This window comes from Semicossyphus pulcher, unplaced genomic scaffold, assembly GCF_022749685.1.
Source record: "Semicossyphus pulcher isolate SPU_LCO1_2020_fin unplaced genomic scaffold, fSemPul1.0.p SCAF_20, whole genome shotgun sequence".
In the NCBI taxonomy this organism is placed as follows: domain Eukaryota; kingdom Metazoa; phylum Chordata; class Actinopteri; order Labriformes; family Labridae; genus Semicossyphus; species Semicossyphus pulcher.
In genome coordinates this window covers 15,188,950-15,292,153 of record NW_027211694.1, presented here as the reverse complement: position 1 = coordinate 15,292,153, position 103,204 = coordinate 15,188,950, and the positions used below count along the sequence as shown (strand labels likewise).

The window sequence follows — 103,204 nt, the reverse complement described above, 5'->3', positions numbered from 1 at the left end:
TTTTGTGATCTCTCAGGGCAGGTCAAGAAAAACAGCAGTTATAATTGTCACATTTGAGTGTGTGTGTGTGTGTGTGTGTGTGTGTGTGTGTGTGTGTCCTGTCCACGTGTTTTTGCTCCCTAGTTTGTCCATGCACAAACTTAGCTTCTGGAAAAAGTTACTGTACTCTGAGGGTGAAGAGCAGATCTCTGTTTTCCTGCTGTATTGTAGTCACAACAAACGCAACATGGGGATTGTGGGTAATGTTAAACCCCCCCTCTACATCTAGGTCCCTTTCATGGTCAGTTGTTGGGTGTCTGGAGACCTTTTTAAATGCTCTAATTAAACACACAGACAGACACAATGTGCAGTGTTCTTTTTCCACACACTAAATCTGCTGTTTCAATTTCTCCTGTCGAGGACTTTGTCCTTCAGAAAACGAGTCTGGAGACAGTTTATAAACAGATGTTTTAAGGTCTCATAAAACCTTGAAACCAGCTTTTATTGAAGCTCAGACTGAATACTTTTGGCACTTTAAGAATAGCATTTGTGTCCTTGAGAAACCTTGACTTCACATTCAAAGATACAGTAATGTAATAGGGGATTAAACAGGCATTAGATGTTAGGTTGCTAAATCGTCTCACCTGGGGGACGGAAACATGAAACACCTACTTGCTCTCATTTTTGGAGCTAACTCCATCCTGCTGAGTTGAAATTCTTTTGTCGACGACCTAAAACATAAATCCCTGAGAAATTGAGAACTACTTTTGGCAAACTTTGAGTCTTACGTCATTCCTCACAGCCTCTACAGGATCCCTGAGGAGAATCCAGGGTATTGTTCCACAGACCAGAGAGGCCCAGAAGGCAGACTGAACGACCCCCTACAGCTTGGACTCCTCTGCCTCACCTCTTTACTGTACATGTCTCTTCCAGGGAACAATTAATCAAATATACCAAACAGCCTTGTCTGTGTTTTTAGAGTCAACTAAAGCCATGTGTGTGAGCCAGAAACAGCTGTCTCGACTCATTTGGCTCAAATCCGGATCTTTGGAGGCTTTCTAAATCATCCATAACTTGTCAAAAAGTTGTTTGTATTCAAAGCAATTCATTAGGAAGCATGTGGAAGTGAAATGTTTCAAGCACTGGGATGCAAAGTCAGAGGATCTTATGAAGGGGCCACAAGCATGAACCCAATAAATGAAGTGGAATATAAAATCGTACAGCTAGAGAGTCCACTGTTATGTATTGTGATGCATCTTATTTGACTGTCTTTGATGCTACTTCATTAAGTTAATTACCTTTACAACCTGCTACACTGCTTCACTCTGTTTTTATGGGATATTCCTCTCAGCACTTTTAGAGCAACACCTGGTCTAAATATGGGTTGTGTGTGTCTCAGTGTGTCTTCGTGAATTAGTGTGTATTAAAGTGCAAATTCTTTGGCTGACTTTAGATTTTCTTGAATGTTGAGATTGGCCGGTGCGGGCCTCGGGGATGAGGTAATGCTTTCATACCTCTCCTTCAGGACGTCAGCACGGGGGGGGACATATAAGACTTAAAATATGTTCATTTAATGGTCGTATATAACGGTATGTCTGCAGTGAATAGACATGTCCTCAACGTAAAGGATGATGACGATCTGTTCTTCTTCATACTACTGTCGATATATTTCCCCTTAATGAGGAGGCCAGACCACCTCTTCTCCTCCGCCTACTTTTGATGTGGTGTTTCTTGTTATTTTGCAGACCCTGTTCCTCACAAGGCCTTGTACACATCTAAGGAGAGTGCATGTGGTGCTGCTCATGTAACAAGTAACTAATCATCTGTGGCTAGCTTGTGCTGCGTGTCCAATAAAAAGAAACAAATTGCAAACTGCTGCATTGATACTTGCATATGTATAACCTGGTTTTTAAGCTACAGTGAGGTTTAATTATGCAGTTTTAAGCTAAGGGGGCAATTTTCTAACACATTTTTTACATTGGTATTTTTGTGTTTTTCCATTGCGTGTCAAAAGTGGCTGCTTCCACTGCCCAACAAGTTTCCGTCTTCAAGATAATTAAGTTAAATCTGACTTTTGTAACTTTAAACAATGGCTCTATTTAAAGCCAAGGGATATAAATTCTAATACCTGGATAAAATCAAGGAAAAGAAAACATCATTTAAAAGATAATTACAATTGGGAAGCATGGTTGCTTGCTAAACAAAATGCTGATTCATCTTAAGCTAATGCTTTTCACCTTAAATGCCCGGACCAATTATAGCTTCCTGGAACCTTCTGAATAAGTATCTTTGTTTTACTGCTCACAATCCAAAATATTCCATGTGAACAAAGTCGAGCCATGAGTGGTAAAGAAAGAGGAATTCATCCAAAGAGTCTTTATGTTAAAAGAGGTCGTGTTTGTTACATTATTCAACTCAATAAGAGACTTTATAAGTTAAATTACAGTCTGTTAAATCCCTAAGTCTTAAGTCTTGTGGGTAAAACTTGGGCTGGCCCTGGAAGTTAATTGATTCCAGGTATGTGACCCTTCACGACCTCCGTGGTGGAATTTATCCGAGCACACCCTACAAATGTCCACGGGGATTAGAGTAAAATCACCACCACCTTCCTGTTTCCACTGAGGAAAGCATACAGAGTCCTGTATCTACTTTGCTGCTCTCAACAAACCTGTGTGGATTTCATGGTCGAGGATTTCAGAGTAAATTAAGAATACCTCTTAAAGGTCACAGAGGTCACACTACCTCGCTGAAGTAAGTTTAAATTTGGAGTAGAGATAAACACAGGAGGTCGGGTTGTCTCAATCTGTCACAGGTGATGAGTCAGTTTGACTTCTCACGGAGAAACACTCAAGTTACATAAACATTTGAGTGTTTGGTTTAGGATTAAAGTTAATCCAGGTGGCACTATGGCTATTTTTCAGATGTGACAAGACTGTTTTTCTTTTTTATCTTCATCTATACAGAGACGATTCAACTCCCAGAATAGTGTTTCTTCAAACTACCATATCCCAAATAGCAAATCCAACCACACTATTACATGTCCAATACATAAAGTTTGCCATACAAGCCTCTTACTATACATTCATACAGGTTAACTTTTCAAGCTTAAGATGTTATTAGAGCTCTAACAGTCTTTAACCTTTGCTTCTACTAAATTAAATCACTTAACAAGTAATAAATAACACATAAATTGTACTTTTTGATAAGATAATCCAGATACATATGTAGGCAACAACACAGTGAAATACTTTTACCGAAGTAGATGACATAATATCAACGTTAAAAGCACATTTGGAAGGTTGTAATGTTACTACAGGTATGCTAAATTATCACATTTCTATGACTAATGATTTTACAGTTAAGCATCATTTCTAGACACGCTAGTAGCGTGGCTAGCATAGCAATGGCAGTTGGTTAGCTGGTTTGGCCACCACTTTGATCTAAACTGAAGTATCTTAACAACTATTGGATGCACTGTCATGAAATTTTGTTCATATTGTCATGATATTTCAGATGTCTTTAGAGATGGCGCCGGTCTGTCTGACACGGTCGCCCCAGACCCAAATCTAAGCCTTGGCTCAATGATACCACCCGTGCGGCCAGGCGCGAGTGCAGGAGAGCTGAGCGCAGGTGGAAAAAAGATAGGCTTCGTGTCTCTTATGAAATTCTAAAAGAAAGCTGGAGAAAATATCAGAGAACTGTCAAAGCAGAAAATACAGTCGATATTTCTGATATTATTTCCCAGAATCTTAATAAACCACGTGTTCTTTTTAAAACTATTGATTCGATTTTAAATGCTCCCCAATCCACCTGTGTGGAAGCTTCGTCACAAGTCTGTGAAGATTTTCTCTGCTTTTTTATTGATAAGGTTGTAACCATCAGAACTCATATCTCACCCCCCTCTTTTGAACCTTCCTTAGCCGTCACTTGCTCAACTGTTTTAAATCGGTTCGAGCCTGTGTCACTTTCATCTCTCACAAAAATTGTCACTCAACTTAAACCCTCATCCTGTCCCACAGACATTGTTCCTCCTTGCCTCTTTAAAGAGGTCTGGGAGACTATTGGACCTTATGTCCAAAAAATTATTAATAGCAGTCTTGCTTCAGGGGTTGTCCCAACATATTTTAAAGAAGCAGAAGCATATTTTGAAGAAACCAAATCTGGACACTTCGGTTCTATCAAATTATAGACCTTTCTCAAAGCTTCCTTTTATTTCAAAAATCTTAGGAAAACTGTACTTGTACAACTGCAGTCCTTTTTAGAAGTACATGGCATTCTTGAGATTTTTCAGTCTGGTTTTAAAGCTTTTCATAGCACTGAGTCTGCACTTTTAAGGGTTTTTAATGACCTTTTATTAACTACCGACTCCGGTGACTCTGCCATTCTTATGCTTTTAGACCTTACTGCTGCTTTTGACACAGTTGACCACACAGTTCTCATTTCCCGTTTCGAGCACTGTGTGGGTATCAGGGATGCTGCCTTGGATTGGTTCAGGTCTTACCTGTCCGAGAGATGCTTTTCAGTGAGGCTTGGTGACTCTGCATCGTCTTCTGCCACCCTAATCCTTGGGCCCATCCTCTTTTCTTTATACATGCTCCCCCTTGGTTTAACTTTTAAAAAACATGGCATCTCTTACCATTTTTATGCGAACGACTCCCAAATCTACCTGCCGCTTAAGAGAAACGATAAGAGCTCCCTGATACCCCTACTAGAGTGTCTAAAGGACATCAAGGCATGGATGGCTTTTAACTTTCTAAACTTAAATGAAGACAAAACTGAGGTCATGGTGTTTGGACCCAGTTGAGCTTGTGATGTCCCTCCTATAGACCTGGGCTCCCTGCAGTCATATGTAAAACCCATAGTCACAAACCTTGGCGTCAACCTCGGCGACAGTGATTTTAAACTTGATAAACAGATAAACTCAGTAGTTAAAACAAGTTTTTATCATCTGAGGCTTTTATCTAAAATTAAATCTGTTGTATCTTTTAATGATTTTGAGTGCTTGATTCATGCTTTTATCTCGACCCGTTTGGACTACTGTAATGCACTTTACACTGGCATCAACCAGGCCTCCCTCGCTCGTTACAGTTAGTCCAAAACGCGGCTGCTCGTCTTTTAACAGGAACACACAAGCATGAACACATTACCCCCGTTCTCGCCTCCCTCCACTGGCTCCCTGTGCATTTTAGAATTAATTTTAAGATTTTATTGTTTGTTTTTAAGTCATTAAATGGTCTGGCGCCCCAGTACATCACAGACCTCATACACACCTACAACCCCTCAAGAGCATTGAGGTCCGCTGATCAGCTGCGTCTTGTCATCCCAAAAAGCAGACATAAGACCAGGGGTGGCCGTGCTTTTTCAGTGGTAGCTCCTAAATTTTGGAATGAGCTACCCACCCACGTCAAAATGGCCCCCACTCTAGATACTTTTAAATCTCGTCTGAAAACGCATTTTTATTCCTTGGCTTTTAATCCAGCATGAGAGTTGTGTGGTCTCTGTTTGTCTTTTATTGTTTCTAAATCATTGGTTGTTGTTTTGTGTTTTATGTATTTCTTAGTGCTTTTATATGCTTTTATTTTACTGTGTTTTTAATTTTTTTTAACTTTTTATATATTTATTTTAACATTTGAATTTTACTTATTTACTGTTTTTATCTATTGTGCAGCACTTTGGTAACCTTGTTGTTTTTAAAATGCGCTATATAAATAAACTGGATTGGATTGGACTGGATGTCCACTTCAGGAATTAGACCAATAATTTAGTGGTCCTGGAAATGTAATCCAGTGCCATACTTTTTGCCAAATTCTTACAGAACAAATGCTATTTCAATCAGCTTCATCAGTTTGAGTTTGTTCTTAGTGCTAATTATCAAATGTTAGCATGCTAACAGGGTAAACTCAGATGATGAACATTGTAGACTTAACATTATACTTGCTAAACATCAGCATGTTAGAGTTGTCATTGTGAGAATGTTAGCATGCTGACATTAGCATTGTCTTAAGTAGTCTGTAGCTTCACAAACTTGCTAGCATGGTTCTTGTTCTTGTTATTGATGGTATATTTTGTAAGAATTATGCTATCAGCAAAGTATCTATGAGCCTTTTTTGGATTAAACCTTTGAATTTCCCTCTACAATGAAGGCAGTAGAAGTTTTAAGTACTGTCGCACACAGTGGAAAACCTTTGTTCATTCACTCCATATGTCTGCATTGTATAATACAAAATATAAAAGAAACACAACAGAGAGCAGACAGTTATTGGAAAACAGAGACGTGCATGTTACATCACGTCAGAGGTGATTTCATCACCTGCAAACATCTGTAGCTGACCCATCCTTCAGGGGATTAACCTCTTTTATAGAAACACTGGAATGTCTGGAAAGAAAGAAAAAAAAATGCTCTATGATGTGAGTGTAGAGTAAGTTGAATTCCCTGAGACTTGCACATTGCCTGTTTTGAAGGATGGAAACAATTAGCATCATCTGTTCACCAGATCCAGAGGATAGCCTCTCATTTACGAACATCACTTTGTTCGTATGTGTGTGTGTTAATTTGCGTTCCCCACAGTGAAAGAGATGGGAGAGGAATCCTCCAGGGTCGCCCGGTTTCTTTCCCTTTCATCCTAGCCACAATCCACAGACAGCCACATCCTTGCTAAGGCTGCCCTCACTGGTTAGGATGGTTAAGTCTACGGAAAATTTACGACGCAGATCATCTTCTATTTTTTGTTTCGGTTTCTGTTTGTATTTCTGTTTTGGTCTGTTTCTACCATATGTTCTCTTTCTTCTGCTTTTTTTTTTACACACACAGACTCCACACGTACACCACATCCTGTAACTAATGACCCATTAATACTAATCAATGATAATGACTAAATCTGCGTTGGAAGAACACATTCATATTTCTGGAGAGGCTATATTAGGCCCATATTAAAAACCCATGTTGCCTGATGTTCCAATTGGAAAACTCATGTTCACTATTATGGAAATATGTCTGTATCCTGCACAGAGGCAACACAGTGATACAATTATATCTTTTATTAATTTAAGTTATAAAGTATGTCATGAGGTTTTCCACTGAACCAGAATTAAGTAGCCCTCAGATTTTTACAAGACCAGTAAAATAAAGTTCAAAGCTAAAAAATGTATTCTGCAATCATTTAATTGTTGGCCACCAGGGGGCAGCAGAACAAGCCTTGAACACAATATCAACGGTTGGTATTGCCTATTTACACATCCAGCAAACAAGTAGCAGGTTTAGCATTCATTCAGAGTTTTATTTTTGGCCACAGGCTTCATGTCATTGCAATATTTAATCTTCTTTTTGCTCTGATTTGGTCTCCACCACAAAAAACGAAATGGCTCTTTAGCTTTTAAATGCGTCGCTGTGTTCACCCAAAAGTTGCTCACTTTGTACTCCGCCTAGTGGGGCTAAAAATTATGCAGATGAGAGCAGTGAGACTGAACCAAAACAGTACATTTTGGGGGTCTGAAAACCAAAACAATGAGCTTAACGCTGCTATAAAAAGGTCCATAAAGCATATAAACATCACATCACATAAACAAAGTTACTTGATCTATTTTTTGGTAAAATAATATTGACTTTAGCACCTTTAAAGCATCAAATCTCTTCATAATCTAATGGAGAGTGTGCAATGAACTGTTACGCACAGACTTTCACTTTCAACTGTAGCATTCAAGCTAACTGTAATTATTTCACATCCCAAACCCCTCAAACTACTACTTTCCTTTGTTTTCATTTTCTATTTCACTAGAAGTACAAACCACAGGGGAAGGCTGTAATTTTCCATGGATGTTGGTGCCATCCAGAAGAAGGCACACTTTTTTCACTTTTATTGCATGATATGCTAAATCCACAACCTATTTTGTGTGTTCTTTCCCCCGTCTGTGGTGAGAAACAGACTAAAACTGCTTCTATGAAGTACTGAGGGTTTTTTTGTGCTCAGGGAGTAGCCTTCTACCCAAAACCAAAATTACAGGGTAAAGAGCTCAAACTGAGGGGGAAGGAGGGAATTCGTCTTGTTTTTAGGCCCTGTTAACTTTATCTCATATTTATATATATAAAAAAGACTGAATCTGACTCTCTTAAAAACAGTCCCCATCTGCTAAAGTAAAAGAAAAGGTGAATTTAGGAGAAGAGAATTTTGTGTGCGGGTCAAGCAAGACGTCCTGACTCACTCTGTCTCTGTCTAGCCAGTCCCACTGAAGCCATTACAGTTGAAGCCTTGAAACTGACCCCCCATGGTGACCCAGTCCTCAAATGCTTACACACATTCCCAAATCCTCCAGACTCCTCTATAAAGTGACAAGTTTAGTGAGGTCTTAAAACATCTCTGCAGTGAAATGAAGTGATGCAAAACGTTACAAGGGCACAAAGGTGTTCCAATGAACCAGACGACTTGAACTAGCAAAGAATGAAAAAGAACGAATGAAAACGGAAATAAACATTGAAAGAAGAATGCCAGAATGAACTTTCATTTTGTGAGCAAGTAAGCAAGTAAACACATGTGCTCAGTAGGTGATTTAAGCTAAGCAAAGAGGAGCCAATGCTGAGATAATGCAGATTTGGGGTCAGCTCCAGGCTCTCTTGTTGACCTTTGACCCCTCCATCAGCTGTGTGGGCCAGTGTTTGAGCATGTAATGGTCTGGAAAAAACAAACCTTGCAAGAATTTATGGACACATTCATCCACAGGTATTTGCTATGAAGCACAACGTAGATTTCCGCAGGCAGTATGCAATATACCAGGCCGTGTAGCAGCCAGTTTATGTAAGGTGCTGATATTATTATCAAAAATAACATGGCAGTGTGTTATTGCTTTTGAAATTTCCAATCAAACATTAAATTAGCAAGTTAGCAGCAACCTCTGGGGATGAGAATTGAAGCCAAAGTGTCAAAAACTGCAGTTCCTCCAGTGGCCACTTGAGGCTGGCTCCAAAAGTGAGTCAACCCCCATTAAGCCCCATGTAAAAATGTTTCCAGCCAGGTACAAAAATGGTTTTGGTCCCTTCCACAAGCTCTCTTAGCTTCTTTAGTTTAATAAATAAACAGTTCCAATGAGCGACCACCACAAATAGAATCTCATGGTAAACACAATGATAAACTAGCTACTACACCAGCTCAGGATTTTTTTTTCACGAGCACAGACTGTGTTCCATTGATAACTTTTTTTCTTTGCCAAAAAAGAAATTCCAGTTTGGATGACCATGTGTAAAAAAAATGCCAAACTATTAACACTCTCATCCGCTGTACTCGAGTACAATTTTCAGAAACTTTAGTCTATTCATTTTAGACTACTTCACTTCAGGGATATATAATACATTTACAGTTGTAGTTACTCTGCGGATGGCTTTTTACATTCAAAACATACAATCAGTTTTTAAAGTACTTTGCTTTGTTATAGATTGATTATGTAAGCTATCTCTGTTGTAATACTCGAGTCCAGGACTCCAACCCTGATTTTCAGGACTCTTGACTCGACTAGGACTTGAGCAATGATGACTCGGACTTGGACTCGAGCATCGACTGCATTTGGTCTCGGAAGATGGAGAGGAGGACTTGAAATTATGTATTTATGAGGACTGTTTTCTTGTTTTTGTTTTTTTGTATAAGGCCCAAATAATTTATTCAGTTTAGAGCAAGGGCTGGCATGTGCGTTCACGTGCAGTCTTGTTCAGCAACAGTTCCTGCCAGGATGCCTAAAGAGGTGCCAAGAATCAGACTTACACTCAGGTAATGGGGACTCGGACTCAGGTAATGGGACTCGACTCGGACTCAGGTAATGGGATTCGACTCGGACTCAGGTAATGGGATTCGACTCGGACTCAGGTAATGGGGACTCGACTTGACTCGGACTCAGGTAACGGGGACTCGACTCGACTCAGACTCAGGTAATGGGACTCGACTCAGAATCAGGTAACGGGGACTCGACTCGACTCGCCTCGCCTCGGACTCAGGTAATGGGATCCGACTCTGACTGAGGTAACGGGGACTCGACTCGACTAGGACTCAGGTAACAGGGACTCGACTCGACTCGGACTCAGGTAACGGGGACTCAACTCGACTCGGACTCAGGTAACAGGGACTCGACTCGACTCAGACTCAGGTAATGGGACTCGACTCAGAATCAGGTAACGGGGACTCGACTCGACTCGCCTCGCCTCGGACTCAGGTAATGGGATCCGACTCTGACTGAGGTAACGGGGACTCGACTCGACTAGGACTCAGGTAACAGGGACTCGACTCGACTCGGACTCAGGTAACGGGGACTCAACTCGACTCGGACTCAGGTAACAGGGACTCGACTCGACTCAGACTCAGGTAATGGGACTCGACTCGGACTCAGGTAACGGTAATGGGGACTCAACATGACTCGGATTCTTCTTTAGTGACTTGGACTTGAACACTGGGGACTCCTGACTCAACTCGGACACGAAGTTTGATGACTTGACTGCCACATTGGAAGCTACTTAAATCCGCTTTATCTGAATCAACCACATGCTAATATTGCTAAGAAATCCATACAACAGATATTCAAAAATAATCAAATATGATGTCATACGATAGTATCAATAAAAAAAGATCAAACATCCATTCATCCTCGATTAATTAATTAAACTCTAAATATTTTTGTTTCTTTATTAATTGCAAAGACCTCTCTCGGGAAAAGTGACAAACGAGCAGTCAGACAATGAGATAAAAAGAAAATGTTCCTTTAAACACAAAACAGACAGACGAGCTACAACACTGGCGCCTCTTCAGGGTCGACAGTACACACACACACACACACACACACACACACACACACACAAATATATGTCATTATCACACTGCAGCTCGTCAGTGCTGGAAAGCAGATGTTCCAATGAGAACTCACCCTTCATGGCATATCAGCGCATTTCATTCCAACACGCACACGCACACTCACACTCACACAACACTTACACTGTAAATCACAAGCACTTGGACTGAGACTTGAAGACAGCACAAAGAGGATGCTTTTCAGACAGCACGAACCAAGAGATTTGCTTACATCACTCTGCAATTATTCAAAGATCAACAACTATCATGGGACTCTCTGATGTCAATGCCTGTATGTGTCTACATGTATGTGAGCAGCCATGTGTCCAAACCTGTCTGTGTTCACTAAACTTTTTACCGTATGTGTCTGGCAGTAGATTTAGAGACAGTGAATGAGAACGGGATGTGTTTTTTCCTGAGCTTTTGCAAACAAAGGAAATAGATCTGATGTAAGTTAAGGCTCAGAAGGGGACCAGAGTTGGGGGCCACCAATATAGATCAAGTGGATGCTGAAGAGGAGCTGCAGCAGCACAAACTGAAGTCATCTGCTGCGGGGGGGGGGAGACACATCTGGAGAACGACTCCTGAAATTTCTCAAACCTTCAGCGTGGAAAAGACGCACCAGTGTCTTCACAAAGGGTTCAAAGACGCAGAGTAAGGAGTTCCCAAGTGGTCTCCCTGAGGTGGAGATGCCTCAGCAGACGAAAATCTGCAGCCAAGACTTCCAGAGAATCTCTCAGAGGCCGTCAGCAAGGGGCCGATTTGTCAATTTCTTCCAGTTTCCTAGATGTCTTTCCTCACCGGGAGGGGGGCTGTCAGAAAAACACTGCTGCCTTGGAGCTGCTGATCCTCGGCAACAGGAAGCCATCAGCTGGTTTTAACCTTTACAGTATGCCATCTAACTTTCAATGCACTGTAAAAAATACTTGGCCAAAAATTCTAATAAGTGAGTAGCTAAATATCAATATTGTAGAACTTGTTTATCTTTGAAGTTTTTTTTTAAGGCTCTATTACAGTTAAGATATGAAAGTTAAAGGGACATTCCACTGTGTTGTCACCACCAACAAAATCAGCTCGATTCTATTGTTTGCCATTGGAGTGTCCGAAGTGGCCGCGAGCAACGCAGAACTGAGCAATGCGTTTTGACGGGTTAGCTTTATGTATCGCTTTATGCATAGGCATAAAACTAGCCCTTTAAACTAGCTCCATGCCTATGCTTAAAAACAGCCTAATACAACTAAAACATTCATTAATTTGTTGAACTACTCAGCCTGATGAGGGGATTCCAGAAGGATTAGACTGACAGAGAGGATAAAGAAATGAAAAGGGCCTTCTGTGCAACTTTGGATTAAGGAAAAGGAGTAGGGGAAGACATGGTAGAGACAAAGAGAAGAGATGTGGGTTGACATTTTAGTAGATGTTTGGATATAAAAAATCCAAACAGTGAAGAGGATTTCCAAAAAGAGGAGGATCTCATGCAGTAATATTTTATGTTTTCCCTGATCCACTTGGGCTTAATACAGACAAATGTAATCAATCAGCTGACTCACTCGGTCACAGTTAACATAATAAAGTTGCTTCACACTTACTGCTGTGATGAAAGATTTTGTAGAGTGTAAAGATCACATGAACAGCCTTATTTGGCTTCTGGAGGTTTCTTTTATGAGGTCACAGTGCCCTGAGAAGCACCTACCAGTCAAAGATCACTGTCAATACTTTTTAAGTCTTTTTTTAAGGTTTTTAAAAGGGAGACTTTGTTTTAGTTAAGGTTGATATAAAATTAAGCCAGCCTGAGTTTGTGTATGTGTGTGTGTTAGTGTGAGTTCTGCTGTGTGTGACAGCTGCTATAAACAGCTGGCGACAAAAATAAATGTCCCACAGAGTGGCACGGCATCAGAGCACCGTGACACACCACAGCCTCTATTAGCGGTCGAGGGTTTATGGTGCTGTCGTCCTATTAAATCACAGATTGCAGCTTTAGAGAGAAAGATGGAACATCTATAAAAGATCCAATTACAGAAACATGCAGTTAAACAGATGAAAAACCTTGGAGTGTTATGTGTTACGCTGAGACTAATTTCTTCTGCTGCTTGATAATAGATAGTGACGGCATTTTTATGGAGAAAGTTTTGGCCACAACTTTCCTTTGGTGTCCTTGGTCTGAAAGTAGAATTAATTAAGTGTCTCCATGTATAATATTTGAGGTTGCAGCTGGGTAAATTTCAATATTAAATCTACTCATCCCCTTCCTCTCACATCTGACAGCTGTGTAAACAGGATTTCCGACTGTGAGAAAGCGCTCAATTTAGGGCCTGTGTCCACTTACGGCATTTTTTGCAGTTCAGCGTTTTCAGCACTGAGAACAAAACGGTCTGAAATGACTTACAGTTTGTGTGCTAGTGTTTCATTTTCTATGCTAACATGACTTTTTATGCTATCATTTATTATAATGTTGTGTCTAGGTTGAGCATTATCACTGCTCCGATAGCTGCAATTCCTCGGTGAAATTACATGTAGCAATTTAGCAGTCATTTAGGGCCTGTGTCCACGAACAGTGTTTTTTATGCACCACCTATTTTCTATACAAAACCAATGCAGTTCAGCGTTTTCAGCGCTCAGCGTCCTAATGGCAAAAAATGCCCTCAGTGTCAGCTGTTTTTTTGTTACTGTGCTCATAGCGCTCTTAATTGAAAATAGTTCAACTTTTGGAACACCGCCGCGCTCGTCAATGTCACTTCTCCCTCAGAGACCAATCAAAATCAAGAAGGGGCAGAACTTCAACTTTATCAAAAACAATGGTGGAGTAGAAGCTAATCCTTTTGTTTGTTCGAAGGTCTCGTGCTGCTGCTAATGCCAAGACATGGTTCCTTTCTATTGTTTTTATGTTTTCTTTGTTACATTTCCGTGAATAAAAGCAAATGTTAAGCATTCAGAGCAATTTAAAACAGTCACAAAACGGTCACTACCAAGGAAAGCAGAAGTGCCACTTGACAACTTACTTAACCTGGCAACAGTACTTGCCGGTGAGAAACGTTGAAAAAACGCTGTAAGTGGACACAGGCCCTTAGCATCATTTACTTAAGGTTGTTCCATTGTTTTAGTATTGCCCTTTGCATGGCTTCTCAAAGTTTCACATCAAAAAACTGCCAAAATTATTCCTTCATAGCAGAGATGTGGACTTGAGTCATGGTGACTTGGATTCGAGTCGACTCGAGTCTGTTTTGATGACTTGTGACTTGACTTGGACTTGCAAGGTTATGAGTTGAGACTTGACTTGAGGCATGAGGACTCAAAGGACTGCATTCATAAGTTTGAATGTTAGCTGTTGAATATAAAATGATATAATTAAATGTTGTCAAGTTTCTCATGTCATGATTGTCATGATTGGATGACAGGCTGTCAGTCAAACTCTTCGCTATGGCAACATGCAACATCAAAGACCCCCGCTACCTGATGTTTTTTTCCCCAAAGAGAAGCCTCATCAGTCGTACTCATTACTACTTAATACGGTCTCAGACCAGACCATCGTCATGGCTGCGTCTGTGCCAAGATAATACAGATACAATTCATTACTTGTCTTGTCTTGACTTGCTCAAGAAAAAAATGACCCGAGACTTGCTTGAGACTTGGACCAAATGACTTGAGACTTACTTGGGACTTGAGCAAAGATGACTTGGTCACAACACAAGTCACAAAGGACCATGCATGTTGCTTGATTTCTGTCATTACACGTACTACTGCCATGGATTCATAAAAGAATCTTCCAAGGTAAGCCGTGCTTCATTTCCGACAAATCGTTTGTGATCTTGCAGAAAACCATACCACATTCGCAGACGATTATATCTTCTATCTTCCAGAAGATTCATGTTTATGTGTTTGTTTTGAGTGTGGTTGTGTGCTGCACACACAATACAGGTCTTGAAAAAGTGTGGTTTATACAGGGAAAGAGGTCTGAGATAATTTTAACAATAAATAACGTTTGGTCCCCCCGGGCAGAAAAAGAGAGAGAGATCTGAGTTTGGTCTGTTAAAAGCAAGTCAGTGCTTGTGTTGTGTGAGTATGTGATCTGTTATTATGGTGACACCTGGTAGTTCGGATTTTATGTGTTCTTTAATTTCAGTCCCGCAGACGTCAGCACAGATGAATCATGACCAACTTGTTTAGACAACAGAGGTGGTTTAAGGTTTGAGTAAACAGAATGGCTCAGAGAGGAGATTTGAAAATTGGGAAAAACCAAAGCAGATAGTGGTATGTATGGAGTGAAAGCATCATGGAAAAGTACTGGAAAACAACAATGGAAATTTAGTCATTTCTGTATTAAGCCCAACCTGAGACGGCTTGTAACTTCCTAGACAGAGGCTTGTCCACTCAAAAACCCAGATCGAGTAATGTAATCTATGCAGTACAGTGCAATGACAAATGCAGGGACCTGTACATCGGGAGAACAACCTCCCCTCCACAAACGTATGGCCCAGCATAGAAGAGCCAGCTCCTCAGGTCAGGACTCAGCTGTCCAAATACATCTAAAAGGACAAAGGACACTCCTTTGAAGACAACAACGTTCACATCCTGGCGAGAGAAGACCGCTGGTTTGAAAGAAGTGTTAAGAAGGCCATCTATGTAAAGCTGGAAAAATCATCCCTTAACATACTGTACAATGGCGATGGTACAATTTGAACTATCTGCCAAAACAGCTGAAACCACACTGACTCTTTGGATCATGTGAATCCAACGACCCACCAACACCAGAGGGTGTTAACGCCTCTTAGTGATCCTAGGTCAACAGCCTAGGTCAATATTCTAGCTCTAGCTCCGTCCACCAGTCAGTTTAGAACTGAAGAAGCCTTTCAGATGAGAGGTGAAACGTCCTCAAGAACTTCATCCAAGTCCCGCTGCTTTTTGGAATAAGCCTTTGAATTACCATGATTGAGGATTTAGGATTGATTGAATAACTTCAATTTGCATCAGCACCAAACAGGATCAGGCAACTGGTTTAGGCTGTATTTCTCATAATTGGTTACATGGTTTCTTCCACTGGATCTTCACTGCAACTGATATTTTGTTCCTAAATTAGATTAACTTTTTGGAGGGGCCGAGTTTTGGATTTCCATTTCATAGCCGATTCCAGCGATGGAATCTGATCATTACATCAGAGAAAGGGCAGAAACACTGGAGTCAGATAGTTAGCACACTTAGGTATTCATCATGGGTCTTAAAATGAAGCAAGTTTAGGATTCTTTAGGTGAAATTGAGGTAATGGAAACTTTTTTGAGATCCAATTCAAACCAATCTGCTCTTGATATTCTCCTACTGTCTCCAATTAATTCCATCATCCTTTGTGGTGGTGGAGCACAGGGGGTAAAGATCCCTCAGTTGAATAGCTCAGAAGAAACTGCCAAGAAGTTACGTTCACTCTTCCAGCATTCTGTCACTGAAAGATTTAGCAGTGAAGTAAAATAATATGGGGTGATAGGACGACAGGGTTCACAGTTTGGTGAGGTAGAGTTGCAGAAATAACCATATTGTTTGAGTTAACTTACAAAAAAGGTAAACTTTTAACAGCTGCACAACTGGAAAACTTAAGGCTGAGTTACAGTCAAAGGAACTACTTTTCCGTTCAAAATTAACGCATGGGAACGACACAAAGTTTTGGACAGTTTCTTGTCTCCTCAAATTATTTAACTGTGTTGCTTGGACAGCAGTTGTAATACCTTGCATGCTTTCCCTCTTGTATTCTTGATGGTTTCAGAAAGTCTGTGCAGTTGTTTGATACAGCTACCTAAAATCTGACGCCATAAATGTAGTAGGGAGAGGGTTTCAGATTATGTTGGTTTGAAACACGGGGGACTATTTTGGTCTCCTCCACTTTGGCCACCATTTACTTTCGCTCCCTGTAATTTCACAAAGAGCTTACACTTCTCATTAAATCTAAGTGATCTTGGGAATGGATGCGACAGTGAGAGCCGATATGACTTTTATGTTCTTAACAGGGAATCTAAAACAAGGATGTTGATTCTCAGTGGGATCAGCAGAGCTGGTATTTCACAGTTCAGTTCAGGGATTCAATTGATTTAAGGTTGGTATCAAACAGCTTTTAGGGGCCGAAAGGAGCACAAAGTTATATAATCAATTCAAGAACTGACTCTTTATGGTCATTGATAGCTGGAAACTAATCAACAACTTAGGCTTTTGAGTTATGCCTCTGCAACATGTTGCAGAGATTTTGTCTTTCATATACCTTTGCCCGAGTAAGTGAATTTTGCTTTTTCATACTACTCTACTACTACTAAAATGTAGTGAAATGATATTGGCAACTTGTGACCATATGCTTCCACTTTAAATTTGGCCCGTTTTCCTGATCAAAACCAAATTCATGCTTGTAATCCATGCATGGGCATGCACAGCCCTGTAGGAATAGCATACTCATTTGGAAAAGATGACACCTGACACTTCCAATCAGTCGTGGTTGCAAAATACTTCTGGGTAAGTGATATACTGGTATGTTGAAAATCTGGGTTTAAACTCATTTTTAATTGAATACACACTTATTTGTAATAAGACAGATGTCAGGGGGTGAAGGAACAGAAGGACAAAGTAGCAACACAGAGCAGGATGTACAACTTTGTTTTTGTTGGATTCAGCTTGCAGGCTTCATCTGCTCTCACAAAACCTCTCTGGAATATGAATATTTTTCTTTTTTATCACACACGCCTTTCCTTGGAAGTATTCTATCATCATCCGTCATTTTTTCACAAAAAATTAAAAACTTAACAGCAGTCCCTGCAGCATACCACACAGGGTAAGATCTCAAGCTGAAATCATGAAGTGGATTGTTGTTGCAATTCGGTGCATTCAGAAATCAATCATCATACAACTTCAGGATAATTCCTAAGCCTGCAGGACTCTAACACACGCAAATAACACTTTTAAGGGCCTAAACCCTTCTTGAAGAGGACTCTAACCTCGTTTTTCTTTACATTTGGGACTCTAACCCAAATGTAGTTGTCACAAAACAAGTCTTCTTACCTTTCCACCAGCAGACGAGTAAGTCTGGATGCAAGCGATGACCCGCTGATCCCAGTCCTGATTGGCAATCTTCTCCACCCTGTCTTTCTAAGAGAGGCGTAATGCAGAGACAGAGCTCTGGCTGCTGGCATGACTTTACTTAGATTCTGGGACCAGGTCAAGGACACCCGTGGCATCCTGCCGACAACGCCAAGTTTGTGGTGGTAATGTTAGAAATAAAGAATATGAAACAACCGACTTGTCTTTGTGACGATTTATTCTGACCTTTGCAAAGGCACAACTGCTTCCAACTTGGTGGTGAGGAAAACAACTTCTTATCTAACATGGGAGTAAAATTTGAAGGTCACAAAAGCAAGACATTATGTTCACAAAAGATAGATGATTACACAGTTTGAAAGGTTCCATACAGTGGCACAAACGTGACACACAGTTTCTTGATCCTACAACTGTTAGCCTCGTATGTGAAATGGTTCCACACCCTGTCATGTTGCAAACTCCTTATAACTCTCGAAGCCAGCTCCCCCAGACTTGGCAGCCCAACACAAAGTCCCTTAAGCCGCCAAACTTTCTATGCAAACGAGTTTTACATGAATACATCTCCATTCTCTTCCAGCCTCTGAAAACATGGAGCTTCCTTTCACTAATGTTTGTTCGGCAGCGGGAAATATCCGGCGCTGGAGAAATAGTCCTGGTGACCTCACTCTGAACCCCCCCTTCCCTCAGGGAGAACAGCTATGTAGCTTTAGGGCTAATATGACTTTAATTTTAGCTGTGGTCTGGTCTGCTAAGGGTTAACGAGGCAGGAGGTCAAGTTAGAAAACCAGGGTTAGATTATAGTTAATGTTCAGCTGATTAAGCCAGTCAGTGGTCAGAAGTTCCCATGGCCTTGTTGTTGTATTAGGCATTTTTCTCCACATTAGGGAGTAGAGCCATGCTGTAATGGTGATCACTCTGACATTAGATATTCGGGAAAAGAGAGAAAAGTCTATCTTATAAGCTTCAAGCCAAGATGACATTTTCTGTCTCTCGCTTATTATTGTTAGATTTGTCAACCTGACACCAGAGGTTGGCGGGATCAGTCTCTGACTTCGAACTGTAAACTCCTGCAATGGACATCAGTTCAGATGTGTTAAGACCAAAAGCAAAGCAACAAATTTGTGCCAAATCTGATTGCTTATTGGCTTTCAGGATGCAGGGTCAAGCAAGTTTTTTGCTCAAGTTGAAATTTTTCTACATCACGCCATTCTGCCATTCACGTCTCCTGTCCAGAATTCACGTCTTGTCATTGACTTTCTATGTAATTTCGTCGCAAGACAAATTCATTTTGGTTTTGGTCTGAAGACACCTTAAGAAGTTATCTGTTACATGGCAGAGTCAGAGCAACATCAAACTCGGATCCCATCGGCTACAGTCTGAAGACGATATAGCCTCTGGGGACAACGGTGGACATGTCGGGTTTGTCCGGTTTAGCCAGCGGTTAGCAATAAACGACTTTCAGTCAAGACTTCCTTAGCAGCGTGCTGCATTGTTTACAGAAAAAGAAACTGTTTTTCTTGTGATTTGTAACTGGACTTGCCTCATGATGCAGATTTGTAAAAAGTATAAAGTCAGGTCTGTCCTCAAGAGTAGAAGAAAACTACTTGCTCATTCGTTGAATGGAGGTCGGATCGATCATTTCTGATGCATTCGAGGAAGTCGAGTAATCTAAACGCTGAATGGCGTTGAAAGGGAAATTATCTCAAGTTGAATTTTAGATCTAGAGCAGATTGTTAGCTAAACTTAAACGCAGATTCTACATTTCTATGTAGAATCTGTAAATAGAGTTTGGGGCAACATTAACCTTCAGCTGGAGTTGTGTGTTTGACACCCTATCTAGTCTCCTTAGGCTCTTGGTTTGGTCCCCACCAAACAAACAGATATTTGCATTTGAATGCAGAATTTGAGGGCAAAATTGTGGGTATCTGCGTTTTGCTTTGTGTTTGTGGCCTGAGTAGTATTGACCAATTCAAACTATCGTCTGTCTATGATTTAACCGATTGTAATTATGTTGTTGAGGTCGTCTTCTATCTCCAGCTCCATTCTCCACTCAAATTGCTCATCGGACTGTAAATAATGACCAGCGCAAGACCGAAGAAGTCTCGGCCCAATTATCTGCAATCAGTTTTATGTGATGGCTAGCCCTGAAATATTTGCTGTCGCCCCCAAGGGCTACATCACCACCAGACAATGGGTTTTAAAGTTGGATCTCCACCAAATCATAAGTTAAATATTTGGCTATTTAGCTGCTAAATGCTTCACTATGCTCACCAACTATGGCCTTCTACTGTTTGTAAATGGATATACGGCACAGTTTTGGGCTGAAAAAACAAAACAAGCTGAAAGAGGCTAAAATGTTTGTTGGATGCAGAGTTGTGTGATATATAGATATTTTTTATCACTGCCAGAGGTTTGTACCATTTTACACACAGTCATTTGATTAATCGTTGATATAAAAAAAATATAAGAGTAGCTTTAAGTTATGTCTGCAGACAGTTTAGTAGCCAGTCAAACGAGTGGAAAGCTTAATGTGTAATCTCATAGGATAGACAAGGCAAGGCAAGGCAATGCAATGTACAGAGGGCTGTATAAAACTGTCCTGAAATCATTACTCATGTTTGTCTGGATATATTCACTCCTTCTGAAGGGTTAGGGGTATTTAACTATGTCCTTTTTGTCTGTTTTTATTAAATGAAAAGATCACAAGAAACAAGAAAAGTTCCCTGTAATTGTGTGGCAAAATATGGGAAAATCCCAGTGTGGTGCGTAACAGAGAGATGACTTACACAACAGAACAATGGGGTCCATTTGTCAGCTCTGGCACCTCATGACTCCCCTCCAACCCCCCTGATTAATGGATCATTTCTCGAAACACATTGTAACAGTTAGGTCATTTTTTAGTCATTACAGCGCACATTAAATGGCAGGCAGACGTGTTATTCTCTTCTTCGACAAATATGTATTAAATGTCTCCAAACTACATTTGTCTTTGCACTTCGCTGCAGTCACATGTTATAATCCTTCAATCCACCATGACACCAAGAGAAACAGATTGAAACACTTGTGATACCTAGTTGATGCCACAGATACAAATATATTAAGATGATTAATTGATCGTGCTTTTTTCTTGTTGTCTTTAAGTGAGCAATTACCTGTAATGGATTAAATCAGTGCTGCAGCCTAATGGACTTTAATGGTGGGGGGGAGTCTTTGCACTGTGCTTTGATTAAAAAGAAATTAAGTTTATTGCCACAGCAGATGGAGATTTGGGGTCATCTGGTTTTTCCAAATAGTTGCATCCGAGCGGCTGGGTTTGTGTCAACATGTGTTGTTTCAATATAATTACAGTCTGTCATGGATTGCAGCCAGGTAGGGAAGCAGGGGACACTGACAGAGAGAAAGAGATGCAGACGGATACGGAGAACAAACAGTGGAAGGAAACAAAGAGACAAAGCAGACAGAGAGAAGCAGAGCTAACTGATAAAACATGTGTGTCTCGGATCACAAAGTGTCCAATAAAGGACAAGCTATCATCTCCACCCAGAAATAAAATGTATTAAAGCTCTGTAGTCAGAAGCAACAAGAAAAAGAAGCAAGAAGCACAGGCTCTTCAGGGCTCACCTGCACCTCCACTGATTACCTGATTAGTCTCAGGTGTGTGCAGATCAGCCAACTCCCAACTCTCTTCCAATAGGGAGGGGTAAGGGGACGTTAAGGCTGGTCCCCACTCAAAAGATTTTTACAATAATAGATGTTGAAAATATGAGAGAACCAACACATGACGACAAATGATGATAGATTGAACAGTTTTGTTCCTATAGTTCAGATTCCATTCACAAACAACCAAAGTCCAGACTCTCACAACTGGAGATCTCACAAAATCTCTCAAGATCAAACGCAACTTTAGAGAAAACAAACATGGCCGACAACGTGCAGGAAGAATTTGCAATGATTGTTTTTGGATCACTTCTTTCTGAAAAATTCAAAACTAAAAGACAAAACTACGGATGAAGACGTGAAGACGGCGTAAACATGGGCTGTACTTATAACTTTATGCTTCACGTTTGCTTTTGCCGTCATGGCTGCGGTTGTTGTGCTTCGTTCTCCAGTCAGCGCGCTTCCCAATTGGCCACCGTTTTGTACCACTTGACAATCCACAGAGCGCGTGCTCGGCTGTCCTCGGGATATAGCCCTAACCCTAACCCAAACCCCCACACAACAGGTTATCGTATAGTCAGGAAATTTCAGGAAATATATAATAGCAGAAAATAGCTGCTATGCTTTAACCTGGAAGGCCTCTGATGTCAAGAGTGACACATAATAATACAAAGTCACACACTTTGTCTGCACACTAGAGACCAAAGAATTGAAGGAGCGTGCAGCAGCAGGATTATAGAGCTGTTCTTTTACTCCGGGGGCAGGAAGCACAACAGCATCACCATCCCCGACATGTGTTCCCTGTGGCGATGTCTGAAAATAGAGGAAATGCAACTTTAACCTAATTAGAGGGCAATTTTTCATGTTTACATTATGTAACTGTCAACCAGTCTCCAAAGCGTACAATTAGCTAGAATGAATTATAAAGGCATTCAGATGGATTTCCTACCACCCAGGAAGACTTCTATTCATGCCAATGAAGCAACCTGAGAATTGGACCAAAGGTTTGTTTTCTGATGCTATCTACTGCGGATATTGGATTTTCAGAGATGTAACAAAAGATGTTCACACATTTTGCTTAAATCAAAGATATATTTAGATATTGATAAAGTACACAGAGGCTATAAATATGTCTTAAAAAGAAGCATTGAGTTCATAAGTCGACCTGGATTTTTAAAGAATGTGTTTGAAGCATTTTAACAAGGCGCACGCTTTTCATCTCCCAACTGGCACCACAGCTGGCCTGGCACTCAAACGAGTCTTCTTATCTGTGGGTTTCTGCAATAACAAAAACACACTCAGTCTGTGCTTGTATGTTTGAAGGGGGATATGATCCTTTGCAAAACAGACAAGTTTTTTTTTTTACAGCTAGCCTTTGCAGAAGAACTCCCCAGGTCTCCATCCCAACTCCTACATAAAACAGTTGTCCTGGTGTAAGTGCCCTCAGACCGTTCAAAGTGTTTGCCAGTAAACAATCCATTTAAGCCAGCGCAGAATGGTGAACCTAATATGGAGCTGTTTCACTCAGCGGTGCTTTAGAGAAGAGAGGAGAAGACAAGAGCGAGCAGCAGCACTTGATCAGCAGGGCTTACCGTCCCCTGGCACCATAAAATTACACATAATGCCCCTTAATAGTAGATGAAACTATTCTTGTGGGAGCTGTTGTGTCAGACAGAGCAACTGGTTCATGTTAGCAACAAGTGGCAGAAAGTGTCCTGCCACTGTGAATCTTCACTGCCTCATGAATAAATATAGACACACTACTGCAGTGCTAAACAATTACTCAAAATGTACCTCAAATAAGACAACAAAAGAAAGAGCAGAAAGATTAAAAAAACATAACTAGCGTCACTAAAACCTTGCTTAACACCGAATATCATGCTAAATTGTAAGATAATGCAAGTTTAGGTTTTTCTCATAAGGAAGATTACCAACAAGAACAAGACAAGAGTTTACAGCCTCACTAGAAGCTGTGAGGCTAAACTACAGCACAGAGGTACTTGCTAGCTAGATGCTAGCGTCAGCATGCAAACATGTCCGCAACGGCAATGTGGAAATTAGCCACCACCATCTTCGTTTAGCTAGCTAACTAGCAGTTAAAGTTCTCTTGTAATGGCTACTGTAGTGCTTTTTGTTTAACATGCATATTTTCTTAGACGGGAAGCGAAAGGGAGGGACTTGTCACAGGTAGTGATTGAAATTTTCCACAGCCAATAGCGTTCAATGTGAGAACATTCATCATATTGACCCATATCGACATAACCCGTAACAGCAAGCTAGCTCATAGTTCCTTTGTAAGGGACATAAACATTTGAGAAATGAAGAAGAAGAAAGTCTTTATGTTTCTTTGGACACAAAATTAGCTTCAAAAATTAGAGTCTTCAAAATTTTGTATGTTAAATGACAAAATATTATAGAATAGCTGAAAGAAATACCTTTTTTTGTAATTGTTGGGTCAGGTCAGTGCGAAGTACAAGTTCTGTCCCTTAAGTAGCAACATTTTAAACTTTTTTTGTTTATGATATGCTAGCATTAGCATTTGAGAAGGGAATTTCCCTCAGAGCAATAAAATGTGGAGGAGTACGTCCGCTAGTGCTTCTCCTGCTGCAAAGTCTTCCAACATTGTTTCCTTGGACACTATTTGTCCGTATAAGTACTTTGTTCGACTTCTTGGAAGTTAGAGGCAGAGGCAGAATATAATTCTTTGAGTTTTGTTTGCGTAAGAACATTTAAAATTTGTTAATTGATAGCTGGAAGACTTGTAAGCTAGCAGCTAGCAGTATGACTCAGCATTTTTAGTTATGTAAATTGTGGTCTTACATTGTTGGTTTTTAATTCAGTATGCAATTTGTGCTTTGCTGCAGTTTTACTTTGAAAATGTCTGTAAAAAAATAAAGAAAAGTTATGCCTTTTTGGAGTCATTGCAAGAACAGTATAGTACAGTATAGACTCATTGATCATTGATATCCTCCTCTAGCTAGTTATCATTAATAACCAAGTAGCTAGCCTGGCTGACAGTTAACAGCCGGAAAGAAAATAACACTGTATTAGTGGTTACACCACCTCGAGCACAAACATGATGCACTCCGGATGATGTGGCACAAAATCTTGTTAAACCACAATTGTTGCATGCAACTTTGGTAACATGCTCTAAAGCCTAATAAAGAGGGAGAGATCCTCGACTGAAGCAGCGATCAAAGGCAGATGTTGGAAGTGAATCGCGGATATTTTGGAACAAACCTGCTGAGATTTACAACTCAAAGGCGTCTTCCTTTTAGCTAAGAACATGACACTCGATTGTTTGCACTGCTGGGTGCGTTTTGCCTCTGTGTGAAGCAGATACCCAACTATCTCTTTCTCAGTATGTCAGGTCAGTTAACAGCAAATCCTGGGGGATGTCCAACGGTTCAACAGAGGGGACCAGTACAGGGTTGCAACCCTCCTACACGTGTGTGCATTCGTGTGTGTGTGTGTGTGTGTGTACTGCTCAACCAGACTCTCTCTCTCTCTACACTTGCTTTGTGCGATCCAGCTGAGTGGGTGAAAAGCAAAGAGAGAGAGAGAGAGAGAGAGGGGGAGAAGCAGCCAGTCGTACGTCCCTCACTCCAGGCTCTAAGTTTATAGGCAGCCAGGCAGATTTTCTTGGCTTAGACGCAGCGCTCATGACAGGATTAGGAGCCGGGGACGTGGGACCAACCGGAGATCTGCAGGTCCTTGTGGACGAGCCCGAGCCAGATTCTCAGCCTGCACAGGTAGGACTGTAACCTTCATTCTGTACATGGGTGCACCGGATCTCCAAAGCTGGCAACAGCAGCAAACCCCATAGTCTCCCTGGTGCAGATTCCATATTCAAGAAAATATTTTTGGCAAGTTTTGTTTGGCACCAAAGTTAAGGTTTGGGCGATAAAATCTGCCTGAACATTAGAAAAAGACCACAGCGTATTATTTTAATTTTGATGTGAAATGGTTATTAGGTTGCAGAATATCCAATAAATCCACCAAAGGATTAACTTGCTTCCACTCTTTCCTGCTCCTTTGTTCCTTAGACATCACAGGCATGCAGTGATAGTAAGTTCCCAACATGAGCCAGCTGTAATTGTTCAGCAAATGCAAAAACACAACAATAGAACATGATGAATATGCAGATTTGATGTCTCTTGCACAAGGGAGAAAATTGCAAACATGTCAAGGAATGAATGGACAAAGATCAGCAAGATAGTAAGCATGTTTTCTGTCCGCATTGGATTATTGGCACATACAATGAGGGGTAAAACTCCACACAAGTAATGAGTTATTGCATTGTTTCAGCTCTCCGGAATTGCTGAAGTAAACTCTCTTTTTGACTACTTAACTGTAGCTCGGAGTTGTAGGAGCCGTGCCAAGTTTATGCAGAGTCGTTGCACCCTGAAGATTATCTTGATTTCCTCTCAACTGAAGATTTGTTATGTAACTGGCTGGTGGTCCCATGCACCATCACTCAAGAGCTGTGCCATCAAAAGACATCCAAGTTCCCGGTGGAGCTCAACGGAGAGCACCACTTCAACCAGAGCGAGGGGTTAATTTACCCTCTTGGACCCTCTTTTTACTGTAAGAATTAACGGTTAGTCATCTGCATAATGACTCATTTTTATTGAATGCATGGCCAGTTCTTGTAGAATGAAGAAAAGGATAGGGATTCTTTGGTGGTAGCTTTGATTTGGTAGATTTACCGGATCATTCTTTTTGAAGGGTCGTCCAAAATCTGAAGGTATATAGGACAACACAAAGCACAAGTGGAAGCCAGAATCGCACACTGTACACTGCACACTTGCCGTTTGTTTAAGTATCTTTATGCATGTGAGCCAGCTTTATGCACAGCTGCACATGTATGGGGTTACATGCCCCTGTGTAAGTCTCAGTAAAATTCCAGACTCATGCGGCACAGAGTGGAGCAGCGTGTGGTTTCACTCTGGAATCCTTGCACCCGAAAAAAAGGGGGAAAAGAAAGAGCTTGACTTGCAAGTTTGGTCTGATTACAAAGTGCGGGAGTCCCTTTTACTTCTATTTCTGCTGTTTCAGCTTGCGGCAGATAAGTTTAGGTGGAAGTCTTTGTAGTAAGAGAAGCTGGTTTGAGTGCAGATGTGTCTGGCACCAATACAAGGCAATCAACATAGCTGGTTGGTGGGGAAGACATTGTTTTAGTGAGTGTCTGAGCTCTGATAAACATCTCAAGACAGTATTAACTCCCACGTTCTAATGAAGCACTTTGCAGAGATGAGATATTGCTTCCCCAACTAATTTTTTTGGTCTCAGAATTTGTAGACCTGACACATTTCGGCTCTATACAGTAATCCCCTGCTTATGTTTTATCATAGTGTTTTGTAGTTATCAGTCTTAGAGCATGATTAAATGCAGCAAAGAATCAGGGGGAGACCACACTGATGTCTGCATAACGTCAGCTGGAGGCTAAACAGCAGATGCATGGACTCAGACTTGCATGTGCATGGGACGTTGACCTTTTTTCAAGGGTTGTCGCTGCTATTCTTGTGGGTATGTTTGGACTCCAGAAAATAGCAGGAAAATGAATTCTCATGGGTATAAGGAACTCAAACAAAAGGCGTTAAATTTGGCTTGTTTCCATCCAACATTTATTTTTGTGACTGCCTCACATTTGACCCTCACTTAAAGTGTCATTGTCTCCAACCTTCTTTCCCCTCTCGCCCCTGCTTTCCTGCTGAAATGAACGTGTCTGGTTTCAATTAGGCTCTCAGGGATGTGTGAGGGTTCTCTCCCCAGTTTGATCCCCTTTCTCTTTACATTTTCAGAGTCTATACTGTCATTCTTTCCTTGCATTCTGTCTCTTTGTTTTAGCTCGATGGCAGGTCTGTAACATGGTAACAAGCCACAGACCTTTGGGCACATACTCTCAAAGGAAATTCAGCCCAAAGAAAACAAAGAAAACCCAGCTTGGTGGGAGGGAAAAGGGTCCCACCTCAAACTTAGATCCTTGTTCTTGTCCTCGAACTCTCTTACTGTAATTAACAGGACGTATCGAAGCTGAATTTTTTACATTTTTCGGTAAGCAGCTGAGGAGAAAAGGCTCGTTCTTGTTCTCGCTTTCTCTCTTAAACACAGTGGCCCTTGTGTTTCCGAGCAGTTTCCTCTGGAGGTCAGAACTCCTTCCATCCTCCAGCGGCTTGTCCAATGTTATTGGAGCATGGAGGCAGCCAGTGCAGGTCGAGAATGTGCAGCCTCAAGGCTTTGCTGGTGGAAGGCTGTGCCATTGATGTTTCAGATGTGCAGCTAGATAAGATTTTTGCAGGTTTGGTGTCACTTGCTTATTCCCAAGCCTGGTTGAGTCGCAAACCATCCTTTACGAATGTATGGTGAAGAAGCAAAATGTTGTCCTCCGTGTTAACAGTTGACCTTTCTTTTTGTTGATATGTTAGCATGAAGCAGTTAGCATTCATTTAGAGTAAAGTCCTGGACCACTTGGTGAATACAATAGCTAAAAACATGTGGCGTTGGAGCTTCTAAATGCTCCGCTATGTTCACCAGCTAGCTGCTAATTATATCTGTCGGGTGTTTTGTGCCGGGCAGGTAGTGCACTGTCAATGTACCAAAGCTTTATTATTAAAACAGTTGCCTGTTGTTGCTGAAAACAAGGTTCTGAAAGCCATGAGAGTGAACCAAAACCCTCAAACCAAAACAATGTGCTGAAAGATGCTAAAATGCTCTGTAAATCCAAGAGGGAACAGTAGACTCTTGGAATACTCTATGGTCTATGTGGAAGGAGTCACTCCAACACAAGGAACTGACCGTCATTGGATCCATTGTTGATATAAAAAAAAAATCGATAAGTGCAGCTTTAAGCTAGTAGCATATGTTTTAGCCTGATTATGCAATGTCCCTGCAATGGTGGGAAAAAAAAGGGGAGGTCACCAGCAGTTTGGGATTCATACCGAGACCAGTCATAACAGTTAAAAGTAACATGTTGATTTTTATGACTGGCATCTGGACAAAACTGAAAGAGATCCTCTATTTTGACTGGCAAAGGTAATCAAAGAAGGTTTATTGTACTGTGGCTTTGTGCTCCTGGCTCCTTCCCCAGTTGGTTAGGATCTTCTTGTGTGTTCCTGGCTTCACACAAGCACAACAGTACTACCTGAAACCAAAAAGAAACCCCTCATCTTTTGCCAGGGGGGATTTCCCTTCAGCTGACACATCATTCTGTTTTAAGTCCCGTGCAAGTTCTGACAATATTTTATCTTCAAGACTTTCCTGCTGTCTATCACTTTCTTCTCCTGCTTTCTTTTCAGTGTGAAACATTGTTTGGATGTGGTTTTCAAACATGTCTGCTGCCTCCATCTGTATTTCTCTTACTGTCACTTTGTGCGTCTCCTCTTTCACCCCCTCTTCCTGAGAGTAGGTGGGTTGTTATGCTGTTAGAGGCCAACATGACTGTGCCTCGTCCGGTCTGCTGAGACCAAATGACCCATTTGAGCCCACAGACGGTTCAGAAAACATACACAGACACAGCATGTGTCACTGTTTGACTCTTTTGTGTGTGAATGTATGTTTTTGTTTCCTTTATTCACCCTGCTGTATCACTTCCAGCACTATACGTGTCTCTTGATTCATTCACACACATCTGACCTTCGACCTTTGGTTGTTTGGTCCGGCATACCGCCCTTTCGCCCTGGCTAATCTCACCACTCTTGTCCTGCCAAACCACTTTGTTAAATTACACCTTCCACTGTGTGTAATGTAGTGTATCATACCTTTTCAAATTACAGCATTAAGCAAGGAGTTCGAGCATTTAGAGTTGATTTAGCTTCCAGATTAAGGCACATTAAAGCTAGTACGCAGGGAGACTCAGTGTTCAGGTGGAGATGAGTCCCTGCATACTGTTCCCCAAAACAGATTCCACCCAGAGAACCAAACACCACAGACTCATTTATTCAGTGGTTTGTTTTGATTAGGAGCACACTTGAGCTGAGGATTGTTGTCCCTTACTCGTCCAAAAGACTGACTCGGCAAATTGTTTAGTGTTGAAAAGCCATTAGAAAGATTTAATGCTAATTAGCAAATACTGTGTCATTGTTTCTGAAACAGCTGAGCAAATGGAAAAATCATTATAGTCTGCTCGTTTGTAACTAAATCTCTATCACAACTGATGACATAATCATACTTTCACTCTTACCAGTGCATTTGTCTGAAAGGTTTACTGGCAGTGCTGTCTGATTGTGGTCTCCCAGTAAAATCCACCTAATGTGCCTGAAATGTGAAAGTATTGAAAATGGAGCCAGAAATGTTAACATACGCAAAATGTCTAATAATTAGCACCCAATATAAAAAAAACAAACAACGTACTGTTAATAGAGTAACCCAGAGGCCTTTGAACTCTCCTGTTAGCATGCAAGACCTTTTATAAACTGAAAAATCTTATAAAACTGTCAGCCAAGTATGGCACTACATTAAGTGCTGAAGGCTAGAATATGACTGCTGCAGAGGTAACTCACTTTTCAGTCCGACGGTCTGTTTCACTTGGATTTCAGACAATGGAAACACATCATTCGTAACTCCAAACACTAGCTACACACTTTTAAAGGATAAAGCTACATTAGTTAGTGGCCATATTAAAATGCCAGACAGTACAATAATCTGAGTAAATTGTATACACACATGCTAGCAGCTCTGTAAGGCTTTACTTTGGCAGAAGCATTGCTAAATGCTAACTTCCGCATGCTAACATGCTAACAATGACAATGCTAAAAAGTAAAACTGTCTGGTGTAAAGTTTACCATGTTTGTCTTCCTCAGTAACTGTGTTAGTATATAATCATTTCCTAAATATGCTAACATGCTAACAATGACAATGCTAAAAAGCAAGACTGTCTGTTAAGCTTGTATAATATTTACCATGTTCATCTTCTTTGGTTGCTGTATTAGCATACTATCATTTCACAAATAGCGCACATCTTTTAGCTAAATGCTAACATCTGCATGCTGTCATGCTCACAATGCAAATGCAAACAACCAATGTTACCACATTCGTCTTCTTTATTTAATATTCTATCATTTGATAACATGCAGATTATAGATAGGTCTTATACTAATGTCATTAACTTGCCAAGTATTAAGGGAATTATCAAGAACATTAGCATACATTGTCTTGGAACAATTAATGTCTGGATAAAATGTAATGAAAACATATAGTCTATGAAAGACCAACATCGCCATGGCTAGAGGTCTCAAATGAAATATGAAAATAACAGTTTTACATGCATCAATGTTTTCATATAGCAATCAAAATAGTACATTGCCAACACAAATACACCACAGTCTGAAAAGTGGGCTATCTCAAGCAATATCTTTAAGGAAGTAACTGACAAAAACCCTGACTGCCTTTAGCTAGATGTTTACAAGACAGAGAAAGTCAGAATCTTTGGTTTAGCATGGACTGACCAGAGGGAGCTGGGATGTGGACTTAAACTAGACTGGAAGGGCTAATTCAGGCTGGTATGGGCATGAGGTGAACCACAGGGATGGGCTGTGCATGAGTGGGCTTGTTACGGTCACAGCTGGTATGCGTCTTGGATACTGCTGGCTGACCGCGGTTATACTTTTCTAAGAAGGCCTGGCCTCTTCCGTCTGAACAGCTGTGATGTGGAAAAGATCTGAAAAGAAACAAACACGGGTCCAAATGGTTTGGGGACAGTTAATTAATAACAGAGGACAGGAGGTAGAGAGAAAATGATATACATGCCTTTTTTGCCATGAAAGTGACCATTTTTATCGGCTTTAAATTTGAAAATGATGCATTTGATATTTTGAGTTACACCTGTTGAGCAACAGTGTAACTAAAAGCAGTATTATATAATGAATACAATGGCATGGTAAAACATACAAGTCAATGAATTGAAAAGTGTACTGTGTGATACAATTACAATGAAATTAAAGCTATCTTTCAGAATTTTTTGATGCTATCCAGCTAAATGTAACAATGTGCTAACAACGGCAGCAGAGACTGCAAAGCTAGCAAAACAATACTGCATGATACAATTAAGATCAAATTAAAGCTACCATGCAGAGTTTGCGATGCTATCCTAGCCTATGCTATGTTGCCTGCCTATGCTATGTTGCCTGCTAGCCTATGCTATGTTGCAATGTGCTAACAAAGGCAGCGAGGACTGCAAGCTAGCAAACATAGATGTAAACAATGTAGTATTTACGTATTCTTTGGATTTAGCAAATGTTTCATTAGAAAGAAAATATATTTAGCAAATTTTTTGGCCTCAACGACACAAAAAAAATTGGATGTAAACATAACTTGTTTGTTTACAAAAAAATGTACATGGCCCCATTAATCTTTGTGCCCTTATAAGGTGTTGTTTCCTGTCACTACACCTGGAAAGCAGACAATATTTTCTCCTATTATCCGAACCTACAATTCATGCAATGTTAGTGCCGACTTTTACCCACTGAGCTGCACAGGACCACTTGGACAGCTGGATCACAATCGTGTACTGTATATAAACAACCTGTACCAGACTAAATGACTTCACCTGAAAGCAGTTATACAAAGAGAGACGGAGAGGATGTGTCTGGGTCCACTCAAGATCACTCTCCACGCTTTCCACCTCATTCTAGTCTGGCCTGGTGTTTGTAGTGGCACAAGTCTGGCTGTCTGTTTAACATTTCTTTCATCACCTGCACACTCTTGTAACAAAGACAGAAGAACATGTTTATGATGTACAGTACATTGCACCTGAACACACATTCAAATCTATAGGGGGCCTGCTTGAACATCCATATAAAGAACTAAGAAGTGACAGCTGGCGGCTGAGAAGAACCAATCCATTCAGTTCCTGCTGAATTCAGAGTCACAGCTCACTAGAAGTTTATTATTGCATGAGACGGTTGCGGTGAAGGAAATCGAACCTTCATGTTTGCTCCATTTAAGACGATTGATAGTGGGACAGACACTCACTGGACTGTAAAGATCGTCCCTTGATACATTCTCAGCTGTTTCTTTCTGCAGCTAGTTAACGTGCCCAGTCTGTGATTCACAATGGAACGGCACCATCTGCATTGACAGGCTTGTTCCACTGTGGGAGACACTGGAAGACTGTAAGGGGGGGCTGCGGTTTGGTACAGTTGGACTGAGTCAGCGTGCACACATGTGTGCGTGTGGTGTCTTGGCATTAGTGCGGGCCTTGCCATTTTGCCTCCGATCACACAAGGGGAACCATGACTCACTGTTTTCGGATCAAAAACATGCACCAACGCTGCTTTGGACATTTCCGGCGGACAGGACGTCCAAGACAAGTGGTTTAAACGTTATAATCGCAGTCATTATCAGGCTATAAACATAACTATCTCGAGTGTTGAAGTTTTCGTATTTGTGTCAGATGATCGTTTCAAGACAGCAAGGCTGCAGAAAGACAGAGAATGATTAGAGAGATTAGCTTTCCGACCTGTTTAGTTAAAAGGTATAAAACATGCATGGGGTTGCAGTGCAGTGAAAACAGCACTTTACTACAAACACATTTTAGCCCAAAACATGTTAACACGTAACAAATGTCTCCCTTTAATTCCCTCCCATCCCCTTTTCCTGTTTCCTCTACCCACTTTCCTCTCGCTCTACGTCCACAGTAATTCCTTCAGCATGTGCAGTGTAAGCATTTAGATGTCCACGTGTCTTTACATGCTACCATGACAAATCCCTGTACATTTTATTGTATTTGTACTGTATACCTTAACATCTCTTATTAATTATTTTTATGAGATGTGCGTTACCGCTTTAACCCTTTCTGAAGTAGCTGATGATATTCATTGTGGCCGTATCAACACTTGCATGCTAGCAAGTAGCTTATCCGTTAGCAAGCGTGTAAAATAACAGCTTGCAAACATCTCAAAGAAAATGTGACTTTGTGCCAAAAGCAACTTTTTAGTGTTTGTATCAGTGATCTTGGAGGCTAAGGACACTCAAAAGTGGAATTCCAAAACTGTAGATAATTCTCCACGCTTGGTTAAGAGCAAACGGCATCAATATATGTTGTCATCTTTTAGAATAAATCATCTTAACCTCTCCTCTTTAAGTACCTTTTTATTTCTGTCCAATCAACATTTAAGTCATCCAATGTGATGCAAAAAATTAACCTCTAAAATAGAGCCAAACAGCATTTTAGAGACTTAGATTGTAGAGAAAAAAGTGTATTGATTACCAATATGTCAGCTGATAGTGTCCAAAAATCCGAACTATCACTTTAAAAGATCAGATCAGAAGTTGTGTGAGATACTTGCTCATAGTGAAGTGGATGGAAAGCTTGTGAGATGCCAGGGTCATGAAACCAAAAAGTTTTACCCTACAAAAACAACACGCAGGCGATGGTGATCCATTTTCAATACCAAATCCTTGTCCTAGGATTTTATATACTGCGCCATTCTTTTGGCACTTTTTTCTCTCTTGACAAATCCAGTATCACTACGCCTGCAGCAGGCCGGTTTCTCAGGTGATCCATCAGCTGTTTCAAAGAGAACAAACTGGAATTGGTAACTTGTGAGACGATGTTTGGTGCAAATTTTCCTGGCTGTAGTAATAAAAGAATTCCACCGCACGTATTTCATCGTTTTCCTGACACGGATCGTGCCCTTAGAGGTCCCGTTCGATTCCGTTGTCAAAGATAAATCTTCCTCATCACTTTCATAGTCCGCCATGTTTACTTCAACGATGACGTGAATCAGTCAGAATCAACGTGAAACAGCTATTAGGTCGGCTTACCTGAGAAACCGGCCTGCCGCAGGCGTAATGATACTGGATTGTTCAAGAGAGAAAATAGTGCCAAAAGAACGGTGCAGTATAAGAAATCCTAGGACAATGATTTTGTGTTGAAAATGGATCACCATTACCTGTGTGTTGTTTTTGTAGGGTAAAACTTTTTGGTTTCATGGCCGGAACTACTTATTCTGCGTTCCGAACCGGCCAGAACTCCGACCATGGGGCTCAGCGAGTAAGCTAATAGCTTTGCATCCACTACACTACTAGCAAGTATTTCAGACAACTTGGTGTCCAAAAATCCAAACTATCCCTTTAAGCTGGAATAAAAAAATTTACCTTTTCTTTGTAGAGTGTGCATCGATATGACAACACAAAGGTACTCAGCAACTGCTTTTTTTAAACAAGTAACTGCAATGAAGCATATTTTACATTATTTTACTGTGTCAACCAATTCTGACGTGGTCTGCTCAGCTGTGATGTTCTGCTACAGACACTGCAAACATTGTTGAAAGTATTGTGAACTATTTAGCATTGTTGTCAACACATCATGTTCTGTTTAAAAAAAAAATCATATTGGCACATATTGAAAACAATATACGCTGATACCAATATATCTTTGACAGGCTTATATTGGCCAGGTGATATCGGTCAACTTAATATCGGGCTAAATTTGTGGGACATCATTACATGTAGTGGAATCAGACATATACTTTGAAAATGCCCTACAAAACTCACCACCAGCAATTCAAGTGTAGCTAAATGGAGTCATGTTATGTGTCCCATAAAGATCTTTGAAAATTAACCTCTTCCTCTCTCCTCCTCTGTTTTCCTCTTCATACAAACAGCTGTGACCGGCCTCCTGTGTCCCGTCACACCAAACTTCCGACAACCGCCTTCCAAGGTTGACCTGATTACCAAGAGGCCTCCCTTCCTCTCCTATCATGCGTGTCCTCACCACCGTGATCCTCCTGCTGCTCCTCTGGTCAGCCGAGCCCCGGAGAGGCCCTCGGTCAGGGGCTGGGCAGAGGGGCGCTGGGGGCCGTGTACGGGGCAGAGGCAGGGCCGGAGTGATGAGACGGCAGATTCAGGAGTGTAAGGAATATATGGAGGCTGGAGAGAAGTACCTGGACTGCCAGGACAGGCAGCTGACCACTGTGATGCAGGACTGGCCTAAAGATATTCAACATCTGCTGTTAGCAAGAAATAAGATTCAGGTACGTTCAGACACTTGCAAATATAAAGAGGCCAGTTATAACTGACATTCAACAAAAATTTATATGCTCAGAGAAATTTTTGTGGAACAAATGCATCAATTTCCTGCAAGTTAGTATCTCTAGCTTCTTACTTTGACCCTAAACCCCGCCAGCTTGTTGATATCGTGAGCATCTGTGCACCATTTATTTGGGCCCAGATCAAAGAGACATTTTTCTGCTGTGTGTATGTGTGTGTGTGTGTGTGTGTGTATGGGGCTCTGCATGTTGTAGTCAGCCCACAGGATGTGTGTGCCACAGGTGTTGAGAGAAACAAAACAAAATGCTTTGCCAGCGAGGTAATAGATAATAACAGACAAAAGGGGATGTAAACAGTGATCAAATCTGTGATAAATGCGTGAAATTAAGCCTATTTAAGTTCAAAGACATGGGTTGTTGAGTAAATGAGTCGTAAAGGAAAGAATGAAGAATTTTGTGTTTTATTTGTGTATTTGTTTTATCTTTTAAGTCACTTTTGGGATTAAATAAGAGGAAATGTGCTGAAAAAAACAAAAGACTAGGAAACAAATAGCAACATGGAGGTGTGTGGTGAGAGGAGGTCTGCCTTCTGCTCTGGCTTATATGCATGTGGCACACCAGGCCCAGGTGCGTCCAATTGTGCTGATTAGCCTGCTGATTGGTCTGCAGCCTCAGCGACAGAAAGCAAAGGAACAGCAGAGTGGACCACGCAGAGGGGCGCCACAGTGTGCTAATTATGCTAGCATACTTAGCGCACAGTATGTTTACATTGTAGTGTAGACAGCTCTTAGTCACTTGAAAACCCTTGGTATTTGATGCCCTCTTTTTGACATTAATGAATAAATGAATGAATGACTATACTGTGTGGACATGTCATTCAATAGTCATTCATTTTGTGCGGTGACTAACCTCAAAGGATGTTGAAGCAAATATATCAGCTGACTAACAAACTGTGTATGGTTGAAGTTATTTTGACAGTTAAGTAATAAAAGCCAAGGTTTCTGCTTTACTTGATTTGTTTTGATACCAATACTAGTACCAATATCAGCTTCCGTTACTGCCTAAAATTGGGTACCAATCTGAAACCATCACGAATTCGCCCCAAAATTTCGAGGTTCCAGTAGATTCTCAACAAAACAGCCAAAGTGTGGGAAATCTGACAGATCTGATATTTCACTGCGACTTGATTAACTGGCAAAGATGATGAACAAAGAAAATCAAGAGGGACATCAGACCCAATTCCAAGTTAAAACAACATTTAATAACCCATTAGGTACTGACAGACAATAGCTTTTTAAGTATTTAGCCACTTCCAAGCTACTTTTACCGTTAGCTAGGAAGGGGAAGATAATAATAACCCATTAGCTACCACCACAACAGCTCATATTGGGGATAAATTAGTTCCTTGCTAACATTACCGTTATCCAGGAATTTGTGCCTTTCCTATTTTAGCGTACAACAAAATAAAAAAGGTCACATTAGCATTCAGCCACTTCCTAGTGAAGGTTAAGATTTGCTAGAAACTGATTGAATGCTAACATTAGCTGTTGTCAGGACAATAGGTTATGAAATATGTTGTTTTACTTGAATTAGGTCCCTCCAGATTTTCCCTATTAAGTTTTTTCAGTTTTTCTCTGGAAAAGACATACAACTTACAACCTTTAGACACATAAGTATGACATTGTACCTAACAGTTCATATTCCCTACTTAGGTTTTGAGGGACAACATGTTCTCCCAGTTCACCCAACTGAAGAGCCTGGACCTCCAGCAGAATGATATCTCCATGGTGGAAGACGGAGCGTTCAGAGGCCTCTCCCAGCTCACCACCCTGCTGCTCCAACACAACGGACTGAGAACAGCCTCCGAGGAGCTCCTACTCCCAATGCCCCGCCTTACCTACCTCCGAATCTACGACAACCCCTGGAGCTGCCACTGCTCATTGGACAGCCTGATCAGGACCCTGCAAGTGCCGAGCAACCGCAACCTGGGGAACTACGCCAAGTGTGCGGAGCCCCTGTCGCTCAAGGACCAGAAGCTGAAGAAGCTGAGCGTGGAGTCGTTGTGCGTGACTGACAACCAGGTGGACAGCAGGCCAGGGGGTGGACAGGGAGGAAGACCGAGGCCTCCACCAATCAAACTGAAGCCAGAGGCAACATCCATGTGCCACACCTACATGTTCCCCAAACCTCTGCTGGACTGTAGCAACAAAGGTGAGACTGTCAAGTGCTATCTGTGTAACGTTATGTGGTGTCATGTTAAAATGTTGTCTACTGAAATATAGAGTTATCTTGACATCATCAAAAATATGTCAGCTTTCCATTTGATTTTAAACTGAAATCAGATTAGTGTATCGCAAACCAAAGTAATTTTTGTTTGGATGGTTGGTCCACCACAAGTCTGGTCTGAATTATCTCATGAAGTTATCGTCTTCCATGAAAATTGGGACACAACTGTATTGAAATGGATAAATCATCAAAAACTTTGGTGATCACTTAACTATTCATCTAAAAAAGTGCCGTTATGTTTGCAAAACTAATGCTAACCCCATTAGCTTTGTTACCTACTAATTAGCAAATGTTAGCTTACTTACACGCTAAATTACGATGGTTCAGCATTGTTACTGAACGTTAACATGCTAATGCTAGCATTGATTACAGCCTCAAAGAGCTGTTAGCATAGCAGTGGACCTTTTGTCTTGTTATTCATTGAAAACAAGAGTTATCATTACAAATCCAATAGCTAGCCTACTATGCGCATATAAAGTAGAGGACTTGAAATACCAAAGAATCACTTTATTTATTTCTGCATCAGTAAAGTTGTACACTCGTGCCAAACTGAGATCAATACAACCAGTGTTTCTACTTATTCCATGCTCGACCATGAAATTTGGTACACAACTGTATTCTGTATGCTAACCCCATTAGCCTTAGCTTTACTTTGTGTTACCTGCTAATTAGCAAACGTTTACTTACATGCTAAATTAGAATAGGATGTCAAATGCTATACCCGCTTCAGCATTGTTACTGTATGTTATCATGCTAATGCTAGCATTTAGCATAAGGCACTGCTGTGCCTGGATACAGCCTCATAGAGCTAGCTAGCTGCTAACAGTAGACCTTTAATCTTGTTATTGATTGAATTCAGCAAAAGTTATCATTACAAATCCAATAGCTACTATGCACATAGAAAGTGGTGGACTTGAAATACCAAAGACTCACTTTGTTTATGTCTGCATTAGTAACTGTTCACTTGTTGCCAAACCAAGATTAATACAACCAGTGTCGGCGAGCAGTTAGCTGAAACTTTTCCACTTATTCGATGCTTCAAGAGTGACGAAAAAAAGAGTGCCTTGTATGAAAGAACATTTGTTAGGTTTGCTCAGCACTCTAGTCTAGATTGATGATTGCTTGTACAGTGAAATTGGGCACGAGAATTAGCTCTCTGATGTTTTGGTTACAACCGAGCTGAGCAAGCAGAGTTTTGTTTGTTTTATTAAGGCTGGACCTCATTCGGGGAGAGGGAACGGTGCTGGGCTGGTGGTGGTTTCTTCAATATCTTGCCTTTTCCCCATTTGGGGCTTTGTGCTTGAAATGCTTTGTATAATGAAGTATTGTGAGGTTTGCATTTGAATGAGCTGGGTTGTGGTACATTTGGGTTCTTGTGTGGTCTATTCAGAACTTCTCAATTTTCGCAATACGGCACCATCTCCCTTGTACCGTATTGTAATTTGAATCATGCATTTGCTAACTTTCTGCAGGCTTTTGTTCTCCAGGAAGGCAGTAAAAAGCACCAGCAGCACAATCTGTTAGTGTTTTCAGTTTTTTACACTGAGTCAGCGTGGGAAGCAAAAGCTGCAGCAAAGATGAAAACAGGCAGAAATGAGTCAATATAAAATCAGGAGAAGAGCTTTTCCAAGTTTCTTTAACTTCCGCAACTTTTCACATCTGGTTCTCTCTCTCTCTCTGTGTAAAAATGCCACTATGAGGCTGCTATCATAGAGGCTGTAACTTCTCCAGTGCTCCATAAAACTTTTGTTTCAATGTTGCTTTCCAAAGACAGACTGGAGACAAGGATGGCAAATTCTGAATTGTGCAGACAAATCACTTTTTGTTACTTTAATGTGGGCTCTTTATTCTCAATTGCTCTCTTATCTTCTCCCTTTTATCCATTTCCTCTCTTACCGGCCACCCCCCTTAATCTCTCTTCTTCAAAGCACTAAAATGCGACCCCTTTGACGCCCAAATAGCATCCGCTGTCAACGCGTAGAACTGAAAGATGGCTTTTGTCTGCGTTTTAGACCATGAGAGCTCCAAGATTGACATGGGCAATTGAATGCATCTGTAAATGGAAAGCTTTTGCCATTCACAGAAAGTCTTTCAGAGAAGACTACGAGCCAAAACCACACAATGCAGCGCCTGTGTTGTGTAAATGCTCAAAGATGCTTTTTGCATATTTCCCTACTATTTATTTTTTCTACAGAAGGACTTTTGAATCATTTCATTATCTGAACCACTGTAAGGTCTCTGTTTTTCTCACAGGCTGATTCCCCCATCCATCTTTCCATAGATTCTGTCTTTTTTTATGCCCGGTAATAACTCAACATCCTGCCTCCTTCTAAATCATGCCCCACCATGAAAGCGATATGTGATGTGTGAATGTTGCTTAATATACTACAGCTGTTGTGCGTGACATTCAATACATGGTTTCTGGGCTTCTGCTCCGCAAGGACGCACATATAGTTATACTGTAAGCTGATAGCAGTAAAGGTTGGCAGTCTTTTCATTCAGTTGTTTACCCTCGACTGCATTCCAGCAGTAAAGTTTTCATTAGTTGCATTAGCTGTCAATCCATATGAAATCTGATCACAAGTACCCTCTTCTGTTCAGCAACCTAAGCACTTACAGATGCTGGCACAGGTTTGCCATCCTTGACATTTATATGTACCCTTTTGCCTCCAAGTTCCCATTAAATCAATAAAAGTAATGCCATTGGCGAGAATGTGTTTCGCATTGCATTGAGTTCCCCTCTTGCATGTTGAGTTGCACTCTTGCAAACAGTCAAAACACCAAACCTATGAATTGTCTTATGTTTGTGGCAATGTCATTAAAGCATTTATAACTAGGAAGAAGCATTATGTGAGGAGGCAGGGTTCCTCTAAGAGACATGGCCGCTAATAAAGCTGAAGCAAAAGTTAAGTGCTAAACTCACTGCACATTTCGTAGCTTTGCACAGGAACAAATATTGCAAACCTTAAAATGTAGTTGTATGTAATGTAGCAGGACTGGCAGCTTCAAAATGTAATAGCTGCACTGACTATAATATACATTAATTTGGCAAATACTAAATGGGATAAAATCGATTGTTTCGATAATGATGCTAGTAGTGAAAACGCTTCCAATACAGCCTAAAGTGTGGGTTTATTGACGAGTACGCCTGTATAAATGCACCGATACGATAGCATGACTTATTAGTCCCCTCAGAAACTTGACTTATTTCTCCAAAACAGTAGCCTACTTATAAATGGAATCTGTATGCAACTAGAAACTACCGTTTTAGTATGGCTAAGAGGAGTGAGACGTTAGTTTAAGCTAGCAAAATATCAGCTATCAGTGTTTTCCTATCACACATTTTCAGGTCAATTTAAAGCCAAGATAATTTACAACTGGAAGAAACCAAATTAAGGCACTTAAATGGTGAAAAAATTAAGGGTTTCTCCTATACTGTTCTACAAACACAGGAAGTCGTAAAAGAGCGCAAGCTAAAGCTGCTGCTAACGTTAGCCTAGCTAGTGTAAAGGTTCACAGTTTGTTTTTCGGATACTTCGATTCGGATTTCAGCAGTTTTACTGAGCCAGTGATAGAAAGCATGTGGGCTTTTTATTTTTTATTGCAGGGTTTTCTTGTTTTGACTAAGACACAAGTCTAGGTTTTAGAATCGGTAAACTAATGTGAAACTGAAGTGAAAAGAAATGAAGAGGGAGAACATGAGTGTGTGGAGGTGGAGCATATGAAAGATTGGTTTCTTTCACATGGGACTGGAAAACAGGAAGGGAGCGAAAAAAGAGGGAAATCAGAGTATGTTTCCACTCTGTTTGGGTTTTCTGTCTCCAGACCCTATATTTTGCTCTTGTGTATCTCTATCGTCCTGTTTTTCTCCCCCGCCTCAATGTCTCCCTCACTCTGGTTTGAAGGCTGTTTCTCTGAGGTGAACCGCAGCAGATTTCAGGCTCCACATCATTCTGTCTTTGCTATACAGAGTGGTTAGAGTGAAATGTGGGAGCTCCTAAGGCTATGTTTCTCAAAGATGGTACTTGGACCCTGTGGTTTTATCAAAATGTGCCTTCAATTTACCTCTGTTTAAGTCTCACAGTGGAAACACTGTTGAATTCCCTCTAAATAGCATGTATCCTGGATATATACTTTAGTCATAGTGAAGGTCTCTGTTACTCTAATATTTGTAAATGCTGGTTTTATTTAAACAATGAAAACAGCAGTCAAGGATCGGCCTACAGTTTAAGTCTTCAAACCACAAAGACTGTAGAACAAAAAGTAAAACTCGATGTCATAGTCATGAAAGCTAAGTTTAGAATTAGCTAAAAATTTGAAACCAATCAATTTACTGTTTAGAAGTAAATATAGGGAGTAAATAAAGGGAGCATGTACAATATTAGACATAAATGTTACCATTTTATGTTGCTATTTTACAAGATATAGCCTTAAGCTAATATAAATGGACAGTGGCTTCAGCAAGATAAGATGCTACATGTAATTTTACCGCGCAATAGCAGCTATTAGAGCAGTGATAATGCTTACCCTAGACAACAAAGCCAGCATAAAAAGGTAACATTAGCATAAAAAAAGAAACACTAGTAAATGTTAGCTAAAGTGTTACATGTAATTTCCCTGAGCAATTGGAGCAATTTAACTGTTAACTCTAGACAACAACGCCAGCATAAAAAGGTAATATTAGCATAGAAAAAGAAACACAAGCAAGTGTTAGCTAGAAAAAGGCTATGTTAGCATTTGCAAAGTAATGTTAGCACATGAAAATAAAGAATGAAGCTCAATATTTTGGACTTTTTATAGTACTTTAAGGCACTAGCTATATGCTAAATGTGCTACGTTAGCAAAAACAGCTTTTCAAACTTATGTCTCATCCACCTTTAGGTCATTCTAGTTTGTTTTTTCTATACACACCTCATGTTGCTCAGAAACCCACCTACAGGGTTATATTAATGGTTTTGGCCTAGCTTAAGCCTTAACGTCTGGGCTCATGAGGTCAAGAAATCATTGGTTTCTAAAGTAACATAAATCCTCCATATAAACTTAAGTTCATTTAAGTAGGCAGCAGAAAAGTGACTCATGTATATGGTGAATTGGTTTCCCTGTAACACACACACACACACACACACAGACACACACGTATCATATTATGTCAGGGTCTCCCCGGACCTCTTGGATCACAGACAGCGGGCAGTTAGTCAGCATAAAAAAATGAATCTTCCATAATGTCATTCGAGCTGGAGGCAGAGGTGGAGAGCATGAATGAGAAAAAGGACTGTATCAAACATCACTCTCTACTAACAGCAGGATTTAGCTGCCAACTCCTCCAGTCTACACTGTGAACTGTAAGTTATAAAACTGAACTGATGTCCAGCTTCTGGGGTTTCAGAGTTTTCCAAAGAAATTCTTCACACTGAGGTGAAAAGGTCACTGAAACTCTGTGAAAAATGCCTGTGGGATACAAAAAATTGAACTGAAACCAATTGCTGTGTTATTGCAGGCAAGTTGGCAGTAAATCCATTATTTATTGGTCAAGAGTTGGGTAGACATACGTTGGATTTACAAAGGTTGATATATATTTTGATTTTTTTCTTTACTTTGTTATTTCCCAGTTGCTGCTGTTATGGTTACATGCCAAAAAAAAAAGAGCTGAATACAGGTATTGAGTCTGGAACACATCTTATTTTCACAGATCAGCAATAACATTATGATCCCCTGCCTGTTATTGTGTAGCTCTCCCTTTTGCATGGACTCCACTAGACCTCTGAGGGTGTGTTGAGGTATCAGGCACCAAGATGTCAGCAGCAGATCCTTTAAGTCCTGTAATTGCGAGGTGGGGCCTCCATGGATCGGACTTGTTTCTCCAGCACATCCCACAGATGCTTGATTGGATTGAGATCTGGTGAATTTGGAGGCCAAGTCAACAAAGAGACCACTGCGATTAGGGAATGCAGTTTCCATGAAGGGGTGTACTTGGTCTGCAACAGTGTTTAGGTAGGTGGTATGTGTCAAAGTAACATCCACTTAAATTAGGGTTGAAGACAGCACATTAGAAAACGTGAACATCTTTGTACGGGGAGAGATAAAGAAACAAAAGCTTGAAGCCCGCTCCTTATCTCTTCTTTAGACTAGCAGCTAAATCCTGCATGAGCCACAGGTTGCATTGTGGGTCATGTAGGCGGACTGTGCTGACATAATACTGTACAACCAAGCACCAAGGCAGGATCTTGTTCGCTCTCAAGGACACAGAAGCTTTGATTCACCCTTTATTCCCGAAAAAAAATGTGTGTTGTCACTGTGAGTTAAAGCATTAAGGCTATAAACTTCTCATGGAAATATAGCATTACTTGAACATCATTGTGAGGCACAATATGACTACTAGCACTATAATTTGTTCAATGTATTATTTATATCCTATAAACAGAGTTGTCAGACTGTTTAGAAAAGGCTTCACCCCTGCCTTTTTATCTCTTGCGTGAATGATGGCAGAACATAATCCTCATGAAAAATTCAGAGCACAGTAGCAGAGGATGCTGACAAGTTATTGCACATTTCCTGTATTATGCTAATGAAGGAAAAGACTCCAAATGAAGTCAGGCTTTTCCTAAGGCATACACCCTGTTCCACCGTAACACCTCCGGTTCATTTAATGAATGCAGTAAATCAACTAAGCTACAAGTAACCTCAAATTAAATGTGTTAAAGTTCAGACGCTGTTTTAAATATGAGGTAACTTGCTGCTACCTAAAGCACATCTCGTGCTAAAGAAAACACATCAAGAAATCATTCCCCCTGTCAAAGCCTGGGGCGGGGGTCCAAACCACAAGAATTCACTGCAGTGTGCACAGTTGACCCTGGAGTAATCATGTCAGCGCTGCTGCAGATTTACTGCTTCCCTTTCTACTGTCCAAACAGTATTAAACATATTGCACCACCTGCTGCAGGAGGAACTGTTATTACTGCACAAATGAATGTAGCCGTTTGTTTGACCTATGCGATATTTAGAGTCATAATAATAGGCTGCAAGACATTTTATGGAATATAGGGGAAGAAAAAGGGGGGAAACAATCCGACTCATAACATTATCTCTACTTATAAGCTATTTTGAGTGTTAAACCATTCCCTCTCCAGCAGAGTCCAGATGAATGTTCTGCACCACGACCGATAAATCATGAAAGCAGCTTAGCTATGGAAATACTGCCATACATTAACTGCAATATAAGATCTGTTATAGTACTTATGCAATTGTTTGAACAATAATGGAACCTCCATTGGAGTTTTCTGACTAAATTGCTTCAGAAAGATCAGGTTAGGCTCCATACATTAAACGATTAAACCATATGCATGTAACTTGTGGTGGAGTTAACCTAGGCTCTTCTTCCCAGGTGGCAAGCATTTTTCTTTTTTGGACAGAGAAGCTCAAGAGGGACAGATGTTAGCATGTGCAATGAAATAATGACTCCAACAGATTCAGCAAAAAAACCCAGTTCTAAATGAATGACTTTTCCTGACATGTTCTCACTCTTTTCTTTCGTCGATGCAGCAGTCCGTTCTGCGCAGATGTTAAAGTTGCTCCGTTAAAAGCACAAGATACCCCAAAGGCAAAGATAAAACTTCCTGAACACACGGCTAGCTTGAGGATACATAAATAAGCAAATTGAGAGGCATTACCCAGAGGACCATAGCTCCTATGTCTAAGTCTTCTGTTACTGCTGAAAACAGAGTGTCGGAGATTATCCATACTGTAAAACCCAGAAGACCACAGATGCATCTGTCTGGGACGGAGAGCGTTTGTTGATTTGTTTTTGGCCCAACAGGTTGAAGTCTGATCTCTCTCAAGTGCACCTGGGAGTTTGAGTCTGTTGCCAGCCTCTTTTAATCTGTTGGACAACGTTGCAGACACATGCGCAGCAAAGGCATGATGGGATTCCCGTAAGACTTTCTGTTCTCACTGTGGAAGCTTAAGAGTCTGTCTCAGCCTGCTGCATCACTGAACAATAATAATTACATTTCCTGAGTGCACTGGCTACATCTGCGTGCGTGCTGTATATCCGTGCCCTGTGTGTGTGTGTATGCAATTATATTTTCTTAGAGTCTGATGATTTACAGCGCCGTGTCTGTCCATGATAGCTGGCTACAACATCTGTGGCAGTAAAGTGTGTGCATAATGACTGCAACATCTGCACTATAAAAGCAGCCATAAGCACTCTTAACGAGCACATTATAAAGCCCGTGTAAATAAATACACGCAGGAGTCCACACGCGTGTGCGTAACCTACAAAATAAAGCGCTCATTTTCTATCAAAACAAACAGTGCGTGATTATATCGCAGCCGGTAATCATAGCCTAAATATACTTTTGTTTCCGCTCATCTGCGACCGTTTTTCAAACTGCTTTAACAACAATCACACATGATCATTTTGGTGATCTAGGCTGCATGGGCCACCTACTCAGTTCTAAACAGAGCTACAGTGTGATTAACAAAGCACATGTCATCTCTAATTTATGCTTGTTATATATTCATAGACAGTAACAGGTGGAACAAGTCTAATAACTGTTGGCACAAGAGCAATTAAAAGTCTATTCCAACAGCTGAACTCACAAGAGTAGAGCTTGTGCAATCCGAGTCTATTTACTGTGAGTCTGGGACTATTTACTGTCTCTGTATCTGGATTAGCGCTCCAACTTTATAGTTTCTAGATTCGGGACAAGTGTGCCAACGCTGACAAATCTTTACTTTAACCATCCCAACTTTTCAGGGATGATAAAACATTTGTGAAACCTACCTCAGCGTGGGATTTAAACCTCCAGAGAGGATCTGTTATCGTGTGGGAATCCCTGCTTCTTACATTAGGGTCATCAAAGACTCTTACAAGGTGGACATGTGTGTAAGGCTGGAAACACTCCTCCCTGGCACAGACGTGAAATATTGAACATCTTGAAAAGGTTCGCACAACCCACACAACATCTTGGAAATGTATAAAAATGCAGACAGATTGGATTTCCAGCTCTGTATCTGATTTAAACCCATCAACAGGAATTCATCTTTATTTGTTGTCTGTTCTTTGTTGCAGATTTGAACAACATCCCGTCAGACCTGCCGTCCGACATAGTGAAGATGGACATGTCCAGCAACAGCATTAACCATCTCAGGCCCAAACAGTTCCTGCTGTCCAAAGACCTCAAGCTGCTCAACCTCAGCAGCAACAGCCTGCAACGGTTAGACACAGGTAACACAGCAGCTCTGACCTCTGAAACATTACATCATTGCTTTAGAGGTACTCGTTTCCAATTGGCTGGGAAGTGTTCATTACAAATCATATAACGGGCTCCCTGAAACAATGAACTGAACTGAAAAATGTTGAGCACAAAAATATTGATTAACTTCATAAAACTTAGGTGTGATGGAGCTCCGTGTGAAGTTTTCCTCATCGTTATATTAGATACTGTTCTCAGGTTAGTTCCCAACCTGAGGGCCAAAACCATCTCAAGAGTCTGCGAGACAAGTCTTGGGTGTTGTAAGACACTCAATCCGACCAGGCAGTGGAAAAACACCCAAAAGGCTCATAACTTTTGCCTCTTATTTGTTTTTATTCCTCAAAATGTATAAAAAATGTAACTTTAACTTTAACTTTTACCGTCACAAGCCAAATAGACCAATCGGTTCAACTTATAAGTCAGTTCCCCTGGCAAATAATGTGTTTGGTAATATGTTATGAGGGTCCAGGTGTAGAATAGTTTTTTACTATAGCAAGTCAATACACCTCAATGTAATATGTTTTACATAAGGTGTGCAAAACATCTTCCCAGTTTGCAAGAAACTTCACTAAGAATGAATTGCGGGCGCTGATAGCACTTTAAATTGCGCCTTATTTGCACCCGTCTCAAGGTCCGATTCACAAAGCAAATTGCACTGATGATATTCAAGCGCAAACACGCCCATAAAGTTTCACAGACCAGTGCAGTTTGCTCTTTTCTTCTTTTTGCGTCTGATTATGAAGTGGAACCGTCTGCACCTCCACTCTCTGCCGCGCGGTGCTGCGCTCTCATGCATTAATTGAGCTTCACACCAATGGAGCTCAACTCCATGCACGGATCGATGATGAGCAGGGAGAGGAGGGGGCAGCTCTTTTAACAGTTTATTGTAAAGCGCTGACTTGGCAGGTGTTTTACTAGTTTCAAAAGGTGGACTTCGTTGGGCCCAATTGATCCCGAATGTCTGCATAATTGTTTAACACAGGGCTAGATGCAAAGGTAAAGTTAAATTTGATATTTAATGACACAGGTAGCTTACTTTATGAAAACAGAGATCAAGGAAAGGTGTTAGGTCATTCATCAGGGAGGCATGAGATGATTAATTGCTCAAAAAATCAATTTAACGGAAGCAGAGTGTGTTGCGTGTCTGAATACTAATTCTGCCTCAGCATTAGCGTAGCGGCATTAAAAAAAGTGCTAACTCATTACTCTCCAGGCTAATGATGTCTGGGCTCATTCTTCCCGCCCAGGAGGGAAGTCCTTAAAAAAAAGTGTTTTTCCTTTCTTCATTAGTCTGCAACACATGTAATGAATCTGCTGCAGCCCACCTCAGAGTGTCCAACAGGATTTAGAGAATGGAGAATCAATTCTGAGAGCCTGTGACATATGGACTCAATCAGGGTTGCTCCTTTTAATCATGCTCACATTTAGAGTAAAAAAATATATGTAGATTCATTTTTCGAGAGTTTGTTTTCATGGTTTCTTTCATGTGGAGGAGAGGGAAGCATGAATGAGAGAAAAGACAAAGGCCCTGGCACAGTTGGAATATTTGCAAAGTTCTTTTATTGTTGGTTTTGGACAATTTTTGTGCCAGACTGTTGTGGTTTTTCCTTGAAAAAAAACCCTAAAATAGTCCAGCATATTTGGATTATTTGCACTTCAGACTCTTGGACCCCACCTCTCTGCAACTGCAGACTATGCCCAAAATATTACTCAATATTCATCATGTCACTCTCTTTTGTGTTATTGCAAGTGAAGCAACAGCTGAGCAGGAGACAAGTGTGTAATGATCGGGACTTGCGCAACAATCTGTTGTTATGGTGACAAGAGGGCTTTGAAATGGTGTTTGCTTGTTATGGAGACTTGTTGCCAAGATCAGCCCAGAGAGGGGCAAGCCTGGGGGGTAAATCTTAAATTTATGACCTTTGTTGAAGGTGGATGGGGGTTGTGTTTTTGTGTCTGATCCTTTGTTGGCTCATAGAATGCTAATGTGTTGTGGGTGTTGTGTTGTATGAATTAGCATTCCTGGTGAAAGTGTTGACACGATGTAAAGAACAGATGAATAATCTTTGAAGAACTGACAACTAGCTAAATGAAGTTTTACTTTTTAGGAAAGACACTCATTTGCTTTCTTGCTGAGTGTTAGTTTTTTAAAAGGAATGGTACCTCACTTAATCTGTATGCTAAATATGAAGCTACAGCTAGCTAGCAAGCCGCTGGCTAGTTGGTTTAGGTTAGCAGGTTAGTTTAGCTTATCTTAGCACAAAGAATGTTAAAGTGCAAAACAGCTAGCCAGGCTGTTGTTCTTAATAGCGGGCAGTGTAAGGGGACACAGACACAAACACAGACCAATCAGTTTGCTGTGTTTCCAAACATTGTACACCCTGTTACCAGCTGTCTTCAGCCAATCAGGGAGGAGCTCCGTAATTAGCATCACTCTGCCCACACCTGGAGTTAATTAGGACTCCATGACACAGGCTCCGTCAAAAGCTAGCAAAATCAGCATAACACCACATCTTAAGCTAATTTTAACACGTTGGCTTATTTTTGCTGAGTCATTACCAGGCGTCAAGCTGAAATTCCAACCTAAAGTCATGCTACACTTTATTTGTTCAACAAAGAGGAGATAATGTGATCATTAGTGAGCATAACAGGTGCTGTTTGATAGATATTTGTGCTTTTGACAGAGCTAGGCTAGCTGTTCCCTTTGTTCCAAGTATTTTCGCGAAGGTAGACTGAGCTAAGCTAAAAGACGGCTAAATGTAGCTTCAGATTAAAGGCACAGATGTGACAGTGGTATAAATTTTCTCATTAACTCTGAATATATTTCCCCGAATGTTTAACTCTTGCTTCAATGTGGACTTTTACTAAAAATGTAAACATTTTGATGAATTGAATGAGACCACCCTGATCGTCTTGTGGCCATAGTGGGTCAAAAACAGCAAATGACCAGTGGCCAATTAGGGACAGTCAGTCTCATGAGTCGAGTGATAAGACAGGGGAGTGGAGGCTATAACATCCCTCCATTTATCTTCCTTCCTCTCCTATATTCCCCTGTATCTGTGTAATCTGAAGGGTTAATTGCATTAACAGTAACATATGTTACACTCTCCCCCTTCCACTCCACTCCCCTCCTCTCTTCCGCTCTGTAAAGATCAAAGCGAGTCCCAAGGCTAGTGGACAGCATGAAACAGTCGCCACTGTTCCATTGCGCAGATCGTAACCATGTCTGCTGCTCAGAATCACTGCTGAGCCACATCTGTATAAGTGGAGATGTATAACAGACAGCTACAAACTATTTTCCTGTCTCATTCAATCAAAATCATGACAATTTAGCTGAAATGGTCAGAGTTGTGTTCACAGCTCAGTTGGAATATCATTTTCACTGGTTTAAATAAACTGCACAAACAAGAAGTTCCCAGGAAGAAAAAATGTCATCAATATGAGATACCTCATTATATTATTCTTTTCTTCTCCCCCCAGCTGCATTCGCAGGCCTGCTGTACCTCCGTGAGCTCGACCTGTCCAACAACAGCCTCCATTACTTCCAGTACGGTGTACTAGAGGACCTCTACTTTCTACGGAAGCTAAAGCTGGACAAGAACCCCTGGATCTGCGACTACAACATCCACTACCTGATCTACTGGCTCAAGCACCACCCCGGCGTCTTCTACACCGGCCTGATCTGCTCCGAGCCGCAGGAGTTCAGGGGCTGGCGCGTCGAGGATTACGTCAAAACCTACAACGGGGAATGTCCCAAGGATAAACAAACTGGAGGTGTGGATACGGGACAGGGAGGACAGGGGGGGGCGGAAAATGAGGCTCAGGAGGTGACAGGGGAGACGAGTGACAGCCAGGGTGGCCGTCTGCCTCAGCCAATTAAGGAGAAGAATCCAAACAGGTTTGAGATCATCAGGCTGAGTTAGAGTGGAGGTGGATCAGTGGACTGGTGGGGTTGGATTTAATTGAGGTCTGTTGACGGGCTGAAAATAGATGAATAAAAATGTAGCTCCAGTATTTGATGCCTAAGCAATATTTGATATGTAACAGTTAAACGTTAATAAAGGATAAAGGTTTTATTTTTTCGTTTTGCAGAAAATTGACAATCCAGTCTGTATCAGATATTATAACCCCAACGCAAACGTGTCTTTGAATTTCCAACACAATAAAGTACAGGTGCTTTTTGCTTTTCTGAAATTATGATATTGAGTTCAGGATACCCTTTTTATAAAAAAATAATAAAGATGGTTTTGGTCTTTTTTATACTGATTAATGTATGACAATGTCTCATGTTTCCTGGAAATAAAATTGGGTTTATTTTTTCTGAAAGTGTGTTTTACTACATTTTGGAAGGCAAAAAGGCATGTAGACATATTGAACTTGATTACCTATAGAGCCATTATATATAAGCGGAGTATAAACAGATCATCATGTCATGTCAGTTTCCAAATATACCTTAGTGGAAATCTGCCAAGCATCTATACATATTTATTACAAGGCTGTGTTAAATACTTGATTCTGATTGGATAATTGAGCATTCCGAGGTCTGTTATTTCTTGATAACAGACTGTTGCTAGTGATGTGGCTCTAATGACACAATCTGGAGGACTAACTGTAATCATATCAATCCGCCGAAAGAAGTCCGGTAAATTTGACGATGCAAAAACGGAAGGCTACGACAGAGAGATCTACAAAACCGAAGATGGCACATGAAGTAAACATTAAACAGAACACAGTATGGGATACGGCAGTGTTTAGAGACGGTGAATGGAAAAGAAAATGTCAACAGACTCTGACCGTGACGAGACAGAAAACTTCTATCAGGTGATGCGCTGATTCCTGCGGCCCTGTTCGCTGTGTCTTACAGTGGAAATGTTTCCATTTAATGTGATTAATAACAGCTAGCTTAGCTCATTTTAAGGAGGCTAGAGTTAACCGTTGCTATGGACGCAGCTCTCACCGTGAGTTTAAGAGACTTTTTTGAAACAGAACATAGAAATAAAGTTATTTTTAAATAAATAATTTCCAAATCAATATTTGTTGTTAATTAATTTACTTCATTAGGAAATAGCCATGCAATAAGCAGGATAATGCACAGAGAGCAGGTTGTTATCGTACCCCTTCAGGGTAAGACAAAACCCAACAGGGTGAGTCCTGCTCATGCATTTGTTTGTTAACATGCCTCATTATACTAAATGGCCTGATATTAAATCTTAACATAGACTTTAGGATGTTTTTGGGTTTGGTATCACATCTCGTAAGTCACTCCTTTAATTGCTGTAAGGCTATGATTCGGCAGACAAAATATACTTGATACAACAAGCAAAGAAACTGACTTCGGTCAATGGTGTTTTATTCTTTTAGAATCCAAGTGCAGGACAGACAATCTTCACTTATTGTCAACCATCGCCACCTCGAGGGCTGGAGACCAACACACAGTAAGTAGATAGCAAAAGATGAACAGAATTAATTCAGAGTCAGAATATTTTTTGCTTTGTCACACTAAAGGACATTAAGAATATTGAGATTGTGGGTGATGGACAGATTCACTGCACCAGTGTTAGACAGTAACAATCAGTGCAGCTACATGACTCCCAGGGTGGTGTCTAAATTTAACCTGCCCAGTTAAAATGAGACATAAAGACAGTCTGTTGTGTTGGCAAAGGTGATTTCCTGTTTACTAGCTTGCCTGTAAACTCAGTTAATTGTTTCTTAGTGCTGGCACAGATGTTTAGAGCTCATTTATGGCAGCACACTGCCCTCTAGTGTTCACAATGAGGTGGTCCGGGCCACTTTTCCCTTTAGTCCTCGAGGCAGACTTTAGCCTGCTTTAAAATGAAAGAATCTAATTCTGAACACATTCACAGCCTATTAAAGACGTTCATGACAATATAAGACATCTTTTTTTGGACCTTACTTTGACAACAGGAAGTGAAACAAGCATTCACAGTCTTGTAGCAGATAATCCAGGACATTTTAATCCAGAGTGCAGCAGCAGCAGCAGCAGAGGATCACAGCTCATCATTGAGGCACCGCAAGAGGTCACTTGGGTGAAATACTCAGAGTCTTAAGCACTACATGAGTCCGTCTTAGCGTTTTAAACGTTTTATCGGCAGATTGAAGCATTTTTTTCCAAACTTAACATAATTTGTTGCCTTAGTTTTATTATAGATTCACTTAAGAGTTCTTGTGACAGTGCAAAAAGTTAAACAGTAAAATTCCAGCAGGATTTTGTACAGTGTAGGTGACACAAATCAGACTGGCTAATTAATTTTACCCAACACTGCTCACTTGTCACCATTGTATCTTACTTCCACATCAACAGACACACCTGGTTTGACTTCCTTGTCCTCGTAGCGTGCCCTCTTCACAGAAAAGTACACTTCATTTTCAATACTTTCCAACAGTTCCTCACGTCAACGACTCCTAAATCTCGAGGCCTTCTTTGGAACCTCCGATGCTTTTCCTCCAATGTCAACTCTCACTATCCAACATTAGTCACGTTTCTTCTTCCTCCTTTGAATCAGCAGCAGTCCTTCTTCTCCGGTGGTGTGTAGGCAGCGACCATACCGTTTACCGGCCTGGAGTTTGACCGAAGCAGAACTGGGGGTGTGTTGATGCTCCCCAAGTCCCCCTGGACATTGAGGCCGTTTCGAACCAGCAGCTCTCTGGCCATCATCATGAAGGCTTCTTCCACGTTCTGACTCTCCTGGACACACAGAAAAATAATTTTCATATACATTTTAACAGCTTCAAGATGTTTCTGTGTATAATAACAGGTAGAGTCTTTACCTTTGCGGATGTTTCTAAAGCAGCTAGGATGCCTCTCTCCTTTGAAAGACTGCAGGCTTCCTGGAACGGAACCTGACGTTCGTCCTCCAGGTCACATTTGTTACCTAGAAGGAGACAATCATGGGGGACAATAGCTGGCCTTAAATACCCATCAGAGTCTGGCAAACTCTACGGTGGCCAACAAGGGCAATTGCGCTTTAATGGGCCAAACGGCAAATACAGAAATGATGAAAAAGAAAACGCTGCTGATGCAGTCATCACAAAGGAAGTGCTCCAAGCCTTTAGGGGCGTTCAGTGCAACAGCTAAGAGCAAGAGCCAAGTGTTCCTTCAGCTACCTACAGATCAAAGATAGCCCTACAGCTAGTGGTACTATAAGCTGACTCTGCCCAGTGTCTGGCTCTAAGCATGGCTAATTGAGAGACCGTACAAATGCCAGGTAGCTAACAGAAGCTACTTTCAGCAGTGGTTAATTTAGCAAAGCTATCTGTTGATCAGGAGTCGTTTCTCAACAAAAAGTTGTGTGATTTCTTTGCCCATGTTATTAAGTTGTGTTTTTGCACAGCAGTCATGACTGGTTCGGCAGCAAAGACCATTTTCTTTGACTTTGCATAGTTTCTGTATTCTTTTCCGTTGTTGCATTTCTTTTTGTATGCGTTTTTAAATTGGCATCGTCTCTAAATTTGCAGTCTGTTTCTTCTAATGGAAAACGTTTGGGCCAACCAACATAAAATAGTTAATGTGTATAGTTAGCTAACTATTATAACCCTACCAAGGGTACAAAAGGTTAAAAAGAGCTGTGATTGCTGAGAAGTGAAAGCATGCGGAAAAAATTCCAACATTGTTAATAAAAGCACTTAAAGGCCTTGTAAGGCACGCTAGATTTTATATTATCACCTTTACCAGCCCTCAGGGAACCCAATATACTGTATCAGCCACACCCACACTCACCTATCAGAACCAGCACTACATTAGTCGCTCCGTAGATCTCCACCTCTTTGATCCAGTGATCCACGGAGTCAAAGGTCGAGCGTCGTGTGATGTCATAGGCGATGATGGCGCCGTGGGCACTGCGGTAGTAGCTCTGGGTGATGGTACGAAACCTCTCCTGACCTGCCGTGTCCCACACCTGCATCTGATACACACAGAGACAACAATAAAGTCTCAGCTAAATGAATACAATACACATTAATGAGCTATGGCTTATATGTACATAATAAAATGAGTATGACAGTTCAGTGTCTCAGACTTGTTGGTGTCCCTGGGCAGGGAACTCCCCGAGTGTCTGACAGACTGTTAACGTGGTAACAGCTGTCATAGCAACCAAAGCTCACTCACAAACTCAAGCTATGTGTTTGTATTGATGCTTTGAGCCATGCCTACTTTTGCTATCTTATTAAGCACCAGACAAAAAATTAAATATATTTTCTTACATGTATAAAGGAAATAAAAGCGAATATCTTTAAACTTGTAAATATAATATTGTACAAGTTAAAGAAAAAGCTGGAGTCATGTGACACAGCTGTGATTTAACCCGGATGCTAATGCTTACCAGGGACCTTCTTGTTGTGAGGCCACTGCTCTATGTAACCACTTCATGTACAGGTAACTTTATTATATATTTATATTTGGGTCAACTTTATCATAATATTAATCTTAATTTCCTTTTTATATAGAATCTGTACCAGGTTTTAGTATGGGAAATATTCTAGTTTCCGTTTGTTTGCAGTCCAAGTAGTATTGACCAATCACGTATCAGCAGGCTGCGGCGTATTTAAGGAATACAGTCTGTGTGAAGAGTACAAGCAGGCTGAACATAATGCAATCCTGGCTCCCATCAACGGTCATCTGACATTGATTTAGCTTCTTATTAATCCCTATAAACAAATATCTGTATGCTAATGCCTAACAATCCCCTTTAGATCAAAAATTTTACTTGAGACAAATCAATTTGCTTTGTCACGAAAGCTGTTCAGCGTTTAGATTTCCCGCTCTCGAATGCACCAGAAATTTTCAATCCATCTGAAATTTGCTTCACTTTTGATCTGAACAAGGTCGCTTCTCAAGTTGCTAACTGGACTGTAAACAATCCAGCACATTGAGAAGTTAGTCTTGGCTGGAAGTCCTTCTCGCTAGACGCTGGCTAAATCGGAATACCCGAAATGTTCGCCGTTACTCCCCAGAAGTTATATCGTCATCTGTATATCCTTTGGACTCACATTCTTCACTTTAATCATTTAACTTTAACTTTTATCATTTTTGTATGCTGGAAAACGTACTTGTCACAACATTTACGCTTACTTCCAGTTAAACTGACAATGTTTATACCATGACAAATTGTTTTTAACAGTGTATATGCAGGCCTACTGCTGTTTTAGTAGTAGTTAATATCTTTAACAGCAATCAAAGTCAAAGAAATTGGCCCTAAGTTCTTACTCAATGTTACTAAAAAAACAGTACAACTTTCTCCCCAAAGATGCAGTCGCACGAAAGTGAAATGTACTGAGGATCAGGTTCCTCAGTTTCATGTAGCCTCAGGCCTGAAGCGCTAGTTGGTGGTTGAGGGAAACACACAAAAGGAGCTGTCAGTGTTTGGACTCATTTGAACCCTTAAACTCCAAAAGAATTCAATAATTGTCTTCCTTTTACAACCTCATATATTCTACTAACTCTAAAACGACCACATTTAAATGAATCTGTAGGCTATCATTACATTAATTACACTGGTTACCTTTGATGTTGTATTCTCCTTATAATCATTAAGGATCTCTGGCGTACAGATAAAATAGTTCCTCTTGAAATAGTTGATGACCTGTTTGTTGATACATGAGCATACCATGAAGTTTTACCCTGCAGTCATCAGAACTGGCTCGCCCACGGAAGAATACAGTTAGTGAAGGTGTGTTTGTGTGTTTATGTTGAGCCACACAACGTACCTCCCCCCCTGGCTGTAACAAATAAGACAAACCCTGAAATGGTTTGACATAAATGAAATATATTTGACCTTTCAGGGCACCCTTAAACCATAACTGACTCTATTATAAGTGGCATGGAGGTTTTTAGAGCACAAAAACTCTGACTTTTGATGCACGCGGAACTAATCAGTCTCACTTCAATCATTTAGTTCCTTTTCCATGTTCAGGCCAGCACCGAGAAGTCATTCCAGGTTTTATTTTGGGCCGCACAAAAGCTCCAACTAGCAGAGAAACCTGACGGACAGGTCCTGCATGTGAGCGGCTGGTTTGACTTGTTTTTTTTTGATCGAGTCTAACCGACACTGTAACCAAATGACTCCTCGCACTGTGGTGTTATTTACCCCCGAAAAACCTAGTGAAGTCCATCACAGCTGCCCCTTTTGTGTCTCTGGCATTACTATACTTTTCATTATATATTCTGACCATAAGGCCTGTTAGCATGTCACCGTGCTGTGCAGGCTGTCACTGTCAGAGCCAGCTGACTCCACAACACCCATGATAAGGATCAGGGTATTTAGCCAGCGTAACAGGAGCAGAATCAACGTTTCTGCAAGGTTAGATTCAAGACTTTTGAAGCCCTTTTATCACCACATTGAATGCAACTTTAGTGTCTTATTTTTGTGGCCATAAAGGACTAAAGTAGGATGTTATACTAGGGACCATATGGCTTAGAATTATGCATGACTACATCATCATATTTGTCAGATAATGTCGTCATTTCTTATATCCGTTTTAGCCCTTAAAAAGCAGTAAATTCAGATTATTTTCAAGGCCTGAAGATGTGCAAAATTAACACCTTATATTCCTTTTACTTCAAATCCTTCTAGGCCCATTTTTCAAAGTAAATTTTCGCTCTGTGAATCATAACAGTCTTGTTCAAGCTGTTTTTATCTACTCTACAACCTTTACTTATATTTTGAAAGTCCCCACTACAGCTGGTTGCACAGATGTTATGTTTGGATGTACTTCTTCCTCCACTTAAACACACCATAAACAGTACCAACCTTGACTTTCTTCCCCTCTATATCCAGCGTCCGCACGCTGAAATCCACCCCGATGGTGTTCTGCTGTCTCTCGGAGAAAATCCCTGACTTGAAGTTCTGAACCACGCAGGTCTTCCCCACGTTCGACTCTCCGATCAGGATGATCTTAAACAGGAAATCGAAAGAGTCATCGTGCTCGGGTCCTGTGGCCTGCATGGTGGAGCGTGGGTCCTATTCTAGAGTCCTAGAGGATGTGTGAGAAGATGGAGGAAATGCCACCTTGTACTACAGACCAGTTTGTGTGTTGAGATCAAGAGATGCTGGGTTATCTTTAAATAAATCAAGCTAAACACATGCTTTTATGTTGAAAAATGTATCCAGATGGACCCCAAAACCAAGATGTAGCTCCACTGTTTCTCCTTTTGGAAAAATATATTCACTTGTATCCTGCAAAACCAGTTTGTAGGACATATGTAAAATGATGCTGCTCAAAGATTAGAAAGCACCTGACAGTCCATTTTCAAAATAAAAGCTCACTTTATTCAAAATATGTTTTGCATTCTCTCCTTCTCCAGCCTGATCAGCCTCTCTCTCTCTCTCTCTCGTCTTGTGTTCTTCCCGGAGGACAAAAAGCTGTCTGTCTCGCTGCTCCTTTCAGCTCCTTCTCAGGTGTTGACCCACTTCATGGCCCAAAGCAAAACAGAGCCTGAACACACATCCCATCCTTTTTGTCCTCCCACACTCCTCCTGTGCCGTCTGTCAGAGCAAAATAAGGAGCTACTTGTTGGATAAAACAGACTTTTGTAATCCAGGTTCCTGTCCAATCCACCTGCTGTTGTTTCACGCACTCACACTGAACACACGTGTGTGTCAGATCTCTGTCTTTCTGTCAGTTTTTCCTGTTCTCACAGCCTCCCGCCTCTCTTCCTCTCTCGCACCTGCAGAAACAATAGAAACCTGCCCTACCTGTTCTGGGAAAGCAGCCCAGCCCCATTGTTGCTGTGGGATTATGGGAAATGTAGTCACTGCAACAATGTCAGTGAGACTCACAGATCATTATTTCAAATTCTGGTCAACATCCCAAAATGTGTGGTATAGCCTTAAATCAGCATTAAATAGGTGCATTTACTGAAGTATAGTATAGTAGAGCCTGGAGAGTAGTATATTAGCTTAGCTTAGCTTCCATGTAGGAACTCCAGGTGGCTTCCCCCAACAGGGACCATGCAGACTGTTATCAATACTAGGTGTACTACGTACAGTAGATAAAAAAATCTGAACTATCCCTTTAAGAGCAAAAATAAGCCTTAGTTACAAATGTGTAATATAGTTCAAACTGCATTAAATGAGACAGGCTGCATTAACATCCGCTTCATATTAGGAGCTGTAGGCCTATTAGGAGATTGAGGTCATCCTCTTACTTTTTATATAGATTTGTAACACACATTTTACTATTGGGTCAAGTATTTTTAGAACCAATATCTTAAGATTGGGCTGTTTTTACCCTACTGTACTCTTAAAAGTAAAATTCTCACGAAAAACTATTTTAAAAAATACCCCCCCCCACACACACAAAAACCCCCAACCTAAGACCGTCTGGAAGCATTGCTATATCCTTAGTATAATGCCCAAAACCATTTTTTCACCAATAACACGTAATTGCACTCCTTTAATCTTGGTAGAACATCATTCCGTACGCTAATCCTCTTGAGTCCGATATATCCGAGCGCATTTGAAAGCAGCACAGAGTATCCTCACCCAGCACATCACAGTGACGTCCTGTGCGGATAGATAGATGCACAGATAGATTCCGTTACTGTTACATAGTATCACAGCTCTGCAGCCTTTATATTTTCTGTATGTAACAGATCGTATTGAAGCTCGGAATAGAAGCGGCAGCATGCAGCGGAGCGCGGTGGTCGTGGTGGCGGACAAAACGAGCCTGAAGAGGCCGTTTATTTTTGCAAATGCTGTTCATATGGTAGGTGAATTTTCCTGCTTTTGAATGGAATTTCAGCCAAGAGGCCTGTTTGTTTGCATTTTAAAGGCCATGTTTCCTGTTAGGCTGACTGATTATTTAGGTTAAAAAAATCATCATTTATTATTAACACAAATAAACCTCGTGTTGTAGGCTATGTCTGTCTGTCTCTCATACTAACATGCTGCAGAATCCCCTCCCTTTAAAAATATATACATTGTGGCTGCTGCAGTGCATTTTATACCATGATGTTTTGAGGTTTAATGCTCAAAAATGATGGGACAAAAATCACTGCTAGCGAAATCAAAAACACTCTTAAGTGATGGACATAAATCAGATTTGCATAAAGGACAACAATCATTTTTCCTCCCTCCTTTCCCCTAAAGATTATGTTTTTGTGATGTTTAAAATGTGTTTGTGTTTCTTAGCTGGAAGTAATTTGCCGTAAAAGCTTTCGTTTTGGCTGCTATTACTGTCCTAAAAAAGGGTATTATTCCAGTTGTAGGCTAATCCGGGATAGCTTTAGCCCTTAAATGAACTACCCTGCTTCTCTTAAGAGGATGAGTTCTGCAAGGAAAGATCAAATCTGAACAATTTACGTGAGATTTGCTTTAAATTTGACAGATTAGATACCATTTTTAGACTCAATTTCATTGTAAGCCAACAATATCTACTGAATGCATTGTCTGTATTCCTCTAAACACTTTCCATGTCTTGTAGTAGTTTGCAAACTTAATGTTTTTCATGTTCTTTTCTCCAAAAGGCGCTGTGCTTCTTCATGTTGACCATGACAGTAGCTTGGCATAGAGACCTCATCCAAACCGGCAAAGTAAGACTGACATCATTTTCTTCTCCAACCAGATAAAAAGAAAACAGCGCTGGAAGCAGAACTAGTCCTTGTTTTGTGAGGTTTTAAATGAGCAAAAGAGTTGCTGGCATATTGAAATAACAGGAATTATTAATGCATGACTTCCATCAATATCGCCTGAACACACCACAGCAGCACTTTTTTATATTGTCTTTTCTCTGCAAGATCCGAGTTCAAGCCCTCGTGTTGGCAACCATCTGCCAGTTAAAGCGTCCTTGTGCAGGACAGTGAATTATCTTCAGGCGCTATAGGGTACCGCTCTGTGGCTGACCCTGACCTTTGACCGCTTTTGTAGCCCTGCTATCGCTGAAATGCAGCTGTGGCAACAAAATAATATGAATATTAATTGGAAGGGAATATTTTAGTCCAGAAAACAACAACTGTTTGTCAGGGTCAATATATCAGTTTTAACGTTTTTTCTGTCCTCAGCTGGTGTCCAACGCTTCTGTAGTGATCATGTACGTCATGGAGATCGGCTGCCTGCTGCTCTCAGTGCTCGGTGTGTTTGGAGCCTGTAAAGGAAAAAGATGGTGTTTGATTCTGGTAAAAACCTGCTTTAACTCTATTATAATAGAGTTAATGTTCAAAGTGTTTCTTCTTCTGAATGATGTACATCTTTATTTCCTTTGGTGTGTGTGCAGTATGCAGCCGGGATGGCAGCAGCCAGTCAAACAATAATTGTAAGAACAGCGCTAAGTTACCAGGATGTGTACGAGGTAAAGTACTTTAAAAGTCCTTGTTTACAATATTTCATGTGATCCTTAATAACACGCAGCAATTAAAAAGCGGAAATATGTATTCATATTCAAAGAAGAATGTGATTTGTCGGCCTCCTCAGAAACGTGTGGCCCGCGAGGAGGCAAAGCTGCTGTCCATGATGCCGCTGAGTGGAACCAGCAAAGCCAACAGGACGCTGCTGTACAGCATTCAAGAAGAGGTAAGCTGCTTTTTTTCTGTTTTTCAATATATATCTCCAATAATATGACATAAAAGCGTCAGTATGATCTAGTGCAGGGGAAATCACGTAATCCATCCCCAATTAAAACAACATATTTTTATTATTTTTGAATCCTTTAATTAATTTCTCTTCTCTTTTGTTCCTTTATGACTGATGTCACAAAATAATAACATGAAAGTAGTGAAGACTTTAGTCACTTTGTCTTATTAGTATAAGTATGTAAGTTTTGGGGGTAAGGCTGCTTTCATGTTCCCAAGATGCTTTGGTGCAAGTAAACAGGAAGTATGATTTGGCCATGTTTTTTAGGCCTTTTGTTACCATTTTTGTAAATTGGCACTAATATTAATATGCTGAATCAGCTATAAGCAGCTGCTGTGTTCGTTAAACCTTTGAATGTACAGACAACCATCACTGGATAACTGATATAGAGGAAAACTTGAAAACATCAAGAATCTCAGGCAAGTTCTGGAGTTTTCCATGACGTCTGAATGGGTTTCGTCATGTATTTGTTGGTATTCTCAGAAAGTGTAGGTCAAACCCAATCTAAAAATAGATGGATCATGTCTCAGATTTGATTGAGTTATGACTCAGAACGTCCCCCTTGGGGAGGCGCACGTCAAGTTTGAAAACCTCCGTATCACAAGCTGCACTCTTAATGGCATCACGACCACACAGGGCTGTCCCCAGCTGGCTTGCCATACTTGCTGGTTTCCTTGTTAGCATAGTATGATTAGCTCAGCCTGATAATAAAACTAGCTTAGCAGTTGTTTATTGAGGGGGGCTCTCGGAGACAAGATTTGGTGGGTTCTTGTTGTAAAGTTGTCCCCAAACACACAGAAACACAAAGCACACACAACTCTCAGGTGGCAATCAAACATGAATGAAGCCACACCTGCAGTATATGTAGTCTTTGGGGCGTGGCCAGACAAGCAAGCGTGTCCCTTCTTAAAGAGGTATTAACGTACACTGCTGAATCATTTTGTAACTTTTCACAGAATAATACAAAAAAATGTCGATCATTCATGTGTGCAGATATGTTTATGCGCTGATTGTGTTATATTGTGTAATGGGTTTAGTAGGGCTTTATTGGTTTTGGATGTTCTATTTATCTGTCCTCTGTGTGTGTTTATCCCCTCCAGTTTGAGTGCTGTGGTCTTATTGAAGGCTACAAAGACTGGGGATCTTCCATCCCTCCCTCCTGTAACTGTCAATATCCTGGAAAATGCGTGAGTATCTCTTTTCGAATACACAGAGCAAAAGCAGCGAACATGACTCATTCATTTTTCCGGGCCTGAAGCCGCACATAGTATATTGGTCAACTTTTTTACTGGAGAAAACGTCAGCATTCTGTCCTTTAACTGCAATAAACTGTATTAGAAATAGCTTCACCGGTTAAAGCTAAGGAGCACAGCATATTCAAGTTGGATCCTTCACCTCCCCAGGTGAGGACAATCAGGGATAACGAGCTGTCAGGCAATCAGTCCCACAGGCTGTAAGCATTCAACCAATCAGAGAGGCACAACCCATAATCAAATATGGACACTACACAATCTATGATGGACAGAAACTACATCAGGTTATTTGGAAACATTTAAATAAATTCAAGACAATTTATGCAATGTCATCTCCTCCATAATGACATTAATATTTGTCTGAGGATAACACTGTTCTAATTTTACTTTCTAATTACCTCTAAATCGGTAGTGAGTTAAAAGTTATATAACATTAAAATAGCCACATAAAATCAAACTTTATAAATCAAGAAAATTACATTAAATCTTATTATATAAATAAACACATGATCAAGACAATGTGTAAAAATCATCCAAAATGAAAAATATATGATCAAATTCCTAATTAGTTGATATATCCATAAAAGGTCCATTCAAGCTGAAATTCACAGCATCACACTCAGCAAGAGACAATGGGAGACACTGTCTGCACTCTTGATATCCAAGGTGCTTTGGGTCATTGTAAAAATCCCAGATGCGTGTCTTTTCAGTAACAGGTTATCACCTCTAGATGGAACCATAAGCTCAAAATCATAAGGTTTGGTTTGTGGGACTTTTCTCAGAGGGCATCAGAAAGAAAAACCTATTTTAGTTTTCTGGACTAAAATGTGAAATATCTAAATTTCCCCCTAATGACATTGATGACTATTTAGTGATCCTCTTTTTTTACGTCCTGTATTGTGATGGGACATTTTACTCCTCACCAGATCCGACTACGGGGCAGCGCCACACTCGGGGCTCCAAAGAACCAGTATGTTTATCAAGAGGTAAAAGACCTTCAGATTGTTTAGTACAATGATTTTGTAGGCTTGTTGGTCTAGTGAAAGGTTGTACCTTCACATTTGTGGCACACCTCATCATGAAGTAGTATCTGCTTGCTAACTCCCATATTAGAAAACAGATATTTTGTACACTGTACGTAATGTACATAAGTTTCCATTCCCTTACCAGCACATTTAACATGACCTGCACTCTTCTCCACAGCCTTGCCTTCCAATTTATGTTTCTGAACTGAAGCTTGCATTCTCATTGGCGATGGGTATACAATTTGGAAGTGCAGTTTTTTGGGTATGTATGTTTTTTTTATACATTAAGTGTTTGGTAGGACTTAACACAGCTATTAATTTGGACACTAATTCCACCTTAACCTGCGTTTCCACTGCAGTAACTATCTCCAGGTACTAGGAACCTTTGAAAGAACTTTTTCACTGCAAGGACCAGGGTCTAAATTTAGGTCCAAGAACATTATTTTACCACCCTGCTCCATAGAGGAGTACTTTCCAAAAATACAGGATTTCTGGGTGGGACTTACAGAGTTGAACATTTCTGATTGGCTCTGCTGTCACTAACCAATAAGTTGTTTTTTGTTCATTGTGCTTTGGCACTTCAGTCGAGTTACTTCTGCAGTAGAAACACAGACAACAGCAGGTGGAAGGTACATTTTTTTGGAAGCGTAGTTCCTGGAACTAAAAGTTCCAGCTCGTTCGGGTGGAAACTTTTAACATGTTTAACTATCAAATTCAGGCAGTGATCAATATTTGGTGTCCGAGCCAACAGCGGCAGTAACATGCAGTAAATGTCCTTTTTTTAAAAAGTAGACTTTGGTGGTCAGGTTTTATCCTTTGTTAGCAGAAAACCATGTGAACCCAGCTCTCAGCCTTGAGGAACACCACAATACAATATGAGCTAACTCTTTTGCTTCCCTTTCCAGGTGGTTTTACTCGTCATGAGCATCAAGCTGATGGGCCAGATCAGACGGAAACAGGAGTTCATGGCTCTCCTCCAATCAAACAGATATGTTCCTGGTGCCTTCTAGTCACCTCCTACGTTTTGATACACTCGTCCAAGTTACTAGCAAGAAAACCTTGTTTGAATTTGCACATGTAAACAAATTATGCTGTATACCATAACCTGGCTATTTTGTGCTATAGCAACATATGTTAACGTAATAATTTTCTATTACCACATATTATTGCATGTAACCGATATTGAGAATTAATCTACATGCATAGATCAATTTCAAATGAGTCTTGTTTTGCCTTACTGCTGTAAAAACAATGCAATTTGAAAGAAAAAATAATGATTTAACAATCATTACGTTTTCACATGCTTTTGTCATATATCTAAAAATGATTATATCTTACCAAGCTGAAAATTAACAAATATAGCAGGAAGTTAATTAATTAATGGGTTTAATTTAACACTTTTCAACTGGACCAACTTATTCTAAATATATTTAAAGGCTTGTGCTCGTCTTAAGCTCACTCATTGGTTTTCCAGCATTAGAGCAACCAATAATCTTTGAAATATAATAAACTTAATAACCTGTATGTAGCACCTTTCTTAAACAGTGTTTACAAAGTGCTTCGATTGAAATGTAATCTTTATATTATTATTAAGGGATGTATTTTCTTGGAATGAGCCACAGCTCTCATTGAGACACCAGAATGTCTTGATGCCTTGTTAAGCACATGTGAAAGTTTATCACGCTGTTCTGTTTCCTTTAAGCACATTTAGATAGTAAGACATGTTGTTATGTCCAATGGGAGGAGAGAAGACTCGGTATGGTTGCACATTCAGTAGACATGCAGTAAATCCTTCATCTTTCATTGATTTTAAGGTTTGGGAGTATATTGACAAGGCCGCTGCAGACAGGTTGTGAGAGGCTCTTGTAGGAAAATGTGTCACCTATTATCGTGCATGGACTGTCACGTCCCCACTGATGCCACTCCGACCAAAGACGCCTTTATGCAACATCACGTATGCATGAGTAGCCTGAGGTTCAAATGTCTCCAAATGTCATGAAACAGCAGATCCAATGTCTACCTGTGCACTTTAACCATTAATGCCTAAAATACAGTATGTTATTGCAAATGTATGGTATTTTTATTTCTGTCATACACAGTTTTTTAATTTATTTATGGAATGAAAGTATGTAATATTTTGTAAATAGCAGGAATAAAACATGTGATTCTTGTTCCTTTGACATCTTGAAATCATTTCTGGTTGTAGATTTGTGCTACTGACTTCTTTTTTTTTTCACCTCCACTATATTTCTTATGGAAATATTTTTTAGCTTATATATATCGTGGAAATAAAACTACAATATTTTCATCCCGAGATGTAGTGGAGTTATAATATATCTGGGAAATTAAAATACTCTAGTATAGTACAAGTAACTTTAAACTGTACTTAGGTGTACTAGATATACGGGCATTGTGCAGAACAAGACATAGTGGCGAGGGTAAGGGGTTTATGACATCAATGTGAATAAATACAGCGTACACTTAAATTGAAATGTTTGTTTTTATGTAGGACTCTTTAAAGGGACTAAAGTACATGGTACTCCTTACCCCGTCTGCAGCTGTGCTTAGCTTAGCTTCCTTGTGGGAACTCCTGCCGGCTTCTCCTGACAGGGACCGTCCTGACTGTTATCTACTGTATGTAGTACACTTACTATTGATGAGTACCTCATACAACCCCACATAAAAAAACCCTGAACTATCCCTTTAAGTAACATTTTTAAAGGAGGGGTATTGTGCTAATTTCAAGCTTCACTCTGTGACTGAAATTTGAAGCTTGACAGTGAGTGATTTCAGTCTGTGGAGTAGCTTAGCATAATTCACAGTTTAAAAAACGTATTTTTCTCACACTGGTGCTCTGTGCAGGCCCTCATACAGCCTCTGTCTGAAACGACTCATTCAGCTCTGTCCCTTTAAGAAACCCCGCCCCTACAAGCCCACTTTCTTTTGATTGGCCTGCTCTCGCTGCACTTTGTGACGTCACAAAGTGCAGTGTGTAGAAAAGATGGCGTTCACAGCAGCCTGCAGACTGAGCTGAGAAGCTTTGGGATTTCGCCAACATGCTTTTACCTACAGATTTGAAACTTCACTCACCTTAGTTTGTACATCCAACATTGTTAAAATATATATAATTCTTAACTTTCAAACAGCATAATACCACTCTTTGAATGTAGGACAACATGGAATTTTTGTGACAATATTCTAACCACAATTATGTATTTCAAAATATCATGATGTTAACTTTTTGAGATGTATTTCAAATAACCCGTCAAACAGTCCTATTCATTAGCTTTAGCATTTTAATACAAGCAATGGCTGATTTTACATTCATTATAATGATGCCAGATGGGTTAAACAGTTGGCAGATTATTGAAAGATGGATGAAGATTACTGCCTGAACTTGCTTATACATTCTCCTTTTATGCAGCAGATAATCAAGTCAGAGGGATTTGGATTTACATCTTTGGCTACCAAAATGAAAGAAACATTTACCAACAACAACAAAAAGTTGACACAAAGTTTGTCACAATATGATTAAAGAAAACCATAAAAGTACAAAACCATAGAATAAAAGTAAACATTCTTATTTACGCTCTTATACATCCATAAAGTACACATTTATACAGTCATTTCATCATCAGTTGATTTTGTTGTTAAAACCACTTTTTCTGTAAATATTTTATGATTTATGTCTCGGATCAAATATGCTAAATTAGTTTCCAATCAGAGTTGAAAATGCCACAGAAGAGTTCAAATATAATCATTACAAAAATGAATGAAGGGTTCCAATTAAAACACTTAACAAAGAAATTAAAAAGGCACACGTGTTTTTTTGAAACTTCACTCTGTTGGAGGAAACTTCTGATACATATTTAAGCATTGTAAAACTCCTACATGTCCTTGTACCAATCCCATAGTTCAGGACGCTTTTCCAAACTTTCAGACCAAAATATGCGTCCATGAAATAGCAGCTAAAAATTTAAATCATGTGTAGTCTGCAGCGTCTGTAAGAGTGATGTAGTTTCCTGCCTTTGCCTCCGGGCTGTAGACCACTGTAGGGGTGTCCTCCTTCCGATTCAGATGACACAGAATGACAATACACAGCGCGACTGACAATACCTAAAAGACAAAAAAAGTTATTACTACTTATCCACGTTTTGCTGATTCATCATTTGCCCAAATGAGTTATCAGAAAACCAAAAATTTGAAGACAAAGAGCCTGTTTACAGGCATTCCTTTCATGTTTCATTCCAGAGGAATCCTCTGAGGTTGAGAAATGAAACCAATGCTCAAGTGCCAAAACTGCAGTTCCTAGAGTGGCCACTTGAGGCTGGCTCCAAAAGTGAGTCAATCCCCATCAGGCCTCATGTTAAAATGCAAAACTTCCCAGCTGAAATAAACATGTTTACAACCTGGAACAAAAAATGGTTTTGGTCTCTGGCTATGTTTTCTATTTATGACAATTGTGCATGGGGTGAATTTTGATGCAACTGTTATTATATTAAGGCCAAAAGGTATGCATAATTTTACTTTATTTAACCAGGAAGTCCATTGAGATAAAATCTCTTTTCCGAGGGAGACCTGGCCAAGACGGCATACCAGTTACAGTTCAAACAAAGATAAAACAATAACAAACAAGAAATACAACCATCAAAAACAAAAGGAAAGGACTGAGACCGGCTCAAATGAAGCAGTTACATTTTTCAGAAACATGGGCTTTTAACATGGCTTTAAATTGTTCAAAGGGGACTAGATTTTCAAGATATAGTTTGTCCGGCAATAAGAGGCATGGCTGCTTTGAGTGACAGGTTGGTGCTGCTAGTGGTTTTCTAGCAAGCTCTCTTAGCTTATTTAGTCTTGAATTTAACAACTCCAGTTAGCAACATCACAAAAAAGTAATCTCACTCTGTGGGAAACAAGCTGGTTAACTAGCTAATTCATCAACTAACGGATTAGGCAGAGTAAAAAGGCCCTTCCGTTCTTTTGTGTAATGCTGGCTATTCAATTTAGTTGAAAACAAAAACTTTTACATTTAAAAGTTTATTCTTTCGGCAGCGCAAGAGTCCGCCATCTCGTTTGAATTGGCGGGCAATACATCTCGGGATATGTTGGGCCGAGAAGTATGCACCCAATGGATCCTTCGTGGCCCGGGAAACGGAGGACGTATTTGTCAGCCGCATCTGAGGGACCCTTCGCATTGGGACAGCCTTTGACACGCCACTGGGCCACAATCAGCCTCCAAATACGGCCTTCGAAGGCTGCAACCCCTGGAGTGTGACACTGCTGTAGACTGACAGTACTTACCCAGAGTAATGTGATTCCCAGCATTATGCCCAACAAAATATATAGGCCAGCCATGTGATGAGCAATCAGTTGTGGAAGGCACGGCTGAAACAGAAGAGTGAATCAATGTTTTATACGACATCATCACTTTAAAATATGTTTGTAGAGTCAACAGGATTTAGAGAATTGAGTAACAAATCTTGGGCTTCATTTAAATGCGTCAGGAGGCAAATAAGTTGGAAACCACTTCTTCATTCCACAGAATTTTTCTCAAGAAATGGTTACAAGACCTTTCTCAGTTCCTTGTGTCAACCAACAGAGGAAAACAGAGAAATGATACAGTAAGAAAAGTTACCTTCATACTATTTTTCCCCCTGATTTTTGCTTGCACTGTTGTAATACTGTATGTTACATTCATAAGCATAAAAGTACACAATCTTTTTCTGGTATTGCAGTTGTAAAAAAACTGTTATGTGTCATCAATGAAATGGTAATTAAAGCTACTGTGTGGAACTTTTGGTTTGTGACCATTTTGGCTCCCCCTGTGGACAAAGCCGTACCTCTTCTCTCTTGCTCATTTTGTCCTGTACATAATTCAGAAAAACCAAATCCTGCTTTCGTTAACAATCATATGTATCACTCACTTAAAAATTTTGCCCTGGAAAACTTAAACAAAGGCAGCAACACCTACCCCCCGCCAGCGTTTTCAGGCATTAAAAATAACTATATAGAAACAATCAATCTTGTTGCTGATGGTCTGGTTTGCTTTTGTAGGTCTTATAGAGTAATCAGAATTAATTTCAGTCTATTTCATAACCAGTGAAAAACTCCTCACAGGAGCTTTAAAACATTAAAAATGAACAATATTAATAATAATAATAATATGTGTATTACCTCTTTATAAATCATGACGGGCTGGACACCATCCGTCTCAAAATGAATGCTGTTCCTTGGAGCTGCCACCTGAAATACACAGACATGAGTCACCCACTGAACCATTAATGCTTTGTATCAGGTACTTTTGGACCATTAAATGAGGGAATGCATCAAGGCCGGCTTCAGGCTAAAGAACTTTTACAATCATAAGAGATTTCAAAATTGGTTGGCTTCACAGGTGTTCTTCTCTCTAATCTAAAACATGCACACAAGATTGAAAAGAAAGAAGCATAGCAAATTAAAATTATCATGTTTGCCAGAGGGAGCGAGCACATCCTCACATCAGCTTGTGCGATCCCACGTGATCTTAGTCTCTGTTTTGTTTACAACTGCTTTCCTCTGACTACAACCTGCTGTAGTGATGCTTTGCAGCGAGAAAAAACAGAAGCACAAGGCTTAACAAGTCTGATACGACATTTTTTTTGTGAGACACGGTCAACACACATTTTACATTCTTCAGCGAGAAATGAAGGTGATTATGTACCTGTTCGTTTTCCATAAGTAGCAGCAAGCTAGCTAACGGAATCAGAGCTAAAATAATAACTGTTGCATTGAATCGCGTCTGTCACCTTGCAGACTTCTTTATCATTTGCTGTTGTGGTGCAACTCGGAAACAACTCACGTAATAATCCAATTTTTGAATCCTAAATATCAAACATGTTTGAAATTATCGGGAGGTTTAAGACTGGATCTGTGAATCGCCTCACATTTCTCACTCACACATGGCAAAGTGGACCCTTCGATGCACAGGCAGGATTTTGTGATGTTTTGGCCCCAGTCAAGGTAGCCCTGATCCAGTCCACAACACTGAAACTGAGAAGGAAGACGAAAGGTACAGGACAGAATTAGAAGACATAGAAGGGCTTTGTTACTACTAAACAGTGTTAAAAAACTGGTTGGTTGTCTTCGTGCTCTCTAAAGCAATTGGAATTGAGATTGTGCTCTATAAAAATAATCCTTAACTTGAAAATGAATGCATTCACACATTCGCAGGGTTACCTACTTCCATTTGTATTTCTTGGAAGGTGTTTAGTATATCATCACTAACATTGGACAATGGCAGGTAGTTCAGGTAGTGCCTTGTTAAATCTTTAGCCATCTGAAAAACAAAACAGACAAAAAAAAATTAGACAACTAGCAGGCCAACACATGGTATAGAATTTTTTAGGCTAATTTTTGATTGACAAATTCAAAACAAAAATGACTGGCAGCCATGTTTTTGTTGGAAGTGAAGTTGCAACATTATGGATTTAAAGCATTACAGTTTTAAATTCAAAAGGTGTCTGTTAGTTACTTCGGTTTATATCTGGAGTTTGCGAACGCTCCTCCCACTCATATTGCAATTTCGGCTGATCATTTTCTAATCCCCTGCCCCGGAATCATCTAACTAGATACAGCAGGTTAGCTAAGATGTTGCTGCTTGCTAGCTGCAATACTACAACCAGTAGAACCACATTCAATATCTACAAAGTTTGAAAGAGGGTGTCTTTTTAATTGCCTTGATAAAAACCAAAATACAACAAGCAAAATGTATAAGGAATGGATTAAACTTTATGTTTACCAGCTTTAGCTTAAGTTGCACACGTTATCTTTTGCTAGCTTACTACTTCCGCATGTAAGCTTTTTATCTATGCAATATTATGCACAGTAATGTGTTTGGTAATTAATTGTATGTGTTTAAACTTCTCTAGCTGACTTCACAATTGTTAAATATTCTGTATATGGCTGACATTATTACAGTGGATGTTCCTTTTGTCTTTTTTTCATAGGGGTTAGCAGAGCTAAATTAGCATATAGCGTGTTTCTGCATTAACCCCATGTCCCAAGAGCACTGTTTGCTCACATTTTAAGAGACTAGTTAGTCTCCACTGTTTAAACTGCAAAACAAACAAAGATAAAACAAAACATAAGAAAAATGTTTCAAATTCAGTTGGAATGATCTTCTGACACTGAGGAGAAATCAATGTTTTAAGTCAACTGTCTTGCTTATGAATCTGAGTGTTTTAAGGAGTATGAAAGCAGTATGCTATAAGCTGCAAGTCAGTGATTTCAACATATCGTCATGGGGGAACCTACATCCAACATTTAACCAAGGGAAAAACATTGCTGGGAAACATAACGTCTTGTGAAAGGTTCTCAAATGTTTCATATTACGAGGATATTGAGATGTCGAAACAAAGGACCATGGGAACATCAAAACCCTGGGAACATTTAGGCCTAGATGCTTCACCTGTTTCGAGCCTGCGGGGAACAAACGCTGATTTTAACAGTTATTTACAGCTGTTATTAATTAATTCCTAATACTCAAACCATTTTATCCTTTTAACATTTAAGCACTGATCTTACAACTATGTTGCTTGTCCAAGTAGGTTTTTCTACAGCATCAAATTGCCCGAGAATTATAAGAAAAACAAACAATACATTAAGATGTTCAGTACAGTGCTATAATACTATGGCTAACTAGATTTCCCAAAAATGGACATACATTGCTGTTTCCCTATTTTAATATGCTATATTTAAAGGAAATCTCAGAGCTGGTGTACAAATTGAAGAACTTTTAGGAGACCTGGAAATCGTACGCAGAAGCATTTACTAAAGCTAAATCAAGGAGAACCAGGATGGAAAAGTCAGAAAGCAAACACTATTATGTCAACCAATTCTTAATGTTACTTCCTGGCGGGAGTATTTAACCCTTTACTAGACATGCAAGATACACTACATGTCCAAGAAGGTATATTTTCCACTCAGCTAAAGATGTGTGAATGTTATGTTGGGTAATGGATTCTAACTAAGTTAACCTAAGTCATGTTCTGTGTCACAGGTCATATTCAAACCCATACATGTCATTTGAAAATGAAAACCTTGACATGTGTGGCAACACTCATAGCATGTTGGGTGGTACTTGGCAAACTTTCAGCTAATCTTTGATCCTTGCTCCCAACCTAAAGAGAAGCTAACTAGACCCTAGTCCTGTCTACGTTTCTGTATTAGTTTTGGTATTGCCTCTTCAAACAAATGTGAAGAAATACTTCAAAGTGGAGTTTGTAATACCTTTGATTGCGCAGCCAGTGCGTTAATTTCACACACAATCATGAAAAGGCTGCTCAGGATCATTCCCACTGCAAACTGAGACACAGACACACACATGTAGACATGAGCAATCAAATTCTGAGTGTGTTGTAGGATGTAGTTCATTATTTCTACTACTTTTACTATAGGATGTACTTTTTTTCTTTACCCACCACTATCAGCGCCCATTTCTTCTGTTTGCAGGCCCCATATAGACCGAAACTGCTCAAGAGCAGAGGTATGATGGCGACAGCATACATGCCATGCAGGCCTGCAGCAAACTTTTCTATCTGTGGAGAAAACAAACAGAGAACCAGGTCAGCGGGATCAGTAAACAAGGAAGAGTTCAATGCCCCGTTCTGTCTGAAATAACGTCGGTAAACACTTACAAAGACCTGTTTTATTTTCTTTTTGGCAAGTTTATGATCTTCCTTAAATTCTAAATACTTTACATAATACTGCCATGAATTTGTTTCCATTCATTTCAGTGATGCAGTGCAGGAGTTACTCAGCAGACACGTGAAACCTGCTTATGTCACTTGTCTGCAAATGGATGTGTTGAAAATTAAAAATCACTGATAAGATGTTTTTTTACTGTAAATGTTACCTCTTCATGGTTGTGGAGGTATCCGTGGCTAAACAAGGTCAAGGCCAACAGCAGGGCGTTGATGATCTGCAACAGCAGCAACACAGTCCATTTAGTCTTTTATTTCAGGGCTGCAACTAGCAATTATTTAAATTATTTATAAGTCTGCTGAATATTCCACAGTAGTAGTCAAACAAACATCAGCTGAAAGCAAAGACTACAGACAACATATCCAACTATTGGCCCAAAACCAAAAAATTGTGCCATGACGGATGGTTATATGCAACACTTGAGTTTATCAATGAAATTAAATCTGCTTCTCCTGGAAGAGCAAAGAGAAGGTGTACTGCTCCCATAGCATGACAGTTATAATTGACCTGCAGGGACACAAACAAGCAAAACCACATGTTACACAATCAGGTTCCCATGAAGTCCGTGTGAAAAATCGTAGAGGAGGAAGAGACTGGAAGAAGATTGACAGCCTAACAGTAGGTGTTAGGATCGCTTTCCTGTACATAGTGAGGCCTGTTTTTTTGTTTTGTTTTTAGTTCGCGTGTGAAGGCTTGAGTGGATGTGAAATCCCAGCAAAAAACAACAGATTTGATTTATAATCGCTTTAAGAGCCAACATAGACCATGTTGAGCCATCAGAAACTTTTGAGTTATCGATTTATCTTTGAGGTCACATTTCAAGAACAAATGCCAAATTCTAAAGTTTTATGTGCATATTATACAAAACTAAGCAACTTATTCAAAATCAATGTGATGGTATAGCTTTTTTAATGTGATTTTTTTCACCATGTTTTGACATTTTAAACACTCAGGTATTCAATTAATAATTTTTGTTAAAAGCTACCACTTGTAGCATGTACAGGACCAAATCAGCAAAGAGATAAGAGGTAAGGCTTTGTCCACAGGGGGCGCGAAAATCAACACAAACCTAAAGTTCCTCACAGCAGCTTTAAATATGAAAATAATTTATATGGAAATTCGGTGAAATTAGAATTTGAACATTAAGTGAAATTTGTTTAGAGATACGTAATAGCCTATTATTGTGGACACGTTCAGTATATGCCAAGTTCCTGTAACAATACAAGCCGAAATGTAACCAAAAACAGGGTTTATTATCTATATACTGCAAAGACTATTTATTATATTACTATATTACTACTATTATTATTATTCTGACACTTACGGTTCATTTCCTTTGCAGGAAAAGTTTAGATTTTTTAATATAAATAAAACAAATTCCATAAAAAGTCCTACCGTTCCTATCAAGCTTTAGCTGCAGTGCCAATATATTTTATTTAAACTACAAATTAGGCAAAATAACACCTCTCTTTAATGAGGTGCACTGGAAGCAAATGCATATTTGTAATTAAGCATCTGATAAATCATCTTATGAAGCCTGAAATGTTAACATATAGCGTGCCTGCCTACTACAGACTCTTTCTGTGGTGTACACGAGTTTAACAAACAGACTCACCACGATCAGACTTGTGACGATAATGTAACTCCTTTTCAGACAGACGTTTACTCTCCCCATTTTGTTTCGTTGTAAGTCGATAGTGATGTTTCAAAGCGTTCCCATGTAATACGAGAGAGACGCACGTCTGTTATTGTTGAAGACAGCGTTGACTCTCCGACACTCTAGTGGGTGGAGTAAGTCCTTGTGTTGTGTTGTGCAGGCGCAGGTCTTCTACATGCCCTCCAAGCATGGGGCTGAGGGCGTATCTGTGTGTCGGGGGGTGGGAGCTGCAGCTATTTATAGGGCCCGAGCACTGAACGCAGTGCGAGGACCCTACTGGAATCGTTGAGATTATTATTATTCTTTCTTTGCATCCGAAATGAATCCCATGTTAGGCGGTTTTAACATGCCCCAAAACTCATGAAAGTTTGCACATGCATCAAAAGTGGCAAAAGTTTGCAACTAATAGGGGTCTGGTGCATGGGCGTGGTAAAAATGGCTCCATGGCGCCACAACTCTGGCTCCAAATGAAGCATAACTGCAGCCTGAACATCACTGCATGCAAATATTTCCCTTCAGGCAGAGCGCCCCCTACTGGAAACAGGAAATGGTATGTTTTACGCCACAAGCCACTCCTCCAAGGCGGTAAATCATATCAACTTCAATTTATTGTCAGAAAAGCTTTAACACCTTGATTGAGGTTTGTAGAAAAATTTGGAGTTTTCATCAGAAGGCGTGTCCCTGGTGACGCAGCGAATACAGCATTCGCCATCATGCCTCGCCATACAATTTAGGCTGTTATAACTTGGCTGTACTTCATCATATCTGCACCACATTTCATATACGTGTACAGAGACATGCCCTGAACACATTTATCGTTTGCATTTTCATAATAGTGACAGCACCACCTACTGGCAACAGGAAATTACATGTTATATACTTTGATGTACTCCTCTCACTCGCCATTGAAACAGGAAGTTGTTGTAACTCCTTTATACAAGGTTCAATCTGCTCCAAATTTCATATAATTGATGACAGTCCCACCATGAACAGATCTACGCACTCATTTTTTCTGTCATAGCTAGAGAGCCAACCCTCATAAATTCAATCTGCTCCAGATTTGACAGGTTTGATGAGGGTGCTGCCCTGAACAGATCTGAAAATAAATATCAGTCATAGTCATAGCGGCATCTAGTGGAACGAGGCAGTAGTAGGTCTCACATCATCTCCAAATTGTAAATGTATGATGCCAGTCCTGGCCTGAACAGATCTACATATAAATTTGGCTCATGCTGAAAGCACCATCTACTTGTGCACAGCCTGTAGCTTCATGCACTCCCTGCTGCTGCAGCACACCCCACAGCTGCGACATACCACAACTCACACCCCACAGCTGCGACACACCCCAACGTGCACTGAGGTGCGAGGGCCCGTTCACACCGCTTGTGGCTTTAATTGTTTTTTTTCAAATTGATCGTGAATGCGGTCAGTAATATAGTTACATGCATCACTATTTCATTTCTGTGGTTATGACCACAGTGCAACTTTAATTGACATAACCATAAATGCAACACAAGCTTCAGTTTGGTCCAGATTTGTTTAATATATTTGACGTCACTGTGTTTTGGAATTTAAAATGTAAAAAAAAAAAAAAAGAGTAGAAGAAGAAGTTCACCAATCCTGGCTATATTACCAAATAGCAGAGAGAGAGAAAGAGACAGATTGGAGGACAGACATTGAAGAAACAGAGCTTTAAAATGTAGCTGAAGGAAAGTAGAAACATGAAGGAAAGGAAAGGATGTGGTTGTACATTTGTGTGTGTGTTCCTATGACTGAACTTGCCTTTTGTTCGGTCCCCAATAAAGCACTTTTTGTCTGCTGTACAAAGGGACTAGTGATAGTCTGCATCACATTTCCTCTCAGAGTCCCACCCACACATACAAAATCTACCACTTTATTTTTCTATCCATCCATCTGTCTATCTGCATTTCACTCCTCCACACACAGACATAAACACACGCACACACACACACACACACACACACACACAATTATTAGTCCCTGGAGTTCCACCAAGGTAGATCCAGAGTGTTTCCTGACGGAGCTTAAAAACATCTGGAGGGCCTGTTGAACACACACACCCACACGCCAATGCAGACATTCACACATGCACACAGCTCCTTTGTTTCTAAATGTTTCAGTCAACTAACGTCACCATCGAACATCCACTCCATCTTTGGCACACTTGTTTGTTGGCACACGCTCACACATCTGTAGGACATGATTGCACAGAGACAGGCTATGGCCCAGAGGATGTTTGTGGGCGGAAAATACTGAAGGGGCAAGAAATCTGTTAATTTACTGGAAATGATCAGACTGATTCTATTTTTTGAAGAAAAATGTTGCACAATTTTACTCTAATGAAACAACATTTAGAATTTTTTTGGTAATACTTTCATAAATAGGCACTTACGGTCAAGGATAACAAAGGTCTATGTTAAGTGTCATGAGAGAAAAATGTTTATTTTAAAAAGAAAATGGTTCCACCGCTAGTTTCTGTATATTTTACACATTTCTTAACTAAATTTTCTCCCCTTTTTTGTTATCTATCAATACTCTTGTATGAACTTACTCGTTAACACATACGCACATTGCTTTTCTACAGACTAAACAAATAAAACTACACAAAGCTAAGCTTAGTTAAACTAAGTTAAGCAAAACTAAGCTAAGTGAAGCACGGCAAAGCTTAGCTAAGTTAAGTAAGGCAACGCTGAGTTAAGTAAAGCAAAGCACCGCTAAGCTAAGTAAAGCAAGGCAACGCTAAGCGAAGTAAAGCAAGGCACCGCTAAACTAGGTAAAGCAAGCCAACACTAAGCGAAGTGAAGCAAGGCAAAGCTTAAACAAGGCAACGCTATGCTAATTATAGCAAGGCAATGCTAAGCTAAGTAAAGCAAGGCAACGCTAAACGAAGTGAAACACCTTAACGCTAAGCGAATTGAAGCAAGCAAACGCTAAGCTAGGTATAGCAAGGCAGAGCTAAGCTAAGTAAAGCAAGGCAACACTAAGCTAAGTAAAGCAAGGCAACACTAAGCTAAGTAAAGCAAGGCAGAGCTAAGCTAAGCTAAGCTAATTAAAGCAAGGCAACGCTAAACTAAGTAAAGCAAGGCAACACCAAGTTAAGCAAGGCAAAGCTAAGCTAAGCTAAGAAAAGCAAGGCAACGCTAAACTGAGTAAAGCAAGGCAACACTTAGCTAAATAAAGCAAGGCAACGCTAAACTAAGTAATGCAAGGCAAAGCCAAGGGATGTGAAGCAAGACAAAGCTAGGCTATGTTTTTATGACGATGAAAGTCTGTAGTTTCATACTACACAGTTTAAGCTTAAGGATTTGTGTGCGCTTTATTTGTGAGATAGATATGGGGATATGCCTTTTGTTTCATTACTAACTAGCAGTGTTTCTGAACGCTGATAGCTGGGGCGCTTGGGAATCTTCAGCAATCAATGATAGTGCACTTATAGCACTAAGGCTTTTCAGAACTCATTTGTAAAATATTAACAAAGGAAATCAAGTCTGTGAAGCTGGTTTCTGCTGCCCCATTCCCAGGAAGATTCTTTCAGGGCCTCGGTCCAAAGCAGCTGAAAGCATCATCGAGGGATTAACAGTCAGTGGGCCCCAGGGCAAGCAGGAAGTTATGTAACTTATCTACAAGCTTGAAATGAAACATGGATTCGAACAGGAAAGGGATTTTCACCTCTGGAGAAACCGCTTCAACCCTTTTTCATTCCAGTCAGGACCTTGGCTGCATTGTTCTGCACATGTTGTGGATGACCCATTGTTTTCTTTGGTTGTCCCAAGAGCTAAGCCATTGCATACTTTACTCTAATCCACTGGTTATTGGTGTATGTCTTTCTTGGATAAAGTTAACAAACATTCCTTATATGGTTCTCCCAGACAAAGAACAGATCAGGCTTCCTTTTGGGTGTCTATCAGTAAAATCTTCCTTACAGTAGGCTACAGGAAAATGTTTTTAGGTCATAAGTCATAAGGTCATAAGAAAACAGTCCATTTAAAAAAAGAAATGAAAAGTGAATGGTCATATTTACTCCCCTTACTTCAAAATAAAATAAGAGTGCTGGAGAGTGTCAAATGTGTCCTGGCTTCAGTCTTTTTTAGTTGAAGTATGCCTGGTTGCAGCCAAGACAATCCTTAATGCAGAGATAACGGTGCAGGATGAGTCAATACTATTATATTACCCTGCTGCTGAGAAATTGATTAAAGTGAAAGAAAAACTTGAATCATTTCCAAGAATCATCTTGGTTCCAGAGAATATGTTCTGTCAAACAAAAACTTTTTTTTAACGTAGATGATTTATGAGCAGAAAGGAAGAGGAAAATCAGCTGGAGGGGGGAAGTGTAAAACATTTCCTATGTGTCACAAACTGTCAGTAAACCACACCTACTGGGCGACAATCCACTGCAGCTCTTGTATCAAGTTGCACTTGATATGTACCTATGTTTCCTGAGAAACACACCAACTCTTTACTGTCATATTATGATGACGTGTATAAAAGCAGAACTAGATGACGACTGGGGATTTTGCTAGTTGCTGATTTGATTTATAGTGATATGCTCGACTTGAGAAACCCATTCAGTGTGTTTAGTCACACATATTACAGAAATAGTTAAACTAAACAGTTAAAAACACATTCTATTCCCATTTCATTCATAAGAAAGATCCAGAGCTAAGCATAACAAAAAACCATAACAACACATTGGTCAGATATTACAGTGTATTTTCATTGACATTACATGATCTAACCTGATGGGGTTGCAGTTGTCATAAAATACGCTTTTGTTTTCTCAATCGATTATTGTTGGAATATACATTTATGTGATTTCACTTAAAACTTTAGCTTATCTATAATACATGCTGTGTAACACGGCTTTAATATTTGTGTTGTGGTGAACTTGGTCTATGGATAATTATTTTGGACGATTAAAGAGTAGGCCTAAATACGGTTATCATTCGTATTATGATGGCCATTAACTCAGCTATGTAGTTTAATTATACCCACTTTAGATTATCTTAAATGTTTAACATTTCGTTATTTATGTTATTTTATCTTTCCCTTATTTTCACAGTTATACTGGCTGTATCCTGAATACGTTTTTTATTGATAAATGCATATCGAGGCAGAGAGCAGGTGGATGAAATGGTGTCGGTCCCTTTAAGAAAAGTCACATGACGGTCACATGACGCGGAAGTGGCGTGAATTGTTTGAGCGTTGTTTACATCAACAGCTTCTCGTTTGCGTACCGCATGCAGCCGTAGTGAGTAAATGAGTAGGGGAAAACAGTTACATTATTATTATTCCTTCAAAATAAATTTATATTTATATATTTAAACTGGAAGGCGCTTTATTTTCTTTGTTACAGCAGGTACCGCTCAAAGCCGAGGTAGGATATATGTGTTTAAACGATATTACAGTAAACAGACTGGTTATTCCGCATGTATAAGCTTTGTTTAACTAGAAATAAAGTACCAATCATATTTGTAAGCCTCCCTACTATATTTTTAAGGTGTACTCCAACTCTGACTGCCTTTAACATTTAATTTCCGTCTTTTTCAGGAATAACAATAAGTGAAAACTGAGCAGTTTGGATGAAGTGACCATGAAGCAGGACAGTGATGCTACAAACGTCCCTGCATGTTTCATATCAAACCATGAAGGTTTTCTTGGAAGCATTAAAAACTTAATTAAAGACTTTGTAGTGACTGAAATAGACATCAATGGACAGCATGTAAACACAGAGGCAGCTACACATGCACAAGCCTGTGCCTCCTCACATAAATACAATGAAACCAGTGCAGAAAGTAGGGACAACAGTCATCACTCAGTCTCACAGGACACTGATGATGCAGCCGATTGTGGTGCAGATGCCACCATTCCTAGTCCATGCAGCTTTGATTTAAGTGTCATTTTAGGTCAGTCAGTCAGTGAGGAGCTCGAGCAGTTTGTGTTGACTCTCAAGGATGAAAACATAACCAAACAGGAGCTTTCCCTGGGATACTTCTCGGACAAACACCACAGAGCCAACGTCCACCGAGCCGTCAGACACCGCTTCCCTTTCCTTATGACTGTCACCATCCAGCCAGAGATCAGGGTTAGGGAAGACCCAGACTACAGAGAGCTCTCCCAGCTGGTCACAGAGGACGAAGCAGAGGACTTTTTCAGGTTTATTGATGCCAAAGTGCGTGGATCGTCCTATACGTTTGGACCTGATGACGATAAGGATCACAGGACGGCCGTCCATCACTTCCTGAGCAGAAGGTTTGGGAAGCTTGTGGAGACGAAAAGCTTCAGCGACCAGGGAACGACAGCGATCACAGTCAGGCTGAGAGAGCAAGGGAGGCCGAAGAAGAGGACAACAGAGGAACGAAAGGAAGAGGAGGTTTACACTGGTGAGGCAGACAGTTACAGTCACAGGCACATTGATAAGCTGTAGGATGTAGGAGAAATGATTTCTTATAAGTGTATACGTTTAATTAAAACACAGCTGTGTTTCCTCTCTTCCAGCTTTCACTCTGTGTAAGGAGAACCTGGAGACTCTGGAGGCCATCAGCTACATGGCTGCAGCTCTCGGGGTCCTGCCGTCAGATTTCACCTATGCTGGGATCAAAGACAAGAGAGCCATCACGTACCAGTCCATGGTGGTCAAGAAGGTCTCACCTCAACGGTAGTTTTGAGTTTCCTTCATGTTTCACTTCTCACATAGCTTCAAAATCAATACTAGATAATATGGTCGCAACCGAGGTCTTTGTTTCTACTCCAACTACTTATTTATTCATTCATCACCAGGTTGAAAGAGAAGACCGCAGAGTTCGAGAAGAGAGGGATGCGTCTGTCTCAGATCCTCTCCGTCAGCGAGCCTCTCAGGCTCGGGCGGCTGCAGGGGAACCACTTTGACCTGGTTGTCCGCGACCTGAGACCACACGGCGCCAGTGACACGCACACCTCTGTGGCAAACACACACACTCGGCTGGCAGCACTGGTACAGGAAGCAGTGGAGAATGTTGAGGTATTATTTTTACATTTTTGGAGTGACATTGTTACAGACTTTTTGTCTACAATATAAGATCATCAGCCTCATTAGCCAAAATTCATTCTAATATATACACTGAACAAAAATATAAACGCAACACTTTTGTTTTTGCTCCCATTTTTCATGAGCTGAACTCAAAGATCTAAGACTTTTTCTATGTACACAAAAGGCCGATTTCTCTCAAATATTGTTCATAAATCTGTGTTAGTGAGCACTTCTCCTTTGCCGAGATAATCCATCCACCTCACAGGTGTGGCATATCAAGATGCATGATTATTGCATAGGTGTGCCTTAGGCTGGCCACAATAAAAGGCCACTCTAAAAGTTTTATCACACAGCACAATGCCACAGATGTGGCAAGTTTTGAGGGAGCGTGCATTTGGCATGCTGACTGCAGGAATGTCCACCAGAGCTGTTGCCCGTGAATTGAATGTTCATTTCTCTACCATAAGCCGTCTCCAAAGGCGTTTCAGAGAATTTGGCAGTACATCCAAGCGTGTAACCACACCAGCCCAGGACCTCCACATCCAGCATCTTCACCTCCAAGATCGTCTGAGACCAGCCACCCAGACAGCTGCTGCAACAATCGGTTTGCATAACCAGAGAATTTCTGCACAAACTGTCAGAAACCATCTCAGGGAAGCTCATCTGCATGCTCGTCATCCTCATCGGGGTCACGACCTGACTTCGTCGTCGTAACCGACTTGAGTGGGAAAATGCTCACATTCGATGGTGTCTGTCACTTTGGAGAGGTGTTCTCTTCACGGATGACCCCAAGATCCTGAGGCCCATTGTTGTGCCATTCATCCACGACCATCACCTCATGTTGCAGCATGATAATGCACGGCCCCATGTTGCAAGGATCTGTACACAATTCCTGGAAGCTGAAAACATCCCAGTTCTTGCATGGCCAGCATACTCACCGGACATGTCACCCATTGAGCATGTTTGGGATGCTCTGGATCGGCGTATACGACAGCGTGTTCCAGTTCCTGCCAATATCCAGCAATTTGGCACAGCCATTGAAGAGGAGAGGACTAACATTCCACAGGCCACAATCAACAACCTGATCAACTCTATGCGAAGGAGATGTGTTGCACTGCTTGAGGCAAATGGTGGTCACACCAGATACTGACTGGTTTTCTGACCCCCCCGGACCCCCCAATACAGTAAAACTGCACATTTTAGAGTGGCCTTTTATTGTGGCCAGCCTAAGGCACACCTGTGCAATAATCATGCTGTCTAATCAGCATCTTGATATGCCACACCTGTGAGGTGGATGGATTATCTCACCAAAGGAGAAGTGCTCACTAACACAGACAAATTTGTGAACAATATTTGTTCAGTGTGTATATATATGTCAAAGGTATACCCAAATATAAATGTATATGTTAAGGGTAGTTTTGTAAGTGTTTACGAAATACAAAGTATCCCTTGTTGTTCTTTGCAGGCCAGAGGTTTTGTCAACTACTACGGTCCACAGAGGTTTGGGACGGCGCAGAGTGTTCAGTCTGACCGCGTCGGGCTGGCTTTACTCAAAGAAGACATGGTAAGTGTTGCATAAAATTATTTTTTTACATGATCAGATGTTACCACCCTTGGTGCAGTGAAATTTGTTCCTAAAAGCTGCACCAGAGAAACACTGTCAGAGCAGTTTCATATCTGTAAATAAGTTCACATTGATGCCCTGTTGTGATCTGTGTTGTGTGGGTCAGGTGGGCGCTGTGCGTCTCTTCTTCACTCCGGAGGAGGGCGATGATCCTCAGAGCCAAGCAAAGAGACACTTCCTTCAAACAGGTGCATAACATTGATTTGTTTTTCCTGAAAATGGACGAAAAGGATGTGAAAGTGTCTTTTGAGGCATATTTCAACTCAGAGTTTCCAGGAACTATGAGTTTAGTTGTCCAGTTCCTTTATTTATTTCATCCTGTTTGGTAGGAGTCATCTTCCTTGTTTTTGTGGTTTTGAGAGCAGCTTATGTATCAAGTTTATTACTAACTGATTCCCGTATCTTAAAATGTTGTGAATAACTTGAATGTGAAAAGTCGCTTCTGCTTCTCTGCGCCAGATAACGCTAAGGAGTGTTTAGCGTTGATGCCGTTGTCGAAGGCCAGGGAGCGGCTGATGCTTCGAGCCCTGAACCGCTACGGAACAGGTCCGGATGGTTGTGCCCAGGCCTGGCTCAGCCTGCCGCACAGCATGAGAGTCTTCTACCCACACGCCTACTGCAGCAGGTCAGCTACAAGAAAAATGGCTTCAAAAAACCTGCTCAATTAAAAAACTTATTGTAGCCTTGGCTATTGAGCTCCATTGCAGCAGCTGAGAGATAAGAATATTTACATATCGATGGAATACTCCAATGTTTCATTTTTTAATTCTTTAACAAGATCTTGAATGATTTGTATTATTTGAACAAAATGATTCAATATGGTCATAAATCACAGAGATATTTGTGCTGAAATGACTGTAAATGTGTTTGTCAGAGTGTGGAACGAGGCGGTGGCTCACAGGCTGACCACACTGGGACACAGTGTCAGGCGAGGAGACCTGGTGTGGATGCAGGAAGGGGAAAAAAAGATGGAGGACACTGGTGAAAGCAGCTCGCCTCAGGTATGAGTAATATTGGCTTAAAACTACAATAGCTTAACCTCAGGGCTTTGATGGAAATGTGCAAGCAAATGCCTTTTAAGTCTCTCAAAATAAATGGAAAGGAAATGAGAAGGTAAAAAAGGCAAAAAGAAAAATGATTTAATTTTTGGAGACTAAAATCTTCATTTGTATTTTTAATTTTTTGCTATAACTCTTGTCCAAAGTCCAAATGTAAAACCTCTCAATGGAAATTGTCCTAAGTGTCATGAATCTTACAGAGTAAAGGGGAAAAGTTATCTTCCATATGAGGGAAAAGGCCTTTCTGGCCCAATCCCAATCTCCACACTCACGGACTTTGAGGCGCATTCCCGGTAAGTGCGTGAGTGCTTAGTGCTGTCCCACTGTCAGATCACAGAGTGTGTGAGGGCTCTGATGCGGACTTTTTAACGCCAAATTACGGACTTTCCGTGAGTCCACATATCTGCAGACTTTCCTGAGGGACTTACCCAGGGTTCACAGCAAACTTGGTGACGTATACAAACGTGATTGTCCAGCCCCCCATTAAATGTAAACGAATGTTTGTACATTTAAGTAGTTCAATAAAGTTTGACCAAAAATTAATAATAAATGTAAATAATTCGAGCATGGACAGTGACGGGAACCGCAAATACGTTTATCTGTAAGTGACAACAATTAAATATTCGCAAATGATTAACATTAATGCCTTTCTGACTTTTGATAGTTTGTTAAATAAAGCTTATCTTATCTTATCTTAAAATAAACACTGTAAGATGCACAAAGACATGCTGCAGGTCAGCTTTTTTACTTTTTACCATTCGTCATTTTTATGCAGTTCTCGGACCCTCATGGACTCACGCACTCACGCACTGGACGCCTGACCCCATTAAAATCTGTGAGTGTTCAGTGTTTAGGCTTTTGGGTGGAGATTGGGATTGGGCCTCTGATTTATGTTGGGTTTGCAGGTCGCAGGTCAGTAGGTACTCATGTCATCTCTTTCTTGGGCCATTTCTCACACTAGTTCTCTTTTGACATTTACATTGTGGGAGTTTGCAAATAGAATGTAAGTAGGGCTCATTCAGGAAACCTTGTCACTGTAGTTATTAAGTGTTAAGCTTAAATGTCCGACAGTTCTGGATATGACAGAGCAGAGCTGATATTTGTGGTTGAATCCCGCCTATGTTGTTCACACTGTAACTCTGAGGTTTAACACTTATTATAACGTATGTTATATTTACATATTGGGCCTATTTTGCACACATCATGTCACTTGTTTTTCCAGATCCATGTGGTGACGGACCAAGAGGAGCATGACGGAGTGTACACACTGGGACAAGTATGTTAAATTCTTCTTCTTTAAATTCTCCTATTGTTTTTCCTCACTACCGTCTTTGTATCTTCCTGTCAGGTGTTGCTACCAATGCCGGGAAACACCGTAAAGTATCCAGAGAACTCCATGGGCGCGTGGTTCCAGGAGAGACTGTCCAGAGACGGACTGGACGGCTGTCGCTTCAGAGTCGGCAGCCTCAAGCTAAACCTGCCAGGCTGCTACCGCCCCCTGCTGTCCTCTCCGCGCAACCTTCGCTACCAGCTGAAGGGAGCGGCCTGTGGGAGAGGAGGAGGAGGAGAGGAGAGAGGAGGCAGCAGTAGAAGAAGTGAAGGGCAGGTGAATGGAACAGCAGATGAAGAGAAGCAGGACTCGCTCACTCTGACGTTAAACTTCGACCTGGACTCGTCGTGCTACGCGACTATCTTCCTCAGAGAGATCATGAAGTGTGACCCCTGAAGGTCACAGGACATTGTTCCTGCTGTATTTCTACATATTAGTTTTCTTTTTAGTGGGAAAGAACTTTTTTTGTAACCCAACATTGTGATTCATTATCAGTAACCTTTTAGGTTTGTTGTTAAAGTCATGAGCATAAGAACATTGCAAAAAACAAGCATCATGTGCAATTGATAAATGTGAAAGTCAAAGTGTAAAAAAATCTGAACAGTATTTGTGTTTAAAATAAAATAATAATAAAAAAAAACATTCTGATTTCATCCATACCCAGATGCAGAACACAGACTTAGAGATGGGTAGAGGTTGTCCAAATGGTTGCAGAGGGAAAGATGATATGGCAGATTGAGGCAAGCTGAGGTTGTGAGCGTGTCTGGTGGAGTGAGGCAAGGTGCGGTCTTTATAAATACAAAAACACTTTTTAGCTTTTATGTCTTCATTGAGGCAGAGAGAGAGGACAGTGGATTGTGTTGGAAACAGGGGAAGAAAGGAGGGGGATGACACGCTGCAAACAGCTGAGGTTGGGAGTCAAACCCGTGGCCATTGCATCAAGGACTGTAGCCTCTGTATATGGGACACGCTGCTGAGCTACTCCAATGGCCCACTTTTTCTGCCTTCTAAAATAGCACAGTAGATATGGCTCTCTGGTACTTCCAGAAAATGTTTTACTAAGGTCCAGAACTAGTTTTAATTTAAAGCTTTGAACATCTTTTATGTGCATTGGAATAATTAAAAAATGAGTATTTACATTAAATTGCCTCTTGAATTTTTATCTTTCATTGCTACCAGGAAAAAAATCCACTCTGGTACGAAAGGCAATGAATCCAACCTGTATGAACAATACATCATAATATCCAAATGTTACATTTTGTCCGACCTATTTATATACATAAGGGCAGGTTAAATACCAGAAACTGTGCAATGTAATACAATTTTGCAGCAACACAATCTGCAGCCTCCATACAGTTGCATCAACACCATATTAAAGCCTTAGCAGCCAGTTGAATAAGTAGACATAGCTAAATCTAATTGTAGCATGCATAGTTACTGATTCAGCATTCTTCATTTTGTCACTTTAGATTTTTAAACACTGGACGCTAACGATTAGAATAGGGATTGGGATGCTCTGTTTTGTTTTGTTTTTGCTATTGTAATGTCAGATTATCACCACTAGATGGAGACAAAGCACAATAATAGTCATATTACAAAGGAACCCCTTTTCCTGTTAAGAAAGTTTCAACTTATTAATAAATGTATGGATGTTCAATATCTTCACATTACCCTCAGCCATGCATTATCATGAGTTCCTTATTGCAGAGGAAACGAGCTGCATCAAATGAACAAAATGTATGTTATTAATGAATATATTATACTCCTAGACCAAATCCAATATTCCAGTTTATACAATCCTATCATTAAAAAAAGATGTACAGCAGCAGGACAGAACCAATATATAAACACAATGAAGCATATAAATTGAGTTTAAGTATCAATCTGTATTCAAACTGAGCTGTGCCAGTCATTTTTTAATGAGAATGTTTAAAGACAGCAGCATATAAAACCTCCCTCATAAATGATTTAATGCAGACACACCTCTGGGCTATTTTTAATACCTGCTACTATAAGCTCTATGAAAAATGGACTGTCTATACGCTTGTTTTAGTTGGAGGTTGGTTCTGACACGCAGCCTGTCACAGCGCTGTGTGATAAAGTACCTGCCTGTAAGCTAAACTCTCTGGCAAAGCGACGCATTAGCAGTAATGAGTTTTGAAATCCTTGCAGTAACACTTACAGATTTAATCCTATACGTATATCGACAGTTTCAGTGTTTCTCGCTTCGGACGTCAAACTTAATCCTGACAGATAAATTCTTCTTTATGTTTCTTACACTCAGAACAGGAGTCGTGTGCAGGTCGAATCACCGTGCTCCCCCAGGTGTCAGAAAGGCTGCTAGTGTGAAACTATTTGACCTCTCTAGAGCATCATGACTTTAAACAGTCTTAGCTTCACCTCCTGTTTGTCCAAGTCAAAATGTTTACTTACTCTAAATCTGAAGTTAATCCAATATATGAAGTCATATGTGTTGGAATATTTTTCAGTGTTGCACAACTCTAACTAGTCTTAACTCTATCCAGCTGTGATTTTACATATGCTTTGTGCATTGCATTGTGGGTACACCTGGCTAAAAACAATGCAGTTTAATAGGACAGTCCTTCAATAAAACCTGAATTTGTGAAAGTTATACTATTGATAATTTGATTTGTAGTTAGTATTTTGTCCATCTCAGTTATATCAATAAGGGTAGTCAATCAACTACCTCAATTCAATAAAAATAACCAACAGCACACTGTGTATGAAAAATAAAACATGTTTAAATATCCTTTAAAACAAAGAGAAATCCCATCATTGCCTACAAATGTCATTAAAACAGTTATTTTTGACAAAGTAATATCATTGGACTAGAGGCATTCCAATATAGAGTATAACAGCACTGGGAGATTTGATCACTCCTTTTATGGTGTTCTTAATATGTCAACTTGCATGGTCTTTGTCTAGATTGATTGACATGCCATCAAAGCGACTATCAACACACTCTTACTTCACTGGTCTAGTAATAAATAGAAACATACAGACAAATGTAAATGTACAAATCAGTAACAGCTGTGCAGATATTCAGCATAACAGCACTCCCTCCAGTGCAATATTGCTAAAAATATAAGCTATATTGCACTGCACATGTGTGGCCTAGCATAAATCCGGTTGAGAAGAGCATTGAGCAGTATAATCAGTCTGATTTAACATTACAGATATTGACAACAGGACTATATCTTGCTGCTATACCTCCTTTCATGCAGAAGTCGATGACTGACTTCTCCACATCCTCATCTCAGCCGGCTGTACGTATTGACCCACTTCAGCAGCAAAGACGACAACTTTACTACACATCTCGAGCAAAGGCCTGAGAATAAGAGGAAAGTCAAGGGTTATGACGTATAGTAATGCATTTCTCCTCGCACAGAGAGATGGAGGAAGAGGAACAAGCTGGAGGTTATGAAAGACATTTACCATGAGGCAGGAGGGCAGTATGGCTTTCTCTGGCTAAGTGCCATTGTTTTTTTTTCAGCCCTTTAAAGGCCCTGATAACAAATTTCCTCAATCAGCAATGAGGTCCGATGTAAACAGTTTCTGCTCGGGTTAGGACAGCTTTTACTATTTCACATGAAAGATTTCTGGGTTTTTCCTCTGCTGTTCTTGCTGGTTTAAAGTGGGCGGGGCTCTGTTGGAAAAAGTTGAAAGCTGAAGAAAGTCAAATAATTATTTCTTTATCGCATATGTTCTGGCTTGATCAGCCTCTTCAGAGCTTATGGTCATGCAAGTAGTTGATACACACGCATCTCCTCATTCATGATTAGACATATAAACACTACCAGCGACCTTTGACCTTTGTGTGGCGTCTATCCTCCAGACAGTTGATTGGCAGGCAGCTAAACCCGTGTTTTTACTACCGCAGACGCTGATACGGGACTGTGCATGAGGGAATTTCTGAAAACCTTCATGCACGTGTGTGTTTGTGAGCTTGTCTGTGCCTGCGAAAGAGAAAGCAAAAAAGTGTGTTTTTTCTGGGCCCACGTTGCCGCACGAGCGGCTGCAGAGCGCAGTCCAGACGTGACAGTGTGTGTACACAGTACAAGGTGGCTTGGAGGTCGGAGGAAAGCAGAAGCAATACTGTTGTTACAATGTTGACATGCATTTGGACTAATGGCCGTTAAAGAAACAATCCCCCCTACTGTTATGAACACTTTTTAACAGTATGTGATTGTGAATATCCTCCGCTTAGTCTTAAGGACTTCCAGTGTTTTCTTAAGAGCTCCTACACTTACAAGGCAGGCATTTATTTGAGGGATTTATGTAACAAATGCACCTAAATAATGAATGCTCATTCATTAGATTTTGAGACTGAAATTGAAGCTAACTCAGGTGCAAAAGTTCAAACCCACCCGTGAAATACTTCAAATTGACATTAAATCCCTAAAAAATGACATTTGTCTTTTTTAAGTGCTTTTTAAGAGAGCTCACCTTAATTCTTACACAAATTGTGTTTCATTTCGCAGAAAAATCAATCATCAATAAAAACCCTCATAGCTGGACACATGAACACTGGCAGGACTTGACCTTTTCATTCAGGAAAGTGCCATTCAACAGTAAAGCCTCTGCGCTGCCCAGGGGCTGCTCAATCACCCACTTAGTGTACTGGAGTCAGTGTCCCACATGTGAGAGGCCCGCATGTGGCGCATACACTGACCCAATAACTGCAGCCGAGCTATTGACAAGTGGAAAAACAAACAAACAATGCTGTGTCAAATGAGATTGATTAATGGATAAAGTAATGCTGCGGCGCTTTGGGAGCGACACCGGGTGATGCATATGTAGAGCAGTTTTATCCATACGACAAATTTAGAGCGTTTGAGTTAAAAGAAAAGGTGATATAAATTCATTTTTAAATATAAGCTGAAAAAAGTCTTTCCAAGAATAGTGATTAATCTCAAGGTAGCATGTTCAAGGTTTTTCCCAAAAAGCAGAAGTTGTTCCAGTGCCAGCGTCGGGAAACCGCAGTTGCACTTGAAAGCCCCGAGGTGTGAGTGTGTTTTACTGTGTGATAGTGAATCAGACGCTGGTGAAGCCTTTCTTGGAAATGTCATGATCATGCATTAGAAACCAAAATATGATAAGGTTATGTCATATTGTTGCACACTAAAAATCTATATTATAGCTGTAAGTGAAAAACTAGTAAAAAAAATTATACGTTTATGTATGAAGAAAGGATCAAACTCAGCTTTTGGCGATCATAAAAATATATAAAAAGCCATAAAAAAAATCAAAAAAAAGGCCCTCTAACTTTTGGATCAAAACCACTTACTCTGTCCAGTCAGTGGAAAAACTTCATTTCCTGCCCTGTTTGTGACCCAATGAGCAACCCAACTTTTAACACACTCAGGCACAACACCAGGGGACTCGTGGTGAACTGCCTGCACATGAGCCAGTAATTGGTTACTTGCTACAAGTGGGAATTTTTCTCACACTGTAAAAGTTAAGAAAATAAAACAGTTAAACCCTGGCCTGTGTACAGTGAGCACTCTGTGGCAGAGTGGAGGAACCTGTTGGCTGACTGCAAAGCACAGAGAGGTGAAGGCTAGCTCATTGTGTTTAATGACGTCGCTCCACCAGTTGAGACAAATGAACCGTAATGCTATCTAAGCTAGCTCCAGCATAAAAAAGCATATACTTTCTGCAAAAAATTGTTTTAACATTCAGTTGAGGTAATGTTTTTCATTTGGTAAATAACCATGAGTTAGATTGTAAGATCAATACCACTTTCAGGTCATTAAATATGCAGCTAGACCTGGGAAATGATTAGCTTAGCCGCGCCTAGCTTAAAGACTTAAACAGCTAGCATGGCTCTATCCAAAGTTTAAAGAAAGTATTGATAGCAGCACCTTTCAAATAAGTAGCTAACATAAGTTTCCTGTTAACTTCATATGTAACCAGAAGTTGTCGTTTTATGAGCAGGTATGTTCTAAAACTGTTTCTTTGCAAGGGGGAGCAACTTCCTGGAGCTGCCTTGAAACCTCATGGCTACAAGTCTCCAGGAAGTAACTGAGGTCAAAGACAGTTATGTTATGTTCAGATAGAAAGTGTAACAACTTTTTATTGTACACCATTTGTGGGCACAGTGTGCAGTGTGTGTGAATTTGTCCCAAACAACATCTGCATCAATGTTAGTTGTTAGCTAGCTAGCGTTTGCGATATTGTAGTGTGCCCATGGTTGTGCTACAGCTAAGCCTCTGACATATCTCAGAACTCACTTCAGAACTCCTCTAGTCTCTCATTTTTTCTCTTGGCTATGTGCGTTTGAAAAGTGGACTCATGAAGACCTTGGATATAAGAAATATTTGCTGTAGTTTAAGTCACCAACCCCTGTTGCGTCTTTTTATTACTTTTGTACACAACAGCGCAGCCTCTAAAATTGAACTTAGATTCATGTATGTAGACCCCTTTTCCATACCATTCCACCAATTTTCCCTTTTCCAGTATTAATGCTAGGTTAAGCTAACTGTCTCCTGGGTTTAACTATTCACAATAAAGTAAGTAAGCTTGTTCCTCTAAATGTCTTTTGCTGTGTAGTGTCTTGTATTCTTTCTTCGCCTTCCTTGCTTTTTATTTTCCATCAGTCTTTGGTCTAGCTGATTTGGAGCGTCCTGTAATTACCTTGTTGGGTAAATCCTAGCTGTGTGTGTGTGTGTGTGTGTGTGTGTGTGTGTGCGTGCAAAATATGTCCGTGTGTGTGTGTTCATAGACAGATAGGAATGAAAATGGGAGGCAGGCCACTTTGGAGCAGCTGCACTGGTGCGTCTGTTGGGTTCAGTGCCCGAGGAGGAGAGAGAGCGAGCTGTCCTCATGGTGATTGATGGCGCCGCTTCCTGTCCTGGTTGAGGTTATTGAGGAGCGCTGAGGGACCATCGTTATTTCCTGATGCTCTTAAATATCCTTCCCCAATCCACCCAACAGTCCCCTTCATATTTTTCACTTTCCCAGTCCATCGCCCCCTCGTCTGAGAAGCCCAGTTCCCCTCGCTTTCCCTCTTTAAGGAATGGCAGATATTGTTTACATACGGCCGGCTGATATCTCCATATGCCAAATTATCTACACAGTATCTCAAATCCGGCCATGCTTAGAGCATTAGATAATATGTGGTGGAAAGTAAAAGCACCATTTATCAGATATGTAGGCAAACAGACACATTATAGCCTGCTTAAACTGTATATGGCACATACTTAATACCATTATTCTCTCTTTGTGTATATACAAACAGTCAGGCATCAGGCCTATGGAACATTTATCTCTCCTGTGTTTGTCCACTCCCTCTTTTCACCCAGAGTTTTCATGTCTGTTCTTCTTCTACCTTTTTTCCTGTAACATCTTTTTACTTTATTTTCTGCAGCATACGTTTAAAGAAATAGTTTCACATTTTATCACTTATCAGCACTCTTGAGAGATAGATACCAGGTGTCTGTATGCTAAATGTAAAGCTAGAGCAAGGGGACTGTTAGCTTGACCTAGCATAAAGCCTAGAAGGAGAGTTCCATGGGGGTTTAATTGCTGGACTATTTCTTGGTCTGGTACAGCTGTCCAGGAGTATAGATTCAACAAACAAGATTCAGTATGTTAATTACTAAACTTAACAGGTGCTGGTAAGTTTTCAACCCTTTGGCAGAGCCAGGCTAGCTGCTGGGCCAGGCATTCCTGTTGGATACAAGGCTAAGCTAAGCTAGTTGTCTCCTAGTTCGAGCTTTATCCTTAAAACATATAGGCATTGAAGTCTTAAGTCTCACAAAAGTAGTCTAGTAGTAGTAGTAGTAGTAGTGTTTTCCTAAAATCACATCAGAACTATAAAATCATTTCTTCCAATTGTTTGAAAAGCATTCTGGTAGACCATGAGCTTCTTTTAACCAATAAACCACAAAGCATGTATATGACTGCCAAAGCATACAATACATTTTGAGACTTTCCAGGAAGCCATTAGCCATTAGTCAGAAGAGTTTGCTTAAAAAGAATGAATGTACTTGCTAATAGTCAGAAATCCATCACCAGCAAACATTTCGACGTTTATTAGACGTTTAATCAAAGTTGGTCATGGAGGTCGATATGACGTCTCGTAGAGGGGCTGACATGGAAGTTTTTCTGACGTCGGTTTTATGACCGACGTCGTTTCCACAGCTCACAGATGTCATCAATATGTTTTCATGTTGGCAAATGGTCTAAATATAGTTATGTTGTGACTCGACGTCTTTTGGACTTGTTTGCCAATGTGCTAGTGGCTACATTTGCTGTTATTAGCATAACATATCTGAACCTCCAAATCAACAGTTTGTGTTTGAGTTGCATTGTGGGTAACATGGGGGCGCAAAAAGGAGAAGAATGCATGGAATAAAGAAGTAGACATACTTTTTGTTTTGAATTAAATGATGTATTTTAGATGGATTGCCTACCCTACGTCAATCTTCAAATTTTATCCACTTTAAGTATGTGTATCTTTTTCTAATGTGCTACCTACGTAAATACTATTGATTCTCTCCGGGCCTTTTGGAAGCACAGCTTTACAAAATGTGTTGTTGTTGATAAATGTCCCTGTTTGTCAGCGTTAAATCTAAGACATCTGAGTTTCCCACGGGCACTTAAAAGGACCAAGAAGAAGGGTTTGGAGACACAAGCGTGCTAACAACCAGTCAATGCGTTCATCTGCATAATTATGTAACAATACTTTGAGAATTAAAAAACCTGAATGTTATAATTATGTGTCTTCAATGTTGTGGACTGAGACAATTTAAGTTGGTCCACGTTTTTGACATGGAAGACCACCAGCATTTTCTATAAGTGTGAGCTCACTCCAGCTCAACTGAGCATCACTTTGCTGGTCTGTGAACCCAAATGACATTAACCGCCGGTGATGAGGGCAGAGTCTGAGAGCGAGAGCGCACAAAAAACAAAGGGGTAGAGAAGCAAGAGCACAAAGTACAGCGTACGCAACAGTTCAATGTCTAATTAAATTTAGTATGAGGGGCATTTGCCAAGAATGGAGCCATTGTTTGGGGGCATCTGGAAAAACCTGACATGCATCTGTGCGTGTGGTTCTTTCAAAACCGTTGTTCAGCACAGGAAATGGATATGGTTCAGTAAGAAGGAGAAAAAGTGGAAGGAAAATCTTTTATTATCAGCATTGAATTGGTGAAATTCTGCTGTGTAGAAACAACAGATGGGAGGATTTTAAAACTGTTCAGGCCACACAGGGAGGAACAGATATGATTATTGCTTTTTCTAGATGTCCGAAATGATAAAACATAACGACTCCGATACACAATCACACCATGACTGATCTAAAACTCCCTTCCCCTCTGTTGCTGAACTCTCTTATCAGCTCGTTGCTCTGATTTGTGTAAATACAGAGGCTCAATGGACCGCCATGGCCTCTTTGTTTTTCATTGACATGGTTCTTTGGAGCAGCACAAAGCCTGCATGTCTCACTGATCTCCTATGGGAGTTCAACACATTCAGATAGAGACATGAGAACATCCGTCACAGCCAATTTATCCCAAATAGATTCATCTCCTACGCCAACAAAGTCAACCTGTCAAGAGACGTCTCATTGGAGGGCGAGTACAGGACGCCATGTCCTCTTTTAACTGGATGTTGGAGATGTAAAGGAGGTTTACTTTCACTTCTCCAGAGAGAAATACTCAGGATAGCAGGTCATAGAGAATATTTACTTCTATACTTAAAATACTTGACAGGAAGTGAGGATACTTTGGCTCATTTATCTACCTGCATTGCTCCAGAAAGTCCTTAGAGTCAAATGAAGACAGATTAAAATGCAGAGAGTATGACTAAACTAATGTACTGTTTGGATGGAGGTAACCAAATATCTCAACAACTATTGGATGGACCGCCAAGAAATTTGGTACATTTGGTGCATTGGTATGTTCATGTTCCCCTCAGGACAAACCCTTCTAACTTTGGTGAGTTGAATACTCTTGCATCAGCTCTACTTTTTGTTGGTAACCAAGTTGCTGAAAGTATTAAACATTAAAACTGAAACATCAGCATGTCATCAGCAGACTGTGAGCACAATAGTGTAGTGATAATGGCATTTAGGTGAAAGGACTGCTGTGCCTTAGTACAGACTCCCAAAGCTGCTTCAGACTGCTCATGTGATCAGTGCGTGACGGCTGTGTCGCAGGACTGCTCTTTAACGTCAGTTGTTATTAATTAATTAATTTTTTTTTTTTTTAGATAATTTTTGGGGGCTTTTTATGCCTCTATTTTAGAGAGAGGACAGTGGATAGTCGGCAAAGGGCCGAGGGCAGGAGTTGAATCTAGCCCACCACATCGAGGACAATAGCCTTTGTATATGGTCGCCGATTTAACTGCTGAGCTCAACTGGTCAACAATTTATTTTTTATTAACAAAATGTAGGTTAATTATTGCTTCTGTGAGAATTTTGACTTTTGAGTTTTTGTTTTTTGTTTTTTTAGTAAAACGGGAACCGCAATAAGGAGCCTTTGTTACATCACGCTTAGACTACTGTAACTCTTTGTTTGTTGGTCTCGACCAATCAGCATTGCGCCGTCTGCTGACTGGAAAGAAACGGCGTGATCACATCAGTCCCATCCTTGCATCTTTGCACTGGTTGCCCGTTAATTTTAGGATCCAGTTCAAGTCTTTATTAATTGTCTTTAAGTGTTTAAATGGCCTGGCACTGTCTTATTTATCAGAGCTCGTACAGCCTCACAGTACTTCCAGAGCACTTAGGTCGTCAATCCAGCTGCTCCTGGCAGTACCTCGGTCCAGACTCTCTACTCGTGGGGACAGAGCCTTCTCAGTGGCGGCGCCAAAGCTGTGGAACAGCCTACCTTTCCAGGTTAGAGCTGCACAGTCTCTTGAGCACTTTAAAACATTACTGAAAAGCCATCTTTTCTCCATATTTCCTCCTTTTAGTCCCAGCTAAGCGAGAATTCTTGGCTTCTATTTTAATTTTAATTTTATTATTATTATATTTGTGTATGATTATATTGTATTTCTATTGTATTTTAATAACTGCACAGCACTTTGGTCGACTTAGGTTGTTTTTAAGGTGCTTTATAAATAAAGCTTGACTTGACTTGACTTAGGGCCTGGTCAGACAGAACGCATTTTGCAAGCTGTATAACGCAAGGTGCAACAGTTATTTTGTAAACTGACAGCAGGCCCGCCTCTCCATTTATCTGATTGAACAATGAGAAAAAACACCAATGATGTTGGGCGCTTTTCTGCGCTCAGAGAGTTTCGTCAAAAACGCGAGGCGCACAGAGCAGACAGACACGAGACGCAAAAGCAGCTCGCAAAAAGCGTCCCTCTCATTGAAAAAGCCGCTCCCAGTTGCTTAAAGTCGAGCTGAAATGGCATTTCGAGAGTATCTAGCTTCCGTATCGTGAGGTATTTCCGAGTGAAACAGGACGTGCAGGCAGGACATATCATTAGAGGGATTTGATTTGATCGTTGAGAAGTGGGCGTAGACAGACGTTCTCCACAGCGCAGTAGCTAGCTAACTGACCGAGCATTCTTGGTGCTCTACAGATGACATTTTTCATTTCACCTCGACTTTAAATGTACTCTGTCTGATCGGGACCTTTTAAGTGGCTACCAAACCGCTGCCCTGGGAACACATCAGAATAAAAGCATTGTGTTCAAGCAAGTTGACATACTTTACTTTTAATGCCTGTGACGTATTCTACGAGAGGGGACATTAATTGTGCTCATACCAGAGTTTTTTGGCAGAACGCGGCTTGCGGTAAAAATAGGCAAGCATTGTATTTTCTACACTTTTGGCAGTGCAGCAGCATAACTCTCCTGCGACCAGTCTGAAGGCTCTAACCTGTTTACATGCATTTGAAATAGAAATTAAACCCACTGCTCAAGCGTGCAGTGTGAAGCTACAGTTAGTCTTGTCGCATGATATTTTTCAAGCCTGAGGGTATTTTTTCTTTCAGAAGACAGTGTTCTAAAGATTATTTTTAACTATGAAGACAATTGTAAAATTATTATCTCAGAAATTTGCTAAGTAGTGGTCCTGAGGCTCTATGTGTGCTTTGTGTGGACACTGAAATTGCGTAAAACAAGCTGGCACTGCTGAACCACTATCGCCTCAAATATAAGAGCTACTACTCTAATATTGAACTGTTTTTCTAGAACTAGATCACATTGGCATCAGACCAGGGTGCGAAATTCATCAGCCTCTTTCAAAAGCTCTGATCAATCCTACTACTCTGTGTAACCTTGTGTGCACGGCGGTGGAAAAAAACGCTCATATTGTGTCAGCCTGACAAAGACTTCAGGAATGACTCAGGACTGCAGCTCTTGACACCGGCGGTCAGATTTGTTGTGAAGTCTGCGTGATTTATCGAGATAAGGGCTGAGTGGCTGAATACCAAGTAAATTTGATTTTCAACAGGAGTCATCTTCTGCCTCTGAGGGTTTATCTTTCTCTTTTTTGATGCCTTATCTGTCAGAGCGGATCAGGGAAACATTGTCGTGTGGGAATATCCTGCATTCGTGAAACGTTCAAGGCAGATTCTACCGGGGTACATGCTGCATAACACAACAGTGCTTTACTTTTATCACATCTGGGTTATTGCTTCAACCTTTTCTTGTGTTTTCTTGTTGCTCCACCGGGAGCAAAGACAGACGAGGAGAGGAAGGCAAATTACCCTACTTGGGTATATTTAGACTCGATGGTTAAAGAAACATTATCTAAAGGATATGGCTGATAAGGAATTGAAAAAGCAAACAGTGTGCTCATGAGCAATTACGTAAGTCGACTCTCTAATTCTGCTCTCCAGCTAAGAGCTGACTTGGGATTAGCAGTGCTGATGGCCTCGTGCGGCCCAAAAGATCAAGAAATAAGTGGATATAAATTGTTCCAACCAAACCCCAGTCCTTCCTAAACTTGTTTCTCTGTCTCTCTCACAAAAGAGTTTCTTTGTCTCCATTTGTGTCACTTTTTAGTCTCTGCTTTTTGTCTGTTCTATTCCTTCCTCTCCCGTCTCTGCAGTAACTGACTTAATAGACTTTGAACGGCTTGTTAGGAAAGCCAGACCTCTGTGGTTTGGAGAGCATGTGATGGTCAGGCAGGCTGGGTTTGAGGTGTTGTCACACAGCTGCTCTATACGACTACAAAGTGGAAATTATGACTCCTCTGAGACATCCGAGACGAATTGTTTGAGCCTCTTTGTTGACTCATGATGAAGTCGCTTGTCAAATGACCAAACTTGAACAGAAGGATTCATTATATTGTGGATATTGAGTGTCAAGTGTTGGGCCAATAAAATCAGCAAAGATTGGATTTGGAAATAAACTCTTCTATGAGTTGTAACTCGTGAGATGTCCATCTGCTTTCTTTGGATATGCATTGAAAGTTCTTAAAGCTATTTATTGATAGTTTGATTGACTTTAACAATGGGTGAAAGGACTATTGTGTAGTGGGAAAGGGATCGCTCATAATGACAAACCTAGAGAAAGTCATATTCTTTTATTTTGGAAATTGTTTATTCCGGTGTTGTGCCTGAATGTGCTAAAAGAGCGTGATCACTGAACGTACTCATATTCTTGGGGAACGGTGAATTCATAAACGAGAACCTGAGTGTAGTTCACAATGAAGACAGTTAACGACCACGATTTGCCAAGCACTATTAAGGCAGCGGATTTAACTAGCATGCATTCCGTATGGCTAATGCTGCTAGCAATTCAGACAATGCAACTACTGGTACTGCTGAAGCCAGTTCTTTTGAACATTTGAAGGAGTTTTACGAAGAAATCACGACATATTCCAACGGGGAAAAAGGCACATTTTTGTGCAAATTGTGCACGCCGGGTCTGAAGAAACAAGTCCCAACTATTTCGAAGCGACACTTCGAGTTGAAGCGTCCGGCCAGTCTTGGGAAATATCTGCGAGTGAATGATGACTACAAGAAATCATTGCTGCTACTGAAAAGAGTAGCTCGGTGCAGCTCAAAAAAACCAACAAATAAATAAACGTGAACTAGTTCAGTTAAGTGTGACACACTGGTTCATTCACTCTCAGAGTTCAAAGTGTTGTTTCTGGCTGCAGTAAGGAGCTAATTTTAGCGAAAAAGCTATTCAGTAGCTAGAAAGTCAAAATTGTACCTCTTTAGTTGGTGATGACCAACACAAAGCTCAAAGGATAGCAGATGTTAAATTTATATTCTCAAGGTACCCAGAATTGCATCTCTAAGTTGACGCTAACGTAGCTTCTTAGCTGCTGTGAAAATAGGCCCTTGTTTGCCGTATCAACTTAAGATGCAAACTTTAAAGGTTTCTCTTGCACTGAAATGTCATAGTAAGCAGTTGTCCGTTAACGTCCCAAGTGAAAGGAAGGCAAGTCAAAATTTTCTATGTAAATTTAGCTTAGTGTTTATTGCCAGTGCGTCATTTCTGAAGGTGACACTGGAAAACTTGTGCGATTGTCATTTACTGTTTGACCAGGATGGAGGACCTTCTCTAACTTCTTTACATTTAAACTGAGCATAAAGCATACAACACTTGCACACTGGAAAAACTATAACGGTGAAACGTTCACATTTGCACTTAAGGAAATCCCCAAATTAAAGAGAACACTTACATACGTGCCTTAATAGAGTGCTGGGTCATTACAAACTGCCAAAAAAGCCTCAGTATATTTTGGCGTTGATTCAGTATGAAGTGTGTGACAGTGATTTAAATGATCCCAGCGGTGCTCATACGGGTTGAGGTCTGGGACAGCCGTGAGGTTGTTTCCATTGCAGCTGAATGGGCAGGTTGCAGCACCTGAGCAGCTGTTACTTCTTTTTCAAGAATTTTAATTGACACATAGTCCAAGTTCCTACGTCTGCTGGGCAGCTTTAGTTTCAGCTCGCTAAAACAAACCCTACCTCCACTCTTAAGTTGGAATCTACATTAATGCACTGTAAAATATCGGCCTGTTAGCTTCTGCAGTGATGTGTCGATCAGATAAGGACACGCCCCTCTCCTGCTGGATTGCCTTCCCTGTCCTCACAAGTCCTGCTGGAGGTATGATATCAAATGACACATTCCCACACTCCCAGTCAGGCACGGGAGGTAGGGCGTAATCCGGCCCCACGCACGTGCCGTGTTGTCTCTGCCAGGACTGGCCCACATAGATGAGGGATGAAGACACCTCTGTGTATGATCTACATAGCGATGACCTTGTGTTTGTTCAAACTGTAAGAGTAAACAGAGCGGAAAATGCACAAGAGATGAAAAAGTATGCACACATACGTAGATGTACACTGAGATAAAGATGGAGACGAGCTCAGGCTGTCGACCAGATTACGATGATTATCAGACGGTTGTGAGAAAAAGGTGAAAAGACAGAGGAACAAAGACAGATAAAAGAACTAGCAATGGTATGTCAGGGAGAAAATGAAGACAGAGTTTAGCATCAAGAAATATGAAGAAATCAGCTTTGTTGCGATTCTCAGACATGCCCCATCTCCAGCGCTCTCACGGGACAGGTGTAGCTATAGCAGCCAGTTAGCTTACCTTCCAAAAACTTCTCTCACTCTTGGCAAGAATGGGAATAAATCATGTGGAGCTATTCTTCTCAAGGAAATAAACCTCAGACATCTAAGTAGTTCTTGACATTTAACCCAGACGCTAAAGTTTCTGTGATGGACAGCACGTCTGATCACACTGCCAAGAGGTCCTTGAGTTTTGTTAAGTGTCTCTAATGTTCATGCTCTTCTCATGGTGACCTTTTGTTGTCTGCCCTCCTTGTGCTTTTACAACCCACTCGTGGGACTCGTATTCCACAGGTCGAGAGTGTAAAGGGTGAGAAACGGGCGTCGAAGATCAGCACCGTCACGAGAACGGCTGGACAATGGCCATTTTACAGTCGGAAAGAACGCCTTTTAATGGCTTTCAGTCTCAAGGGGGAAAAAAACAAGGGCTTACACAAAATCTGCAACCAATCCATTACCCACAAGCATCAGGCTCTCTACATCCCAGTATCACCGGGTTTACGACACCACATCCACATGTTCAGCGCTTGCTGGCGGGTAAACAAACATGTGTTTGTGATGTTTATTGTTTCTGGCTTGAGGTTTTACCATGGAGCGTACAGTTTCATCATGAAAAAGTGCTGTCGAACCCATCAGAGCAGAGTGCTGATTAAGGGCAGATCTGCTCGTAACAATAGAAAAGATCCAAAAAAAGAGTTGAACTGTTGGTTTTATAGGACATAGTAAAGGAGCTGTATGTTACTGATACTGTATGTCACTGATTGTATTGTATGGACCCGAGGCTTGGAATCCGTCTTGCTAGCTTAGCATAAAGAAACCCACACTACATATTAAGTAGGACTTTGGGGATGTTTGTGCTGCCATGGAAAACAATCATTTCCATTTTGTTGGCAATCAGACCATTTTTTATCCAATGGGACAACTACCCTGATTGCAAACCTCCACCCATGGATCCGATTCAGAGCAGTTCCATGGTGGTCTTTGGTTGTCAGTAGCCTCTCCTCCAAGAAGGAGGACCAGTGTCTTAGAATTTAATTTAACTGGAAAACAAATAAAATGATCTCATGGGCTGGCAAATACATATTCAGACTGCTTTTAAGAAAAAGTGTAAGTACATTTTTTAAAAAGAGGTGGTCCGTGTCACTGGGTGGCAGGTTATTAGTGTCGCAGGCCATCACCTTCACCCTGGACTAAATCTCCTTAGCAATGTCCCAGACTAAACTCCATACGACAGGATTTAGCGAATGGCGTCTAAATTAGCGTGTGATAGTCCCTTAATGCCTCTGACTTCTTTTTTTTTTCCATTGCCATTTCCCCCCCTTCTTGGCCATGTGAAA

The 103,204-nt window shown here is 40.5% G+C and overlaps 5 protein-coding genes across 6 annotated transcripts; 3 read left to right on the top strand and 2 right to left on the bottom strand.

The window, feature by feature from the left end:
* The first annotated feature begins 25,093 nt into the window (after positions 1-25,093).
* On the top strand, positions 25,094-51,375 carry lrrc17 (leucine rich repeat containing 17). The gene is made up of 5 exons (XM_069671109.1): positions 25,094-25,270; positions 35,126-35,494; positions 37,222-37,720; positions 46,866-47,021; positions 50,530-51,375. The coding sequence occupies exons 2-5, from the start codon at positions 35,222-35,224 to the stop codon at positions 50,970-50,972; spliced, it is 1,371 nt and encodes a 456-aa protein (XP_069527210.1). The 5' UTR covers positions 25,094-25,270; positions 35,126-35,221; the 3' UTR covers positions 50,973-51,375.
* Positions 51,376-52,275: 900 nt separating this feature from the next.
* LOC138599627 (ras-related protein Rab-19-like) lies at positions 52,276-58,656 on the bottom strand. Its single transcript, XM_069671378.1, has 4 exons — positions 57,816-58,656; positions 54,788-54,971; positions 53,839-53,942; positions 52,276-53,755 (listed from the first exon to the last, which is right to left on the bottom strand). Exons 1-4 carry the CDS (start codon positions 58,008-58,010, stop codon positions 53,570-53,572), a joined length of 669 nt encoding a protein of 222 aa, XP_069527479.1. The 5' UTR covers positions 58,011-58,656; the 3' UTR covers positions 52,276-53,569.
* Positions 58,657-59,549: 893 nt separating this feature from the next.
* LOC138599626 (tetraspanin-8-like) lies at positions 59,550-66,092 on the top strand. The gene is made up of 9 exons (XM_069671376.1): positions 59,550-59,772; positions 60,533-60,598; positions 61,067-61,180; positions 61,279-61,353; positions 61,476-61,574; positions 62,735-62,821; positions 63,814-63,873; positions 64,091-64,174; positions 64,818-66,092. Exons 1-9 carry the CDS (start codon positions 59,692-59,694, stop codon positions 64,920-64,922), a joined length of 771 nt encoding a protein of 256 aa, XP_069527477.1. The 5' UTR covers positions 59,550-59,691; the 3' UTR covers positions 64,923-66,092.
* A 1,102-nt stretch (positions 66,093-67,194) lies between these two features.
* On the bottom strand, positions 67,195-75,443 carry LOC138599598 (tetraspanin-8-like). Its single transcript, XM_069671339.1, has 9 exons — positions 75,269-75,443; positions 73,805-73,870; positions 73,371-73,487; positions 73,180-73,254; positions 71,132-71,227; positions 70,849-70,941; positions 70,087-70,155; positions 69,214-69,297; positions 67,195-68,028 (listed from the first exon to the last, which is right to left on the bottom strand). Exons 1-9 carry the CDS (start codon positions 75,326-75,328, stop codon positions 67,894-67,896), a joined length of 795 nt encoding a protein of 264 aa, XP_069527440.1. The 5' UTR covers positions 75,329-75,443; the 3' UTR covers positions 67,195-67,893.
* Positions 75,444-80,555: 5,112 nt separating this feature from the next.
* pus7l (pseudouridine synthase 7 like) lies at positions 80,556-86,945 on the top strand. Of its 2 annotated transcripts, XM_069671234.1 has the most exons (11): positions 80,556-80,705; positions 80,879-81,711; positions 81,827-81,986; positions 82,109-82,328; positions 83,803-83,901; positions 84,068-84,149; positions 84,421-84,586; positions 84,836-84,962; positions 85,795-85,854; positions 86,242-86,295; positions 86,368-86,945. In XM_069671234.1, exons 2-11 carry the CDS (start codon positions 80,922-80,924, stop codon positions 86,743-86,745), a joined length of 2,136 nt encoding a protein of 711 aa, XP_069527335.1. In that variant the 5' UTR covers positions 80,556-80,705; positions 80,879-80,921; the 3' UTR covers positions 86,746-86,945. The 2 variants fall into 2 exon arrangements, with proteins under 2 accessions (XP_069527335.1, XP_069527336.1); XM_069671235.1 differs by lacking the exon at positions 85,795-85,854.
* The last annotated feature ends 16,259 nt before the right edge of the window (positions 86,946-103,204 follow it).

Coding starts and splice junctions, on each gene's coding strand:
- lrrc17 (XM_069671109.1), top strand. CDS start 35,222: ATGCGTGTCCTCACCACCGTGATCCTCCTGCTGCTCCTCTGGTCAGCC. Junction 37,721..46,865: donor GCTGGACTGTAGCAACAAAG/GTGAGACTGTCA, acceptor TCTTTGTTGCAG/ATTTGAACAACATCCCGTCA. Junction 47,022..50,529: donor CCTGCAACGGTTAGACACAG/GTAACACAGCAG, acceptor TTCTCCCCCCAG/CTGCATTCGCAGGCCTGCTG.
- LOC138599627 (XM_069671378.1), bottom strand. CDS start 58,010: ATGCAGGCCACAGGACCCGAGCACGATGACTCTTTCGATTTCCTGTTT. Junction 54,972..57,815: donor TAGAGGGGAAGAAAGTCAAG/GTTGGTACTGTT, acceptor TGTGTGTATCAG/ATGCAGGTGTGGGACACGGC. Junction 53,943..54,787: donor TGTAGTGCTGGTTCTGATAG/GTGAGTGTGGGT, acceptor GTCTCCTTCTAG/GTAACAAATGTGACCTGGAG.
- LOC138599626 (XM_069671376.1), top strand. CDS start 59,692: ATGCAGCGGAGCGCGGTGGTCGTGGTGGCGGACAAAACGAGCCTGAAG. Junction 59,773..60,532: donor TTGCAAATGCTGTTCATATG/GTAGGTGAATTT, acceptor TTTCTCCAAAAG/GCGCTGTGCTTCTTCATGTT. Junction 61,181..61,278: donor AAAGATGGTGTTTGATTCTG/GTAAAAACCTGC, acceptor GTGTGTGTGCAG/TATGCAGCCGGGATGGCAGC.
- LOC138599598 (XM_069671339.1), bottom strand. CDS start 75,328: ATGGGGAGAGTAAACGTCTGTCTGAAAAGGAGTTACATTATCGTCACA. Junction 70,156..70,848: donor AAGGGTCCACTTTGCCATGT/GTGAGTGAGAAA, acceptor TGTGTATTTCAG/GTGGCAGCTCCAAGGAACAG. Junction 69,298..70,086: donor CCGTCATGATTTATAAAGAG/GTAATACACATA, acceptor CTTCTGTTTCAG/CCGTGCCTTCCACAACTGAT.
- pus7l (XM_069671234.1), top strand. CDS start 80,922: ATGAAGCAGGACAGTGATGCTACAAACGTCCCTGCATGTTTCATATCA. Junction 83,902..84,067: donor CTTTACTCAAAGAAGACATG/GTAAGTGTTGCA, acceptor TGTGTGGGTCAG/GTGGGCGCTGTGCGTCTCTT. Junction 84,963..85,794: donor GTGAAAGCAGCTCGCCTCAG/GTATGAGTAATA, acceptor ATTTTTATGCAG/TTCTCGGACCCTCATGGACT.